Source organism: Brachypodium distachyon, chromosome 2 (assembly GCF_000005505.3).
Source record: "Brachypodium distachyon strain Bd21 chromosome 2, Brachypodium_distachyon_v3.0, whole genome shotgun sequence".
In the NCBI taxonomy this organism is placed as follows: domain Eukaryota; kingdom Viridiplantae; phylum Streptophyta; class Magnoliopsida; order Poales; family Poaceae; genus Brachypodium; species Brachypodium distachyon.
Genome location: NC_016132.3, coordinates 23822553 through 23964148, shown reverse-complemented (window position 1 = coordinate 23964148; position 141596 = coordinate 23822553). Strand labels below are relative to the sequence as shown.

Genomic DNA, 141596 nt, shown 5'->3' with positions numbered 1-141596 from the left:
GGTGTCAACACACATTTAATATGTTTGAACATGCACGTACACCGGTCCCGAGGTTAAGCTTAACCCTAGGGCTAACCCCCAGGGGCTAAGCTCCCCCATACCAGCTATATATAGAGAGAGAGCTAGAGAGAGAGAGCTAGAGAGAGAGCTGCAGAGAGAGAGAGAGCTAGAAAGCGAGATCTAGAGAGAGAGAGGGAGCTCATCTGAGCAAAATTAAAGCCAGAGAGAGAGGGAGGATCATCACTAGGGTGAGGGGGAGCTCCAGAGACAGCGGGGGCAGCCCGGGAGAGCCGCCGGAGAGAGATCGGGGCCGAATTTCGCGCCGGCGGCCAAGGCACCATTAATGGCCATTTTGTAAAATTGGAGAAGAATAGGAGGAGTAAGAAGGGAGAGGAAAATGGAGGAGAAGGGGGGAGAGCTACCTTTCGGCCGCCGCCATCAAATTTTGGCAGGGCTTCGCCACCGGTGAGAAGCAGAGCCGCAGCTGGTCGAAGACAGACGCACGAGCTCGAACAGCTTAGCGCTCGTATAGGCGTTATATATAGAGAGGTCTCCTGTGGCGGGCAAACTGAATAACCGCCACTGGTAACCTCCAGCGGCGGGCGGAGACATAAACCGCCACTGGAGGCCTCACCAGTGGCGGGTAAGATCATACCCGCCACTGGTGATCTCCCACCGGTTCCCCAACTTTAGTCCCACCTCGCTTGTTTACAAACAATCTGACCAGCATAAAAGGGATCCGGCCGCTCATCCTATCGGTGGTTACCCAGTCAACAGTGTTTTCCCCTTGCGCTGGAGGACCAAACGCGATCAGTTTGGTGCTCCAGCGACTAAGGGAAGATCACTGTTGACTGGGTAGTCCTATAACATGCCGACTCACCAGTGGCGGTCATTTTATTGGACCCGCCACTGGAAGACAGCCACTGCCAGTGGCGGTGACAAAAAAACGACCGCCGCTGTTGACAAATTTAGTCCCACCTCGTTTGTTTACAAACGATCTAACCAATATAAAATGGATTCGGCCACCCATCCTATCGGTGGCTAAACAGTCAACAGTGACTTCTCAGGCCGCTAGAGTACGAAACGCGATCAGTTTGGTGCTGCAGCGGTCAAGGGAAGGTCACGGTTGGCCGAGTAGCTAACCCATCAGGTGCGGACTCACCAATGGCGGTTTTTTCAGGTGCCCGCCATTGCTAACATATGGGGCATCCACGAGCAGCGCCAGTGGCGCTGATAGTCACCGCCACTGGTGCTACAGCATCAGTGCCGGTGATTTGTTTCGGTGAACAAAATCACCGCCACTGCTGGTGTAGCTATCACCGCCACTGGTAGCCCTCGTGGATACCTCGAGAGGCCTCCAATGGCACTGTGTTTTTTGGTCCGTTTTAACCGGTACTGGAGGGGGATCACGGATGGAGTTTTCTGTAGTAGTGACACCAACGGAGGAAGGATGGAGATGACAAGATCGTGGTGACGCACAGCATCGGGAAGACGAACGTTGGGAACACGACGCTGGCGGGAAGCTTTGCGGGAGAGGTGGCGGGGTTGCTGCATGGCGTCCGGCGGCGTTGGTGTCGCGGCAGCGGCATGTGTTGGCCCGACGAGGCGGCATGCGCACGCTGGGTGCTGCAAGTGCTGCGAAGAATCAGGCGGCTGCATGCGTGTGGCTGCTCTGCGGAACGGATCATACTTATGAGGATTGCCTGATCTAAACTCTAATCACATGCGTCCGATCACTGGGCATCGTACGGCTGTCGAGCCGGCCGATCCCGCGCGCGGATCAGCCGGCCGATGCCTAGCGCGCCCCTTAGTTTTTTTGCGGTGTCACATCGAAGAGAATCTTACCATGTATAGGACTATTAAACTTTTATTAATAGTAAAACTAATTACATAAGTCGCCAGCAAACCGCGGAGACGAATCTAATGAGTAATTAATCTATGATTAGCTAATATTTACTGTAGCATCACTCTTGCAAATCATGGATTAAATAGGCTTATTAGATTCATCTCGCGAATTACACTCCATCTGTGTAATTAGTTATTTTTTCGTCTACATTTAATACTCCATGCATTTGTCCAAACATCCGACGTAATGCATGGGTGAACTTTGTTTTTGCAAAATGAACTAAACACCCCCGTAAGCAAAAAGGAACCTGACAGATTAACGGGATGCACATACAACCCACAAACCGGTAAGGATTGCTGAAAATAAATTATATAACTTTCTCTCATACAGCTTTCATGTCATCATGTGATACTATTGAAGAAAACATTACACAAATTACAAATTACAGAAAAGACCAACCAAGTCTACTTGTATCCCTTCAAATTTGTAATTTTGCTTTGCAAAGTCTCTGATTAGCTTCAAAAAATTCTTCCAAAAATCATTAGGAATTTATGGTTTCCTGCATGCATTACTTGTATCTACATTACATAAGACAAACTTAGAACTTGGATTTCTTGCATAGAAACAATAACATATACAAAATCTGACTGCATTACTAACATGTATAATATCGACAACTCTATAACAGGCCAGATTAAACCAAACAGGGAACACAAATCACAGGTACGTATCTATGCAAAAAAGCAGTTCAGAACAAAATGGCACAGCTATAACAAACATACAGATGTCGCACCAGTGGCCCACAGGGTCCCCTGCTGCTGGACTCGTGTGTCGTAGTGATGGTTCCTGGCAAGGCAGGCTACCCGGGTATGCGTGACCCCGGAAAGCCTCACCCGCCAAGGGGAGCAAGCCCCTCACAAGCAAAGGAGCCTCACGGAACAGGTGGAAAGGTGAAGCCCCAAGGAAACAGCGCATTAAATGTTCCGACAGGGCTAGAGCGGCCTGTCTAGTCTTGCACAACAAGGTTGCTGTGGTGAACTACAACAGGTTTTACTCTCTGTAAACAGTAGTTCGATCGTTGCATGAAGCACAGCGTGGCTCGCTCGAGCCACCTCGCCAGTTACCCGACACGTACCTCGCTAGCGTGTCGTCCTATAAGCAATGGCACCTGTGGTATCCCCTTGTGTATAAAAAGAGGACCAATGCCATCGAGCAAAGGGTTCGAACCTTACCTAGTTCGGAACCTACTTGGTACAACCCACATCTAGTTGAGTCTCCATAGGGAAGGGTAGCACTAAGATAGGCAGAGTCGAAAGGCTCTTAGTAGTCCAAATAGCTAGCCGGGGAGCCACCCCCGGCAACCTGTAGACACCGTTAATCCAGTGAATCCAAATACAGAAACAGGACGTAGGGTATTACACCTCCGGGTGGCCCGAATCTGGGTAAACCGATTGTCTCACACTTCGTGTCTTCGCCACGCCGGCGATCGCCGGAGTGATCCCCACCGCCCTCCACCGAACTACAAAAGGGGGTGCCCAGCATCCCCGGTGCTGGAGTTCCATGCTCCGATATCTGGCGCGCCAGGTAGGGGGGCGTGCGGAGAGTTTCTGGTGACCGCCGGCGTCATCGTCAACATCTTCATCAGACTCGTCTTCATCAACACTCAAGCTCGTCGTCATGCTGTCGAAGAAGGCTGATGATCTCAAGATCGACACGTGCGACGCACCTGCGACGCACGAGGGGACACGTTGCCCAGCAGGCATTGAGGGACAAAGGGACCCTTAGTCCTTTCGGGCACGACAGCAACAACAGCCGCCACCCCAGCAGCAACAACAGCCGCCACCCCAGCAGCAACAACACTAGCAGCAGCAGGAGCAGTTCTCCCCGGCCGCAAGGAGACAACCGGCAGAGGGGAGCTCCGATCCCGAGCGCCGGGGCCGAAGCCAGCCGCACGAATGACAGTATCGTCAGGCGTGTCAACCAGCAAGATCATCCGCATGTGAGCGGCGTCCAACTCCGCTCACACCAGAGTCACGGTGTGTCGACTCCGACGCACTCGAGGTCGCTGCAATCTCGGCCAAGCCTTGGGAACAGGCAGGCGGCCGTTCACGAACGGAACCCACCTCCACCGCCACCTGCTCGAACCCGGGCAGAATCCCTCGCGGTAGCGCATGCCGTGGTGCGATACGAGCCGCCGCAGGGGACACCAGCTCACGACGCATGGCGTACCGAGCACGATGCGCTCATCGAGTTCGCTGGCCGCCGCACGAAGGGATCGCGCGACGCGTCTGGTTCACGCTCTAGGGTGAGCCGAGGGCCCGACTCTGGGCGGAACCAGGAATTGGGCCATGAGGGGCAACCTCGTGCCCCGGCTCCGCTTGTTCCCCCTATTGGGGTGCACCCTGGTGCCGGGATGGGGGGATGCTCAGTCGGCTCGTCGGCGACGGTCCACCCGAAAGATGCCAGAAGCGTACTCAACGAGCGACGCCAAGAGGACTTGCGCGAGTGACTTGCACGCCGGCGCCAGCGGGAGCTCGAGTGCCAGCGTCAGCAGGAGCTTGAGCATGACCAATTCGGGGGGGGGGGGGGGGGAGGCGATGCTCCCCTCGGCATTGACGATGGTTGCGTCGCATTTATTCGCGATCTCCGTCGGGTGACATGGCCCCGCAAGTTTAGAGCGCCTGCGCTTGGTACGTACGATGGGACCGTGAATTTCAAGGAATTCCTCCTGACCTACTCGTTGGGCATGCACGCCATTGGTGCTGACGACAAGGTCAGGGCCAACTGGTTCCCGATAGTCCTTAAAGGATCAGCGATAACTTGGTTGTTGAACTAGCCCGCCGGGTCCACCGCCTCATTGGCGGACCTGCGTGAGCAGTTCATGAACGCGTTCCAAGGCGGCTACAAGCGCCCAGGAACCATGGCGGAACTGCACACCCGTAGTGCAGAAGCCAGGGGAGACGTTGCGGGAGTTCACCAATCGCTTCTCCAACATCACCTACTCCATCCCTGAGGCGGAGGCGGCCACCATCATCAACACCTACGCCATCAACATCCGCGATCCGAAGATGCGTGAGAAGCTAAACATGCACCGGATTCGGACTACCGGGGAGCTATACACTCTCGCGCACAAGTGCGCCATGGCCGAGAAAGGGTGCCTGGTGCCCGATCTCGCGGCCAAAGCAGCGGCCAACCCTCCCGAAGGCTCTTAGAAGAAGGGCTCTCGGAAGCGTACCGGTAAGCAAGTGCTTGCCACGGAGTCAAGGGCTCCACCGAGGCCTGCGAAGAAGGCCTCATCAGCTGGTGCATCGGGCAGCAAGCCGGCAACAGCTTCTCGCTGTCCCATCCACCCCAACGCAACGCATGACACGGAGAACTGCCGGACCTTGCAGGTCATCCGGGAGAAGCACGAGAAGCGTCCTCAGGAGCGTCGTGCTGCTGGCACTTGCTTCAACTGTGGGGACATTTTGCATCTCTCTCTGGAGTGCCCGAACAACCCTTGTGCAGGAGCAGGCCGTGGCGGTGGTAATGGCGGCAACCAGGCAGAAGCCTCAGAAGGGACCGGTCAAGGCCGCGGTGGCAAAGACCGCCCTCCCTGGGGACGAGACAAGCCACATGCGGAGCGGCCGCACGAAGACGACAGCAGCGACGCCGACGAACCTGGCTTCCAGAAACCGCACGATGTCGCTTGCATCCACGGGGGAGCCTATGCTCTCACATCACACAACGCGATGAAGAGGCTCGACTGCGAGGTGTGTGCTCTGAACCTGAGTGTGGAGTCGCAGCAGCCGTTGAGGTGGTCGCACGTGCCGGTCACCTTCAACTCCGACGATCACCCCATCCGTCAGCTGGGGTCAAGTGTTCTACCCCTCGTGGTCTCCCCGATCATCAAGAACGTGACGGTAACCAAAGTTCTGATGGATAACGGAGCGAGCCCCAACCTCATGTCCGCCAAGTTGGTGGAGAAGTTTCAGCTGCCGCTGGAGCAGATGAAGCCCACCGACCCGTTCCGGGGGATCAATCCCGGAGTGGTCCAGCCCATGGTGAATCACGCTGCCTTTGACTTTCGGGTCCCGGGAAGCATTCCGTACCAAGCACCTCATCTTTGATGTGGCTCACACCCTGTTGCCGTACAACGGGATCCTTGGTCGGCCCGTGCTGATCAAGTTAAGTTCATGGCGGCGACTCATTGCGCCTACGTCGTGATGAAGATACCGTCAACATATGGCGTACTATCAATCAAGTGCGACCTGAAGGACGCGGCTCGGTGCGTTGGCAAGGTCGTTAAGACCGCCGCCACGGCTGATCCCGATGACGAAGACGTTGCCAGAAGCGAAGACTCGCTTGCGGGGATTCGACCCGCGGCGAAGAAGGCACGTGCCACCCCAGGGCAAGCTGCCGAGGGCAGTAGCTAGGGCAAGAAGCTCCGGGAGGCCAGCACCAAGGTCAAGAAGCTGCCCCTCTGGGAAGGCAACGAGGCGCGTACTGTTTCCATCAGTATGAACCTCAACGAGAAATAGGAAAACGCCCTCATCACCTTCCTCTGGAGGAACTCCGACGTGTTCGCTTGGGAGCCGACAGACCTCCCCGGGGTCCCTAGGGAGGTGATCGAGCATCGGTTGGCGGTGCGTCCGGACGCCCGCCCCGTGAAGCAGAAGGTGCGTTGACAGGCACAAGAACGCAAAGACTTCATCAAGCAAGAAGGGGACAAGCTTAAGGACGCCGGGGCAATCAGGGAAGTGTTGTATCCTACCTGGTTAGCTAATCCTTTTATAGTGCCGAAGGGCAAAAATAGCGCATGTGTGTAGATTTTACTGATCTTAATCGCGCATGCCCGAAGGACCCTTTCCCTGTACCCCGTATCGATCAGATAGTAGACTCCACAGCCGGTTGTGACTTGTGCCTTCTGGATGTGTTTTTCGGCTACCATCAAATCAAGATGGCAGTCGAGGATGAAGAGAAGACCGCGTTCATCACCCTGACTGGCTGTTACTGTTATACGTGCATGTCTTTCGGGTTGAAGAATGCGGGCTCCACATTTCAGCGTGCTGTACGCGAATGTCTGGGGCCCCAGCTAGGCCGCAATATAGAGGCTTATACTTTCCTTCTATGTGGTGGATTTGCTTCTTCCTCGTTAGTCTTCGGTACCTACGTCGACGATGATTACACTTGTGTTCTTCTTCCAAGATTAAGACTCATGTTGGGTCACACAGTTTTACACGATGAAGACTTAATTCATAAGTGAACAACCGCATATCGTAATAACCCCCGTATCCTATTTATACGTGGACATCTACCAAAGATTTCCCATCTGCGATTATTCGATTAAATACCGATATCACCACCCCAGCGTACATCAATGGCCCCTCATAGATTTGGGATCAATGTGAGGAATAATTGTATTTCCATCACTTACAAATACCTCAACTCCCTGTCAGGGGGAATTATTTATGGCCAGTACACTGCCTATATCATCGAGGAGCATTTCCAAACATTAGGAGGAGATTTCAAGTACCAGAAATGATAGGCACAAACCTGTTTGAAGGAGTTGGCGCCTGAGGGTGGCCCGATCTTCACGTCGTATGTAACATCCCAAAATTTTCCCATTTTGAAATGTTAAATAAAATAATTATTTTACTTAAAATATTGGCTTTGGAAATATTTTGGTTATGAAATTATTAAGGATTTCAAACTTTTAGGTCTTATTTAAAAATTTTCAAACCATGTTTGAATTTTCAACAAAAGATTGGATTAATATGACTATCCAAATTATACAACATGGTTGGGAGATTTATATAAGTTGAAAGTATTTTATTTGTACCCATTTGCATTTGGATTATTCTTTTTATCTTAATAAATCCCATTTCTTTTTGAAGGATTTATAAACCTCCCAAATTTCCAATTTGGATGCCATGACTATTTGAGAGCATTGTTGAAATATTTGAATCGATTAGAAATGTTTTCCAATATTTATTTAATTGTTAAAGAGAGGGAATAATATGACTTTCCTAATTATAAGGTTGGAAAGATATTCAATGATGCAGCTATGTTTTTCTCGATTTTTATTTTGTCATGATCATTTTGTTTTTCGAGAACAATGTATCAAATATTCGAGAAGAGGATAACGTGACATCCTCATGTGCAAATGTTATTCCCACATTTATTCCATCGTTGAGAGTGGGATAACGTGACTTCCCAAATCCCGAATTTATATAGTTGGAAACATTTGCAATGGTTTAGAAAGTGCATGATTTGGTCTTGTAAATCTATTTGGGAATTTATTGAATCAAATAAATATTACTCAGTATGAGATTTTATTTGGAGTTTTTTCAAAACTTATTTTAGTATAAAAGTATTTATAAAAAACATTTGGGTAGAAACTATATTTCCTAAACTCACAACACTTATTTTGATTTACTGGAATTATTTGGAGTTCATATTTTATTTACAAACCGTATTTGAATTTGTGTGAATTGTTTGAAATGAAAAGGCTATAAATCCCTAAGCCTACCTTTGGGCCGAAGCCCACCTCCCCCAGCCCTGCCTTCCCCCCTCTGTCTCCCCAGCCCGCTGACCAGGCCTACAGCAACAGCTCACCTTCCCTTTGTTTTTTCTCTTTTACTCCTTGGGCTGCACCCTTCTTCTGGCCCAATTCCCTGCCGAGCTGCCCCAGCCCATCTCCCCTCCCCTTCTTCTCTCCTTTAATTTTCCTTCCTAGGCCGAACTTCCTCTCCCTCTAGGCCCATGTTCGGACCGAGCTGCCCCAGCCCAACAGACCGTCACGATCGTCTTCCTCTTCGCGCCCACACACGGAAGCACGCAGACAACACCATCACCGCCGCAATCTCCGCCCCCGACCGTGCCTCCCTGCCCCGTTCTCCTTCCAGATGCACTGAACCGAACGCCACGGAACTCCTCTTCCTATTTCCATCCTTAAATTCCTCAATCACGGCCTTTACCGCCTCTAGCCATTAATGGCCAATGCCATTACTGCCGGCCGGTGACATCCTCGCCTGATCTCCCTCCTCGGCCCCTACAAGAAGATTCCGAGAGCATCACTTCGAGCCTTTGCAAGCCATGTACGCCGTTGGCCGCGTCACCCCGAGGACACACAAACGCCGCGCCCCGGAGCTCCACTCGTCGCCGTGCAAGGACGCTCCGACATCGCAAGCCGTGTCACGACGTCCACCTCGACGCTATGCACATCCCTAGTCCCCTCTTCGGCCCCGAAGCCCGCCGGAACGTCGACTCTAACGACAACCGCTGCCGCCGCCGTCGTCTCCACGTCGTGCCGCCGTCTCCACCGCGACCACCCTCGGCTTTCTCTCGTCACCCTCGACGTCTTTCATGACCACATCGACCCTGCCGACGACTTCCTTTCAACTCCGGCAAACTTCCTTTCGGTGAGCATCTCAGCCGAACAGTATTGAGTAGTTCACTTCAGTGGACCGTATCTTGCAAACCGTAGATCATTTCTAGCCGGATCCTTTTTCTGTAGATATATCACGTTTATCTCTATATATTAAATCACTTTGTATACCCCGTATCCAGTATCTTCTGTGGTGCACATTCGTTGGAAATTGCTATTCACAGCATGTTGCTTCTGGATTAGCCACCTTTCGAAATTCATATAGATTATTCCGTTTATCCTTTTGGTTACAAAACTCGTGTAGATCATCAATTAGTTCCTTTTCTACATGTTAGTGTAATTGTTGCACAAGTTCGGTTTCATCTACAGAAGTGCATCTTCAATCAAAAGTCGTTTCTGTTAACACTGTCACATTGATTAGCTGTCTTCCGGAGCATAGATCTTTTGACCCATTCCTCCAGAATAGATTATTATTTCTGTTATGTCGAGATCACATACAACTTTAAATCCTAGACCTCTTTCAACACCTTTCCAAGTTCATCCACACCAATACATCATCCGTTGAAAACTGTATTCGCAGAACTCTTAATCTGATTAGCCACCTTCGGAGACTCATATATGTTGATCCACAGTTCCAAATCAATTGATTCCTTCTTTGTTGACAGCAGTACGCCCAACTCTAAATTCTGGACTACTTTTTACACCTTATGATGTTCATATACGGTATCCCATAATCCATAGAACTTTGTATCTGTTAACAGCCATGCTTCATCCATCCAAGCTCAAATTCAGCCCTTGCCTTTCCTAGCCTTTAGTTTTGAACCCTATCTTGTGTAGTAGAGTATGGGTGCCATGCTTAGGTACTGTTGTCATATGTTTGCACTTCGGTTTGTTCTATTTCGAATTTCTTTGGTGTTCTATGAACATTGTGTTTATTGGAGTTATTCTTTTCTTCACGATAGATTGTACGGAGTGCGATAACTGTGAGTATCGAAAAACAAGAAGAATAAAAAGACACTAAACAGTCAAGTTTCACTTTCACAATAAATTCCTACTATTGCCCTTATTTTAATCCTTATATGCACTAGTGTTGTGTAGTTTGCATTGATAGAATTATTACTGTATCTATGCTACCTAATTTTGTCCTAGTAGAGTAGGATACCTGTGCCATTAACTCCCCACAAGTAGCCACCATGTGTAGTTATACGCTTAGCGGTGCTATGATTATTATGTGTGGGAGGGAATCACATTTACCACAATGTTGTTGTACTGTATTTTGGAGATCTTGGCTAAAACAACTCTAATGAACCATCCTGAGTGGGCGGCTTTGAGTTTTTGGATGTATGCGGCGTCAGGTCCATGTCTATGGGTCCATATTTATGAGTCGTCTCTCCATTTCTATGGGAACGCCTACGTCGCAAATGTGAAAGGCCACCCGGGGTATCCAGACACTGGACTAGTTTCCTGTTTAGTAGCTTCCAGTACAACCACAAGCTAATATGGGCTCTGACTTGATGGAGTAAGTCGTATGATCCTGGATCCGAGATGACATCGGTATGTAGCACTGTAGGTAGGAACGCGTCCCTCAGGTGGTCTGGGTGATTACTTCTGAAAATTCTCGTAATCGACGCCATTGCTATTCTATCCTAAGGACAGCAAGGGATTAACCTGTCGGTTTCTTGTGAGGAATGTGTACAACCCCTCGAGAGTGTCAAACTAAGTACTTAGCCGTGTCCTCGGTTACAGACAATTATGAGCAACTAGATTTGGGAGCTGTAAAAAAGGTCTCACTCATTCTAATTTTTTAATAAAATGAATGGCTTGAACTTGGGATAAGAGCATTGGTGTGTCTACCGAATGTCTAATAGTTTTAATAGAAGCATCGATGTGTCTACCGGCGCCCAATAGTTAATATTATTGTAACATCTTTTGTAGTAGGGTAAAATTATTTTCTGCTTTCACGCAAAAATCCTGAACTCCACTTAGCCAAATACTACATGTACTTGATAGGTTTGTTATAATAACCCTTTTGTGGACTTGCCAATAATTCAATGTATTGACCCTCCAGTGGCTGCAATGTTTCATGTTGCAGGTGAACCAGGTGAAGAGTGAGGTACAATTTGTTAGGGTTGCGAGTTTACATTCTAACATGTTTCGACTGTGGAGTTGTTATGGGACTCGTGTATCTTCTGCTTTCCGCTACAAAACTTTATGTTTCATTTCGAGCTAACCCATGAGATTATGCAAGATGTAAGATACTATTATATTCTATATCAATGCGATCTAATATACTTTCGACCCTTGTATCTTGAGTTACTGGGGATTACAAAAAAGTTCCATCTATTACTCCTATTTAGTAGCATGGTCGATCAATAACATACGTTGTAGCTCGAAAACTTCAGTTTGATATTGTTGATTTCTAATGTTTCAAAAATATTGTTTCTAATTTGTGCCTATATTGAACGCTAGAAGAAAATCTATTTTTATTTATATTTATGTAACACATCCCATATATTGAACCAAGCTTCTATTCTCGCACTCTCATTTCGTTATTCTAGGTCTTCATTCTCCTTGCCCCTTCGGACAACATAATAATATATATTTTAGCGTGCACCTTAATAGTATGTGATAATGTGTACTTTCTAACATTTCTCACATGTGTGTTGTTACCTGCTATAGCTATAGGAGCGTGAGGTTGGTAAGCGAAATTTCGTACACAAACAACCAAACAAATGCAAAAATACATAAGATTCAAAAAATTTAGTACTCCCTCTGGCCGGTATTAGTTGTCACAAATTTGTCCAAATATGAATGTACCTATATGTAAAAAACGTTTAAATACATGTAATATTTCGACAAATAATTCCAGCCGGAGGGAGTAGCACAAATTTGTGCACTAACAGAAGATCACAGGATCCTAAAATGAGTCAGGCCTGGCGGCCCAAACAAATTTTGGCAAGAAGATGAAAAGAAAGAAAATATCCATATTCCATCCAGCTTTAGAACCCAATAACATGTTGGTATCAGGTATTGCCGAACTGGAGCGCAGTAAGCTAGTCTTCGTATATCGGATTTGCTATTTCTCCGTCGACTGAGAAATAACTATTTCTAAGTCAATGCCGACAATCAGTAAGATTCGTCCAAAAATCATGCAAGTAAAAATGATGAGAAAATCTTGATCAGATTGCTATGATTGTTGACTGAGAAATAACTATTTCTAAGTCGATTCAGAAATAAACACTTGCTATATTTCATTAACCGTGTTTCTTTCTAATGAGATGTCCATGCATGCAAAGTGAAGGATATATATCTGTAACCACAGTTGTTTATTTATGAAAAGAGTGACTACAGCATGTAGCCTTCTCAACCATCTCAGAATTTTCCCAGGAGTTGATGCATAAAAAGGAAGCCTTAGAGTGCTGAGAGTACATCACAGATATAAAAACAACAACTGACCAACAAGGTAGAGGAGGACAGCAAGTGAACATAGTTAGTTCTTGCTGCTTGAAGCATTTGTCTTGTCCTGCTTTTTGGCCTTCCCAGCCTTCCACGCAGAGCTGTGAGAAACAGTCTCCTCAACAATCTTTGGTGTCGCAAAACTGAAACTTTCAACTGATATGCGATCTTTGTAATCTGGATTTGCGTCGAGGAACTTCTGCACATCCCCTGTGCACCTTGCGCGCTTCCCATTTGGCATAACATAGTAGATGTCCAATTTAGACAGATCCCCTCTCATAACCGCTAGCCTGTCTGTCTTGGGCGGAGGCTTTGGTATGTTGGGCTTGTCGATTACCCAGATGCGGCTGCTATCGTACTCAATGTCCCCAGGGTCTTTACACGAGCAGTCAAGTCTTTTAGTGCAGACCCATGGGTCATCAGTGAAATTCTCACGAAGTGTCTCAAATTCCTCTTTTGTTGGAACGGTACGCCATTTATGACATTCACAACACTGAACTGCATACAAGCCAATGGTTTCTGTTGAACCTCGTTTTCTCTGCAAAAATCAAAAGGTTTACTGTCAAAAAAAATTATAATATCAGACAGGGTAAGAAATCTATACGAAGTGGGCAGTTGAACTGAAAACATGAAATTTAGTCTATCAGGAAAACATAAATTGAAGATGGATGGTAGTGACTAGTGACAGCTTTCAGGGATACAAATTCTGCTGAGTAGAATAATGGATCAAATTTCATACAGTAAATAGCAAACATGAAAACTGCTTCCACTGGTTATTTCACTATAACGCATAAAACACTAGTACTTTGTCTATGATGGGAAATGCATTCTTGCACCTGGGTGCTCTCCATTATGTTGACAGGGTTGCATAGTTTTGTGATCCATTATGTTGGAAGGGCAAAGAAACGAAACTATTTTATTTGGACGTAGTACTCACTATTGTTGGTTACATCATATTGCCATTAAAACTTAAGAACTGTAAATAGAGTAGCAATGCCATAATGGCAATTGCCAAAGGGCATATGGAATTATGGATCATCATATCGAACCTACAGTGACCTAGTTCTAGAACATTTAGTTTATTGAAGTGGAGCAAACTGTGCAACCCCTTTAGTTATTGGACAAATTGCAGAAATCGTCAGCCGTTTGTGCACGCTCTCTTTGATTCCAAGATTTTATTAAGAACCCAAAATTATTTGGTGTTCATCTTTGTTCCTATGCTCCCTATAACTGGTTAAAACAGTCATCTATGCCTGCAGTTACCTATATCGACACTCCACCGCTTAAAAAACAGCCATAGGTGCAAGAAAGTAAAATATTGAGTCCTCCTGTACGAGTGCTCACTCCATATAAACAGTCCAACTTGACAAGAATTTAGATTTGGAGACTAATATAAATAAACATAAATTCAGGCTAACAGACAAAGGGCCTAAATTTGTCGTGCACCCATTCCCTAATAAAAGAACCTGCGTACGGAATCAACAAATCCTATTCGGAAGCCATGAAAACCAATATGGCAGCCTGAGCCAACGTTTCTGTTCCTCTAAAACAGCCCAATTTTTTTAAAGGATCTAGTATGTCGATATTACCATATCACTATCACGATCCACCCATCCATTTCAAAACAACAGCCAGATGCAACCAAACCTACGACAACAGTGAAGAAATCACCCGCTGAGCATCACATAGCCATCAATCAACGAGTAGACCAACCAGATAGGGGAAGAACCAAAGCTGCGGAGAGATCAATCAACCAAACATGGATGGGGAAGATCGAAGAAGGGTAGGCGGACCTGAGCGGAGGAGGCCGGCGAGGCCGAAACCGGCGCCGGCGGTGAGGCCATGATCGAAGGTCAGTTAGGCGGCGCTGCGGACTGGGAGGCGGCCCGCGGGAGCGGCCGCCGGCGATGTCTAGGAAAGGGGGCGGATAGTAGGCGTGGAAAAAATAACCGGAAACTAGCCAGCTTTATTTTGGTAACTCGTACTAACTCGTAACCAGTCGAGTTAGCATCCATGCTCCGCTGTCTGTCCAAATCCAAGACACTCCCTTCGGGTCATATTATTTGTCTCAAATTTGTCCAAATATGAATGTATTTATGTTTAAAAAGTGTTTAGATACATGTAATATTTTAACAATTAATATGGATCGGAAGAAGTACGTATTTCCGGACAGAGGAATCATGAAAATTACTTATCGGTGGTAAAGGTTTAACCTCGGATGCATCGGCCTGAGTTAAAAAAAGCACAAAGATAAGACTTGCCTTCCGGCCTCGCAGGCCAGCAGCGGTGGCCACATGTCTGCGCTTCGGTTGGCTGCGAGCGACGACAACATGGTGTCGATCTGCATCGTCCTCCTGGGGCTCGGCAACGACGAAGCGCGGGGTGGAGAGTCGCGGTCCGGATCTGTTGAAACTCAGGCCGGTGGGCTTGGATCTGCTGGATCTGGTCAACAGCGCTAGCCTCATGGCGGCGACGCGCGGGGTGCGGGAAGCTAGCGGCACAAGGGGAGGCGCGCGCGGCGGCGCGATGGGAGACGGGCGGGGCGGCATGAGCGCAACGGGCGGGGCGCGCGCGGCGGCGCGAGTGTGAGGGACGCGAGGTGGTGGCAATTGCCTAGATCTGGATGGATGTGGGAGAGAATGAGAGAGAGAGAGGGTGTGTGAGAGAGATATGTAAGGGAGGGGTTTGGTCCGACCAATGTGCGTATTTGTCCAAATTAACTTCATGTTTGCCCCAAATTCTAAAACCTCATCCAAAATCTATTGGAAATTTATCTTGAAGTTTCGGAAATCCCTTAAAAAATCAAGAGTTTTCTACCATGAATTTCCAAAAGTTCATTGAGAAAAATGGGAGGTTTATCCTATTATTTAAACATCCGTTTAGAAAAAAAAGAAAGTTCATTGCCAATATTGGTAAAAAAAAAGTTTGTTTCCAATTGAAGAAAGTTCTATCAGTAAAAGGAAACTTTTCCTCAAAGTTCATTCAAGAAATGGAAAGTTGTCGCATAATTTGGAAATTCTTGAAACGAAGAATTAAAGTTTTTCTTGATTTTCTTGAAGTTATTTTAACAAACTACCAGTTTGTCAAAATATTTAGGAAGTTAGATTAGAAAAATGAAAGTTCTTCCATAAATTCTAAAAGCTTATTAGAAAATAAATGGTTCTTTAAATATTTAAAAGTTCGGTAACGCTTTCACGAGATAGGTCATTTTGACATGGGAGATATGCCACTTTCATATGGTTCATTCAAACATGGTTTTGTATGTACACGTGAGATGTACCACATGTATCTATTCCTTTGCAAATTTCCATCGTTTTTTTAATGGATTTTACAAAATTTTACTAAGATTTTTTTGCCTAAAATGCAACCGCCATCTCACAGATTTTTCCCAATTTTGATCTTTTATTCTAGGAAACTTAAGCCGCGAGGAAAATTCATAGGGATTCTTAAAAACCAAACAAAAGGAGGCGTCCAGAGACGATTGTAGGGTGCATTCTCCCTACAGAAGCTCGGTGCCTAGGCTGCGCCACATGTGCGCGTGGGGCCAACGTGGTGTTACCGCTGCCCTTCAAACTCCATCACAACCCTAATTCAGGAGTTCTCTATAAATTTCGTGACATTTTGATGCGGGGGATGGATGCAAGAACAATAGAGAGAAAAAACACCAGAAAACCTACCATCGGAGAGAAGGAAAGTGCAGGGGAAATGCCGGCCGGAATCACCTCCGGAGTTTTCTTCCCCTCCACCACACCCATCCACCCCATTCCCCATTGACTTCCTGCTACACAAATGAGTAGTGAGTAGTTCACCTCTAGACCGTGAGTTTGTGATAATATTCTATATCCAACCTCTCGATGTAATCTTTTTTTTATTGGTCATGTGAGCTTCTGTACTTGATAATGACCTGCATGATATAATTCTTTCTGACAATGCATCCCTTCCAGCTCACCGTGCCTCAGTTCGCATAATGAAAAACAAATACAGATTACAAACAATAGTCATTCTTATCAGTTTTTAGATGTCATTGGTGGGAGTTCTAAATCTACAAATTCAGATTACAAACAATAGTCGTTGCTGCCGGACGACCTGCGCAACGACCCCGCCTACGCCGCGGACTCACCGTTCTGAGACTAGTGGTTCAAAACCATGCATGACCTTCGTCTCCGCGGCAGTCCTCTTGGATGCCCGGGTCGCCACTCAAACGTACCAAATGGGACACAACTATTTTTCAAGTTAGCACCTACTCCCCTGTCTATCCAAATCCAAGATAATTATTTTCGGGCAGAGTGAGTATAAAATTACTTATTGGTGGTAAAGGCTTAACCTCGGATGCATGAGCCTGAGTTAAAAATTTGAGTTAAAAAAGCACGAAGATAAGACTTTCCTTCTGGCCTCAACGGCCAGCAGCGGTGGCCACATGTCTGCGCTTCGGTTGGCTACGAGCGACGACGGCATTGCATCGATCTGCATCGCCCTCCTGGGGCTGACAAAGAAGCACCGTTGCGGGCGGAGCCTCTGCGATGACGGAACGCGGGGTGGAGCGGCATGGTCCGGATCTGCCAAAACTCGGGTCGGTGGGCCTGGATCTGGTGGATCTGGTCAACAGTGCTAGCCTCATGGCTGCAATGCGCGGGGTGAGGGAAGCCAGAGGCACAAGGGGGTGGGGCACGGTGGCGAGAGGGGAGACGGGCGGGGCGGCATGAGCGCAAGCGTGCGCGGGGGGGGAGGGGGGGGAGGGGGGGAGGGGTGGTGGCGATAACCTAGATCTGGGTGGATAGGGGAGAGAATGAGAGAGAGAAGGTGTGTGAGAGAGATATGTAAGGGAGGGGTTTGGTGGGACTTGGAAGGGTGTGGTTTCGTCTACCTGGGACGGAAAATCGACAATGAAAGAGGTAAGTCGACAAGTAAATATATCAACTTGTAGATGAAAGAGGTAAGTCGACAAGTAAATATATCAACTTGTAGAGCATACAACGGACAACCATAACCTTTCACACGCAATCAATTTAGTACAAATCTGCGGATGGAGTAAAAAAAACGGCACGCTGGCGCTACATTGGGGCACTCAGGCAGTTGGCGGGGTTACTTTGCAGGCATTGTATACCTACATTTGGATCCCTCTGGCCTTTCCCCAATTTCTTGCCGACAATAGCCACATCCCCACCTCCTCGCCGATGACTGTTGCTCCATCCACTACCCCTCTCTCTCAAAAACAAATTGGGATATAAAATTCAATGCAAAAACTCAAAGGACAATCAGATTGATTCACCATCCATGTGTGCACGCAAAACTGCACCCACAAGCCCATGTAATAAAGAGGAAGCAATTCAATGCTAGTCACCATAAACTAGAGACTTCCCTTCAGGTTCTCGGTGCCACCGGCTAGATGTTGTCCTTTGGTCACCGTGAATGACACCGGCAAGTCATCGCCTCCACTCCTTTGGCTTGGTTGATGTAGGACATACAAGTGGTAGTATATATAGTCTATGGGGCTTAATAAAAAAACATGGCCGACGTACCCCTTGCCTTCTTCACGTGTGTCTCATGCCAAAAATCCCACCGAAATGGTCTGACCCATGCGCGTATTTGTCCAAATTAACTTCCTGTTTGCCCCAAATTCTAAAATTTCATCCAAAATCTGTTGGAAATTTATCTTCAAGTTTTGGAAGTCCCTTAAAAAAATCAAGAGTTTTTTTTAATCATGAATTCCTGAAAGTTCATTCAGTAAAATGGGAGGTTTATCCTATTATTTAATCGTATGTTTAGGAAAAAAAATGAAAGTTCATTTCCAATACTGGTAAAAAAAAGTTTGTTTCCAATTGATGAAAGTTCTTTCAGAAAAAGGAAACTTTTCCTCAAAGTTCATTCAAGAAATGGAAAGTTGTCGCATAATTTGGAAATTCTTGAAACGAAAAATTAAAGTTTTTCTTGATTTTTTTTAAGTTATTTTAACAAACTACCTGTTTGTCGAAATATTTAGAAAGTTAGATTAGAAAATTGAAAGTTCTTCCATGAATTAAAAAACTTATTAAAAAATAAATGGTTTCCTTAAATATTTAAAAGATCGGTAACGCTTTCACGAGATAGGTCATTTTTACATGGGAGATGCCACTTTCATATGGTTCATTCACACATGATTTTGTATGTACACATGAGATGTACCAAATGTATCTATTCCTTTGCAAATTTCCATCGTTGTTTTTATTGGATTTTACTAATTTTTACTAAGATTTTTTGGCTAAAATGCAACCGCCATCTCACAGATTTTCCCCAATTTTGATATTTTATTTTAGGAAACTTAAGCCGCGAAGAAAATTCATAGGGATTCTTAAAAACCACACAAAAGGAGGCGTACAGAGACGGTTGTAGGGTGCATTCTCCCTAGAGAAGCTCAGTGCCTAGGCTGCGCCACATGGGCGCATGGGGCCAACGTGGTGCTACCGCCGTCCTTCAAACTCCATCATCACAAACCTAATTCAGGAGTTCTCTTTCGTGACGTTTTCTTCCCCCCTCACCCACCCATCGGAAAGAAGGAAAGTGCAGGGGAAATGCCGGCCGGAATCACCTCCAGAGTTTTCTTCCCCCCTCCCCCCACCCACTCCATCCCCATTGATTTCTTGCTACACAAATGAGCAGTGAGTATTTCACCTCTAGACGCCGAGTTTGTGATAATATTCTATATCCAACCTCTCGACGTAGTCTCTTTTTTATTGGTCATGTGAGCTTCTGTACTTGATAATGACCTGCATGATATAATTATTTATGACGATGCGTTCCTTCCAGCTGACCGTACCTCAGTTCACATAATGAGCAACAAATCCAGATTACAAACAATAGTCATTCTTATCAGTTTTTAGATGTCATTGGTGGGAGTTCTACATCTACAAATCCAGATTACAAACTGTTGTAGTAAAATAAAACCCTTATATGTGTCGGGCCATAAATCTTACGTGGCGACGACCAAGTCAACATTCCGCAAACACGAGTCAAAGACACCTACGTGGCGCGGTCAATCCTACGTGGCAGAGGAAGACTAGTCAACGAGTCAAGCCTCTCATGCCATGTTCAAAAGGTCAAATGAGTTAGAGTGGGGGGCAAGAAAGGTGTGAGGAGGGGGCCCTTAGTCCATGGTGGACCATGGACCAAGCCCCTCTTTTCCCCCATGGTGCACACAAAAGCTACGGACCAAAGGAGCTACTTTTACCACTTTGCCCCCACTTTTCTCTCTCCCTCAAGGGTAGCCATGGTCTTTTGTCATGGACCCCTAGGCTATAAATACCCCCCCATGGGGGCATGTATCATTCACTCTCAACTTGAATAAACTCAAGGGGAGAGGGCTAGAGCCTCTTGCAAAGAGCTCTAGTTTCGAGATCCGGGAAGACGCGTTCGGCCCGGACTCGAGGGAGAAGGGGTTGGGTTAGAGATCCGAGGGTATCCTAACCTCGATACTTGGAAAGACGCGTTCGGTCCAAGTACGAGACGGCCCCGACGAACCTCTCGCCAAAAGGTGTCTTGGGAAGATCCGCTCGGCCCAAGCCCTTGGCTAACAACCCCCTCGAAGCCTTTCCTAACATAGGATTAAGTCACACCCGCAGGGTCGACCGAACCTATTCAAAAAATATCGACGTGTCAACTTGTCCAAGTGTACCTTCGCTATAAGGCCAGCGTACACGCCATACTTTTATACCCGCACTTGTGCCATCGATCATTGGCACCGCTTACTCTAATTGTTGTCAAGAATAACAATAGTGGCGCCGACCGTAAGGAACCCTCGCCGCAATTGAATATCTAATGGCCCCGACGAAGCCTACTTCATCGGGTCCCCAACTTGCCGCGAAATCTACACGGTTGCAAACAAAAAAAGCAAGTGCCTCGGGGGCTCCCGAGGAAGAAGGAAACATCACCAATCCGGACGCCGCCGCAAGCATGGTCACCATGACGGAAGTTGCGGTCGCCCCTCCGCTACCAGCCGTCCCGGAAGGAACCGAGGTGCTCGAAACCGTCGTAGGCGGTCCCTCGACACTCACCAACATAGTGGCAAGGATCGGCGAGCTGCCTATGGTTGCTGCCCCCGCAGGGGATACGGAACTTGGCATGCCTCGCTCGATGGGCTTCGCGCCACCTTCCCAACGACTGGTGGTAACCCAGCCCTCGGAACCTACAAGAGGAAACAATGCAAGCCCAGCGCAAGGATGAGAAGACAGCTGAGGCTCCGCGCCCCGCCATCGTCCTTGTCGCTGACCCAGCACCCAAGGAAGACAACCTCCCGTTCCAGGAACCCGCACATCATGTAGGAGTGATACTTGGGGGCTCCGCAACGGGACGAGGATCAAAGCGACAACGCAAGGAGTACGCTCGTGAAGTCAATGTTGTGGGAACCTTCACCCCGACACCGCCACCTAAGTGGGCGAGCGTGCCAATTGCCTTCACCAGAGAAGACCCTAAGGGGATACGCTTCTCACATGATGACGCCCTCTTCGTGACGGCGATCGTCGCCAATTGTGAGCTCAAGAAGATTCTTGTGGACGGCGGAAGCTCCGCCGACATCCTATATCTGAGCACATTAAAGAAGCTGATGGAGCCACAAGGGGGATACAAGAACGGCTCGCTTCAACCATCCCTTTATCCCCTCACCGGTTTCGTACCAGGGAAGTCCATTCAGCCGCTCGGACAAGTGAGCTCCTCACGACCTTCGGAGACCCACAAATCATCAAACCGAGCTCGTACGCTTCGACGCGGTGGATATGGAGGCCTCCTTCAACGCCATCCTCGGGAGGACGACGCTAAACCGTCTTTGTGCCGCCGTCCACAACAATTTCTTGTGCATGAAGATCCCAGGCCCGAAGGGCGTGATAACAGTCCGCGGCGAGCAATCTTCCGACAGGAAGACACTTTACCGCCACGAGACCAAGTGCGTCGAAAAGGGAGAATCATCCAAGAGTATTAACTTGCTTTCGAGCATGGGAGCGTCCGAAACCAATCCTTAGGAGCGCTACATCCCCAAGCCTCTCCCCGAGGGAGAACTCAAGGAAGTACGCATCTCCCAAGATGACGCCACGCGCACGGTGAAGATTGGAGCCGACCTCCCGAGTAAACTCGAGGAAGAACTTGTCGGCCTGCTCCGGAAGAATTCCGACCTCTTCGCTTGGTCACCTTCCGACATGGGAGGAGTCCCGCGTGACGTCATGGAACATCGCCTCGCCGTGAGACTCGACAAAGCTCCCATGAAGCAGAAGCTTCAGAAACTCTCCACCGAGCGAAGCGAAGTCATCAAACAAGAAATCGCTAAACTCTCCGACGCCGGGCTTATCCGAGAAGTTTGGCATCCCGAGTGGCTAGCCAATCCTGTCTTGGTGAAAAAGGCCAACGGCAAGTGGCGAATGTGTGTCGACTTCACCGACCTAAACAAGGCATGCCCCAAGGACGACTACCCGCTCCCTCGGATCGACCAACTAGTCGACTCCACGGCAGGATGCTAGAGTTTGAGCTTCTTGGACGCCTATTCAGGATATCACCAAGTCCACATGGCCAAGGAAGACGAGGAAAAGACCAGCTTCATCACTCCCGTCAGCACCTTCTGCTATCGCAGAATGCCCTTTGGATTGAGGAACGCCGGCACGACCTTCCAACGCCTCGTCAGCCTCATCCTCAAAGAATAGTTGGGGAGAAACGCCGGAGTATACGTGGATGACGCCGTCATCAAGAGTCAAATTGCAGGAACTCATCCCAAGGACCTGCAGGAAACCTTCGACAATCTTCGCAAGTACGGCATAAAGCTCAATCCGGGGAAGTGCGCATTCGGAGTTCGAGGAGGAAAACTCTTGGGCTTCTTCGTCTCTCAACGAGGGATCGAGGCTAACCCGGAGAAAATCCGGGCCATCATGGAAATGGAGCCTCCTCGCTCCGTCAAAGATGTGCAGCGCCTAGCGGGAAGAATGGCGGCCTTGGGACGATTCGTCGCACGATCAGCCGAGAAGGGTCTTCCCTTTTTCAAAGCCTTGAGAAGCCTCGACAACTTTGAGTGGACCGACGAAGCTCAAAGAGCCTTCGAAGAACTCAAGACCTATTTGTCGACCCCTCCGCTTCTCACGAGCCCAAAGCAGGGGGAGCCCTTGCTCCTGTACCTTGCCGCGACCCCGGTCGCCGTGAGCGTAGCACTCGTGAAGGAGGAAGACGGGTCACAACGCTCGGTATATTACGTGAGCGAAGCCTTGGGAGGAGCAAAAGGTCGATACACCCAGATCGAGATGATCGCTTACGCCCTCCTCATGGCCTCTCGAAAAATCCGTCATTACTTCATGGGCCACACCATAATGGTGCCAACCACCTTCCCACTCAGAGAAGTCTTCGGCAATAAGGAAGCCACCGGAAGAATCGCCAAATGGGCAACGGAATTGGCCCCTTTTTCGCTAGAACTCACGGCGAGAACGGCCATAAAATCCCAAGTCCTGGCTAACTTTGTGGCAGAGTGGCATGCCCCACTAGCCCCACCCGAAGAAATCACATCCAAAACCAAGCCCCCCGAACCACAAGGATAATGAGGTTCGATGGCTCCAAGCGCCTCTACGGCTCCGGGGCCAAAGTAATACTCATCAGCCCCGAAGGAAAAATCCTGGAGTACGCCGCCCACCTGGACTTCAACGCCACCAACGATATGGCGGAGTATGAGGCGCTACTTCTCGGACTTCGACTGGCCAAGGCCATGGGAGTCCGACGCCTTCTCATCCAAAGAGACTCTCAACTGGTGATAAACCAAATGGACAAGTCATATCAATGACTTGATGAAAGGATGAAGAAACATATCGAAGAAGTTCGCAAGATGGAACAATATTTCCTAGGTATGGAGGCGCGACGCATTCCCCGAGGAGAAAATCACCTGGCCGACAGGTTAGCCCGAACGGCCGGTTCCAAAGAACCGCTGCCACCCGGTGCATTCTTCAAAGTGATTCGCACCCCATCCATAAAGGAAGAAGCCGACGCCCTCGACGAAGCTTCAAAGACCAGTATGGTCATCGACGCTCCACCCTCTTGGATGACACCGATTATCCGCGCCTTGAAAGGCGAAGTGGACAAAGAAGCAGAAGGCCCAAGCGCCAAAACTCTGCTCGCAAAAGCCAAGATGTACGTCCTCCTCGACGGCATCCTATACAAGAAAGGGGCGGCCGCATTGCTTAAGTGCATTACTCCTGACCGGGGAGCCGAGCTCCTCCTGAAAATCCATTCGGGAATATGCGACCACCATCTCGCGCCAAGAGCCACCGCGGCGAAAGCCTTACGACAGGGATTCTATTGGCCCACCATGGTGCAAGACGCAATCACCATATTGCAGAAATGCGAAGCTTGCCAGAAAATGGCTAAGTCAATCCATGCGCCCGTGACTTCCCTGAAGAATATCCCGATAACATGGTCATTTGCACGCTGGGGAATGGACCTTCTCGGGCCTTTCCCCGCATGCAACGGGGGCTGCAAGTATCTCGTGGTGACGATTGATTACTTCTCCAAATGGATAGAAGCAGCGCCACTCGGCAAGATCACGTCACAGGCCGTTCAAAATTTTTTCTGGGAAAACATCATATGCCGATATGGCGTCCCGCGAGAGCTAACCGTGGACAATGACAAACAGTTCGACTGTGCGGAATTCATCAAATTCTGCGAATGCCTCGAGATCAAATTGCACCGGATTTCTCGCAGAGAGGCCCCTAGGGTCTCGGATTTTGCAAAAATACCCCCCGAAAATCGATTTCTCGCAGAGAATTTCGCCATGGGTATGGAATTTCTCCGCAACACCTCCAAGGATCCCTTTCTTTGTAGGAAAAACACCAAGTACCTCCGTTTCTCACAAGGGAGCCCATCGGAGTATCCGTCAAGGGACACCGTCATGAATCCAAGAGCGACGAAAAAGATCAAAAATCTCGCACCGGAGGTTGACCCGAAGGCATTCTCGATGCCTCCAGCTCAAGGGGGCTACTGTTGTAGTAAAATAAAACCCTTATATGGGTCGGGCCGTAAATCTTACGTGGCGACGACCAAGTCAACATTCCGCAAACACGACTCAAAGACACCTACGTGGCGCGGTCAATTTTACGTGGCAGAGGAAGACTAGTTAACGAGTCAAACCTCTCATTCCATGGTCAAAGGGTCAAATGGGTTAGAGTGGGGGACAAGAAAGGTGTGAGGAAGGGGCCCTTAGTCCATGGTGGACCATGGACCAAGCCCCTCTTTTCCCCCATGGTGCACACAAAAGCTACGGACCAAAGGAGCTACTTTTACCACTTTGCCCCCACTTTTCTCTCTCTCAAGGGTAGCTATGGTCTTTTGTCATGGACCCCTAGGCTATAAATACCCTCCCATGGGGGCATGTATCATTCACTGTCAACTTGAATAAACTCAACGGGAGAGGGCTAGAGCCTCTTGCAAAGAGCTGTAGTTTCGAGATCCGGGAAGACGCGTTCGGTCCGGACTCGAGGGAGAAGGGGTTGGGTTAGAGTTCCGAAGGTATCCTAACCTCGATACTTGGAAAGACGCGTTCGGTTCAAGTACGAGGCGGCCCCGACGAACCTCTTGTCAAAAGGTGTCTTGGCAAGATCCGTTCGGTCCAAGCCCTTGGCTAACAACCCCTCGAAGCCTTTCCTAACATAGGAATAAGTCGCACCCGCAGGATCGACCGAACCTATTCAAAAAATATCGACGTGTCAATTTGTCCAAATGTACGGCGACCTTCGCTATAAGACCAGCGTACACGCCATACTTTTATAACCACACTTGTGCCATCGATCATTGGCACCCCTTACTCTAATTGTTGTCACAAACAATAATCATCGCTGCCGGACGACCTGCAGGACCTTCCAAACCAAGCACAACCTTCGCCTCCGCGGCAAGCCTCTGGGATGCCCGCGTCGCCACTCAAACGGACCAAACGGGGACACAACTATTTTCAAATTAATGATCGGTCCGCAGTATTTTCTGAGACGTGTGACCAAGATGCGTGCACATGCCAAAATTCATGAACAACCGTGCTCTTTTACTCCTAAATTCTTGTCACCGGTCTCGAAGCAGAATTGGACTGCAGGGACGACGAGTGCGGCCAGCGGTAAAAAAAAATAGTAAAAAAATCCTCCGCTTCCCGCACGCTGACCTATCGCCCCGTCAGGTAGGACAGCTTGAACGAGTCGCACTCGCTGAGCACCGACGACGACGCGGCCGATCTCGCCGGCAGCCCGAACGGACCGCCCCCGCCCCTGCCGTGATCCAGCGCCAGCAGGTCCACCATGACCATATCCGACGGCGGCGGCGCCTCCACCTCCTCCAGCACCCCCCTCCCCTCCAGCATCTCCACCACGCGCGCCATGGTGGGCCGCTCCCCGGCCCTCTCCTGCGCGCACCACAGCGCCACGTGGACCATCCTCCTCACCGCCGCCTCCTCCGCCGCCGACACCTCCCGGACGAGCCTCTTGTCCAGCAGCTCCATCACGCGCCCTTCCCTCGCCACGTCGGCCGCGATCCTCGGGAGGTACGACCACAGCCCTTCCTCCTCCTCCCGGACCATGCTCCGCCGCCCGGCCACCATCTCCAGCAGCACGATCCCGTAGCTGTACACGTCGGATTTCGCCGTGACCCCGGCACCCAGGAGCCACTCGGGCGCCAAGTACCCCGTGGTGCCGCGCACCGCCGTCACCACCCGGCTCTGCTCCTTCCCCACCAGCTTCGACAGCCCGAAATCCGACAGGATCCCGTGGAAGCCGCCGTCCAGGAGGATGTTCTCCGGCTTCACGTCCAGGTGCAGCACCGTGGCGCGGCAGTCGTGGTGCAGGTACGCCAGCGCCTTCGCCACGTCCACCGCCACCTGGCGCCTCTGCGCCCACGGCAGGCATCCGCCGTTGGAAGAGCCGAGCGGGCGCGGGAAGATCCAGCGGTTGAGCGAGCCGTGCTCCATGAACTCGTAGACGAGGAAGCGGGAGCGCGGGTGGGAGAGGGAGAAGCCCAGGAGGCGGACCAGGTTCACGTGCTGCGCGCCCGCGATCGCTGACACCTCCGCCTTGAACTCCCTGTCCGCCACGCTGTTGCTGCCGCTGCTCCCGGCACGGTTGTTGTTGTCGATCCGCTTCACGGCCACGGGGGTGCCGTCGTCCAGGAGGCCCCGGAACACGGTGCCGGACGAGCCACGCCCGGCCACGCACTGGAAGTTGTCCGTGGCCAGGGCCAGCGCCTCCAGGGAGAACTTGCTCGGCAGCCCGGCCACCTTGCGGAAGAAGCTGTACTCCACGCCGCGGAGTTCGTAATCCTCCTCGCCGTGCTCCAGCGCCCGCCGACGCGCCGAGGACTGCCCGAAACCCCGCATCTTGAGGAGCAGCAGGAGCGCCGCCACGGCCGACGCCGAGAGGACGCCGGCCGTGGACAGGTAGAACGGCCTCGACAGGCGGAACCGGAGGTACAGAGCGAGCTCGGCCGCGAGCACGAGGGCGGCTGCCGCCGCCACGGCGAGGACCTTCTTGGCCTGCATCGATCCGGCGTCGTTGGTTGCTCGATCGCCTGCTTCAATTTCTTTTTCGCCCCGCCGTTGATCGGTGATCACTGGGCACTGGCCGACCGTCATCCGAGTTGTGGCATCTCGGACGTCGTGTTCCCAGTTTCGTTTGACTTGATGGTTAAATCTTAACCAAAGTCTTAATGACAATCACAAGGGCAGTTAAGACTGCAATGTTTTCGCTTTCGTCTTTATCTCGCGAGTCATAAGCTGCTGACCTGATCAATCTTTTACTGTTTGGGTAGGAAAGACAGTAGCAGAACAGGAACGGTTCAGATGAATAACGAATTGGAAATTACAATTGGGGATGCAACGTACCACAGCTCTACCGTACCCAATCAGAAAGAAAATTGGTGCCTTCGAAAAACATAAAAGAATGAAATTTTAGTGCGATTCAAGTATTCTCAGAAATTTTGTCCGCAATTGCATGGTCAAGTGTAGGAATGAGCGCGGAGAGAATCAACGGCTTGAGTGACATCAGTGTTAGTGAGGTGTCATGTGTGGTTGTTGGTCCATGCAGTTTGGCCAAATCCAAAGGTTGAATGTTTCACCCGTCAAGAACAGCTACCACGTTAACATCTGAGAACTAAATGTTACAGATAAACTATACCTTGACGGTTTCATCCAACTGTGCTTATCATCGTCAAACTCCAGGACAAACATGTACCGTCAAAATGCACAGACAGAAGGCGAGGGCGATGCTCAGATAACAAATTGATCACCTGTGGGCTGTACTATTGAATCTTGATTCAACGAGTGGTTTGACGAAAAGGAAAGTGACACCAGTGTTTAATGGATCACATTATTTGGATGACGAATCTATATATCGCTCCTCCCATTCCTAAAATATGAAAGGTTCCAGCTTTGTCCTAGGTCAAAATTCTTCAAATTTGAACGAGTTTATAGAAAAATCTACAATATGAAATGAGTATAATATGAAAATAATTTTTTCAGCGCTAAAGGCTCTTGCCCGGTTCCATTTCCATATACTATGAAAAAATATATATGAAGATATCATAGAACTAATTTAGAGTTATAGATGTTGGTAGATTTTTATATAAACTTGGTAAGATTTGAAGAACTTTGAATTAGGGCAAAGCCACGACTTCACACATTTGGGAATGGAGGTAGTATATATTAAACGGAAATTATAGCGAACGAACGTTCGCTCGGTGGTTTGCTCGCGCGACGCACTGCCTCTTCCCTTTCTCCTCGCGCGACGCATCGTTTCTGTCTGTGCATCCAACGCCGCCGTCCCCGCTGTGCCGCGGGCAGTCCCCGCCGCCGCGCGCCTCCCCCGTCGCCGCCGCACGCCGGCCCCGTCTCCGCACGCTGCCGCGAGCCGCCGCCGCCGGGCACCTTCACTGCTTCCGCGCGCCAGCCCTGCCGCCGCCGCGTGTCTTCACTTCCTCCACGCGCCACCGCGAGAAGCCTCCCCGCCGTCGCCACACACCAGCCCCGTGTCTGCGCGCTGCTGCGAGCCGCCGCGCGCTGCCCGCCTGCCCTCGTCTCCGCGCGCTGCCGCGAGCCACCTCGCGCTGCCCTTGTCTCGCCACCACGAGCCGTCGCTCGTCGCCGCACACCGTAGTAGTGGCCGGGGGAGGCGCCAGAGAAGAAGGTTCTGGCTAAGACGGCCGACTCCAAGAGCCACGGGTCGGTGTCACCGATCTCGGCCTTCACATGGAGCCAGGAGGGGAAATCCACGTCGTCGTGGATGGCAGCGGAGAGGCGAAGTGTCAGGGGGCGAGGCGGTACGTGACGGAGAGCACGATGGCATGGAGCTCGGTGGCAGCACAAAGGCAGGAGACGTGGAAGGACAGCTGGCGTAGGAGCCGAGGTAGCAGCCCCCGTCATGGGAGTACACGAGCATCAGCGACGGCCTGTCCGTGCGAGGCGTGGTACACCATGTCCTTCCACTCCACGCCGTCCCTGTGGAGCTGGACCACGTCGAACAAATCCTGCACCATGCGCGGTTTTGGTGCCTGGGTCGATTAGTTATGACATTTTTTATGCATTATGAGTGGAAATTATGGTCATTGGAGATGGCAATTTGTGTGTATTATGGGTGACGATTTGTGTTCATCAGGGTGGCAATTTGAGATCATGAGGAGCGCGGGGAGATATTGTTTGTGTGGGTTGTTTTAAATGGAGGTGGTAATTCGATTTGGAGTGGAGGAGATATGGGATTCAGTGGGGGTGCTAGATTTTGAGCGAAATTGACCGACAATGGTTATTTGTGTTCATTAGTGCGTGGAAATTTCTGTTCATCAAAGGTGGCAATTTATTTGTTTTAGGGGTGACAATTTATCTGCATCATGGGTGACAATTTATGTTCATCGGAGGTGGCAATTTATCTGCATTATGAGTGGCAATTTATCTACATTACGGGTGGCAATTTATCTGCATCGGAGGTGGCGATTTATCTGCATTTGGGGTGGCGATTTGTGTTTATTACAGAAAGAAAAAAAGATATGTTTGTGTGTGGTCGTTTTAAATGGAGGTGGTAGCTCAATTTGGAGCGGAGGAGATGAGTGTGGTAGTGGTGGGTGCTACACATTTTTAACAAAATGGATGGACATACATGGTTATTTATGTTAATTTGGGTATGACAATTTGTGTGTATGATGTGTGGCAATTTGTGTTCATTAGGAGATGACAATTTGTATGCTCTAGCGGGTAACAATTTGTATTTGTTAAGGGACGCCTGGAGATAGGCTTTGTGTGGGGTCTTTATTTAAATGAAGGTGGTAGCTCGATTTGAAGTGGAGGAGATGCGAAATGCGATGGTGCATGCTATACTTTTGACCGAAATATATGACCATATGGTTATCGTGTTCGTTGGATACGGCGATTTGTACAACGACGAGGACATAGGATTTGTGTTGGGTCATTTTAAATCGAGGTGGTAACTTAATTTGGAATGAAAAAAATACGAGATACGGTTGAGTGATAAATTATGATAGAAATGGATGTACATGTTGTTAGGAGGTGGCCGGTAATTCATGAGAACTAGACATGATAAATATGTGAAGCTTTTTTTGAAGCCGTGAAGTCTCGTGATCCATTCATGCCTCCACGTACAAAAGATGTTGCACTCACGTGAAACAAACTTAACATGACACAAGCTGATTACGCTGACGGAATCAACTGACGCTTAGGCCTGACCATGGAACGCATGCTGCTGTGCTGCTCGCATGCAACCTCATTCTCACGCTAGGCCTGCAGCGCGGCGTGCTCGCATGCAAACTCATACGCGCGCTAGGACTGCAGCGCGGTGTCGCGCCAGAGAGCTGCAGCACGGGCGTCGCGCGCTATTCCACTCCGTTTAAAAGTATATAGGTGGACTAATCATCAATACAGATTCACAACGTGGGAGGAGGAGAGTCCAGTTGTGCACTATCGTGCCAGATCTCCACTCCCTCCTCTTCATTGTTGCCACTCTTCGCACAAAGGCCACCCTACATCCTCTTCACCGGTCGCTGCCTCGTCTTCACCGGATGCGGCCTCCTCCTTGACGCAGCGCGTCACGCAGCCACCAGCCCTGCCTCCTCTTTGGCAGTCAGATGGTCACCGCCGCCTTCTCGTTCTTTTCTTCCCCAATGTATCTTCTCCTCACTCTCCCTTCCCTCCCCTCCAGTTTGCTGCTTGTTCTTGACGCCGTGTTGATGCTGCCAAGCTTGTTGTTGCCATGATGCTTTAGAGATAGAGAGAGAGAGAGGGATATTTAGGAGTACAAATTTGCTGAAGTTTATAAATTTGCCATCAATAGTGAATTTGTAATCACTAATTCGTATCTTCCCTTTCTTTATCACCGTCTTTCTCTAATGGCTCATCAAGGTCATGACATCATCCTTAATAATGATGATGAGATCAGTGGCGGAGGGAGGGGTGGGCCAGCAAGGGCCCGGGTTCTGATTTTTTTTTCATTAGATCTCAGATTAGTTTTTCCTAAATTTCTGTATTCCATAGATGTTGGCCCTCCTCAAGGTCCATCAAATTTCTATCAATCACCGTGAAATACTAATTGTTCCTCAATCTTCTATTGGCCCGATTTTTTTGGAACTTCTCTAGAAAGCTGTCCTCCCCCAGCTTCCTGAAGAAGCCAACCAGCCAGTTCTAGAAGCCGAAAAGAACGCTAACATTGTCTTTGTCTAGATTTTTGTTTTGTGTGATATGCGATTCAAAAACTTGTATATCTTTTTATTTTCAACTGGCCTGAAAATCAATGAAACTAAATTTATTTTTCTACTACATTTGTTCCATTTTTGGCAAATTTTAAGTATAAATGTTTCGTGCGCTTTAGTGGGCCCTCTCTATCAAATTTTCCTGCCTACGCTTAATTATGGATGAGTTTGACCCTAATGGATCAACATATTTCAATGTATGATAATAAGAACCTCTCTTATATTAGATCTTTTGAACCGTACTATGATGAAATTATTTCATAATACATTAGCAAATATGTGTTATTGCACTTGAACAACACTTAATATAGGGTGTTGTGAACGTGCGTCAATATAAAGTGTTAATGACAGTTTGCTCCTTGCTAGTTATCACTCTACTGAGAATATATTTCACTATATGTTAATATGAAGTTGTGACACCTACAAGGTTAAGCATGTGCAGTAAATCACGCATCGCACCGACATACATAAATGTGTATCATGAGGTGTTCATCGCACACGGTTATAGGAAGGTAACATATGCTATTGGTATTGGGGGTGCAGGGTTTAACCGTGTACAACCTAAACCCCATTCTATACATTTACGTTAAGTAACCGTGTGCGATAGACCACACATTCTAAAAGGTAACGATGGAATATTACGTAAAGCATCCAGCTATATATGGGAAATGTTTCCAACTATTTAATAGAACTAAATCGTAAAATGAATCTGGTTCAATGCATCGCTAAATAGCACGGAGCAACATCACACCGATGCATATAATAATCTATAAAGTCATAAAACATGAAAGCAAGTAAGTAACAGAACCGCCTGATCACAGTCTTGATCACAGTCTTGATCCGTCTTGCAACTTCATAGAGATCTTGGGTGTTACGCTCCTCTTACTTCTAGAAAAATTTAAATTCTGCACTGTGTTTCCTAACATCCTCTTCGAAGCTCTTTCGTATCGTCTCGAAAAACTCTTGCTTCGTTGGGATGGTGCCATTTTTTCCATTCGTTGCATCAGACCGTGTAGATGCCTTTGGAGTCACGGGGACCTTGTGTCTTCTGTCGGATCAGTGCATAATTACTTAATAATATACATCAGGGGAGGAAAATTATATGAAGTACAAATAAGCAGCTATGGTCATGTTCACTATATCCATTGCACAAGCGTAAGAACATATCTGAAACTAGACCATACTTTCTCTCATCGGATAAAGTAGAATACTAATGTTTGTGGCAAATAGCAACAAGCAGGTTGCGATTTTATCAAATTGTGCAACACATATTGTGAAATAGATAGTATTTTTTCAATAACTGCAAAATAGTGATATATTGCACACAACGCCGCAAACATGCATGATCCTCAATAATTAGCAAAAATTGGAATTTGAACCTGGTTGAGTAACGTGTTGGTAGACGGTATGGAGTTTGATAGTTATGGAACGGTGATGGTAGTTTGATAGTTTGGAGTTTGATAGTAGGACAGGACCCTTGATACTTGATCTCTATAGAGATCCATGGAGGAAGGATTAATTTTGCGAGGATATGCTAGCAATGACCGGTATTGAATGGATTTGTTGGAATCAATCAATTCTTTCTTTTGAGAGGATATGTTGGTATTGGTTTCCATTTTGAAAATATTTTCTTATTTGTTATTGAAAAATGGTTGATTTTATGATATACCATCACACAAATAGGTCTTTGTTGCGTATGTTACGGATTGATGTGTATGTTAATGCCATTTTGTAAATTTAGTATGCATTGGCAATATGTGGTATTGGAAATGCATGCCAATATAACGTGTTAATGACATTTTTTCCTTCCTACTTGTCAGTCAGTTGTGAATATAATTCGATATACGTTAATTAAAACTGGTAACATATACAACGTTAAACATATGCAGTAAAGCACACATCACATGCATACATAAATGTGTATCATCTAGATGATCATCACACATGGATACATGAAGGAAATATACGCGGTTGGGGGTCAATGCACACGACGGATTTTTTCAACCTTTTTCGACATTAACCCCACTCCCTAAGTAACGGTGTGCAATAATAAACACGCGCGCACACACAACTCTATAAAGGGACATAGGGAATTAATATTACGTAAAGCAATCCAGCTATAGGAAATGTTTCTAACATTCTTATAGAAGTAAAACCATAAAACGAAATTTTGTTCACACACACACACACTTTCTAAAAAGGAATATTACTAAAGTAATCTAGCTATATGAAATGTTTCCAACATTTTTATACAAGTCAAACCATAAAATGAATTTGGTCCAGTACGATGCTAAAGAGCAGGCCCGTACAGTGGCAGGTGCGAGGTACTGGGCAACTGTTCAGGGCCTCCAAAAATCAGGCCCCCCCAAATCTACCCTTAATAGTGGTATTGATTAGTGCTTAGCCATCCTTAATTAACAGAAAAGAAAAACCATTAAACGGAAAAGAGAAAAGCCCATCTATACTACTCATAAAGGCACCAACATTTTCTTTTCTAAGTCTACCCCACAAAAAGTACACAAACCATTCTCACCTCACAATTACTAAACAATTAGGCCCACTAAATCAGAACTAACAACTAGCTTTTACACTCCAAATTTTTTTTGTACGCTTAGCGTTTAATTAACATCCGACGTACTCTGCCACCCGACTCCGATCCGCACGAACGCATCCCTTATCCCTTCACGCCCGCCGCCTCGCTAGCCCACCGCCGCCCTCGCTGCTCTCCCGCGTCGGGCGCACTCAAACGCCGCCGCCAAGCGCGCCCGCCTTCCAGAGCCCGCCGCATCACGCGCCCCCGCCACGCCCCCAACCTCTGCCCTCCCACATACGCTGTCCAACTGCGCCTCCACTCCATCACGCGCCACCGTCGCTCCGCCACCCCTGCCTCTGCCCTCCCGCGCCTGCTGCCCTCGCCACCACCGAATCCCACCGCCTTGCCCCGACCTGCCGCTGTCGACTCATCCGCGCCGGTGCCCAGTCGTCGTCGCGTTTGTCAACGCTCGTGGACTTCGTACCGCCGCGTCCATCTCGCAGCCCCGTGGCTGAATCCCCTGCCTTGCCCTGACCCGAGTCCCGACGCCAGACTCCTCTTGCCTCCCCCACCTTGCCCTCGCCCGACGCCTCCCCTTCCTTCTTTGCTTCTAGGATGCACGGACTGGGCTCATCAACTCATTGGTTTTCAGGTTTAGCCAATCTCCACCCTCGCTGGTTCTGTAAACTCCGTGTTTGACAAAATGCCATAGTTTCCATGCAAAGTTTTGTAGTACGTCTCTACTATCTTGCTGTGAAGTTTTGTTTTAAAATTACTGTACGGGGTATTATTAGTTGGATAATTAGCTGGTGCCTGACATCTAAACATAGAGCTGCAATCGCAGTTTATTATCCATGTATGCAAAATCGTACATTCAGGCTTAAACCAGATTACATTATGGGCAATTTTGCATGTCGAGCTGGAAGATTTCAGTATTCCTCCGTCTAACAAAGGATGTCTCAACTTTGACTAAATTTGAATGCATCTATACACTAAGTCATGTATAGATACATTCAAATTTTAAGAAAAAACTTGAGACATTTTTTGTTGGACGGAGGGAGTATCTTATTTTATTTATGATGATTTTCTCTAAGTACCTTGCATTATCAAGTATAATTTTAAGCATGGTGGCGCAGTGGTAGTCCTTCAGAAGGATCATGTGCATTCTCACCCGTTGATGGATGGCACAGAGTTAGAGATGGTACTTTAGAGTTTGGGTTGAGAAATTTGATATATTTCATGTTTCGTGTGCCTACATGAGCAATGGTCTCCACAATTCCTATTTTTGGGTTCACATAATATATTTTTTCAAGCATGAATGACTGAATTCTATGTCCTGTATAATATGTAGGGCTAAGAAGATGGCGTGAAGTGTATTTCTGGCAATGAAGCACCGTAGCGAAAAGGGATTGACACGTTATAGGACAAGGTATATCGCCTCCTCTCGTGAAGTTATTTTTCCATTCATATATTTTAAATATGTCTTCATTTTAAAGTGGATGAATGCATGTCTTCATTCTGATGTGGAGCACATATTAATTCAATTTCAGTTCCTAACATTCACAGGGATGACAAAAAACACACTTTCTCAAGAAACTGTCCGTGATCTTTGGAGTAGGGAGAAGCCGGCAGATAGGGATCCAATATTTAGTGTTTTCTCAGTTTACTAATTTACAAGTCTAAAACACTTGTTTTGGTGTCTTTTTCATTAGGTAAAATACAGTGAAATGTGTAGATAATCGATTGAGAGCAGGAGCTGCATTTTCTAAATATACCCTATTATTGCTTGATCAGTTCAGTCTTGAGGTAGCTGCAAGTTGTAAATATGGAATCTTGTGGACTATAAATAGGATTTCAATAGATCATGAAGGACTGCAGTTTCCGTAAATGTTCCATGCAAGTGAGAATTCACATGACACACAAACCATATTATAGACAGGAAATGCAGACATGAATTCAGTCCTCAATTTGGCCAAACAACAATATTCGGATCAAATTTCACTTGGTCATAACTTTTTAATTTTTCGGTCAATTTGACGCGGAATCTGAGGGCATTCTTTAGTCCGGTTGGTGCAAATAATCTCACATCAGTTCTCTATTTCCCTTGCAGCATTCTTGCTTCTTCTTCTTTTTTGCCAGGATTGATGTTTCTTGTTAATGATTTAGCTTCTGTTAATTAGCAGCACGTGGCAACTGAGGTGATATCTCACTCTTCTCCCTGCAACAATCAGACTGGAGTTATTTTGTCACATGTTGAGTAGATGTGTCAGGTGAGATATGATCACATCATGTGTTAAAAAAATCATGTATCCTTAATTGGTTCAGATTTGATGATTTTGAATGTGATTGATTCTACTTCAGTGTGTTAGGATGCATGTTTACTTATCATTATGGTTTAGATTTGATGATTTTATGAAAAAAAAATGCGGTCATTTTTTGAGGCTCAATTTTAGCATTTTGGTTTAAAAATAAGATAGACAAAAAAAAAACTGTAGAAAGACAAGTCATCATATAAAAAAGGTGATTAAAAAAGTTGCCATGTATTGTGGAGACGTGCGTTACACGTGCAAGCTCACTAATGAAGGCAAAGGAAAAACAGGCATGCTCGGCTGCAACTCCTTGTGTGCGCGGATGGATCCATAGGCAGCAGGGGCTAGGGTGGGGGCTGCGGGGAGGTCAGCTTTTTCTTACAGCCTCTAGGAGGTCATCTTTATTTGCTTGGTCTGCTTCTAAATAGAATCTTTATTATTTCAACATAAAATTTGAATTTTTCGATGTATGATGAAGATATCGTATACTTTTTTCATCCCATATTAAGTGATGAAATATTACATGTATCTAGATACTTTTTGGATAGAGATACATCAATATTTGAACAAATTTGAGTCATTTAATATGGAACGGAAAGAATATTGAAGTAATATAATTAAGTAGAATATATTTGGATTATGTGACATTTTTTATTATTAAGGTCTCATTTCATATTTTGCACCACGGCCCGAATTCCTAAATACGGCCCGCTAAAGAGCACTGAGCGATATGACACCAATCGAGAATCGAATAAAGTCATAAAACATGAAAATAACTAACAAAACACCCTGAAAACGAAGAGGGGAAATAGACAATCAATTGTCGTGATCCCAAATCAAGTCGGACTATCACCTAAGCATCGTTTCAGCCTCTACCTGGATAGTAATCAGGATCTGATGCCACGTCGTCGTCCGTCTCCCCAAACCTTTCCTTCTCAGCCTTGGCACTGGCTGCAGCCCTCCGCAGCGAGGTTTCTTCGGCAGTCTCACTAACGATCCCCTCACAAAGTTGAACCTGGAGGGTGGCAGCCTCCCCCTGTACTCTGGGTTCTCCTCAACAAACCTTTCCACGTCGAAGCCACGCCGCTCGCGCTTCCCATTTGCGCATGACGTAGTAGGTGTCCATCTTGGACAGGTCTCTCCGCATGATCAACAGCCGCTCCGTCTCCGGCGGGGGCCTTGGTATCCCCGCCTTATCCATGACCCAGATGCGGCTGGTGTCGTACTGGATGTCTTCAGGGTGCTTGCAGGAGCGGCCTGGCGCTTGGCCGCAGACCCATGGGTCCTCGTCGTAGCTCTCGCGGATCATCTCGAATTCTTGCTTCGTATGGATGGTGCGCCATTTGTCGCATTCATTGCATTGGATCGCATAGATTGCTATGGAGTCACCGGAACCTTTCGGCGTCTGTCGAATCAGGGAGTAGCATATCTACTCATTAATTTATATCATAGGAGGAAAACCATCTGAGCTGATAAGCTACCGAAGATAGAGTAGACCATACTTTCTATTGTGTGATAGAGTAGAGTACTAGTGTCTCTTGTCAAATAGCAACAAGCATGTTGCTGCTATTTTATCAAATTTTGAAACATATATTGTGAAATGGGGATGATACATTTTCCTGCAAATAGTGATGGATTGAACACGACACTTGCATTATCCTCAATAATCAGCAAATTGATGGAACAATAAATGTGACCACGTCATGTCTAGCCTAAACTATAGGATTCAACATTTTATCGACCGCTATGTTCCTCATTGGTATTATGTACATAATTTTCTCAAGGTTTTTGAACACTTCATGACATGCGTCGTGCCCTCTGGCCCCACCGGTTAGTTCTTGATGGAATTATTCAGTTAACGTAACTTGGTTGCTTGCAAAACTTTCATCATACATAAAGTAATCTCCATTTGAATCATATATGTCAAGTTACGACAATCTTAACCGGATTAAATTTCTACAATAGATCGAGCCAGATTTGAGCAGCCAAATTGCTGGTTGAACCTGACTAATTCTTACTACAAATTGACCCAGCTTTAAGCACCATAGGAAAGAATTTTCAAGTTTTACCTGTAATATGCTACTGTGCCTCCTCCTCCTGTCCGAGCCAGCACCACCGTCGGTCCGTCGCTGCCCCTGTAATCCTTCTAAGCCTGAGGGGCACTTATCTTCTCGAGCGCCGCTCCAGATCGGTTTCAACTCGCCGCCGGCACCGTCTCGTCCTCGTCTCCCCTTCACCGTCATATGCTGCTCGTGGCCTCGGGTCAGAGAGAGAGAGAGAGACCAATTAACGAGATCTACAGAAAGAGGTGAGATCAGGAGAGAGACCGACGATATCTTGTGAGAGAGAGAAAGGAGGTTGGGGTTCGGTAGGAGAGTTAAGGGAGTGAGGTGGAGCCAACACGCTCTCTAGCAGCTTCGGCATGGGCAGTTGAGTGAACCGCACGAGACGGTCACATACAAAAAAGGGATTCTGTTTTAGAGAGAGAGTTTTTCCAGTACCCGGTACTCCAAAAGCCTACATAGTACTAAGTTTTTACAGTACCCGGTACTCTAAAAGCCTACATAGTACTAAACGCATGCAACCGTTGATTTGAAAAGGGCAGTTTAGTCTTTTTGCCTCCTATCATTATTAGTGCGTCAGACTCAAGCCTTGGCCCGACCCCAGACCCAGATCGATCGACATCAAGTCGCCGTCGGTGCATGATGCAGGTGGCGGCTGCTTGATGTAGTTTCCTCCGCTGCTAGCACCGATAGCTGTCGTTGTCGCTGCCGCCGCCGCCACCGAAGACCAGGTCTGTCCTAGACAGAGACCGTTGTGACGATGGATGTGTGGTGATTGGCAGCGCCGCATTCTCCTCCAGATAGAGCGGTGGCGGCCATTTCTTCCTCCGTCGGCGCCACTCTGGAGGGTCGTCGGCTGCTGCTCCATCTCTTCCTCCCCTCCGCCGGCGCAGCGGCCCATTCGAATGGTGCCTTCGCCTGCTCCAGCGGCACGTCCACCTTGCCCTCTCCGCGGTGCAACGGTCTCATCTTATTCTCCGACGGCCTTGCGTTTCCTCAGGCTCCCGCCGGTGATGGCCAGAGGCAGGGAACCTAGATGAATACTCGGCGTACGTGTCTTGGGCTCTTGGCCGTCGCCGACAGAGAGGAGCTAGTTGAGGGAGGGGTGGACGGAGAGGTGCTCGTCCGGCACGGCGGCGGTAGCGTCGAAGAGCTGCGCGAGCGCGTGGTCGTTGAAGAGCTCGGACATGGACGGGATCGCCGGGAGCCTTGGGGCGGCGGTTGCCATCAGGGTTCTGGAGGACAGCTGGGGCGCGTAGACGAAGCTGCTACAGGCCACATCATGAGGCGGCGGCGAACCAATCAAGCGGCGATTTTCTTTTTCTTTTTTTAATTACAAAACAAAAACCAGTTGACAGGGGAAGACCAAAGTATCTTCATGCAATTACAATTTTGCCATCTCGCTTGTGGTACGCCATTGGGTTTTAGTAAAACCGTTTTCATGGTTCTCCGTGGGACTCCGGATGGAGTACCATCTAATATTAACAACTATATCGGGACAAGACGGCTCATAGAAAATCCGGTGTACCGTAAAAGAGCTCATATATAATAAAAAGTAAATTCCATTTGAACTTATGTCACACTACCCATTGATTAAGATTAAAGCACCCTATAACAAAGGAATCTAATGGACATACGCTTACAAGAATCCTTCCGTCCGACTTCTTTCACATGTACTTTTTTTATTGGAATTTTGTACTCCCTAGCTCCGTCCAACAAAAGATGTCTCAGGTTTGTCAAAATTTGGATGTATCTAGACATGACTTAGTGTATAGATGCAATTTAGTCAATATTTGAATATTCTCTACGCGATTGGCTTTTACAGTGCGTTGAGCACATGCTACAAAATCTTATATTTTCTACCTTAACATGATAACAAGTTCTCATGCGACTATTTGGTGAGCTTAATGTTCATACAGAATATAGTCATATCATATGTTCGCACCGGTCTCATCTATACTCTCCATAGTAAAATACACCGTGAATACATTGGCTATTTCCGCAGCAACGCGCGGGGTATCATTTAGTTAACATGAAATGAATCGTCGTGAATACATTGGCTATTTCCCCTGCGAGCAACAACCTAAGGATCCGTCTACTGCGGTTACTACTGCGCGCACACTATTCAGCAGATGATCAACGACTTCAAGCCGAAGGGGAAGAAGACCTTCGAAGAAGTGAGGAATTGGTTTCTGGCCAACGCCGAGTTAGGGCACAACTCTGGAATTCTCGTGTACGAGATCCAGAAAGACATCGGCGAAATCCTCAACAAGGAGGTCCTCAAATCGAGCGGGGATTACTACAGCGGCGGAATTGTCGTCAAAAGTGGCTAAATTGTGTGAAATGCTTTTATTTGTGGCTCATTCTTTCAAACACTTTGTATACACATGCATGTGATTTGAATGTTTAACTCGTGTGAAACTTTGTAATATATTTGCTGCTATTTCTGTTTCTTTGGTGTTGTATATTGTGCTGCTGTATTCCTGGTATTATCTGTGTTGTGCTGTATTCCTGTTATTTCTGTGCTGCAAGAATATTTATTTTTATAAATAATTCATTTATTTTTTTTTGAAAAAAATAGTACACATAGCAGTGACAGTTAGACACCACCGCCACTGAAAAAGGTTCTAGTGGCGGTGGCCATAGACCGCCACTCAAAAATGTCTAGTGGCGGGTTCTTCGCCCGCCACTGATGTGCTCCACGCACTTTTCGGTTGGTGCCGGAAGGATTTACAGTGGTGGTTTGTGTGTCTTCGGTGACGGGTATTTTACTCGCCATTGGTGATCTCAGAGAAGCAATGGCGGGTATTTCACCCGCCACCAGTGCCAAAATCTCCAGTGACGCAGAGTTGGTGGCGGGCATTATCACCGCCACCAACCCCATTTTTTGACCGCCACTGGAGAGGTTTTCTGAAGTAGTGTATGCACAGGCTTTGCTAAAAATTATATATTACAGGTACAAAAGCTTAGATAGACAGTGCATTTAGACTACTAGGTTTGTCTAAGATTAATTGACCTACAGCAATAACCATAACCATTACAATATGATGTCCATGCATACAAAAGGTACTGCAATTAAGGGCATGGCACTGTGCAAATTGAAATTTTAGAAAGATGAAACAGATACATCGTATGATTATCAGATAGCAAAAAATTATCAATTGCACTTCGTTAAGCTTTGAAATGCAGATGTTACAGTGTTGCAACTAGGAGTATATAGTAGTGCAAATTTGAACTACATGGGCACACAACAAAGGGTCAGAAATAAATAACCAGAATGAATCAATTTCAGTACGGTATTTAACATCCTAAAAGGGTGCTGCAATTAAGGGCACGGCGTAGTGCAATCTGCAATTTTAGAAAATATAGAATAGATACATCATAAGATTATCAGATCTTATGAACCATCAAAATCAGCATTTACATCCAATCCAGAGTTTTCTAGCCCAATAACTTCAGAAAAGGACTCAACGCTAAGATGGACGACACCACTATCGACGATGATGTCAGAACTTTCAGCCTGGGTGTGGTCCGCTAACCATTGGGCAAAGGAACGTGGAACTCCAAATGAATTAAGGTGGAACACGAAAGAAAATCCATAATTATCGATGATGCGTTTCTACTCAAAAGGAATACTTTCAGTGATACCAGATAACCATGTCAAATTCCCCCTGTTGCTAGCCAAATTTTTGCTCTCTGGGTAAATTCAAACTATGGCTCGCAGTCAGTGTCAAAAATCAAACCAAAAACAATCCCAGAAAAGCATACATCCTCTGTACAACAACCAATAATCAACAACAAAACAGGATGCCAAAATGCAGGTCTGCAATTTTAGTCAGAGACAAATGCAATTGCGTTGCTTATGACAAACCGATTGCGCATGGTGAATTCCATGCAAATTGAGTAAACAGATCAGCATTGAAAAATTCCAGGTATTGAACTCAAAAATGCCTTTGACCTACAATTTGAACCTAGGACAAAATGGACCAAAATTCAGAAACTAAAGGGGCAAAAATCTGGGGATGCAATGCAAGGAGCGGGCAGCTGCAAATGACTTTGGTTATATGCCAGATTGCAGAAAAAAAAAAGTGCAATTGACCATGTTTGTGACCATACATAGCAGGACAAAAAAGAAGTTGGGTAAGAAGTTTACCTGTTCATTGGTTATTCAACGGGGCCTCTAGCTTCCCTTGCCAAAATTTGAGACAGCATCTACCCACCATTCAGTTACCAAATTTTAAGCTTGCATCTACTAAGTTTAAACAAAACCCAAATTAATGGTAGTTGCATGAAAATTTAGGTTGCAATACATGGAAATTGCAATTACAGGGGACTTGAATTGCAGAAAGGACAAAATATTGCAATAGGCTACTACAGTAACATGGATTGCAGTTACACACTTAAAAAAGGCTCAAAAAATGGTACATTAAGTTGATTATTGGAAAAATGAAAGAGAAACCCATGGTAATTGCAGTGGCAGAACCCTATAATTGCATGATGACTCCTAATGCAATTCACATGTACAGCCGTGACTGTGATCCCAAGAATGGTTATAGCCAAAATTTAGGAAGGAATTTCAAAAGTGCAACTGAAAGGGAAACCCAGGGTAATTGCAGTGGCAGAACCCATATAATTACAGGAGTTACAGAAAGCATGCATAGCAGGGGCAAAAAGTGGTGTACCTGTTTATTGCTGATTCAAGTGGGCCTCTAGCTTCCCTTGCCGAAAACAAGATCCATCTAACCATCATTCAGATACTACCCCCCCCCCCCCCCCCATCTCCTGCATGATATGATGGATCAAACGAATTGAAGTCTACATCACTATTTGCTCGTTTTGGTAAAAAGAAAACAGGCAACCTAGAAGTGCTGCAGAAATCGAAGCAAAGCCTGGCTGGTGCAATTGAACACACAGATTCAGAAAGGAAACAAAGAGCAGAAAAATCCTAGGTGCAATTGAGGTATGGTGCAGGTGCAATTGCATCACAAAAAAATGCTGAATTGCACATAGTGTGAGCATAATTGAACACACAGATTCTAAAACAAATGGAAACAAGAACTCAAACCCCTAGGTGTAAATCATGTATTGTACAGGTGGAAAATGCGTTTCACAAAAAGACCCTAGATTAAACGAGTGTGATTGAGTGAAAAACACTAGAACAGTTTGCATAATTGTACAGGTGGATTGCACTAGTTAAGGTACGTGCAATTGAGTAAAAAACACTAGAACAGTTCGCATAATTGTAGAGACACAATCTGGATGACCAGAGTTCACAATCGGCTAGTCATGGAACTATGTGCAACAGCCAGAGGACCCTTCTAGGCATCGTGCAAACCAAAAAGATATATACCTGGTTTTAACAGAACAAAGGAATAGATACAAATATGAACATAGGGTTAGAATTCATAGTTAATTCCAAAACACAACGCCTTCCTGCCAAAAAGCAATGTAACCAGAACTAAGGAATCCCAAAAGCAAAATAATATCATGGCATTCATAGTTGCGTTACTGGTGTTAATTTCACGAACAAACAACACAAAACACAAAATAAAATTCCGATTTTTAGTTATAGAAGCACATGATTCCACCGATGTGAGTCGACGCAAAATATACATGCTCATATCTTCAAAGCAGACTACTAGGCATGACATTTCCTTGAAGATGAGAAAAGAAATATGATCCTTTTCGTTGAGACCAGCTTTGACCAAGAAATCTCTCCACATGGTAGAGCCTACTGTTGCCAAACTTCCATCAGAATCAATGCGGAACTTGAGCTCAGTTGCAACTGTGTACATGTAAGAATCATAACTTATGATGGTGACCCTGCTAGACATCAACAATGATCCCGAATGTAGCATGGGACAGTCTGCACCGAAAAAAGGAAATTAAAACAATCCAAAATGAAAACAGTCCAAAACTAACAAAACATACCACATGGTCCTCAAAGAGCTCAAAGAGATCAATGCAAAAGAAAGTTGGTGAAACTAGGACTACAAGGAGAAGCTAGTAAAAGAAGATATTTAACTAGCAATTGCAGCTGGGTATGCTTGGAATTGCATTAGAAAAGTTGTTGCAATTTACGGCATAATGCATTGCAATCTGAAGAAATGGAACTCAATTTGATATTAAAAGTGTAGCATCGCCAAACGGGTCAAATACGCCAAAAATTAGGATTGCAAAAAGTTTAGATACCACATCTGAACATCATGGACAGTGCAAAATTGACATTCAGATTATGACAAAAATAAAGAAGCTAATTGGGACATTGAAACTAAGACTACAAGGAGAAGCTAGTAAAAGAAGATATTTAACTAGCAATTGCAGGTGGGTATGCTCAGAATTGCAGTAGAAAAGTTGTTGCAATTAACGGCATAATGCCATCGCCAAACGGTCAATATGCCAAAATTTAGGATTGCAAAGAGTTTAGCTACCGCATCTGAATTTCATGGACAGTGCAAGATTGGCATTCAGAATTATAAAGAAGACAAAATAAATCAGAGAAGCCATTCATATGTTCATTATCTTGCAAAATTCAGAGATATGGTTTACTTGGTTGAGGCTAATTACTTCCTCCGATCCATAATAAGTGTCTCAGATTTAGTACAACTTTGTAATAAGTTAGTACAAAATCCGAGACACTTATTTTGGATCAGAGGGAGTACAAAATTAACAAATATATACATTGGTTTACGTGCTTCTAGCATAATTGAAACAGAATACAAATTTCGTATAGCGTGCTTAATACCAACTGCCTAATACCAAAGGTCAAATAGAATTGGACTACTGGTGGTTAGATCATGGCTGCTCCTTTGATTGGCAGAAGAAAAATATAAATTTACATGATTGCTAGTTAACCAATTAACATATCAAAATTAGACATAAAAAATCCATGTTAAAAGTGAAGTGCATATCACTTTACATAGTTAATCACATTTGCAATATCAGATAAGCGTTTGCTAATGAGATGATGACAAAATGTATGAGCCTCAACAGCCCCCTGAAAAAATGCGATGATATCAACTATGATGTTGACCCTTAGAACTAACATTCCATAACTGACCTCCAACCTGAAACTAAAACTACTCCCTCCGATCTATATTAGTTGTTGAAATATTACATGTATCTAGACGTTTTTTTAGGCATATATACATCCATATTTGGGCCAACTTGAGACAACTAATATGGATCGGAGGGAGTAGCATTGCCAGCATAGCTCTCTACATACGCGACAAACAAAAATCGTTGGGTCACAGTACACACCTCTACAAACAATAGCAGTTGGTGAACAAAACTTAGCTCAGAAACATAGAAACATCGTAGTCCTGCTAACAACGTTATTAGGTGACAGGTGGAAACCATTAATCCCCCATGACACAGTACATCAAAAACCAGCAGCTCCAATTGCAACCTAATTTCAGACCACATGGGCACAAAATGGCAACCACCACAAATCCAACCAGCTCTACGACAAGCTCTCATAGCTGACTTCAGCCACTAAAAAAAAGGTACCCAATGTATACATCCCTTCCTCTGACCTCTTCACATATCCCAGTCAAAATCAGCCCAAAAACTCAGCAGATCCCACCTGCAGGAATGAACCACAACTATGGGCGGAGCAAAAATCATCCAGGCAGCAAAAAACTCAACCGGCAACCGCCCCAACACGCCAACGAGCAACCACACACAACACCACCATCTACAACTTGCTGCCTTCGCCTGCAGTGCATGAACCCCCACACAGGAATGCCCCCCACCCCACCCGCAAAAACCAAGCAGCAACAGCGCGACGAGCAAAAATGGTGACCCAAAACCTCACCGGGCCGCACAGGTCAAACCTCGCAACCCAGCGAAACCAGATCCAGCACCACCACCCCCAACTCATACACCTATTTCTCAAGCAGCAAGCCGAAATCGAACAAAAGAGGCACATCATATCGGTAGCAGAAGGGGGAGCGCGAAGATAGAACTCACCGGACGGCGGCGGCGCGGCCGAACCGCGAGCCGGCGATGAAGAGTCAAAATCGCCTCTGCTGCCTTCGCCTCGACACATCCGCCAACCTAAAAATAAACGAGCAAAAAATCAGCAGTGTGATTAAGCGAACTAAATCAGCCTTGGGTGTTGAACGTGGCCAGAGGAACTCACCGCGCGGACCATACAAACTTCGCGCCGACGAGCACAAATGCAGAAACCACCCGACCTCTCCTTATACGCCCCAAATAAGCAAAACAATCAGCAATGAAACCCAAATCGCTATTGAAGAACACCAGAAAAAGTTAGAGGGAGCTCACCGGACGGGGAAGAGAAGAAGCCACCGCCTCTAGGTTGGCCTGGAGGCGCTTCGAGGGCCGATCCTGCACGCCCCGCTCGCTGCGCCTGCGCCGTCTCCATCGAGGCTGAGAAGCCACAATGATGCCGTCCCCGCGAGGGCCGTACGGAGGAGGAAGGACGGGAACACCAGAAAATGAAGGGGAAGCTCACCGGACGGGGAAGGTAGCCTCCAGCGAGCAAAATAGCCGCCTCCCCTTCCCCCGCGTCCGCATCCTCTCTGCTCTGAGCCTCTGAGGTCTATCGACTGAAGGAAGAACTGGTGAGAGGCAAAGAAAAAGAAAAGGGGAAAAAAAAAAGCACAAATCTCAAAGAGAGATCGTGCGGCTACGCAGTCGCCTGGTTTTCAAAAAAAAACCAGGCGCCTGGTGTATAGCAAAAGCGATTTCTTAGTGGTATATTTGGAGCCACTTTGATGGTATATTTGGAGCTGGCCAAATTCAAAGTGGTATATAAGAAATTTCCTCCTCAATATTAGCTTTTGTTGTTTCCTTTACTCTGTTTGCGTCTAACGCAACTGTTAGATCCAAAAATAATATAGAGGTTGTTTGGTAAGTCACGTTGGAAAACGAGATCAAGATCAAGAATAAAGCTCGCAATTGGGCGCTTGCGGACGCTAAGCATTCGAGTACTTTAATCCCAAGAGAGTAGGCTTGTGTTGTCTTATATTCTTTTTCTTTTTCAACCTTGTGTGAACTCCTTATTTAATGAGACGAGGCAAAAGCAGTTTCGGAAAAATTATAATCTTGGAAAACAATTTCTACGACCATTGCTTGAAGCCAAACCAAGCGTGCTGCACTTAAGTTTCAACTCACAGAATCCAACGATGAAAAGAACTGCAATCACTTGAATTGATAGCATATGTAATCGCCACTTTTTATTTGATTTCTCTTCGCCATTATCGCTGTTTGGTACATTACCATGGCAGTTCACAGGAAATGCATAAAACTACCCATTTCAGGCTTACGTGCGCATACGCATCGCGAGACTACATACAACGGCCTTTCGTCAGGAAGCAGAGTTTTCCATCAGCCCATGGCTATGTATTATTTATCTTCACCAGATGCACCAACAGCAGGCGATCCGGTTGACAATAAGGGGGCCTCAGACGAGCACCTGAGCTGCAGCTAGCCTAGCGATCGGGACCCTACAAAGAGGTTCCATATGAAAGCGTTAACGGTTGTTTTACTGCTAAAAATGCCTTGCAGTCATGTAAACATATGGTAACCAACCTGAAAGGGGAGCAAGAAACATAATCCAACCCAGCCTTTGCGAAAAAAGCAACGGAAGAAGGCTCTCCACCATGTTCGCCGCAGATGCCCACCTGTTTAAAACATGAAACGGATAAGTCAAATGAACCAAGAACAACTTATATGCAGATGCACTGAATACCGACCTTCAAGTTAGGCCTTGCTTTGCGGCCCCTCTCTGTGGCAATCTTTACCAGCTCTCCAACTCCTCTCTGATCAAGCACCTGACATATTCACCAACAGCTAATGTAGATTATGCATATGTATTATAAGTCAAGAGAATAACAGCAAAATGCCTAGAAAATCTGAGATGCTCATATGTGTAAATGATAAAATTATTGGTTTTAATCAAAATTGAAGTGGGCAAGTCCTGGTTGCGGCAAGGTTACCTCAAAAGGATCATGCTGGAGGATACCCTGAGCCAGATATATGGGGAGGAACTTCCCCACATCATCCCTGCTGTAACCAAACGTCATCTGCGTGAGGTCGTTTGTTCCGAAAGAGAAGAACTCGGCTTGCTCCGCTATCTGTGAATGGATTTGAACCAACACAACAATGCCAAGTTAAACTAATGGGAACATGTGTAGATAAACCCAATAAACTTATACTTTGCACTTGAGAAACTCTTACGAACCAATGGGTGATGTTGAGAGTTGTATTAACCAATGCATGTACTATTTACCTATTTAGTCCACATGCTGAATGGCAATAGCTATATTCTAAGACTTTCTATAAAGTATAGAACTACATCACAGGTTTTTATACCTCATCTGCAACTAGAGCCGCCCTAGGAATTTCAATCATAGTCCCAACTTTGTAGTCAATGGCTTTCCCCATGTCAGTGAAAACTCTGTTAGCAATTTGACGGATGAGAGTAACTTGATGTCCCAATTCCTGGCAAAGTCAATGTCAACTGTCTGAACGAAAAATCAAGTGCTGAATAAAATTTACAATAACAAAATCTTGCATTTGAAGAAAAATGAAATGGGCCAATTCCTAGGTGAAGCCCGACACATTATTACGAATAAGACAGCAAGATAAACTGGCTTATTTTCTCAACAAGCTAAATCTACGAGATTTAGTCCACCCAACAGGGGTTAAACCCAGACCAGCAAGGAGACGCCACAGCACTCCCACCACTCAGCTATCACCCAGTTTTCAAGCCTTTCCAGTTTCTTATACTTCATACTTGTACTGTCCAGGAGGATATCAATTACACACATGAAAAATATTAAGCAACTTTCTCCACCCGGATTATGTATTACATCAATTTTGCAAGCTTACACCAGCCAGATAATATGCATGTAAAGAAGATATACCTGAGGTGTTCCAACAAGAGGAACCATTATCTCTGGAAAAACTTGAATACCCTGGTTGGTCATGGCTATAGCAGCTTCAAAGATGGCTCGGGCTTGCATTTCTGTTAATTCAGGGTATGATATACCAAGCCTGAAATATTAGCATCGCCAACATCAGGAAAGAAAATAGAACTCAGATATTATGAGCAAAACATGCTGATATACAAGAACATAAAGGAGAACAGCCAAATAAATGATTCAACCATGAATAGTGTTAAGTTATGAAAAAGATTAGACAGACAAACTTGTTATGTTGAACGAATGGATATAATCCAATCTGTTGGATTATTAGACAAATAGCAAGGCAAAAGAAACCAACCTGCAACCACGGAAACCAAGCATTGGATTTACTTCTGAAAGTTTCTCCATTCTTGCAAGGACATCGTCCTCGGCGGCTCCGGTTTCAGAACATAGCTCACGAACAATATCTTCGACATGCCCTTCTGGAAGGAACTCATGAAGTGGAGGGTCCAATAGCCGAATAGTTACTGGGAGCCCTGAAATGGGAATATTGATAATCAACCTCAAACTGTTCTGTGTGAAAAAACTATTCTCTGGATTTCCTTTTAGAAACTATAGTCTGGGACAATTGTATCTCATATTGTATGGATTGTCCATCATAAATGTTTATGTTGACATCCATTTCCATGGAACACATTATTGCAGATAAACCTTTTTATAAAAGAATGGACAAGTCATGGCAGAATTTTATATCTTAACCTACATGACTCATGCAAAATAATATGCAAGGTTAGAGGCACAATTTTTATTAATATATTTAGCATCCTAATCTTGGTGTTTACAACTAACATTCAATGGTCCGTCTTCTATTATTTAAGAAGGCAAGCGTGCTCATGTTATTTGAACTGTAGTGGACCTGATTCGTTAAGGTAAAACATATATATGATCAATATGTAGAGATTTTCCACGTACCATCCATAGCACGGAAAATGCCTTCAAAGTCAGACCTCTGATAAGGCAAAAGACAATCTAGTGCTTTCTGCCTCAGTTGAATGTTTGGAGCCATAATCATCTGCCTCACAGCCTTAATCCTCTCGTCTGAAGCAAAGAACTGCAAAATATACAAAAATAACATGACACATTTTAATTGTCTTGAAGAAAAGACTTGGATCCATGATGTTCACTTCTAACAACTGAATTAAACAAAAGAACTGAAGTACTCCCTCTGATCCTAAATTGTTGTCGAAATATTACATGTATCTAGACGCTTTTTAAGAATAGATACATCCATATTTGGGCAAATTTGAGTCAAAAATTTAGGATCAGAGGGAGTAAAATTTTAAGTAAGTTAACACGGACCATGTGTTCTGTCCGACATAGTCCAATTCCTTCTGCCCCATTTTTCCTTGCTGTCAATGCATCCTCAGGGGTATCGGCATTAGCCATAACCTGGAGCAAGGAGCATACACATAATAAATATTTTTACCGAAGCTTGTGTAATTTCAACTTGAGGCATTTTTTTGCTCCAGTTGGTATTTCTAGAAATTTACCTTCAGTTGCCTAACTTCATCCACCCAGGCCATGAAAGTTTCCAAGTCGCCACTAAGGGCTGGTGGGGAAAGTGGTTGTTTGCCAAGGATTACTTCACCAGTAGATCCATTGAGTGATATCCAGTCACCTTCTTGGAGCACCTTGCCTTCAATTGTTACCACCTGTGCATATTGACATAGCAAAGTAAGGAACTCTACAACAAATATGTTTAATATATAGTTAGCATAACATCATTATTAATTTTAAGGAATAAATGAGGCGGCTGTGAGTAAGAAAGCATTTCTTAGATATGTGCAGTGAAAGCTACAATCACCTTCTCAATATCATTTACACGGATGCTGGAACATCCTGACACACAACATTTGCCCCAACCACGTGCCACGACGGCAGCATGAGAAGTCATACCACCTCTTGCTGTAAGAATTCCTGCGGCTGCATGCATGCCACCAACATCCTCTGGGCTGGTCTCAGTCCTCACCTTCACATTTATGAAGGTAAAAGAAAAGGTCAAGATACAATAACTCAAGAATTACAATCCAGGGCTTCTCTTGTGCATTCAAAGAAAGCTGTTAATAATGGAAATTTCTCATATATGCTAACCTATAAAGAGCTATTCCAACATGAAACAGGAAACAAATAAATATTCTAAGGATGATTAACAGAAATATTGGATGAAATCACCTGCGCACAAGTGCAACCCAAAATGACATAATAAATAAATGAAAGAGACTGCTTGGCACTTGCCATAAAGGGGATAAGGAGATGTATGTACCAGAATAGCAGATTTCCCTTGGGCATGCCATTCTTCAGCATCTTCTGCAGTAAATACAATTTGGCCCACAGCAGCCCCAGGTGATGCAGGTAAGCCTGTGGTAATTACTTTTCCTTTGTATGAAGCAGCCCCTGGGTTCGCAAACTGGTTCATCCAATTAAAAAAAAATGAGTGTTATCGAGAAGGAACTAGGCATCAGGCTGAGAAACATGATAAAAAAACTAAATTGATATAATTGCAGTGCACATAGAGCTAGTAAGGAAACATAGCCTTATAAGTTGATTCTCCTTTGTACTATCTTCATTAGTTGTCAATGCATCTCAGAACATGGATAAGAGACCATACAACATTTTGGGATAGCAAAGGTGTTAACAAATTATATGCATGTACTTACATGTATGAATTTATACAACTTTGGAGGTGTAGGCTATGTTATTCCTATACCTGTGGATGAAGAAGCTGGTCTAGGTGACCTGGTTCTACCATCTTAATTGCTGTACTGCAATCAACAAGAGCCTCATTAACCATGTCTACAGCAATCTTCACAGCACCTTTGCCTGTACGCTTTCCTGCTCTGCACTGTAGCATCCATAGCCTATTTTCTTGAACAGTAAATTCAATATCCTGCATTACACATTAAAATGCAAGTCAATCACCACTTTAAATAGCAGGAAGCAAGTTAATTGGGTTGCTGAAACATATCGGGAATAGGATAAAAGAGCACTCATGTGAGCAAGTTATTGAAGAACTGTAATGGTGCTTGAATATGGTTGAAAGATCATGCAGATATGCTCACTCAGACTAACTAGGTAGCTACATTTTTCATAATATTTCAGGATAAGTATCAACTACAGATGAAAATCCCTATTGTGTAAAACAACAACAGTGACAGCCCCCTCACTGGAGCTTCCTGCCCGTCTTTGGGCAAATTAATTCTTTCATAACTCATAAGTACAGAAAGTAAACTACAAAATCTTACTAAAAGCGAATGAAGGAAAAATGAATTTAACTAGAATAACATACCATCATATCTTTATAGTGGCTCTCCAATATTTTGCAGTTCTCAACAAGCTCTACATATGCCTCTGGCATCTGGTTCTTCATGGCATCAAGATCTTCTGGGGTTCTGATTCCAGCAACCACATCCTCACCCTGCATAAGAAAAACTCTTGAATTGTGCACAATCATCGAGTATATATGCAATGTCCGCAGTTTGTATGATCATGCTTGCCTAATGTAACTTGACGAAAGTGGGAAACATACTGATCATCCAATTTGCACGCACATATAGCATGCCAGCCAGAATTCAGAAGGAAATAGGAGCCACCAGAACCGTGTCGTACCTGAGCATTTACAAGGAACTCGCCATAAAGCTTCTTCTCTCCAGTGCTAGGGTTCCTAGTGAAGAGAACACCAGTTCCAGAGGTGTTCCCCATGTTGCCAAACACCATGCACTGCACATTTACAGCGGTGCCCCTCAGTCCGGTGATCTGATTAATGCTTCTATACTTATTCGCTCTTGGGCTGTCCCATGAGTCGAAAACAGCCAACACCGCTAACTGCAGTTGCTTCTTCGGATCTATACCAAGACAAAAGCAAGAATATTTTAGCCACATAAACAGGGTGCAAAAACACAAGTTTAGTTTGGAGATACTGACTTCGGATATTAAAAAAGAGTGAAACTTTCTGAACAAACCTGATGGAAATTGTTCTCCTTTAGCTTCAACGTAGACATTCTTGTACTGACTCACTAGTTCCCTGAGGTCACTAGCAGTCAGGTCGGTGTCATTGTGTACCCCCTTGGTTGCTTTCATGGCTTCAAGTTTCTCTTCAAAAAGTGCATGAGGAATGTCCATAACCTGGTAAAAGGAAAGACCCTCCTAAGAAACAACTCTTTTTATGGATCCTAAGAAACAACGATCTTGATGCTTGCTACCAGTTACTATCAACAAAACAATGACCCAATTATTGGTACAAAAGAACCTATGTAGTGAGGAACGCACATCAAAACATGCAATGCCAGAAGGCTGGTGGATCTCGGCAAGAAAACATGCGCCCAAGCACCTTCGTAAGGACTTCGACACTTTCACAATTCTGGTGCACTGGCGAATTTGGAAAGAGCGCAACTCCAGAATTTTTCAGCATGAAGCCAGCACCGTAAACCACATCTTCGATCTCATAATTGACGATCTTCAGTCTTGGAGAGCTGCTGGGTGTATTGTTGCTCTGTGAGGAGCTTGCTGTCGGTGTTTTTTCATTGCTGTTGCTGTTGTTGTTATAGTCAGGCTGTGGCTGTAGTTGTCTGAATTCTTCTGGGCGGCCTCTCGCTGCCCTTGTATGTCCTGTACTATATCTCTTTTCTTTTCTGGGTTGTTGTTGTAGTCAGGCTGTGGCTGTAGTATGTCCTGTACTATCTCTTTTCCCCTCTAATAAAATTTTGGGCCTGTGGCCCTTCGAGAAAACATGCAATGCAAATCCAATTGTCGGAATAACTAGGTCGAATTCAGTTGATCACTCCGATGCATATTACTTGTCGCAGCTTTGTCTAGATAGGCATGTACCTGCGACAAGTAATATGGATCCAAGAGAGTAGTACTTTTTTTCGTCAAACAAAAAACTGCATATTATTCCGGGCAAATGAGTGAGGGGAATATGATAAACACCGACCGATCAACACAGCATTCGCTGTCATACACCCGTAGGTTGTGCGAAAATAAAATCTAATTGATCCTAACGGTTTACTCTTTCCTCTTTTTTACCAGGACGTCGCGGCCAGAGCACTCGAAACCGATCTAGCCATCTGGGTTGAGCTCCAGCCTCCATGAGGAGCACAGGCGCGGCATGGCCTCCTCCGCGCGGGCGCCGCCGCCTCCAGGGGCCCTCCGCGCTCATTTGTGACATGGAGTCGTGGGTGGGCATTGCGCTTGCGCCGTTGTCCATTGAGACAGAGATAGAAGATGGGTACTGGACTACTGGTTCGACTTCAGGCACCGGCCACACCAGTGCGACATGTGACAGACCGGAACCGATGCGAAGCTACAAACTTCACCCTTGGGATTTCACTTCAGGACTTGAACGGTTGGACCCTACGGTCAATTCCGTCGTTCCATTAGAAAGAACGAGAACTGTATGCAAACGAGCCCCGGGAGGTCCGAAAAGGGAGAGAAGGAAACAAAAAAGGCAAAACGTTGTCAAGGTATATCTTTGATATTTTGACTGAATGTTTTTTTACGAATCTGGATTCTGGAAATACTACTCTCTCCGTTCCAAAATAACTGACGTGGATTATACAAATCCACGTCAGTTATTTTGGGACGGAGGGAGTAGAATGTTTGAACCTTGTTTTCTTCTCTATTCTTGTCCAATTATCTCATCTCACAAAAAAAGTTATCAGTCAAATGTTCCTAACCAAAAAGAAAAGTGCGTGGCTATTTCCATGTCACTTGATTTTTAGAAAATGGGCCTTAAATCTCGACGTTTTAAAGCCGTTGTATTAAGGTTTGAGGATCATCCACATTCTCTCATCTCCCGCTTGCTATCGTTGGATTAAAATCTGATGGCTAATATATCGACTGATTTATATAACTAAAAAACAGGCGAATTCTCAATAGCAAGACCAGAAAAAAAAACTCGTGTCTTTTTAGGCTTCACATCCTTGAGGAAGAAAATAAAGTTTCACATAATCCTTTTTTTCTTCTTAACTTGAACTTATGCCTATATACATACAATTACATAATTTGAAATAACGTGAGGACGGGCAGCATTCGCCAGAAACTTGTAAACCTCGCCAGTCAATTGAAAATTGTCATGCTGAATTACCTTTATTAGGACGGACGAGTTGGGGACGAAAACATCTAAAAACTGAACTTTGTTTCATTCTAGAACTGCAGGACAAACCAACTTTGCAAATTTTGGTGAAACCTCTCCATAGTCCAATAATCATTTTTACCAGTTAATTAAGTAAACTGTACCACTGTCCACTGGGCACCTGCCGAACGTTGCGGGCACCCCAAGGACTCCCATCGCAAGCAGACAAAAACCCAACACCTCTTCTTTTTCAAAGGAAAGAAAAAATTCCAACACCCGCCGTCTCGGCGACGGAACCCACCCCCATGTACGTCAAACCAAACGTGCGTCGCTCTCGCAGCGCACAACGGGCTGCCGGTGCACGCAAATCACGAAGCCCCGTAGGACAAGCAAGCTCGCGGGCGAGAGCAATTAGCTTAACTTAGCCAGCCAGTCAGTTTCCGATCTGCCAAGTCAACCGGTATGCAGCTCTAGCATGTGTGTACTATTTTCTAGAGTAACAACTAAAATCACGACAAATCATGAAACGGAGGAATAGTGTATGCATATGTACTCACGACGTTGCCGAACATGTCGAGGAAGCGGCGGTAGGAGTCGTAGGCGAAGCGTTCGCCGCTCTTGGCGGCGAGCCCGGCGGCCACGTCGTCGTTGAGGCCCAGGTTGAGCACGGTGTCCATCATCCCGGGCATGGACACGGCGGCGCCGGAGCGGACGGAGAGCAGGAGCGGGCGCTTGGGGTCGCCGAGGCGTGCGCCCATGTACTCCTCCACCCAGCGGAGACCCTCCAGGGTCTCCTCCCACAGCCCCGGCGGCAGCGCCCTCCCCGCCGCCTGGTACTGCTCGCACGCCTCCGTCGACACCGTGAACCCCGGCGGCACCGACAGCCCGATGCTCGCCATCTCCGCCAAGTTCGCGCCCTTCCCACCCAGCTGCACGTCAAGCGCGCATATTATGATCAGCAAAATGATGGCAGTTAATTGAGCTTATGATGATGAATCAACAAGATTGATGGATGGAATTGGATTTGTGAATTATACGTACCAGATCCTTCATGGCCTTGTTGCCATCGCTCTTGCCCTTGCCGAAGTGGAACACCCGCTGCACGCGCGCGCATTGAGCAGGAGCCATTAGTACTGCAATGCGAATTAAGCTACGGAGAGACCAGTGGCAACGAATAACACGGTACAAGTAGCTTTGCTGATGAGCTTCGATCTTGGATGCTCATGGAGGGAAGCTAGCCGGAGTCTATTTATAGCAAACCGGGGGGGCGGTGGGATGAAGACGTCATCGCACGAGTGGCGCATGTGGGGGACGGGCCAGCCCAGGGAGGGGCCGAGTGGTCGTGTACTACTCCTCCTACCTATCTTACTGGTGGTTCAAGAACGTAAGTAGACTAGGAGGGATATTCAAACCTCAGGGGTAAACCGGGAGTTTCCTTCATGAGTGTTTGCTGAGAGGCGAGAATGAATTAGTGAGCTCGATCAGAGTGTGGACAAATCAAGTTCCATGCGTCCAATTCGAAACCGGGGGAAGAAGTCCATTGAGTGTGACAGTATGTTATGAAGAATTTTTGTTTCTAGATAGAGGGTCTGTCATGAAGATTGAGATCTTCAGTGATGCATGGGTAAAATTCAGCGCAGCATTAGTTGTGTAATCCGCGGTAAAAATTTAGGCAAGTCCCCGGACGCATTGCAATACGGTCAGTATTGTAACGATATAGTGCTGCAAGCCTGCAACAAATTAAGACAAAACAGAGCTAGGTATGCATGTAACATTGACAAATTAAGCCCGTTGTCAGTTGTACTGTCCTACTACTACACTTTTCTACCGCTAGCTGGTTCAACCGCTGTTCCATGGCTCAGCGTTACAAAAAGAAGATGTAATGCCAACATACATACGTACGACTCTTGTCTATTTTCCAGTCATCATGAAGTAACGTTTGTTTGTTGCGCATGTGAGGTTCGGTTAGCCTGACGTACGTTTTTCCTCTGCTGCTCGCGTACGTCTTATCTTGGATACATACATACATACATAATCGAAAAATACGTCCAAAAGGCACCAGCTACCATGTGTCATCCCCAATTTAAGGTGCGCTTCAGCTGCCACCAGCTCAAGGTGTGAAGCAAACTTGACACCAGCTCGATCGATGCCACACGCACGCAGGACAGAGTGACAGCGATGTCCGCCGTGGCAGGATGGGTTGGGAGCCGCGTGCGCGCGTCTGACTCTGAGGATGGGGTTCGGAACTCAGCTACACGTCCCCATAATCTCTAGCTGGATGCAAGGGATATATGTGTTCCTCTTATTCTGAGGAGTTTACATGCCGTTTGATGTCTAACCCGTGACAACGATGCAGAAGAAAAGCTTTAACTTTTGGTGTCTATATAACAATGTTTGGTTGGTACGAATTCGGGAATCGTAGAGAAATTTGTTTAGCGCGCGAGCATGGAAGCTAGGAGGAAATGGTGCCAATTGTATTTGGTTTGGCTCATGACTGATAAATTCACCCTGAAGAACGTGCTTAAGCTTCATCGGTGTTGACCCAGCGCATGCGGCGGCTTGTACTACTACTATTCCGGATCCAGCCCCGGCCGAAGACGGGAAGATGAAAAGAGTTGGAATGGATAATTTTTATTATTAACATGCACCCGAGGTCCTATCCGTGAAGGTGTCAAGTAGATCTCTAGTCTTTCAAAATGCACATTTAGGTCCTAATTGTTTGTTACGTGGTTCATCTCAGATCCCTCGGCTGTATACGCAGCTCTGATTGCATGACGTGGCACGTAGGCTTTGGGCTCACACGTCACGTGACGACGTGGCGTTGCCGTCTTACAAAAAAAACCCCGCACGTTTCTCCCTCTCATTTTCACGGCCCGCTGACGTTCTCCTCTTGTTCCTCGGTACCGTAGAGGAGGGTTGCTCACTGACAGCCATGGCCCACCGTGCCCTTGCCGCCCTAATCTTCTTCCTCCTGCTCGCCGCCGTCATCGCGAGGGCGGAGGAGGAGGCTGAGGTTCACGTGGCGGAGACGGTGGAGACGGCGACACCTGAGGAGGAACTCGCCGAGCTGTTGGAGAGGCTCGAGGAGGTCGCGTCTTCGCTCGCCGCGTCCGTCCGCGCTCGCTGACAGATCCTGCGCGGAGCCGGAGCCCCCGCTGCCACCGTCAGCGGGCCGCGGAAATGAGAGAAAGAAACGTGCGGGGGGGTTTCTATAAGATGGCAACGCCACGTCATTGCCTGACGTGTGGGCCCAAAACCTACGTGTCAGCCACGTCATGCGGCCAGAGCTGCGCATACAGCCGAGGGACCTGAGATGAACCACTTAACAAATAATAGGACCCAAATGTGCATTTTGAAAGATTAGGAACTTACTTGACACCTTCACGAAAGAATAGGAATTTCCGGTGCATTTTACTCAATTTTTTTTCTTCCGGAAAGGTGTCTTGGTCAATCGAAGATAAATCTTGGACCAAATTAAACGGGAGGAGCTGGAGGAGAAAAGTGTGTGTCGCCCGAGTTGAATTGAACGCGCTTGCTTGGGCACTTGCACAGTCTTGCACTTGTGGTTTTGGATTGCGCTAGCTGCCCCTGCCGTGCGTTGTCTGATACTGCTCGGAATTGGATTGGATTGGATTGGATCGGCACGTTGCCGCGCGGCGGTTCCATGCTCTCACGCTACGACCTTCCTTCAACCCCCCCGGCCATCCTCGCAGCAGCACACGCTACCCCAGTAACCCAGCACACACCCTGATATTCCGTTCCGCCAGGGGCTCAAAGATAAAGTTCTCTTTTTTTTGTCGCTATAAACATGGGAAGAGCGAACACTGTTGGAAAAAACAAGGACCAAATCCGCGACAGGTTGTAGCTAGTCATGACATGTAAGTATTACTCCGTACTAAATACATAGGTCCTTCGATCGTAAATTTGTCAGCGAGATAGTCTCGACGGCATGTGCTCATTGGGAATCATGCATGCGCATATTCCATCTTGTCAACATCTTACATGGGATTCATTTTTGACTGTGTGCAAAACGTGTTACATGTTTCCTATTACTTGGGCAAATACAAAATTGACTTAGCTACAGAAAGCATTATCCAATATACCTCACCTTATTATTTCCACTGTCACATATTAGGTTCGGAGCACATCCATAATTTCCGAAAACAAAGTTATGCATGCTAAGCAGGTACTTCAAATAGTGCTTGCATTATCTAGACGATTATCTTCAATTAATTAATAGTGCACTATTGGATTTTAACTTCTTTCCAATACGAAGTAGATTATAGTATAACTTATGCGGTATATTACCTACATTTTATTAGTCAAACTGAAGTTGGCATGAGGAATGAGGGAGTACTACTTCACACCTATGTTTTTATAAGACGAAATCCCATTGGCAGCTCATGAAATTGGCAGGTGGAAATTAAACACTTCAGTGCACAAACTTGAAAACGTTCTATGGTTATGCCAGAACTTGGCTTGCGGGGTCATTCTTGGTTCAAAACACGTTTGCGAGCATAATCACGATGATGTGGCGTTCGAGAATCCTTTGGGGCTTTTTTTAGCATGTTCTCTTTTGCAGATTCCCCAATGAAAAAAAAATTCTTATGTCCCTGCGGTTCTCTCTTGTACAGTGTAAAACCTCCAAATCTCTTGTGGTGTGTAAAATCTCCCATCCGAACACGTATCAATGAATGTAAAGAGTAACCTTTGCAAGGGTTTTCTCTAAAATAATGAACTTGGTTGGCTAATGTAGGACATGCGGGAGAGAGAGTAGAAGGTACAGCAGGAATTTTGAAAACTTCAAATTGCAAACAAGCTAAGAAACGCCAAGTCAGTGGCGGCACCACATGTAGGTTGTGATCATGTCAGATGACATCATAGTAGCTTTGCTTAAAGCACCTTCGTATTTCCAAATATTGCACATCCACAATTTCTAGGCATGATGTCAGATGTCAGAATACATTGACATCACAAGTTTTGGCTGCTGGCACCGCCACTGGTCGGTGATAATGTTCAGAAACATATGTTTTGGACCCAGAATAATCCCTCAAGCCAAGTCTAGGGGTAACGGTGAAACGTTTTCAAGTTTAAGTCAGTGGACCTCCAATACGATTTCCTCTTTTTATGAACAATATGAGGCCACTGTTTTGGCAGTTGTTTATAGTTTAAATAAAAACAAGACTCTAAGAACTTGGATACATCTTATCAATCCTCCTTTAAACAAAGCTCGTGGTTGTGTGCACTGCAATTTTGATGCGGGAAGAGCATTCTCTTTCGTTACTAAAAAGGACATCCAAACAACCCTATGCAATAACAATTAAAGAAACCAAAGGAGGTTATATCTCTAAAATTCTACATGACTCACAAATTCCAGGATACGTGTCCACGTCTCACGCAGTTGAACTTGAGGTTAACATATGCCACCATCAGTAATTTTCTATATCTAAATAGGAAAACCCGAATAGCTATTTTTCTCATCATGTAAGCATGCCACCTCATCAGACCACCATATTGTGATGCAAATCATGTAAAATAAGAACATTTTTACATTTTGTTCCCATTATTTTAGTCAGTTTTAAACATATATTTTAATGCATTGTTTTAACATAGTTCCGCAGTAACGCGTGTGGCTTCGTCTAGTTCATTAATTTAGAGGTTGAGTCCGCCTTTTAACATGTATTCTAAGCGCCTACAAACATATGTCAAAATCAACCGAAGTTACATCTTATCTGAAGAACATATGGAAAAGCTTGAAAATTACCGTCCATGGGTGACTAATGTTGGACTAAACGGAGAAATGACACTGATGGAAACCTATGCACGAACACCTCCCAGCACCAACACGTTTATAGGTTTTTGTCTGTCTCTAATCATGTTGCTGTAACACGGGAGAACTAGTTAATTTATGGTTTAATTGAACCTGTGGGTAATTGAACCTGTGGGTAATCGAACCTCTGGTTTTCTAAGCAAGATGGTTGTTTCGGCAACAGAGAAACAACAATACAGGATGCATCACATAACTAATGCATATAAACAAGAGCATAACTATAAACTGCAGTTCTTGTTCTGTGAGGCGCATAGAACCGACAAATTCCACTATATTTTGACTTTTTGTATACAAATGCCTATGGGTACGAATGGGGACAATATTTTGCACGTATACTGACCAAGCTGCTTGCTAGTTTTTCTGGTTTTGTTGAAACCAGGGGATCGAGTTCCTATCCAAATAGCTGAGAGCTGCCTATGTTCCTCTGTGCAGCACAAGAAAATTTATGTATGGACTTATCAATTCAAAGTTATTTTAGGGGAAGATTATACGAGTGCATTGTAAATTAATTGGCTGTCACTTCATAGTTAAGAGTTAGTGTGCAGCGTTTGTCTTATTTCAAAGATGGCAAATGGAAGAATTACTCAGAAATTTAGGGATAGAAACGACATGCACTTTTAGCACATAAAACAATTCGCTCTAAGCTTACCAGCAGCACCTTACGGTTTGGCCTATAAATCGGAAGGGTTAAAGTGTGACAAACCTTAATCTTGGATATACCCGTGCATTCCTATGGTAAAAAAAAAAGGAAAATCAACGCCTCAGATGCGTCAATTGAAGGTAAACGGATTTGAATTTTTTGATGTTGCAAACGATGTTTTGATATGCTACAACATATTATTTGCAATATGTGCAACCATGATGTTGCAATGATTTTGGTGTGTTGCGAACATTGTTTTGATTGCTGAAATGTATTTCTCCATTGGTCAATACATGATGTATAAACATTGCAAACGTTGTTTTTTATGCTCTATATGTTGCGAACTTTTTCAAACACTTTTGCTCTAATGAATGGGGATCCGTTGCATTCACATAATATTTTTCGTCATGAGCACCATTAAAATGTTGCAAGGCTTTATACTCCTTCCGTCCAACAAAGGATGTCTCAACTTTGACTAAATTTGAATGCATCTATACACTAAACTATGTCTAGATACATTTAAATTTTTGACAAACTTAAGACATCTTTTGTTGCACGGAGGGAGTTGAGAAATCGATATTGCAGCCGTTGCTAGCGTAAAAATGATGTTGCATACGGAAGTTTAATATTGCCATGATTAGACGGACGAGATTCATGTTTCTAAAGTGGATCGGACAGTCGGGGAGACGTCCAACCCCACGTTGTGATCCCCCGGCGACCGGCGCACCCCTAGCGGTGTTTCTTTGATTGATCTTTCATGATAGTTTTGTTTAACTTGGTATATCGTAATACCGTATCGACTTGGCTAGCTACAAGAGCCTGGGCGATCGTACCTGCTGTCTCAGTACTCATGGATCCCAAATTCCCAATCAAACGAGCAACGGCGACGCGAGAGTCAACCTGAGACGATAACGCTCCAGTGGCACACACGGGTCGCGAGCTGTTTACCTTTTCCGTGGCGGGTATCGTCGGCGCCGCGACTGCCTTGGGAGGCGAGCAATGCTGGCCCCGTCCCGACTCTGATCCCCCCGAGTGAACAGCCTTGGGTTTCGAGTGCCGGGCTCTCGGCGCCGCCACCGATCGGCGACCCGCTTCCCTGGCCCTCCTGCCGCCGCCCGTGCTCGGCCTCTGCTGCAGGCACACGGCCTTGGAAACCGAAGGCATCCTCCTTTCCCTACTTCACCTGCATCGATTCGTATGTTATTTCACGGCGTGATCTGTGATCACCGAAGCAAAATGGAAGTAAACAGCAGGCGTACGTACCTGACGACGGGAGCTCGGGTCGGGTCGACGAGCTCCAACGACACGGGAGAACCACCGAACTGCAGCGTGTATGTGTGTCAGTTTGTATGGGTGGCAGGCAGCGTGTGCGTGTGTGACAGAGGTGAGATCGCGCGGAGACGAAGGGGGCGAAACCGGCGGCTGTGGAATATTACTGTCGTCCGCGCCATGTGGCGCGACGGTGGTCACATGTGAACCAATCTCGCCTTATCCCGGCGTTGGCCCCGCGCGCGTGGTCGTTCCCCGCTACGAGTGGCTCCAGAGGCAAAACCCCCCGGCTCCAGGGAATTCTAGAACACCGGTTCGAGCAAGTGGTCGAGGAGGACAGACAGCAGAGGGTTCATCAACCTCACGGCCCCCGCGCGCCGGCATCGACCCAAGGAAGACCACCCTCACAATGTCACTTTTTTTTTCAGGGGACCTCACAATCTCACACGGTCTCGTACGTGGTGATGTGACGTGGAACGAATTGAGCCCGAAAACTGGGCCAGACCAGATACCGAATCGAGCCCGTTTATCGAAAACCTAATTTGGGTCACCGAATCGAGCCCGGGCTTTTCGGTTTGCTCTTTGAACTCCCCTTCGCCGCAATCCACCCACCTCCGCCACCGCCGCCGCCACCAACTCCATTTCCGGCGAGCTTCCTAAGCAAAATGCGGCCCCCGATCTCCTCCGCCGCTCGCTACGCGCGTCTGGTCGTCGGCCTCCGCAGCCGCGGAAACCTTAGCGGCGGCCGGGTCACCATCGACGAGGAAGAAGCCCGGTGTCGCCAGTCCGAGGCCGGCCGCAATCGTGGAGCCCTCATTTGGGTGAGGTGGCCCGGCAGTGCCCGCCAGGGAGTGGATGGGGACCGCGGCTTCAGCGATTCCGCTGTCGGGGATGGGAGCTCGAGCGGCGTCCACCCTGAGCCGGCGAGTGACCGGCTCCGATTGGCTCCACCGTCCTCTTCTTCCTCCTCGTTGGTGGAGACAATCGGGAAGGCGCCGGCGGTTGAGGTTGGGGAGGTGGATGCAGAGGGGGAGGAGGATGAGGAGAGGGAGGAGGATGCGGCAGAGGCGGAGGAAGCCGCGGAGACGGGTTTCGACGGAGGCGTCGAAACACTCCATTGCCGATGACGATGCGTGCCACCTCGCCATCAAGGAGAGGATGCTCGCGGAGGCCTTCGACCTCTTCAACACGGCTCCCGTGCCTCCAGTGACGACTGCTCCCCCGGTGAGGAGTAAGTATGCATTCCGACGAGGAGACCGGAAGCCGGCGGGCCGGCGAGGAGCAATTTTGTTCTTGGGTGTTTGCTCCTCTAATTTAGCAACTATTCGTAAGTCGAACTAGTAGATGTAGTAGAATTTAAGTATGTGGCGAATGACGAACTAGGATGATCTGCGATGTGAATCGCGAAGAACCAGCCCTATTCATATAAATTTTGCGCGAAATTTCAAATTTCTGTGTTTTTCAGTTTTCGTATTCAGTATTTGTTTTGCCGAAACTCCGACGGTACCGAATTACAGAGTTGCTTTAAGTACAGAAACCGGTTGATCCGAACTCGGTTAGTTCGGATCGGTACAGAAACCGAATTTCGTATTCAGTATCTGTTTTCGTATTCTGGTATTCGATTGTTAGTTCGGATCGGTCGGGTTCTGTAACTGCTAGAGTTGCTTTAAGTACAGAAACCAAACCCAAGGCAATCAAAGGGTAAACCGGACCCATTTTGAGTTATTATTTTTCGCTCAAAATAATAATCAAAATGGGTGTGGTTTACCCAAGTTCGACTACATAGCCACATGACAAGCACTCTCACCGCCCGAGCATAAATCTCCGAGTTTGTCCATCTCTTATACCAAAACCTGTTGTTAACAAGCCTACCTTTTCTTCAAAAGTGAACAAATGACAATGCAACCATGATCACCAACTATAACTGCCAGTCACGTCAAAGATTGTCTGATTCAGCACTGCAAGCTCGATGAAGATTGGCAGGAGTTGATTTGTGGTACATGAGTCGACTATTTCTCATAGGTGGTGAAAGTACTGCCAGCATTTGGCGATGTTCCCAGCAAATTTGTGGTACAACCTCACGTAGAAGTTAGAAATTCCCTCCTTATGGAACACTTGCTTTATACAGTCATCTTAACCATTATACCGTGTATTAATTCAATCCATAGAATAGAAATTAATTGATTGATTACATTCTGGGAATTTATGGAGTGGCATATGATCAATTTCCCCATTCCATAGTAGCAGCTTACAAAAAGAATGGTATACAAGTTTACAAACATTGGCATCTTGAGGATACAATATACAACAGAGACACCTTGGTCTGTCGCATGTAGTGAAAAGTATAAACACGTAAAGACTGAATAGTCTGAGGTTCTGAAATGCTGCTCTGTAAGTATAGGACTATATTTTGACAACTGTATTGCCTTTAAATTGGCTCCTTTTTGTACCTAAAACGTGTAACCTTTGTCAGGAAATAAAAGCAATATGAAACTTCATCTTAGTCGTCACCCAGTGGAGAAGGAATTCAGTCGGGATCCTGATATGAGACAAGCGAAAGATACGCATGAATACCACTGGGCCCACAGTCCTGCATTAACCAGTCTCACATTTTGAATATTGCAGCTAAACTTTTTAAGCAATACGTGGCAAAGCAATTGCAAGATTTTGAATGCATACTTTTATAAAAGCGTTGAAAAGAATCACCAGTATGTTCAGCCAAGCTAACAATAATTCAAAACCATGGATTAAAGTTACATGTGCACTCTAGTAGATTCCTAATAAAGAAGAGAAAAGTCACAACAACTTTAGTCCGTGATTAACAGGCAAGTAGCAGTTGGTTGTGATATAGTCTAAAAGTTTTGAGAACCAGAAAATCAGCTGTGATTTATTCTTGTTTGCATAATTACCTATCTTGCCAATAATCTTTTTCCATCAAAAGTAGGAAAAGGTGCTTATAATACCTATCTTTTTCGAGAAAACCAGCTGTGATTTCGAAAGTAGAAAAGGTGCTTAGAGGATACCTCAGCCACCAATATGTATCATAGGTCTATTTGCTGTCTTGGCAATATCAAACATCCCAGCATGTTTAGCTTTCTTCCTTTTAACCTGCACACAGGAAGGTGGCCATTAAGCATCAACAGAATTTCCCTACCAAAGAACATAATATTCAATGAAGCCTAAAAATTGGCCAGCTCGGATCTATTACCACCAAGAATCCAGGAACTTCTACAGCTACTGTGGTGTTTTCTTATGATGCCAATCAAGATTCAAAAACAAGACCTGGATGTTTTTTTTTTGTTGACAACAACAAAGACAAAAATGGAGCTAGCCCGGTTCGAAAAAAGAGATAACGGAGACCACAAAAATGAGTACTTTCATGAAATTGTTTCTTTGTGAGTTCATGTTTGTCAAATTATTCAACTCTGGTGTTTGGAGCACGCAATAGAAGCCAAAATGAATATATTCCAATGGTTAATGCTTGGATTGGGAGGTTTGTGTTGACAAAAGACTCTAGAACTTACAAAGAACAGTATTGGTTCGGTTCTGGAAAACAAGGCGGTTATACTTCCTCCAAGAAAAGCAAACTTGGAACTTTCTACCAAGTGACATGCAATGGAACAATTCATCTAAGAAAGACAAAAAGACCAAGAAACATTTTTATATTTTCCTTTCAGGAAATGAATGGTCAGAAATAGGCTATGCAAGTTCACAATTTGGCAAAAGGAAAAAGGAAAACATACATTCTTTCGTACAGAAGATAACAACAAAGTAATTTCCCCACATACCGCAGCACTGATTATTTCCTTCAGCCCGGCATCATCAACACCAGAATGAATGGGCTCTCTCAAGCTCACCTGGAGAATTCAGGATACTTGTACTCATTTTTCTTTCGAAGATCCACATCTCTTATGTTCATTATAGTCGACGCATATAAGAAATATAAATGCAGAGGAAGATTTAACTTCTTAAATATAGACATGGAATAACAATCCATTTCTAGAATGCTGCATTGAACCACTGAAGGATGATTTTTATACCATAGCTTTGTAAATGACTCATCACAGAACCTGCCTCTATGACCCTAACTCATCTTTCACTTTCAGACCCAAGACACGACACACTTGAGCACATGAGTGAGGCCAGTCCAATCTCTTATCTGGACCATGTTTAGATCAAATGATGTTTCTATTCTATACAAAAGAAAGTTGCCGTGTTTGAAACATCAGAAACATCCTTAATTCTCTAGGATATCTCTCAGTTGGGTCAAGGTTAGAATAGATCGACAATTGCATAGGAAAACTGTACTGTAGCACCTATATAAGTATCAAATTGGATTATCACACACCGAAACAGATTAAGTTATGCATATTTACTTAAAAGCAGTGTTTGGAACATCATCGATGTCTAGATTCCCATGAAATCAAAAATACAAAATTAACTTTAACTATTAAATACACAGGTCATCTTTCAATGATGGATCCAAAACCAGGAAGGCAAGTTGCTATCGGAACTGTCTGAAATTTGGGTGGCACTAAAACAAGTTCTGTTTGATGCTCAAAACAGTGCAATTCAGGTAAAACAGTGACCAGGAACTATTAGGCGTGTTGAACTCATAATTAGTTGTTGGGTTTGTTCACTAAAACACAAAAGAGTAATGCTATTAGCAATTTTCTTGAATAAAAATTCCAAGGAAAACATGTGCACAGAGAACTAGGACAGCAATACAAGTCAACTCATTGACAAAGCAAGCAGGTCAACATACCTCCGAGGGGCCAAACAAGCACACTTTGAAATTGCCATCTGCCAATAGTCGCAATCTATTGCAACCAGCACAGAAATGCTCTGTCATGGATGTAATAAATGAAATTGTTCCAACATGACCATCAATCTTGAAATTCTTTGCGGTGTCTGAAGGGTGATCTTGAAGTCTCTCTACGCCATTAAAGTGTTGACGCTGATATATGAGTGTAGAAAAGATAATTTGTACCACAAATAGTTAAACATAGCAGAAAAAAACAACTGCTACTAAGTATATAATGCCACAGCTACTTGCTGGAGGGTGAATATGGTGGTGTCATGTGCAAAGAAAGTTAACTTTAGAGGTCATACTTACCACTTTATCCAGCACCTCTGCATAAGGGACCAGTTTCTTGACATTCCAAACATTACCATCAAATGGCATGAACTCGATAAATCTAATATTAATAGGCTTGTGTTTAGTCAATTCAACGAAATCACAGATTTCATCATCATTCATTCCACGCATCACAACACAGTTCACCTGGCAACATAAAAAGGATGCCAAAAAGTAAGTCAACGAATCTATGTACAGTATGATATATCTCCATTCTTCAAGTAATCTTCGAACAGGAGGGACTGAAATAATTTTAGTTATGCAAAAAACTTTATACCTTCACAGGATCATATCCAAGTTCTATGGCAGTATCAATTGATTCCATGACCTTTGAGTGCCCTTTACGCCTTGTCATAAACTCAAACTTTGCAGGGATTAATGTGTCCAAGCTAATATTTAAAGCATTGAGACCACATTCTTTCAGCCTAGGGAGCTTCTTGGAAAGAACAATCCCATTTGTGGTCATAGCAAGAGTTTTCAGTCCCTTTAGATCAGATAGATGCAAACAGATATCTTCTAGATCTTTTCTAACGGTTGGTTCTCCACCAGTTAACCGGATCTTGTCCACACCAGACGTAACAAAAAGATTGGCAACTCGAATTATCTCATCATGTGACAGAAGCTCTGACTTTGGTGTGAGCTCGACTCCTTCAGCAGGCATACAATATTGGCATCTCAGATTACAACGCTCGGTCAAGGAGATTCTCAAGTAATTATGAAACCTCCCAAATGAATCAACAAGCATATCTGACGATGGTGTTTCACTTGCTAGAACTTCTGGCTTAGTAGCACAAGAAGTCGAATATGTATTGGAGCACCTATGGTTATATGTGACATTGCTTGAAGAGGAAGTGCTGGTCAAACTTCGGAGTCCTACCCTCGTAGTACCGAACTGCAAAATTTGGTGAACTGTTAAAGAGAAACACAAAAACACTTTGTTTTAAAATGGAAAGGAATGTGAAGAATGGGAGTATGTCATTTTTCACGTTGTATGGTCACTAGGTATGTTTTGACGAAATGTGCTTAGATTGGGGGAAATATATTCCGAGTACAGGCTGAACATAAGAAAAATAGAGCACCTTAACACTTTATCAGGAGTTTTCGTTCTAATTATCTTCTACAAAAACAGAGTAGAGCATAGCTAGGAGAAACCCAGGTTACTCACCGACGAACTAACTCTGTATCCGATCCGACCTCGCCGAAGCACCCCATCATCGAAGCCAAGTAGCCGAGGAGGGGACGGGCCGCAAACTTGGCGGGGCAGAGGCGCTGGACGACTCACGAACGGCGGCGATGGAAGGGGGAGGCGGCAAGGCGCGGGAGAAGCCGGCGGCGACACGGTGGGAAAGAAGCTCGAGGGCGTGGAACACGCCGCAGGCAAGCGCCATGGCTCCCTCTCCCCCACAGTTCCAGCAGAGGTGGGGAAGTGAGAGACGGCTCGTGGGGGCGGAGGGGCGCCGGCCCTCGCTCGAGGCGGCGGCCGCTGGGAGGCAGGGAGGAGGCGGCGGCGGATGATGGAGGTCGCACGGGAGGCGGCGGGCAGCATCGAGGCGGAGGAACTCTTGAATTTCTTCAGCTGACTTGGTGGGGTCAAACGTGTTTCTGGTTAAACGAACACCTCTGGGAGTGATCTGATTGACGATTGATAACTTGCAGGAGCCTACGGTACTTTGAGGCGACGCGGGCAAGTCTACGTCGGCCGGATACGAGCCAGAGCAGCGACCTTCTTGGCTCTGGCTGCACGGGTGAAGCCAGAATCTCCGGTGAAATGGTCTTTGGTGGAGCTGTTTATTAATTCAGGATAAGGGAAGAGAGGGCCCTGTACGCGGACATCGAGATCTTCGCACGCGATGATGCGAGAGAAAATGGCTTCTTCATCATAATCTGGCTATCCAAAGGAGCCTAAAATAAGATCTCTTTGGAAGTGTTCGTCAGGCCGGACGTCAACCTTGTTTTGCTGACGTTCTTGCTCATCTGCTCCGCTAGTTCGTGGAAAGTGCAACGGGCAGACGTGAAATGTTCCGTTGTTCTATTTAGGAACAGTAAGGAAATTTGCTCTGATATAATTTGCTCTGATATAGAGTATAAGCGGACTATCTTGACCCACCCAAGTGAAATTACGCTAAAAGAAAAGTAGGGATACATGGAGAGGCGGATAACTAGATTGGCATGTATTTAAAAGGGCATTTATTTTATTTTATGATTCTACAATGAAATTCTAAATTTGCTAGCAATTCTACTGCACCGAAACAAAAGTGGAATCCTCAAATTCTTTTTTGAAATTAAACTAAGTGCGCTATTCTAAATCGAAGTAAAGTCAACAAACTTATTATATTACGACTTTATCGCATTCATAAAAAGGAAATAAAATGAGAAATTTTTGCCATTCAATCTAACTAGAAGGGTTTAGGATTTACATGTATCTAGACACTTTTTAAAAATAGATACATTCATTTTTGAACAAATTTGAGACAAAAATTATGGAACGGAAGGAGCAGTAGCTTAGGCCCAAACAGCCATCGGATTGGAAACGTGTGGCTCAGATCAAAGGTGGGAATCAACCCAAACACTTAAACGCAATTTTGCACAACACCCCTGCTCTTAACCTAGGTCCCAGCTTGGTAACCATACATGCAAAACTTTCCCCACATCGCGTTGCCTGTGTCGCCGCACCATCGACCTAAAAAAAGAGAAACAATTTGAGAGCCCAAATTATTTCGTCTTCCTCATTCCCCACTAGATCTGGAGGCCGACGCCAGCGCCCCAACCCTCGAATCGGAGGCCATGCGACCGCGACCCTGTCCCCATGAGCCGGCGGCGGTGACGCGGGCCCACGAGCCAGCGGCGACGACGGCCCTGCTTCCACACAAAGAAGGGGACGAAGGCAAGGCCGAACCGGTCCTTCTGCAGGGCCTCACCTGCAAGCTGCAGCCACCGGAATCCAGATGAACAGACCATAGTGCGGACGTTTCGCAGATCTTGGCGCGCTCCACACTGCCACCCGACGTTCCGATGCCGGCAGGCACGGGCCGGGGCAGGTGGGGAACCACGTCCGGCGGCGGCCATGCAGCACGGACGGCGGCTAGCACGGTAGATCGACACAGGCAGCGGGCCACCGCGTCTGTCCGCGGCAGTGCAGCACGACGGCACGGTGGAAAGGTATCGACGGTGATTGGAAGCTCCATGGCTGCACTGAGAGTCTGAGGCAAGGATTTTCTTTTTTTTACTCGGGAATCGTTTTTTACCGAGTGGAGGATAAAAGCAGGGGGTGTTGTGCAAAATTGCATTTTATTTTTTTTAGGTTGAATCCCACCTTTGATCCGAGCCTCACGTTTTCAATCCAATTGTTCAGAAAGAAAGTTTGCACTCAAACAAGGTTTTCACTGGATACTCCATGTTTTTTTTGTTCTCACCATGTTGAAGATCTGGATTGAAATAAAGATCTTGATTAATTTTTTGTCCCTCTTCAAGATCTTCAGCAGCGGCCCATGGTGCAATTTTTGTCCTGTTCAAGATTTTAGCAGCTGCACATGATCCATTTTTTGACCTGTTTAAGATCGTAAGCATTTTTGTGTTTGTTCTTACCATAGTCTTGTACTCATATTCAAGATAAATGTTCAGCATAAGCAGGTGCTCACATATATTGGTTGATGGGCCGTGTGCTACTTAATTCTTTACTGGACATGATTACAAAACTTGATTTTTAATTAAAAAACTGTTGATATCTTACTAATAATTGTGTTGCTGCACAATTAATCAAAAGGAAAATGGTGGAGAAAAAACAACTCCGGTTTAAACTGGCCGGTAATATTTGTTCTTTGCACATTTAATCAAATATTGTCCCAAGCTATCTGCATATAAACACTTATTAGTTTCCTCTAACATACAGCTTGCAAAACGGGAGGCTGTAAATCCTTGAATATCACTTAGTATATTAATGTTTGATATCACACGAACCTACAAGTAGACGAATTTACAGTATCTGTAAATGCAAATGGCAGACGAAGATATAACTCCGACACAGTGAATTAGAAAACATAACAAACTGAAATAAAAACAAAATAAGACATGTACAGTCTACAAACATTTATGATGAAATAAATAATTCCATCAACAGAACACAAAATTCTAAGTTGTTGGTACTCAAGAGGGCATCACCAGCCGAAATAAAAGAAAATAATAGGAGTACATGTACAGGCTACATGCATTCGTGCTGGAATAAATAATTCCATCAGCACAGCTCAAAATTCTGAGTTGTCAATATTCCACATGGGTGCTTTTTTTTTCATAGAGTAGTTTAAACAACAACACATCCAATTAGTCTATGATTATCTGTGAGAGATAATTATTTGAGCCTGAAGAGATATTGGCTAGGTGCAGAAGCCAATCAGAAATTCTATAAAATATTGCATCTAGCATGAAAAGTTTATGCATATAGCTTCTAGTTATATGAATATATGCAAAATCGGAACCTTATCAGTGAAGCCTATCTGAATCACTATGTATGCAAATCTCAAATGTTATATAGATCGTCAATCAACAGAAATTTCCTATAGAAATTTTTAATCTGTTTTGATGTGAAAACAAACAGTAGTACACTCCATATTACCTCCATCGCCGTTACATGATGCATAGTTTTGTTCTCGATTCTTGGATGTGCATGTCTAGCATTTTAATTGTTGGTTGATGAGTTTTGAACTTTTGATATGACTGGAGTTAATTTAACTTTTTTGATATTCCAGAAATGTATGCCAATGAAACCATGGGCAGAGAAAATATAATTATGGTCATAAGGATCCTTATTATAAGGATGCACAACTAATTAGCTTATTAGAATTCCTTCACAGGTTACATACTCCCATTTATAAACTCGATTTGATAGAGAAGTAAAACCTCTAATGCAGGAGGAATGTAGTACATGACAGGACACAAAATTTGCTTAGTCGTCATCACTCATCAAGATGTTTATGTCAAGATGCTTCAGGAACCTGTCCCTCAAGCCATATTTTGTTAGTGCTACGTTTATTAAGACATGTGCAGTTCTGAATATGGCTTGACTCAACATTTTCAGCAAGTACTTGAACAGAGTGTATGTGTATTATCTCCGAGGACAATGTGCTTACATTTTATTTCATATGTTTTATAACATGAACCATTCGAATTATATGTTTTGTGATTCAGAAAATTGGCACCAAATTGCACAAGAGCTTATGTACTGTACTAATTTGATGGCATGGCAAATATTAGCCAGGAGCAGTAGGCAAAGCAGAGCCGCTCTAGTGCGCCAAGCTCACTGTGCCTGGGAATCGGGTTGAAACAATATAACTATTTCAAACCATCCACACAATTGGTTTGGTTGGAAACTAAGTATGGTTAGGTCAAGATTGTATTGTGGAAAGTAACATTTGGTTTTGGTGCGGTCTGGCTTCTCCCTTCTGAATCCCGTGGGATTGGCTTGGGTATGGGGCTAGTTGGTTTTCAGCCCATTGCCAGATCAAGTCGGGGCACGATGGAACTGCCGTGCGCTGCTGGTCGAAGAACCTGATGGCGACCTCACGTGAGGTTGACGATGATGACCCACGGCGTGGGTCGGCGCTCGGATCCGTCGCTTTGGTGATTGGGAGAGGAGCGGCACCCCAGATCCAATCGATAGGCGATGCGGCAGCCTCCCCACGCGTACCCGCCGCCGCACACGACGAAGAAGGGCGTGGAAGGAGGTGGCGGCGGAGAACTCTCGTGACCAGGCCATCATACCGTTGACGGCACCGGTTACGAGCGAGTGGATTGAGAGCAGGCGGGGGACGGCGGAGGGGCTCGTGGATGAGGCACTCGCGGATGGTGACGGCGGCGGAGCTGCATCTCACGGCAGAGGAGGCGGTGCAGGAGGAAGATTGGAGGAGCCGGTGAGAGGAAACCCTAGCCAGCGCACTGGATTGGGGATGCACGGGCGCTGGGAGCACATGCGAAATCCCTGCTCTGCCCCTGTGCCACTCCGGGAATCACAATTTAGGCACCGCATCTCCTGCCATCTTCGGGTCTCGTAGTATTTTGAACAAAAATTACTCATCATTAATAGATGGCATAAAAGGTACGAAAACACAATTATTATTGCCTGCTTTTAAAAACAAATATAGTACTCATTCCAATCCAAACTAATAATAATTTTTTTGTCTAAATACATATGTACGTACACATTGAAAGGTGTCTAGATACATGCCTGTAATAATTAATTTGGATCGGAAGAAAAATAATACAAATTCCATGTCATATAGATCATATATTAATAAATTAATTCTTAGCCAAAGATTTGTATCAAAGAAACCTAAAATGTCTTATTGCCAAAAAAAGCCTAATATATATCTTATAATTGAATGGAGATATATACATATGTATATATCTAAAGTGCTTTTAAAAACGCAAGTTATGACGGATCAGATGTTCTGCAACCAACGATCCACGGCTACCAAATGATCTATGTCACCGACTGATCCCTCAGCATCAATGAAATCAATCATAAATAAATTGAACCAAAACAGGGACCCAACCTAACTAGTGGCCACATACTGTCATCAACCAAATAACCATAATTAGCAATCACTTCTGTGAATTAAATAAAATCAAAATAAAAATTCCGCCTGATCACCGACCAGGCCTACTTCCTCACGGATTTAACTTTCTTGCTTGGTTATTCTTTAGACGCACTCATGGTAGAACTACCGAACAATCATGATTTTTTTTCTTTAGAAAATCGTACGCTGGCACAAGTTCCACATATAATTCTACAAAGTTCCAAACTAAAATTCAATTTACAAGTGAAGGAACAAAAAGGCAAATTCATCCATGGGCGTGGTAACATATATACACGTGCAGTGTGTGACTTAGGATGCTACACACCACACACATCTAACAGAAATTCCGTTTTCAACTCAACTAAATCCAAATGGGTAAATACAGGTTCCTCGATGATTATAGAATTGTATTATACATCATACTACAAAACTTTATTTAGAGCAACTATGTACACAACTAGTACTTAAACTTCGCAACAGTTTTCACTTTAGTCCACACGCTTATAAATGGTTAATTTTATACACTAAACTTGCCATGTAGGTTTACTTTAGTCCAATCCTTATTCAGATTGTTTTTTTCCACGTAGGTGTGCTGACTAGGACAAGGACCCATGCGGGTATGCATCGAGAAAGACCAAGAGCCGCAGCGAAGTCAACCACCGCCTTGAACCGTGTCGACGGTGTGCAACATGTCAAAACAACCGTATGAGCTTCTCTTGTTGCGTTATAGAGAAAAAGACTTAGGTTGGAATATGCCCTGCTTCACGAGGCCTTTTCACTATATCATCAGCAACCACACCTTTCCATCTACCTCGCATATATGCGTGTAGTGAACGCGGATCTGGACTAAAAGTAAACCCGCTTGACAAATTTATATAATATACTCCCTCTGCCTCATATTAACTGTTGCAACGTTATCTAGATATACATGTACCTAAACAGTAAAACCCGTTTAGACACATGTGTATCTACTATTTAGCCAAAGTTAGGACGGATGGAGAGAGTATAAATTTATAGTTTTATGGACTAAAACAAACATCAATGCCAAACTTAAGTCGCGACGCTTTTTCTCGGCCGCGAACCATCATCTTAGGGCACTCCCAATTCATCATATCTTAAACTGTATCATATGCATTAAATACATGTTTAGATACAACTCCTTCAATGATTTGTATCTTAGTGTTGTATCTAAACAAGGTCTCATTTATTATGTTTTATGAGAGAAGTTAAATTTTTTCTTGAATTTAGCGCTAAGAGTTGTATCTAAATTAAGATATCATATTTTTTTTCTTCATTAAATAGGTTGACACATCACCTACGTGGACCTTCAACAAAAAACCCAAAAGCGGCTGCCCCAGGCAACCACCGGATGGCATTATTGTGATTCACAGCGTAACCGATGGCATTCTCGACTGCCTTGCAGTATAAATAGACCCCCACCTCCCTCTCCCCACGGCCCCTTCCATTCGTATAAGGAATCTCTCCCCTCCTCGCCTTTTCCACCGTTCTCCGTTTCGCTCGCCCTGCGATTCTACGGCTTTGTGCTATCTTCTAGTGGGTCCCACCGAACCCACAGCTCTTCTTCTGCTCACGCTTTTTAAACAAGTTTCCTTTTTCCCCTTCGTATTTTCCTGGTCCCTCCCTGCCGCTATCGGCGATCCCGTCCCGCCGCTGCCCGTCGGGACGTCGATCTGCGGGAGGATGGAAGCGCCGCTCGGGAAGCGGAAGGAGCGCGAGTATTCATCCACCTCAGAGCAGCAGCAGCAGAAGGCGCTGTTCCCGGCGCTGCCCGGGAAAACAGAGCTGCGCAAGCCGTTTCCCCTGTCTCGGTTCGCCGCCAAGCCTCCTATGCCGCCCCCGCCGTCGCCCCAGGGCGGAAGCAGCAAGCTCCTCGCTGGGTACTTGGCGCACGAGTACCTCAGGTTCGGCACGCTCCTCGGGGAGAGGCCGGCCGCGCCGAGCCGGAAGGAGCCCGCCACGGCGCTCCCCGCGCCCACGCCCACGCCCGCACCCGAGCCGGCGATGAGATACGCCGAGGCGTCGAGGCTTCTGATGGCGGGCGGTCCCCGGATCCCCGGCATCGTCAACCCGACGCAGCTCGGCCGCTGGCTCCGGATAAAGGAGTGACAGGCGGCGGCGCGCATTGGCCGGTGGTGCTCCGCTGCGCACCGCGCGCGCGGCCCCCGAGGCAGCCGTCCCGGCGATGAACGGGAGGTTTTGGACATAGCAAGCGGTGGTTATGACTTTCCTCAGGTTTTTTAATTGTATTATGTTCAGGTACTACTAGCAATTTCCATTTAGTTCATGTAGATTTGAATGAGAAACTGGAGGCATTAGCTTTTGACGTGTTGTTATACTGTTCGTGCAATGTCAAACTATCTGTCTGAATTCGCTGTATCAGAAAATGTCGGGACAGATCGACGAATCGATGTAGAGTTTGCAGTGATATCCGGCTACGTGTTATACGATCAACGGATTTATTATGCGTTTCTCCCGGATTGGTTGAGCAACGGATCTAGAAGGTCGGTTTGTTGTTGGCACCGCGTGTCGTAGCAAACTTCTTCAGGGAGCTTGTTCTTCGACTCACCTGACACCTGTGATTCAGTTTTTGGCGATTTGATCCATCCAGCTTCCTCATTGTAACGTGTCTCAATCTCTGCTTGCCGTCCATTGATCTGGTTAAGAATCTACTCTATCTGAGGACAAAGTACCGTGTATGTTTCCGTGGAATTTGCCATTTTCTTCACGAAGAGATGGCTTGTTCCCCTCGGCAAAAAAGGAGGAAAGGGTGTGGTGAGTGCGCTATGACGGATACCATTTTTATGAATTTTCCAAGGAAACAAATAAAGGCAGTGCAGTGGTATATATCATGCCAGTCTTTTTGTTTGCATTCTTTTTTCGGAAGATAAGTCTTCGTCCTCTGCTTCTTGTTCAGTCAATCCATCATGCCAGAAATCGTCCCCAGTTTCGGTCAATTCGTCATGCATGTGCAGTATCACAGCAGCCAGAAGGTTAAATTACGCTCAGTCAACTGGCAGACTTCTTGTTTGATCTGGGCTGTAGTGCAGTACTTGTTTTCCAACCTTTGAACCGCAAGCTACGCTACTTTGTTTACGACGATTTCCGATTTACTGTGGGTGTTAGCTTCCCAGTCTTTGTAGTAGCATATCCAAAGGAGCCCCTTAATTTTAAGGTCTGCAGCGTCCCCAAATCTCAATGAACCGAAGTCTTCAGTCCAGGAGCAATATTTCCTCCGGAGTGGTATATCTTGATTACTTCTAACATACTTATCTTCTAGGATCTGCAAGATGGGTGAGTATGCAGAGCACCCAAAGAGAGTTGGTTTTCTTTTGCTGAGACGGATTATTGCAATCCCTGATCCAAACTTGATTCCTATCTACCCAATCACGCGTAATCCGCCAGCTGATCGATCACGTTGGTGGCAGCCGGCCGTTCCACAGAGGTGGTTGGCTCCTGTTGCCCCCTTCATTGTTATCTCGACAGCAACAGAGGAGATGGCAAGGCAATGGAGGAGGACCAATGTTGCCCTTCTATTTAGCTGCTTGGGACTGATATGGTCGATACTGTGAAGAACTTTTATTCCCCCAAAATTCAATGACACTCACATTGCTCTAATCCCCAAAAAATTGGCGTCCAACAATACTCAAGATTTCAAACCCATTAGCCTCTCCAACGTCATCTACAAAATTATTGCTAAAACTCTTGCAGAACATCTTAAAAGCCATCTTCCTAACTACATCCATCCCCTGCAACAAGCCTTTATCGAAGGAAGAAGAATTAGCAATAACATCATCATTGTCCAAGAAATCACCCACTCCTTTTCTCTTAATTATTGGGATCAACTTGCTTTCATGCTTAAAATTGATCTGGCCAAAGCTTTTGATTGCCTTGAAAGGAACTTCATTGCTCAAGCGCTTGCACTTTAAAGGGTTGCATGGTCATTTCATTCAGCTTATACACAATTGCATTTCCACCCCTGTTTTCTCTGTTTTTATGAAACCAAATTCCCAGCTACCATTGTTTCATGATATTTACTCTTAACTTTTTGGATCAAGCGATCAAGGCTGTTGTCTATGTATATAGGCTCTTCACCATTTATTTTATTTATTTATTTATTTATTTCCATATTTTTAAAACACTTACAATACATTTTTGTGAAAATTGACGAAATGAAAAGTTATGGTGACATGCCTTTATGTTCTACTACCTCCATTTCTAAATTTAACGAGTCCTAACTTTGTCTCAAGTCAAACTTGAAAGTTTGACCAAGTTTACAGAAAATCTACCAACACATATAATATCAAATAAATATACTATGAAAATATACAAATATATATCATGATGGATTTAATATAACTATTTAGAGTCATAGATGTTGGTCGATTTATCTATAAACTTGGTGAAACTTTAAAAAAATTGACTTAGGACAAAGTTAGAACTTCTTACATTTAGGAACGGAGGGAATAGTATTTTTGCATACAGTTTCAAGACAGAGTTCAGTGCCCCCCTTTCCAAATACTTGCTGTACGTAGATACATGAGACATGGTATATAATTCGTAGTCACAATTGAAAATTCCATAAACAAAATGGATGGCTCAGACCTGGCGGAAAAGAACTTGAGCGCCATACTGGGGCTGGAGCGTCATCCCAAGCATCGGTGCATGAACATAGTTTGGTGAGACATCAAACTTGAACCGCTGGAGGACCATTGCAAGAATCAGCTTTGCCTCAACCATCGCAAGATTCTGGCCAACACAGATGGTAGGGCCAATCCCAAAGGGGAAGTACGCGCCGAGCTGATAACTCTTTCCATCTGCAAACCTTGATGGATCAAACTCCTCTACATTAGCGCCCCATATGTCGGCATCATGGTGAATGTCAATAATAGGCAGATTGAGCTGCGTGCCAGCAGGGATGTCGAGTTTGCCCAGCTCGACATCCCTAGTGACCATTCTGTTAAGAAACGTGGCTGGAGGATACAGCCTGAGGGTCTCTTTTAACACCATATTTACCTGATATCATGCCAACTTTGCAAAATGTTATTTACTGTATATCCAAATAAGGAGAAGCGTTGAAATTATAAAAAATGCTGCAGTTTTTATTCAAGTAAATAGGCCTCACAATTTTGAGACTGCTCAGATTTTCCGCATTTGGGTGCTCATTCTTGCCACACACTTGAAGGACTTCATCGCGGGCCTTGTCTTGCCATTCTGTATGCAATGCCAGCAGAAGTGTTGCCCATGTCAACAAATTTGCGGTTGTTTCTTTACCGGCGAAGTAAAAAGTCTTGCACTCATCAATAATTTCTTCAATTCCCATTTTAAGTTCATTTTCCATTTTGCTGGCTGATAGCATCAAGCCAAGCAAATTTTTGGAATCTTCACACTTGCTTCCATTAATCTCAATCAATTTGCGCAGGGAGTTTCGAATTTCCTTATTTAGGCTATGCCTTCTTCGGTTCGTCTTTGTTGGTACAAACCTGAGACGGAAAGAGGTCATTTCTTTGGTCTCCTAACTGTAAGATTGACTGAAGAGTATGAAGAGCAACAGAGAAAAGCAAAAAAAATCTCTAATGTAAAAAAAAGGAAGGATCATGTAGGAGGAAGCACATGTACTACTCATGAGAAGAAATAGTAACCCAAATTTGACTCTAGGAAGCAATCTCACCTGAAACCAGGAATATAGATGCTTCTTATTGCAATAATGACAAGTTTCATCTGTTCTTCTTGCAATTGAAAAACTCGCTTTCCTTCCTCGTAGCTACTTCCGAATGCCACAGAAGAAATGACGTCTGCACTTAAAGTGTGGAATTCTTTATTTACATCAATCTCAAACTCAGCACGGGTTTCTCCTTGAGCTTCCCATTTCTCCAGCACAGAAGAGGTGATAGCTGATATTTCTGGTATCCAACCCTACAAAATCCCAGAATGAGGTTGAGTGGTACTCCGTTGCTGATAATATTATTTGAACCGCATTATGTAGAGCACATCTGTTTGTCACATCAATATGTCAATATGTTAATAGAAAGAAGAAACGTCATGGACTATTCCAATAGTTATATCTTGATATTTGTATTATTTATTTATTTGCGTGGACAGTTATTGGTTTATGCAAGCAGCAATTTTGTGAAACAAAAAACTAGCCATGCAAAAGGTTCGACTAATGGACTTTAGTAACAAATGTTTGATAGTTAAACAGTTCAGATAAACCACATCCCAGCTATTCATAGAGGCATAGAGAGAAGTTAAAACCAAAGTTAGCAATAAATGTGCATAGTTCTGTACAATAAAAGGACCGGAGTCCAACCAAACCAATAATAGACCGAAGTCCAACCAAACCACATCCCAGCTACTGACGAGTGATGAAACACTTACGGCTAGACAGCAAAATGAATTTAGCAAGTACATATAGTTAAGGATCTTGTTTATACTTTCTTGTCTTTGATCGTTTTGAAGTGTCAACTCGCTACAGTTGAGGATCTTGTTTAGTATGATTACAAGCAAAACCTCCAATTTTGTTTCAATTCGAGTTCAAGAAACATCTCCTCACCTTGATCCTCTCCATGTTGAAGGCTGGCGCGATGATACGGCGGTGGTGCGCCCACTTCTCCCCAGTGAGCCCCACCAGCCCCTCGCCGATGAGCTGCCGAGCGAGCGGGTTGCCGCCGCCAGGGCTACCCTTCTCGAAAGCCCCCGTGGCGTCGGTCAGCGCGGCCTTCGCCACATCCGGCCCGGAGACAACCAGCCGCGGTCGGGGCCCGAGCCAGAACACGAACGGCCGGCCGTACCGCGCCGGCCACTCGCCGTACTGCGGCGTGGCGCGGGCGACGATGCCGTGGTGGAAGGAGGCGAGGGGCGTGGACTGCGCGGCGGCGAGCAGCGCGACGTAGTCGGCCGCGTTGCCGGAGATCAGGCTGCGAGGGGGGCCCCGGATGCCCTGCCGGCGGAGGCGGCGCTCCAGGCGGCGCGGGACCCACAGCATGGAGTGGGCCAGGCGGAGCGCGGCCAGTACGCCGGCGAGGAGGAGGAGGAGGAAGATGGAGATGGCGGCCATCGCTTATTCTCTGGCGTTTGTCGGAAGGAATGAAACGGGGTTTGACTCCGAACCCCCGATGCAGAAAAAGCAAGGCGTTGACTCTCTTGGAGAAGGAAGCCAGACATTGTTTATGGGGGAAATTTGCTATTGAGCTGCGTTCTTTTCTGAATCAATCGCCCAGGTCCTGAGCTACAGCCTACAGCATTTGCCTGACGATGGAAATGCTGTACCTTGATCTTCACAGAGTCAGCCATCAGCTGGAAGCAATCTTCAAAGGCAGCAGCACTGTCGCAGTGTAGTTTGGCACTTTATTAAGGGCCTTTGGATTGTAAGATTTTGAAAGGAACTTTGGGGGATTTAATTACTCCCTTCGATTCTAAATTCTTGTCTCAAATTTGCCCAAATATTGATGTATCTATTTTTAAAAGACGTCTAGATACATGTAATATTTTCAACAACAATTTAGTATCTGAGGGAATACTTAGGAACTTTTCCATATCTGAGTTTAGAACAACTCTATGACAGCCAATCGCGGATTCGCGGCTGCTAACTGCAATCCCAATCTGACCGAAGCTTCTGCTATTATAACATTATTAGTGAATCAGTGATAACAGGAGGTTTTACATTACTTGCAGCCACAAAATTCTCAAAATAGTCCCTTATCACAGCTTCAGCTGATCCCCTAAGTTCATCCTCATCAAAGGAGGCATCTGAAATTTTTGACGGTAGGCCTAGTACTCCAAAAACTTATATCAGGAAGCTCTTAGATAAATAAGTTAGGTGTGGTCCATAGTGCTTATGAATCCATTGATCCCTATTGTGCTAATAGTGGAGCCATCGCACGTGGAACGGAACCAAGGTCTAACTAGAAATCTAAGCACATACTCAAGAGATCTATCAAGTTGCAAAGGAAGGTGTTTAGATTAATAAGTCCATCACTGAGCTAGATGTGCTCCTTAGTGTTGTGAATCCATTAGATCTTTGTTGTGCCAATAGTGGAGCCATAGCACAAGGAAAGGAACCAAATCTCACTAGAAATCTAAGCACACACTCGAGAGATTTCATCTCACACAAGAGATCTATCAAGTTGCAAAGGAAGGTGTTTACATAAATAAGTTCATCACTAAGCTAGGTGTGTTCCTTAGTGTTGTTGCTGATCCGTTGACATAGTCACTTTCACATCCTAAACATGAGATTCACACATGAGCTGCAAAGCATTAGATGCCTGGATAATTGACTTTAGTGCATCATACTTTTCATGAAAATGGCTGAAATGGACAGGCGACGATCAAGTTCTAGTATTTTCTACATACACCACCAAGACAAAGTTCAGAGCCTCCCCTTCAAAATACTTACAGTACATATATAGATACATGAGACATGGCATATACCTTATTTTCACGATAAAAATTCCAAATATAGGGCTTGGATGGCTCAGACCCTGCGGACAAGAACTTGTGCACCATACTGGGGTTGGAGCGTCATCCCAAGCATTGGCGCATGAACATAATTTGGCGAGACATCAAATGCGAACCGCTGGAGGACCATTGCAAGAACCAGTTTTGCCTCAACCATCGCGAGATTCTGGCCAACACAGATGGTAGGGCCAATCCCAAAGGGAAAGTACGCGCCGAGGTGATAGCTCTTTCCATCTGCAAACCTTGATGGATCGAACTCCTCTGCTTTAGCACCCCATATGTCGGAATCATGGTGAATCTCAACAATAGGTAGATTGAGCTGCGTGCCAGCAGGGATGTTGAGTATGCCTAGCTCGACATCCCTAGTGACTATCCTGTTAAGAATCATGGCTGGAGGGTACAACCTGAGAGTCTCTTTTAACACCATATTTACCTGATATCATGGCAACATTGCAGAATATTATTCCATATATTCAAGTAAGGAGATGGCAATGAACATAATAAAAAATGCTGCAGTATTCCTTCAAATTAGTAGGGCTCACAATTTTGAGGCTGCTTAGATTTTCCGCATTTGGGTGCTCGTACTTGCCACACGCTTGAAGGACTTCGTCGCGGGCCTTGTCTTGCCATTCTCTATGCAATGCCAACATAAGTGTTGCCCATGTCAACAAATTTGCGGTTGTTTCTTTACCGGCAAAGTAAAATGTCTTGCACTCATCAATAATTTCTTCAATGCCCATTTTAAGTTTGTTGTCAATTTTACTGGCTGATAGCATCAAGCCAAGCAAATTTTTGGAATCTTCACACTTCCTTCCATTAATCTCAATCAATTTGCGCAGGGAGTTTCGAATTTCTTGGTTTAAGCTATGCCATCTTCTGTTCTTCTTTGTCGGTATAAACCTACGAGAGAAAGAGGTCATTTTCTTGGTCTCTTAACTGTAACATTTGACTGAAAAGAGTAAAAAATGACAAGAAATAGTAACCCAAATTTGATTAGGAGGCAATCTATTCTCACCTGAAACCAGGAATGTAGATGGTTCTCAACGCAAGAATGACAAGTTTAATCTGTTCTTCTTGCAATTGAAAAACTCGCTTTCCTTCCTCATAGCTACTTCCAAATGCCACACAAGAAATGATGTCTGCACTTAAAGAGTGGAATTCTGTATTTACATCAATCTCAAACTCAGCGCGGGTTTCTCCTTGAACCTCCCATTTATCCAGCATGGATGAGGTGATAGCTGATATTTCTGGTATCCAACCCTACAAAGAATTCGGAATGAAGTTTAGTGGTAACTGATACTATTGTTTCATTAACTGAATTATCTAGATCACAGCTGTTGATCGCATCAACATGTTAATAGAAAGAGGAAACCTACACCATGTTGCGGACTATTATTATCTATTATCTATTATCTTAGACCATATTATCCATATCCGTTCTCCTCTCAATGATTTGTTCCAAATCAACAAGTGATAAAAACACCATTCAAAAGGCAAGTGATGCAAACAAAATGAAGTGGCCAACCGAGTCTTTTATTGGAGTGAAGATACTGAGTACTTGTTTATGCCAGCTGCATTTAGTGAAGAAATGAGGTGCAACTTTAGTGGAGTTACAAATAATTGGTACTCCGTATTTGTTTAAACAGTTCAGATAAACCGCATACCAACTATTCATAGACGCATAGAGAGAATTCAAAACCCCATTTAGAAGAGAATCGCTTGAAATATGTGTGCTTCTTGCAAAGGGTTAACAGAGGCTACAATAAGAAGACCGAAATTCAATCAATGATAGTTTTAAAAGGGTTTAATGGTGATTATACACCTACGGCTAGATATCAAAAGATTTTAGCAAGCAGTACATATAGTTGAGGATCTTGTTTATACACCTCCTCACCTTGACTCTCTCCATGTTGAAGGCTGGCGCGATGACACGGCGGTGGTGCGCCCACTTCTCCCCAGTGAGCCCCAACAGCCCCTCGCCGATGAGCTGCCAGGTGAGCGGGTTGCTGCCGCCGCGGGAGTCAGCCTTACTGAAAGCCCCCGTGGAGTCGGTCAGCACGGCCTTGGCCACCTCCGGGCCGGAGACAACCAGATGCGGGCGGGGCCCGAGCCAGAACACGAACGGCCTGCCGTACCGCGCCGGCCACTCGCGGTAGTGCGGCGTCGCGCGGCCGACGATGTCGTGGTGGAAGGAGGCGAGCGGCGCGGACAGGGCGGCGGCGAGCAGCGCGCCGTAGTCGGCCTCGTTGGCGGAGATCAGCCTGCGCGGGGGCCCCCGGATGCCCTGCCGGTGCAGGCGGCGCTCCAGGCGGTGCGGGACCCACAGGTGGGAGTGGGCCAGGCGGAGCGCGTACGCGAGCGCGGTTAGTAGGCCGGCGACGAGGAGGATGGAGATGGCGGCCATTGCTGAAACGAAGGGAATGTTGGCAAAGAGCCTCTCGAATTCAACACTCCCAGCTAGTGCCCGCGCACACACACACCGTGTGTTTGAGCAAACCGGATTCCCATCCTTTTTATTCTTGTGCCCAGCACTGTACCTGGTCGAACCCCGGGCCGGGCTTCGTAAAAGCCCGACGGTCAAACCTGAAGCCCGAATCCGGCCCGGCCCGAAACACCTAAATAGGCCATTTAAGCATAAAATAATTATTTTCAGAATAAATAAATGATTTTTTAAACCTATTTTTTCCAAAAATACCCGTTTTTAGTTATTTTCGAGTTTTTATTCGGGATTTCGGGCCAGGCTTGGGACTTAACAGTGAGACCCGAGTCCGGTCCGGAACGTCGGGCTTCAGGCTGGGCCGGGCCAACCATGTATACCCAGCACCATGTCTGAACCCATACACTGCTTTTACTTCAAACTGACCATGTCTGAACCCGACACAAAGTGTCTCACTGTTCTTGGTCAAATTTCAGTCTTGCAACACTTGCAGCACACAGCCGGTTCACTGTTCTTGGTCCATGTCCAGGCTTACAACTCAGGTCCCGCCATACAACGATGACTAAATGTCTAAATGAGCACTGTTCCATAGAACACATGCGTGCATTTCACACTACGACCGGCACATGTTTTTTTCCCGGAAATCTTTAGGCCGTAGGGCCTATTGCAAATATTATAAAAAAAGTAAATATTTACAAAGAAAAACAAATCATCTAAAACTATCTATCCAGGCCTTTAGGCCATTATATCTCTTTTTTTGGCTCTATGAACTACAAGATTGAGTTCATCCTTAAATGTTTTTCTGCATCTATAAAATGAGGGTGATCCCATTGAAGATGCAGTCATTTCGAGTCTTTCAGATGCTTCAGGCAACCAATGTGATGAGCTCCATGTGGAATGGCACCCGAAGTTCTTGCTTTAGTGCATTGATGTTATGTGGATGTTATTCCGAGGAACATAGTTTGTCACACTTGCTCGTATAAAAGACAACAACTGTCCATCATTTTTGGACTGTCTCCCTTGATTTTTTTTCATCATTTATTGATTTGGCATGAGAGATGAAAACCAATATAATTTATAGGATTTACGATAATCATTAATTGATAGTACATTATTTTTTGAATATGTTCTTCAGTTCGTGGCAATGTGCGAGCGTTGTGCTAGTTATTCTCATATGTTCCATCCATATACTTTGCATATAACTAGCACAATTACGCAGGAAACATATTTAGTCATCTTTATGTTTTAGCTCACATGTATATATGTATTGGTATGCTATTTGCACGATGTATCCTACAAATAAAGAATTAACCAACCCAGTACACCTAGGAAAGAACAAAAATAAAATCAATCAATTTCAGAACATCTAGAAGTACATGAGCATAGTGAGTTAAATTATGTTTTGAATATGAGATGATCTGTTATTTCTATTTTATTTTATATCATACTCTATAATTAAAATTTAGATCGCGAGTTAGCTGGTCTATCATCTTTTGCATCAAACCGTACTTGATATTAGCTTAGTAGTAAATATTTATCTTTACTCTTATAAAAGAGTCAATTGGTGGCGGCGGTCCATCACATCCTCATCTCTTTATATTATTAAGAAAACCTTATCTCTTTTTAATGTAAACGATAAATTATAAATCTATTGTAATAAACCAAGATGGTAACGATGTTTACAACCAAAATCTGACATAAAATTACTAGCAAGTGTCGGTAATCAATATATAATTGTAAACTTTTAGTCTGTTTTGTTTATATATAGCAAACTGTCTAATTTGTTTTATTTGTAGCAACACATGGGTATTTTGCTTGTATCCTATAAAAAACTCAGTTGGTGGCGACGGCTCATCACCTTTCGACTGCATCATATGTACATGCTGATTTGGCATATTTTAAGACAATATGAAATAATGGATAATAGTACAACAATTGTAGTAGACATGTATTTTTTTTAGTCCGTAGTATTGTGCTAGTTTGAATCAAGATATATAAAACTGTAACCCTAGTGTCAAGACCCTTCTTGTTTACCCTTCAAAGCATAATGCAATTAGAAAAGAAGGCTGGAGTCCGAGTCAACCTTTTTATAATCAAAACAATAGAAGTGTCATCGACTACGAAGCAGCACTAAGATTTCAGCATGAGATGGGAAAATAAAGGAAGTGAATAGTTGTTTTATTAAAAAATCATATATATGTGAAATATTCAAAATAAATCGTCCTATATAAAAGAGACTAAAGAAATAATGTATTTTGTACAAAACTCAGTAATCATAATGACAGAAAAATATCAAGAAACTAATGGAGATGTGAGGAGTCAAACCCCAAGCCTACTGAAAGCAATTTCAATCGCTCTACCAACTGAGCTACATCCCCTTTACAATTATATAATTATCGTTAATCTTAAAAAACAAAAGTTAAGAAATAAAAATCATAAAAAAGTTGACAAAACTTGAGCCTGGTATGTTTTTCCTCTTGGCAGGGGAGAAAAACAAATGCTGTCATAATTCACTGTTATATAGAAAATATTTTTTTCTCCAACCATTCATGAAAATTAACGAACCATATGATATCCACGAAAAAAAAGAGAGGGGATCTGACTACACCAGAGATAAGATGCTCGAGGCCTTGTTGCAATCCAAACAAGATCACCTCGTGGCAAGCCAAACATCATTTATATCAATTGAACTCGTTATCCACCCGTAAGATCGTAAAAACTAGGTCGACCCCATGGGAGAGCATTGCACAGTTCTTTGGCGTCGACTAAACGGCCGTCGTACGACGACCTGCCGCCGGAACTCCTAGACCTCGTCATATCGCCGGGCTCCGTGACCCCGCCGACCCGTACCCGTGCTGTCGGCAGCGCATGGCACTCCGCCGTGCGCCATCACGGCCCTCAGCCATGGCGGCTGCCTAGCCCACGGGTCCAAAGGTGCACCTTCTTCCGCGGGATGTTGCCCCTGCCTAGCTAGCCAGCTGCAGAACGGGCAACTCCCTTCCTTCCCCGACAACGCCTAGTGCATCGGCTCCACGGACGACTGGCTGGCCGTCGGCTTCCGCAACTGCGAGAAGCTCGTCGATCGCTGCAGCAACTACCTCTTGCACAATCCTTTTACTAACAAGACCGTACTGCTCGTCGAGCTTGACGCCATCGTCTGCGGCGAGACCATCATCTACAAGTTCCTCATGCGGTCGGGCGACGAGCCGACGATGACTTCATTGCCGTCCTCACCAAACAATAGGAAGTATGCTTTCATGGTGATCCGGCCAGGGAAGGGCGTGTGGCTGCCCGAGCCACAGACACGTCCCTATGTGAATATCATTGACCTTGCATTTCTTGGTGGAACTGGCATCACCAATGTGGAGGACCTCGTCCCCTTCGATCTCACATTGGATGATGATGGTGTACCCATGGTTACCATGGGAAGGTGTGTCATCTAGCATTTCCCCCATCCGACCACGCGGAGCTTCATCGACCGGTGTTTTTTCATCCATGGCGTCGTCACCACGATATTCTTCACCTCTTTGGTCGAACTCTATGTGTTCTTCTTCAAAGCCACTACCCACTTCGACCGCAACCTCCCGGTGCGAAGTCCAGCAAAAATAACCTTCTATGGATCCATTTGCCATTACGTGCATCTCAACATCCACGACAGGTGCATCACTGTGTTACGACATCTGTCACATGGACAACACATCTTCACATTGCCCCTATTATTCATATCAGCTACTGCGAAATCATGAAACGTGGCCCATTTTGCAACCCAAGAAGCTGACAATCTCTCCAACCACGGAGAGACGAGCTAAAAAAGCATAGAAGAAATTGAAACAATCAGTCACATATTACATCACCGGGTATGAATCGAAATCACATTGCATAGAGTAGGTGGAATGTGGCGGCGTTATGACTGGAATTGACTGGCGGCAGTGGGGAGGGCAAATTAATGGGGATTGAGGGCCTGTACCACCGTCGCCTGCTGCGGGAGAGAGCTAGAGGGGAGAGGAAGGAGATGGGGCAGAGAGAAGTGGGTGGGGGCCCGCCGGTCGGCGCCGCCTGCCGCGCTTGCAGGGGAGACAGATCTAGGGGGAGAGAAGGGGGCCTGGGAGAGGAAGAAGAAGGGGAGGAAGGAAAAGAGGAGGAAGGAGAAGAGGATGACCTGGTGGCCGGCGCCATTTCGCGGCAGCGCTTTGCCGTCGAGAAGGAGAATGGCGGCCGCAGCTGGTCAAGAAGACGCGCAAGCCGCCGCCGCTAGGCCTATTTATATGGCAGAACCATCAGCGGCGGGCTCATGCTGACACACGCCATTGGTGTTCGCCAACCATCAGTGGACGCCCACATATGAGCACACACCACTGCTGACCTCCCTATCAATGTCGATTGCCTGACAGAACCCACCACTGATAGTTGCGTATCAGTGGCAGGTTCTAGTACGACTGCCACTAATGGGTGTCCCGGGGGACGAGACATGGCCCATAGTGGACCCATCAGTGTGTCGCACCAATGGCACCCGGGGTACCACTGCTACGCGACGCGTGGCCCCCTCCCCTGGGTTCCCGAGAAGGTCTCATCCCGGGGAGCGCCAACGAGCTTCTCGGCAAGCTACCAGCCCGAAAGGGGCTAGCGGGGCTTCCGGGAATATTCCTGATTAGGCACCTCCCGGGAAGTTGCTTCCCGGGACGGGGTTCCCGGGCGCGCTGGGCCCGGGTGCTTCCCGGGCCGACTTGCGGGGACTGGAGGTTCCCGGACGCGTGCCCCCGCCTCGGGTCGTGGGGCCCACTGGACAGCGCCACACGGGCGCGGAACGCGCGGTCCCACCAAGGCAAGGAGTAAGGCGCGCGGCTCAGTAAACGAGCCGACCGACGGGTAGTTACACGTCGGGTCGAAGGAACAGTGGTTGTCCAATCCTACCCTAGGGTCTTAGGCCCCTAGCAGCGGAGGTGGCACCCATGCATGCCACCAGCTCACCAGGGAGAGTTGCGTGCCTCCCCGTTGGACACTTGTAGCCCATGCGCCGTGGCACATGTGGCATCCCCTTGTGTATAAAAGGAGGACCCATGCCAACGGTCTAGGGGGTTAGAGAGAGGGTGGACGGGTCAGACAGTTGGAGAGGTTAGTCAGCTGGTCAGTTAGTTGGTTCGGACGAAGCTCGCTCGATAGACGCTTACTGGCTCCAGTAGGCAGCCAGCGGAGAGTAGTGAGAAGTGCCTAGCCACTAAGAGAAAGCCCGGGAGCTTGCCCGGCAACCTGTAAACATTTGATCCGTAATCAATATCAGCTCAGACAGGCAGGACGTAGGGTTTTACACCTCTGGGTGGCCCGAACCTGGGTAAAAAACGTGCGTACGTCTGTTCTTGGACTAGCGCGTACCCCTAGCACTTTGCCTCGCCGGCCCCGTAGGGCCTCATCGGCCGTGCCGGCGATCATCTGGTCTCCACCCTAGACGCCCCTACCAAACCTAAAAGGGGGACGTGGCTGCACGCCCCCGGTGTCGGAGCACCGAGCGACGACACAGTGCCGTGTGCTCCGCTACCCGCCACTAATAGAGAGCTATTAGTGTCGTGTTCTATCTGCCCGACACTGATGGGGGTCGCGTATGGCCCATTTTGTACTAGTGAGGAGGAGGAAGGGGCTGCGCCAGCGAATGAGAAGAGCGATGAGGCACCAAATTATGTGGATGACATCTGTTTTCTCAATTGCTCAGAACAATTTACCGATGATAACGAAACTGATGGTCTCGTCACTTTCAGCAGTCTCCTCATCGAGTCATGTGGGAAGTTGATCATGGTTAGGCATCATAAGCAATTCAATGGAAAATGGTCCTTCTTCACTCGCAAGGTTGATGTTTTTGAGGCGAAGGTCAGCTAGGTGGCGGTCGAGCACTCTTCATCAGCATGAATTTCTCCGAATCTGTGGCTGCACCTTGTGGAGAAGTGGAAGATCGAGGATGCCATTTATTTTAGTGGAGTGAACTATGTGGCAGCCGTATGGTAGTTAGCATACCGAACGTACGCTTCCTGTCATACTCCCGATCGTGCTTCCGCGAGACTGAGCGTGCGGCAGCACGGGAGGCGAGCCCGACCCGGTTCCTACGCGAGGCCGAGCGTGCGGCAGCGCGCGAGGAGAGCCCGTCTCGGTTTGCCTACTCTAACCACCTACGCACGCTTTTCCCATGAGCGATTAGCAACGCACGACAATGAGCCGCTGTTCCATTTTTCTATCAGCCGCTATCGAACCCATCAAGTACCACGGCTGCTGCTTGCATGCAAGTGAAAAGTGTGTGAGATAAAGGACATGCAGTGTGAATTAAATGCTAATTCTAAAATTTTAGAAAGTTGTATAGCTCAAACTATATGCCCGATCTAAAATCCGTTTTCACCGTTGACTTCATAGTGACAAGGGCTATAAAACAAGATCCCGGTTGGATATGTTTCAGCAAAAAAATGTCAAGCTCAAAAGTTACCCATAATAAGCATGTGAGTTACCACACATGTTCACGATTAGTTATCAACTTGAAAACTAAACTCAAGTGGTTGTGTTTTGAAGACCTTTTTCAGAGCTCGGAAGTTACCAACCAACTATATGTGAGTTACCGGGATATTCATGATTGGCTTTTCAATACTAGATCTAGCTGCAGTTTTAACTTGTATTTTCCAAGCTAAAAATTTACCAGTTAGTACTATATGGGTTACCAGACTATTCATAAAGAGTTACCCACCAGTTGGATATGTTTTGACAAAAGAATTCGAGATCAGAATGAGTCACCACATCTGTTCACGATGATTTATCCACTTGAAAACTATACTCATTGGATGTGTTTTGACGAGCTTTTTCAAAGCTCAGAAGTTACCAACCAACTATAGATTAGTTACCGAGCTATTCACGATTGGTTTCGATACAAGATCTAGCCGGGCACGTTTTGACTAGTTTTCTCCATGCTCAAAATTACCAGTTGGTATTATTTGGGTTACCAGACTATTCATAAGAATTACCCACCAGTTGGTATTATTTGGGTTACCAGACTATTTATAAGAGTTACCCACCAGTTGGATATGTTTCGACGAATTTTCTTTTCGAGATCAGAAGTTACCCACCATAAGCATGTGAGTTACCACACCTCTTCACGATTAGTTATCAACTTGAAAACTACACTCGGGTGTATTTTGATGACCCTTTTTAGAGTTCGAAAGTTACCAACCAACTATAGGTGAGTTATCGGGCTATTCACGATTGTATTCGATACTAGATCTAGCTGGCCACGTTTTTGCCTACTTTCTTCCAAGCTAAAAATGACCAAATAATACTATGTGCGCTACCACACTATTCATAAAGAGTTATCAGTTTGAAAACTAATCTCAGTTGGAAAGTTTCAATGACCTTTTATGAACTTATTGGAAGTTACAGAACAGTGGAAATATGAGTTATCTCACTATTCACAAATAGTTATCGACATTAAAACTTGATCTAATTCGTTGTGTCAACGATTTTTGGTGAACTCAAAAGTTATCAAACCAGTAATAGAGTTACCATACTATTCACAAGTAGTAACACAAAACCTAGTTAAATACCAGTGCTACCATGCAAGTGGTAACTTTAACCAAAAACCTAGGTAACTATGTTAGTGATACGAGGGTAATTGAAACCTAGATAGTTGGATAGCTATATCAGTGCCACGATGATAACTATAACTTAACGACGACTCGATAACCACATGAGAGTCACGATGGTAACTATAACAAAGTGGCTGGATAAATAATGCGGATCATGATGATAATTGTAACCTAGACGACTGGATAACTACATGAGTGCCATGATGATAACTGAAACCTAATCGACTGGATAACTACATGAGTGTTATGATGATAAATGTAACCTAAATGATTGGATAACTAGATGAGTGTTGTGATGGTAATTGTAACCCAAACGCTTGGATAACTATATGAGTGCTATGATGGTAACTGTAACCTAAACGGTTGGATAATTCACTTGGGCATCGTTCTAGATCACTTTTTGCTAGTTCGGAAGTTATCGACCCATAAATAATTGAGTTACCTAACCATTGGCACCTATTCACTTAAAACTATGACGCACTTGGGGATTCTTCCGCGACTTCATTTGAGATTAGAAGTTACCAACCTATATGAGTTACCAGACTAGATTATTCACAGACAGATACAATATGTTTGGGTGAATTTCTTCGAACTCAGAAGTTACCAATGAGTAAAAATACCAGTTACCAAGATTTAAGTATTGGGTTCAAAACACTAGATCTCACTCGGTAACTACATCAGTGGCATAATGATAACTGTAACATGAACAAATTGGTGACTACATAAGTGAGATGGTGGTAACAACGAATTGAGATGATGGTAACAACAATTTGACTTTTGAGATGGTGGTTAGGGATGCAAGTGGGATGGGATCAGCCTGTCCGCGCTGCAGCCGTAAGTTTTCACGGGAAATTTTTTCCTGCCCGCATCCCGTTAGATGATGTCCCGCTGGGACATACAGGTTCAGCAGTTTCAACCTGTTTATCCTGTCAGTTCCCGTTTATCCTATCAGTTCAGCCAGCAGTACAGATGAACTGTTATTCAGTAGTAAAGTCGGCAAGGCCAGGGTAGCTAGTTTTTCAGATCAGATTGCAGTACGTGCTCCATGCGTCAATTTGAAGATCTCGGTTGTGATGGTTGCCAGCCTGCGACTTCTTCTGTTGGTGCTGGTGAGTCACCGGCCCTTGTAATTAGGGCGCCGTCGCTAGAGAAGAAATCGAGAGAGAAGGAAGGGTGGTGGACCTTGCTGTTGCTTGCGATGGCAGCGGCGGATGGCAAATTCATGGGAGAACAAATAGTGGGCGGAGATCTGAATGAAAGCACCCAATAGGAAACCATATAAGGAAATAAAATCACAAAGAGAAAAGGTATACACGCCGTTGAACGTGCCGCCGCGCCGGGAGCCCAACCGAAAGCTCCGCTCGGCCCGTTGTGTGCTGCGTACAGGGAGAAAGAGGAGGAAGGAGGGGTTTGGCACTTGGCAGGTGGCGCCGCCAAGCAGGCCGAGGAGGAGTGGGTTGGCGGTTCTATCTACGCCGCCGAGCAGGTAAGAGGAGAGTTGGCGAGCGGCGGCTGGAGCAGGTCAGGAGGAAGGGGATGAGCCCGTGCGGGACATACGGGATCCCGTCGGGTGATTCTTTTTCTCCCAGTTAAGCCCGTGCGGGATAAACGGGCCACCCGCGAAAACTAAACGGGCTTTGCAGCTTGCGGACGGGACGCAGGACAAACGGCTGGCCCGTCCCACTTGCATCCCTAATGGTGGTAACTATAAGTTGTACATGCTACAATGGTAACTACTGCCTTAATGCCTGGGATACTACACCATTGCTTTAGTGACAACAACTACTAAACAATAAGCTAGCACCATAAGTAAAGTTCTCCAACAAACTCCATAAAGAAATCTAATGTGACTGTCAAAATTTATCAACACAAAATAGCTCACTATTTGCAATCTGCAACATGATCCATATACATTCATGAGTGGATGTAGCATAGAACAAGCATCATCGAACGGCATACCTCATTAAGCACATCGCAAAAGACGTATTGGAAGTGCCTTCTCACTGAGAAAGACAATAAAGGGAAGAACCCATGGATCAAAATAGGCACTCACTACAACTACAATAATACAACTGAGCCATCATTTCAATGAACACCTTCGATGCATAGAATAAACCTGAGCCACATTTCATCGAACACCTCAGTGCACAGAATAAAATAGCTATCCGCTAGCTGCAATGTTGTCGCCGCCTGCATCAACTCGCCATGAACGTTGTCCCAACACCAGGCAACCGCGATCTACGTCTCGTCCCAACACTCTGAGCTGCTGCACAACACCCTTGCCCCTTTGCGCTCGCCACCATCTCAAATCCGCACCCATGTCTCCACGACTGCAGCGGCCACCGACTCACACCTCCCCCGCCTCAGCCTCCTAGAGCACTCGTACCCGTACACCGCCTCAGCCTCCTGGCCACCCTGATGCCGTGCGCAGCCTGCTCGATGCCTCCCGCAGGAGCACGGGTCGCGCATCCTCATCTCCCTCAACGCGTTACTTGCCTCCCTCCTCCATTCCAGGGACCTCCCATCAATGCGTGCCCTGTTTGATCAGATGCTCGTGGGAGGAGCAACTAGGGGAGGAGGCGGGACAGGACGGAGGATCTCAAGGAGGGGCAGCACAGGGAGGAGGCAACACGGAGGAGAGGGGAAGCTTCTGGAGAGGAGTATGTCGCGTGTGGAGACTTAGAGGAGAGAGCAACGTGGGAGAGAAAGATGAAGAGAGGAGAGAGACACACACACAGAGGAGACCGGAGTAAGAAAAAAGGACCCCGTGCAATGCAAAACGGACGGCAGGGAACGCGTCTGCGCGTAAGGAGAGTTGCCGGACCGCATGCAAATAGATTTTCCATTTATTTTATAGTCATGAGCGATGTGTTCAACCTCAAGTCCGGTACTTCTAGCTCACCAGAGTTTTGTAGGTCGTTCAAGGCCCAAACTTGGCTCTTCAACCCAGAGTTAGTGATTTAATAGTAGAAAATAGTATCCCATAAACAAATACTTGTCGTGGTTTTAGTGCAACTTTGCACTAAAACCACGACAAGTATTTAGGAACGGAGGGAGTAAAAGATATATGATTTGGTATTTTTTCCCTAATATACGGATAACGGATGTGCGTTTTGGACAAATTGGGATTCTATGTTCTCAAGCAATTTATGTTCGGAAAATCTATTTTCCAGCCGGCTGGAAAACTTCCATACATGCGGATGCGCTCCGCTACGTCCGATCTGCAGTGAATGAACAACCTTCTACTTCATCCCCTTTCCTCTGATGCATACGGACACTTTGAGGGGATCTCCCTCACAGTTGTTTCTTCCTCTCCCCCGTTCCTACCACCACCATCCCCCCACGTCCCCCCCGAGCCAGAGGCCGTCGCGTCACGAGCCGCGCACCTTCCAGGCTACAGATCGCGTCGCCTTGCGCTCGTCGACAACGCCGGCGATTATGGGCTCGATGTGGCCATGGCTCCTCCTCATGCGGCGCTCGCCGTCACTGAGCCTCTGCACCAGCCGCGGGTAGGGCAGAAGAAGAGGTCGATGAGGCAAAATCCGCCCACCAGCTCGAGCGCCTCGTCCAACTCGCAGAGGTACTCCTCCTGCCTCGCGAAATTGCCCCAGAACTAGCTAGCTGCTGCTCTTGCTTGTTGTGTGTTGCCGCCGCTGATATGCGCCTGTGCTGCCCACTAGTTGTTGCTTGATTGTGTGTGCCGCCGGCTGCCGCTGTGGCTAGCTGCTGCTAGGCCAAATGTTCTATGGTGAGCTTAAATTCGTTTTGACGGAGTGCTACTAGAGAAATCTGAAGGGGGATTCAAAATGTGTTCTAAGCACTTGAGGTGTTCGATGAAATGGTGGCTCAGATTTATTCTTGTAGTTGCAATGAGTGGTTGATCCGTGGCATCTCCTCTTCATTGCCTTACTCATCAACCATGCACTTCCAGTCTCTGTGATGAATATTCAATGAGATACATGTTGTTTGATGCATTGACTTATGCTACTCTATTTTGAGACGAATAGTTATAGTTACCGCCATGACATTGACATAGTTACCCAACAGTTTAGGTTATAGTCATGTCACTGATGTAGTTATCCAGGTGTCCAAGTCACAGTGACCACCACCATGGCATTGATGGAATTACCCACCTGCTCGGGCTAAAATTACCACATGCATCCTAGTACTCACAGTAGTACTGAAACATTTATTCAATTTCCATGTTAAAATTCTCACCATGGGACCGGTGTATTTACCGACCTATCCATGTTAAGGTTATCACCATGACGCCGATGTAGTTACTCGATCGGTTGTCAATGTTTGAGTTCGTCGTGGCACCGGTGTAGTTCACCATGGCACCGATGCAGTTACCTGACTGTTAATGTGAAAGTTATCATCATGGCCCCAATGTAGTTATCCGGTTGTTCATGTCAAAGTTATGATCATGGCACAAATGTACTTATCCGGTTTTTCATGTCAAAGTTATCATCATGGCATCAATGTAGTTATCCGGTTGTTCATCTTAAAGTTGTCATCATGGCACCGATGTAGTTATCCAGTTGTTCATGTTAAGTTATCATCATGACGCCAATGTAGTTATCTAGATCTTCATGTTAAAGTTATCATCATGTCACCGATGTAGTTTTTTGGTTGTTTATGTTTGAGTTCGTCGTGGCACCGGTGTAGTTCACCATGGCACCAATGCAGTTACCCGGTTGTTAATGTTAAAGTTATCATGATGGATCCAATGTAGTTATCCGGTTGTTCATGTTAAAATTATCATCATTGCACCGTGTAGTTATACAGTTGTTCATGTTAAATTATCATCATGACGCCAATGTAGTTACCCGACTGTCCAAGTCACCGTTCACCATCTCAATATCGATATAGTTACTCCATTGTTTGAGATAAAATCTAGTTGAAGCTGATGTAGTTCCTCGACATAGTATTTGCCCAGAAATACATAAGTTTTATCTTAGTGTTGAAGCTGATAATACTTGTGAATACTCTAGCCCATTAACTACATCTTACTGCTTGGTAACCTTTTCAAGTGAGTGGTAGGTTTGTAGTTGGTAACTATTTTTTTGAATAGTACGGTAACTCATGTATCAGCTGCCTGATAACTTTTAAGATTAAGAAAACGTCGTCAAAACATAACCAATTGAGATCTATTGAGTTCTAATCTTGATGTTGATAACTACTTGTGCATAGTATGATAACTCATACTGTTACTAATTGGTAACTTGAGTTTGAAAAAAGATATCAGAAACTAATAAAGTGAGATTGGTTTCCAAGCTGATAACTCTATTGCAAATTGTCCGGTAACTCACATAGCATTGGTGGTTAGCTTAGGAACCAAAACATGTCTAGTTAGATGCAGTGTCGAAACAATCATGAATGACGCGGTAATTCACATAGTATTAGTTGGTAACTTTTAATATTGAAAAAAAAGCCAAAACATGTCTAGATAGATCTAGCATTGATCGTGAATACGCTGATAACTCAGCTATTGCTGATTGGTAACTTTGGAGCTCTAGAAAAAACATTAAAAGCAAACCCTAGTGTAGGTTGAAATTTGGTAACTTATCGTGAATAGGTCTGGTAACTCACATGCTTATGGTTGATAACTTTGAGCTGAAAAAAAAGTCAACGAAACATATCCAACCGGGATCTTGTTTTGAAGCCCTCGCCGACATGAAGTCAACTATGAAAACGGATTATTGATTGGGTACACGGTTCGAGCTACACAACCTTTTAAATTTTCTAGATAATTTTGAATGCACGTGTTGATGTTGCAGCCCCCTCTCACTTCTATGTGCATGCACGGGTGGGAAAAAGAGAAACAGGAGGTGCGTGGGTGCCACGCGCTTGGACTGACCGAACGGACCGGAGAAGGATCTCGCGCGCGGGAAGTGTACGCTGGCTATGATAAATGCCATACGGCTGGCACATAGTCTGGTCCATTTATGTTTCCCCTAGCATATCATGGCTCTATTCTGAGTTGAGAAAGGGCCTATAGCGCATATACTCCATTAGCTCGTACAAGGACTAGTCAGTGTTGCAGCTCTATACGCGCGCCGACTCCATGCAAGCCTACCGACGGTCAAGGGATCTATATTGATTCAGTTTAATTTACTTCATACTATGAAAAGAAAACATTCTTTACTATTCATATCCCATAATAAATGATTTGTCGTCAACTCTGGCACAAAGCATTGTTAGAAATACAATTGTGTTTAAATTAGAGATAAGGAGATAGAGATAGGAAGGTTTAAACGATAACTTGTCTCATACTCAAGTCTATCTCCCCTATTGTGCTCCATATATACCCCAAGAAGGTCAGCTAACAGCAGCAGAGATTATAGTCCATCAATCTTATCTTCCCACAAGCACACATTTGTCTCCCCTACCTCTGACCCTGTAAGGCTATGACATTTGCAACAAGAAAACTTTTAATAAAACAGCATTAACGTCACAAATACATTAACGACAACTCACATGCAAAATATTAAGTCACATATATATTGCTTACCCAGGCTATACTGTATACTTATACTAAAACTACTTCCGACAATTAGCTTCACTTCCCCTGATGAAGAATGAAAACGATATATGGCAGGTGCTTGTTAGTGCCATCACTGCAGTAACGCCAGCTACAGCTGTTAGGTGAGTTTGTTGGGTTTGTTAAAAGATCAATCACATGAAGACGCACGCGCACAAATGATCACAAAATTATTTGACCAAGTGCGCGTATCGTGTCCTCTGTTTCTTCTCTTTATTGCTTACTCAAAACCCACGATCTGATACAAGATAGCTGCCCTACACATGCGTATATACACACATCTAAGACCAACTAGCCCATATCTAGCTAGACTCCAAACCGAGCAGTACTCAACTACAACTTGATTAGCTTCCTAACAGCTAAACCGTAACACTAGGAAACTAATACCTATGAGACTCAAACACGTAAACATACTCAAGATTAATCTAACAGAGTTGTCTCAACGGAGTTTCAGTGTATACGACCCGTCTGTCTGTTGACACATCTTTTTTTGCACGGATAGATCAGGTGTTTCAGCTAGGAAGTGTTTACATAGAACAGGACTGTATAAATATGCATGAGAGATGGAAATATATACTAATAGTTGTTTCATTTCATCCCGTTCTCAGAAACATGACTTAGCTTTACTGAACTTTTTGAATGCTTCGAATAACATTGTCCTTTCTGTTTGTGCCATGCAAATATTCAACAAAGTCAAAACTATTTAACATGTGAAATTGTTCTTTTATAAAACTACTGCAACAAAACAGACATATGGCTAGTGAAATATTCAGTTTTGCATAGACTCACATCATATGCATTGATCAAATCATCAAATATCAGATTATCAGTCTATGGGAGCATCCAGAAATAGAGGCAACTGTAATATTTAGTACTAGAATAGTATAAACCAATCTCTAGACATCTCAAATTGCACATTTGCAGCATCAATTAAAAATTATAAGAGGCAAAAATGATGATGCGTACTATCTGTCTGTGGTTAGTCCGAATTTTTGACCAGGAAATCTTTGCATGCAACATATATGGGTGTAAATTTGAGAGAAGGAAATCAGATGCATCAAGTTCCATTTTATCCTATGCATTGCGCTGATCAAGAATCTCCCAAATTTCCTCGAAAAAGGAAGAATCTCCCAAACATCACCTAATATTTATATTGTTATAAATTCTCCGAATGACAATGTCCTCTCTTTCTGGGTTCAGTGCAAATACTCAGCAAAGCAAAAACTCATAAACACAGAAGATGGTTCATTTTTCAATCTATAACAAGTTAACAACACACATGCATAATGCTAGTGGAATATTCAATTTAATTTGGTTAACCTCACAACTATGCATATATAGAACAAAAATCAGATTTATCAATAAGTGCATACAAAAACAGATTCTACATATGTCAAATATATCTGAGATATGAAGATAGTACAAGAATAATATAAACTAACTTCTAGCTATTTCAAATTTCATATTTGCAGGGAAGTGAGCCTAGGTTGGGGGTGGATGTACAATCCAACCACCTGATTCAAATCGACAAGATGTGAATTTAGGTTCTAATTTATACTATAGGGGTCTCCTTTACAGTTAGAAAAATCCATATTTGCAGAATCAATGAGTCCTCACGGATGCGAACCTTACACTTTCCTTTCATTTAAAAAAATAAATCCTTATTTACAGAATCAACAAGTTCTCATGGATGCGAATTTAGATTCCTCCCCGAACCATACAGTTTTTCATTTCAATTTTTTTCTCCATATTTGCAGAATCGATGAGTCCTCAGGTATGTGAATTTAGGTTCCAATTAACTTCCAAGTCACTTATTTCCGGACGGAGGAAGTATATCAAGTTCCCAAGACTAACTCATCCATCCCGCAGGAAAAAAACTTAATAACAGTAGAGAAATTATAATCCAAAGATTAAATATGTCTTTTCAGAATACATAGGTTGTACAGAAATGATGAATTGAAGAAACAAAAAGTAGCAAAAGCGGATGACTAGAAGCGGGGATCATGTCATATATCTATCCAGGAGTTGTCCGTGCGGATCTCGTCTCGCTGGTCGGGCGTGAGGTCATCTTGGATGCCCAAGATGGTGCGGATCTCTTGGGGTGTCTTGCCCTTGATCATGTGGGCGACCCGCTTGCAGACGAGGTCGATGAGCCCGTCAGCCTGGATGGAGATCGCCGCGGAGAGCAAGTCGTATAGCAACGCCTGGTCGACGTCGTCGCCGAGGAACCTTTCTTCCCACTCTCTCATCCTCTGCGCCGCGTCGTCGCTAGCCGCCGAGGTTGCGGCGGCGGCCATGTGGTTGCAGAAGTTGACGAGCATGGAGACCGGCTTGGGGTCGATGTCCAGGAGTTTGATCATCATGGTGTTGTTGCCTCTATATTCGATGTAGTCGAGCGCTTCCCTGCAGCTCCTTGAGGACACCAACGCCACGGCCTCCGGCATCTTGAAGTTCCTGCCGCCCTTGCTGATGAGCGTGACCATCCTGGTCCTGCTGCCGGATGGCGCCGCCGCCATAACTAGCTAATTTTGAAATGGGGTCTGTGTTTTTGCGGCGGTGGAAAGACAGGATCGAGGTTGTGGGGCGCTGGCGGGGCGGGGTGTTTGAATATATAAGGTAGGTAGAGCCGCGTGCGATGAGTTGCGCGAAACCCTAACGTCGTACCCTTTGTTGTTTGTTCGCTGCTGGGCCGGGCCGGGCCGTTTTTCCGGACCACCTGGGACGACTTCTTCTGTGCCGAGGCGAAACGGCCGTGTGAAATCCAAACCTGCGCCATCTCAACAACGCCATCCCGCTTTCCCTAAAAAAAAGAAAACCCAAGTGCTTGGAAGTGCTTATGCACTTTTAGGAAGAAAGGGGCGCACATGCTTCCGAACCATCTGATTTCCGCTGGACGAGGCGCACCGCTCGATCCTTTTAGGACAGCCTGTCCTCATCCGCGACATGTACTCTGTGGTTCCTACATGTCACGCGCGTTTTTGCCTGTCGTCTCCCGATCGACTCTCCTTTCCGTTCCCCGTCCCCATTTCTCTACCATCTGCCTCTCGTGATTTTTCTGCCAGCGGATTCGGTGCACCGGGGGATGGAGCCAGACGTGCAGCGGAGTAGTGTTGTGGTGGTCAGAGAAGTCAGCGGCGACGGGGCCGGCCACCGGCGAGTTGATACGGGGTGAAGGCTTCCCCTCGCGTGCGCACCTGCCCACCGGCCCCAACTGCCTGGAATGCGTGGATGGGGGCAGCACCACCACCGGCTCGCAGATGAAGGCGGGTGCGGCTGTCTTGCCGGCGTTGCCGCCGCGGACTGGTCGGGGTCGGGGAGCAGCCGAAGACGGAGAAGCCGAGCGCGAGGGCGATGGCGGCGTCAGCGAAGGGCCGTGAGAGCAGGACAGGCAGCGCTACAGCGAATGAGGAGCTGTGCGCGAGAGGTGCACGTCGCGGGGTAACACGAGCTTCGGGCCTTGGTGGGCGTTGTTTTTCTGCGCGGCGACGAGGGGAGCCACTCCGGTGAGTTCGATATGGTTTGGTGGGGCAGGGGGATCTGCATGTTTAAGGGGAGGTTGAGGGGCGTGTCCGGGTGTGTTTTTGAGAAGAGCGCTATGGCAGTTTGAGTGCCGTATCGAGCTCGACGGGACGGATCGAAGCAGCGTGGGCGAATTTGGGCATGTTTTATCTAGCTATGTTTAGGTTGTTTCTAGATCGAAACTGCCTCACCTACGACGCTTTTGTCGTCCGATAGTCGTACGATGTTGGGTTCGTTCGTGTCTCTGCGCTGAACCCCGTGCTCAAGGCCCAGACCATGTATGTTAATACCCAACCCATGTTTGCCACGTAGTGTCGTACGTGAGTCCGACGAAATTTCGTCCTACGTATAGCACTTCTCTTTTTAGATAGCTCTCGTGCAAATCCCGCAGTGTTCCTGCCATCATTTTTGTAGCTTCTAGGTTGGATCTAGGCTCGCAGTGGTTGCTTTCTTTTAGGTAGGGGTGCAGATTTAGACTGCGTGTTTCCGATCCCTCACAGTAGTTGCTTTTTTGGGGAGAGAATTTAGGCAAATCATGCGCCCATTTCAGTATTAGCAGACATAGTTAGTTGATTCATTAATTCCCCTCCTGACGAGGGGCTACCTCAGCAATACCCTAACTCGAGGGTTTTTGACTGAGAGAGAGCACGGGGTGCACCAGCAATCTCGTCGACTAACAAAGACTAGGGGAGTCGCAAGGTTTACCCAGGTTCGGGACCCTCGGAAGGTAATACCCCCACGTCCTGCTTTTGGTGTATTTTATTGATTGAGATTACAGGGAAGCTATGAAGTTATGATGCGCATATAAATCTGGCGTGTGTGTAGAGGATGCCCATTCCCGATCCCCGTCCTAGCCTTATATACTGGCGGCTAGGTCTTGGGCGTGATAATCAGGAATGTTACAATCAGATCAATACATTCTGGTATGGTAAAATTATGTTTCTTGGTTTGAACCGCACTTTGAGGGACTCGACCTGCATATACTTGATGGCCTTTGAGTGGACCCCCTGTTGGGCTGTATCGGGTATATGAAGGTTGAGGACTCGAAGGGTCATTCCCTCGTAAGTTAGCCCCCAAGTCCCTGTTCGAGGCGTAGGCTCGGGTAGGGACTCAAGCGTTTTTTATTTTGATTACTGGACTGTGTATCAAGCTGTAAATAATCTTCTTGCTTCGAATGACCGTCGGCCGATTGACTCAAGTGTTCGTCAGGCCCGGACTTCGAGAGTTCTTAGCCTGTGACTCGGAAACCACATGGTACTTCTGCAAATTACATTGATGCTGTGTGGGATGGTTGCGTAACACGCCTGGAATACTCGATCGGTCGAGTCCAGTTAATTGCACCGGGGCAAAAACTTTGTTCGCATACATCATGTCGGAGCACGGTCTCCGGCACCGGGGATGCCGAGCAGCCCCTTTTTGGTTCGGTGGAGGGCGAGGTGATCGCTCCGGCGATCGCCGGCGTGGCGATAGACACGAAGTGTAGACACAAGAGTTTACTCAGGTTCGGGCCACCCGGAGGTGTAATACCCTACGCCCTGCTTTGAGTTGTATTCACAAGTTTGAGTGTGTACAGATCCCCCGGGGAGTTCCCGGGTTGGCAACTTAGGTGAACGTTGTGCTATGTTCTAATCACTCGGGTTGGAACCTTTGACCGATGGCATTGGTTCTCCTTTTATAGACAAGGGGATACCACAGGTGCCAATGCATGCAGAGTGACACGTTGCCTAGACGCGTGTCACAGCCACACGGAATACACTTTTGCTCATCCATGCTGGACGCCATGCAGCGCCCGGTCCACTGTACACGGTAGAAAAAATGGTTCTCAGGGTAGTCGCCTACCTTTGCTAAGCAAGACTAGGCCTGCTGATAAGACTCATGTCGGCGCATTAAATGCACTGCGCCCGCCGTCTTGTCCTGTCTTCACTGTTTTGTGGGTCCTGCCCGCATGCCCGAGCGCGGGTTGCTGGGGTGCACCCTCCCGGCTAGTGCACCTGCTAGTTGCCGGGAGGCGTTCCTTCGGCTTCTCGGGGCCGGGGTTCTCGGGAGCATCTTGTACTCGGCCCTTAGCTTTAACTTCACCAAAGGCCGTCTCCTCGAGGCAGGCTTCCCGGACTCGCCGCTTCCCGGGTGGCCTTCCTGACGGGGCTTCGTCACTGGCGACCCACGCGTCCCGTATCAGTCGGACCCTGTGGGCCACTGGTACGACAGTAGCCCCTGGGCGTGGGCCGGCAGCCTTGAAGCTTCCAGCAAGTGCTATCATCGGTCGGTTGCCGGGCTACGCCCTATCCGACGCGTGGGTCCCAAGGGGGAAAACCCCTGGCACCCGGCCTCGTGGGCCGCATTTATAGTTCCGCTCCTCCGAGCGGAACGGTCGGGCGCACGATTTCGTGCCTTATCCCCCTTAAACACCAGAGAGTTAAGGCCACGTCGCGCACCCCCCCTCTTAATCTCCGATTCTTTAGGGCTCTTTATTGCCGATCGTGGGGGTGTCCGTTTCGGTCCGTTAGCCCCAATAAATACCCAAGGCCGGCGGCGGGCACTTCCCATTGTATCTCAGTCCTGCCATTGCCTCCTCCCAAGCTCCCCGCGCCCCAACTCCGACCAAATCTCCTTTCCACCTCCGCCGATGTCTTCCAAGGGCAAGAACCGTCCCAAGGGGAGCACCAGCAAAGGGAAAATGCGCGAAAAGGCTGGCAAGAAGGAGCTGTCGGACAGAGCCCGGAAGGATGACGAAATGCGAGCTAAGTTCGCTTTCTTCTCCCCAGGGTACAACGGGGAGGGAGTCGACAAGCTGGTCTTGGCGCTGGCCACCAAGCACAATGAGCACGGGCGGCCGACGTGGGTCCTCCCCGTCGGTGCGGAGCACGACGGGCACTACTTTCGGATCTTCGGGAGGTTCATCCTTGCCGGGTTCGTACCGCCGCACTCCTACTTCCTTTCAGCCATTATGGAGACCTACGGGCTCATCATGCGCAGCTTCACCCCACGTCATTCTTCACATTGGCTGTTTTCCAACACCTCTGTGAAGCGTTCGTGGGGGTGATGCCGTCGGTGGCGCTATTCCTCCACTACTACTACCCGAGGGTGGAGAAGAAGGCTCCCTTGTCCTCGAGGGTAGTGTTCCGATTCCGCGACAGGATCAAATCGGAATTCATCGAGCTAGGGAAAAAAAGATTGAGCACAAATGGCGCCGCGATTGGTGTTGGGTGCACACCGACGAGTTGTAGGAGTTCCACGAGGAGCCCCTCGGGCCTCCGAAGGGCTCTGACGATTGGACGCTCCACGACCAGAAGGACGAGGAGTTGGCCCCAATCTATGCGAAGATGCCCCTTATCCGGAGGCGCGTGGCCCCCCCTGCAGCGGCGCTCGCATCCGGCGTGGATGTACACCGGGGCCGGCGACCGGACCCGGCTGCAGCGCACAGACCTCACCGGCTGCTTCCGCTTGGAGCGAACCCGCTCCACGCCGGGATCCCGAACCCGGGAGCCCGGGATCTCCCCCTCTGCGACGAGTGGGGGATCTTGGAGGACCCCTCGGCACAACCCTCCCCCTCGCAGCCTAGGCACCAGAAGGGCAAGGCGCCGGCTGCCGACTCGGGGAAAGGGGGTTAAGGCCAGGCCTCCGCTAAGGCGGAGGGCTCGGACTCCGACGCCTCCTTGCTGGGTGTCGGAGGAGACCTCAGCGATGACGATGGCAACGACGACGTTCCCCCGGCAGCCGACGAAGTCGTGCCAGAGGAGGACAACGAGGAAGATGACGTCCCCCTAGTGAGGCGGTCCACGGCGGAGCGGGCGGGCAGGCAGAAGGCCAGCCCGCAGCTCCAGGACCCTCACGGCGACTTGGGGGCTGGGGTCTCCGGCGGTAGTGGCGCGGCTGCAGCAGCTGCCCCGACCACTCCCGTGACTCCGAGAGCTCCCCCCGCGCGAAGCGGCCCTCCGGCGAGGAGCATCCTGGCGGACAGGGTGCTCAAGCTCTAAGCCGGCGGGGTAAGTCCAATGTTGTCCAGAATAGCTTTGATTTCACGAAATTATTTTGTGCCTGACTAATCTATTTTTGCGTTTTCCAGTTCGTCGAGGAAGAGGGGGCAGACCAGCGCGCCGCCGGCAGCCCCAACCAAGAAGCCTCGCCCAGCATAGGGCGGCAGCGACCAAGACGCTGCTGACGCAACGGTTGTGACGGCGGCAGCGGCCGTTGGGTCCCCGATTCGATCTCGCAGGGCACCGGCCCAGCGGCAGGTGCGTGCAAGTTCGAACAGTTCTTTTACCTATCCGTGCCAATCTCTATGCTCGACGCAGGTGCCGTTCGTGTAGCTGCTGGAGGGGTTCCAGCTGCGCCCGCGCCTACAGAGGTGCGGGTAATCGACCTCACTGGCGAGGTCGACAACGATGCTTCGGCGGAGGTTGCCTCCGTCGGAGCTCTTCAACTATCGGTCACGGCGTCTGCCGGGGCCGTGACTGCGGCCACAGGTGATGCCACGCAAGGGGCACCGTCGGAGGCGGGTGACACAGAGCAGCCCCCGCCAGCCGGGGCGGGTGGTGGTGCCCTGGAGAAGCCCTCAAACCCCCAGCTCGCCCCTTCGGACGAGCAGGAAGCAGCGGGGCTCGGCCAGGCCGGGGGCGCGCCACCAAATCCCGACGCGCCCTCGGGGGCGCAGACGGTCGCGGTGGGGTCCTCCTCCTCTGCCAGAGCCGCCTTCAGCTCGGGAGCAGGGGAGCTCGCCGGACGGACTTGGGGTCGGATCACCTTCGATCCCAGCGTGTTCCAGCAGGGACACCAAGTGATCGACAACATCCAGCAGCAGCAGCGGATGTTTGTTAATATCTTCAATGACGTGAAGCAGCACCACGCCCGCGTAGTGGCGGAACTAGGCGCAGCGCGACGGGAGGCGGAGGAGCAGCGCACCGAGCTGCAACGGCTCCGGGAGGAGCTCTAGCGGGGGCGGCAAGCCGAGGCAACGCGTGCTGTGCAAGGGGTGCCAGAGGCGCAGGTCCTCCAGCAACTGTGGGATCTCTAGCAAGAGCACCAGCAAGAGCTCAAGCTGGTAAAGGCCACACACGCCAAGAGCGAGGAGGAGAACCAGGCGGCTCTGGACTCGTTCCAAGGGCGTCTCCGGGAGAAGACGGACTTACTGTCCGGCTACTCCCTAGTGATCCAGCGCCTCCGCCGCGAGGTCGGAGAGCTGGAGACGGCGGCTGTAATAGCAGCCGAAGCCTCAGCGCACTGGGAGAAGGAGCTGCAGGACTAGGCCCGCTCCCGGGAGCGCGAGCTTGCGGGGCAGCTCAAGGCCGCCCAAGATGCCAGCTCGTCCCTTCAGGGAGAGCTCGACACGGTGCGGCAGGAACTCCGGCTGATCGACGACGACAACACCAAGAAGGCGTCGGAGATCGGTAGGCTGAAGTCCGAGTGCCGCGAGCACAAGCCACAGGCCCAGGAGGCTCGCGGTGCGTGCACCGAGCTGCGGGCCCTCAGGACAGGGGAGGTGGCCAGGCTGAAGAAGCTAGCCGACTCGGTGGTGGAGGCGCTGCAGGGGTTCGACATCCTTGTGGCTTTCTTCAATGGGGCAGACAGGGGGAGCTTCACTTTGTTCTTCGCAGACTTCGTCGGCCGGCTGAGCAGCCTACAGAGCTGTGTCACAGCCTTCGGGGACTGGCAAGTTGGCCTTGCGGCCGAGCAGGTTGTCGGGCAGATTCTCACCCGGGTCCACTCCGCCCACCCCGACTTCCCGTTCGAGTCGGTCTTCGACGCCTGGTCGGATGAGGAAGAGGCCAAGACCCACCGGGAGGCGGTGCAGGGCGTCGTGGACGAGATGGTGGCACGGATGCAGGGCAAGGTCGACGAAGACGAAGCCGCTGCTGAGGAGGTTGCTGGAGAAGCCCCCGATGCTGAGGATGCCCCTGACACCGACGCAGCCGCCCCGGGAGCACCTCCCGCGTAGTTTCCTTCCTTCTCTTTTTTTTTAGTTTCCTGCAAGTGGCGCGTGGCGCCTTAGAACCCTTTTTTTTTATGTTAGCTTTCCCTTGTCATTATCAGTGTTACTCGTTAACTCGTTTTGCTCAAGCTTCAATATATATCCGATGCTATTTTTACTTACTTCTTTGCCTAAGACTAGCTTGCCGAGGAGGGCCTCTGTCCTTCTCGTGTTTTAGCCTTGCGTAGCCGGGGACTTGCCAACTACTTGTTTGGCCAGACTAGGGACCCGGGTCGGACCCGCGGTGCCGACTTAGGACCAAACAGCAGTGGCTAGTCACTCCGCCTGCGGGATAACTACCCCAGCGCGCACGCCTTCGGGACGGACCCGCGAGCCACGTGTGGGGGGCGTCCTCACCCCGCAAGCGTCCTTCCTACGCTCCGGCAACACAGGGACCGAGGTTACCCTAACAAACCAGTGTTACTGAAGGGAAAAACCAAGGACCCAAAATGAGATATTTAGCTTCCCATTCTTTTTGGATTTGTTGCACCCTGCTGAGAGCCGTGGCAAGGACGCGGTGGTAGTGCACCCTCCAGCAACATCTTCGGAGCCGCGCAGGCATGCACCACCACCGCGTCTTTACGACGCCTCTCGCTTGTCTCATCGCCATTTCTGGTGTCGTTTCGTAAGAGATGTGGCCGGGTCGCGATGGTGGGAACTCCCTCAGCGACAAGCGCAGAGGGATGCACCACCATCGCCTCTCTGCAACATCTCTTGCCTTCTTGCCCGTTGCTGGTGTTGCACTTGCCCTGGTCTCCTAAAATAGCCAAAGCGTTTCTCTTGTCTCCACACGCCCGGGACCACCGGTCGCCGCGTGGAGGCACTGGCCCTGTCTCAGTTTCCTACATCAAGCCTCGAAGTAATTGCCACATACGCACAACTTACTCGCAAGACGATGACACCCGTGACCATCCCATGAGCTTCACAGTGTGCCTTCGCCTTATCTTTACCCTGCATGTCAGATTCCTGGAGTGCCCAAGGTACATAGCAAAAAAAATTCGAAATGCACGAAAAACAGTATAAACTGGATAGCCGATAACCTTCTGCCTCCCAGCCCCCGGGCACAAAAGAGTCGGCCTCAAACATGGTTGTGAGCATCTGTACATTTCCATGGTGCCTCGCTGGCAGGTAGCACGTTGCAGACGGGTCCGGCAACTGCTGGGTCTTGTTCCGGGGCGTCCCGGCAACGAGCTTGGTTTTCCGGGTTCCGGCAGCCCCCTGCTCACAGCCAAGGATGAGGGGACAATTCTGTGCACCTAGAGCAGGAGACAGAAGCATTCATAAATAACAAAGCACGATATTCACCGAAGGAACACTTATCTTTATTTAACTTTGTGCTAGCGGATTATAATCAGACCTTGCCCGGCTACACTAGCGTAAAGAGGCACGCTGCCGCAGCATCACCCGTGGGTAAGGCGCCACTGTTTCACGGGCAGAACTTGCGTAGGTGCTCAATGTTCCAAATATTGGGCACCGGCAAGCCTTCTTCGGTTTCCAGCCGGACAGCCCCCGGTCTGGTCACCCGCACTATCCGGAAAGGGCCTTCCCAGATTGGAGTCAACTTGTTCCCGGTCTTCATTCCTTGTATCCGGCGCAGGACGAGGTCTCCAACCTCGAGCCCCCGAGGACGGACTCTCCTGTCGTGATAACGACGAAGTCCCTGCCGATAGCTTGCAGCTCGCACAACAGCCCGGCATCGAATCTCCTCGATGAAGGTCAGGTCATCAATCCTCTGCGTGTGTTGGCTCTTGTCGCCGTACACGTGTACCCGAGGTGACCCATACTTGACCTCGAGGGGCAGCACAGCTTCTGCCCCGTAGACGAGGGTAAACGGAGTTTGACCCATCGCCCGACTCGGTGTGGTTCGCAGTGACCACAGCACGGGCTGGAGTTCTTCAACCCAATGTTTCCCGTGGCCCTTGAGCTTGTGAAAGGTTCTCTTCTTGAGCCCCGCAGCACTTCTGCGTTGGCTCGCTCAACTTGCCCATTGCTCCTCGGATGAGCAACAGAGGCAAAGTGAATCTTAGTGCCTATGTCCTCGCAGTAAGCTTGGAACACCGCACTAGTGAATTGCGTGTCGTTGTCGGTGATGATGCCGTCAGGCACACCAAACTGGCACACAATGCCTTTGAAGAACTTGATGGCTGCCTGCGCCGTGACGGCTCGAACAGGCTCCACCTCGACCCACTTCGAGAACTTGTCGACGGCCACGAGGAGGTACTCGTAGCCACCAAATGCTCTCGGTAGCTTGCTAACGATGTCTAGCCCCCAGACCGCAAACGGCCACGAGGACGGGATGACTTGCAGGGCTTGCACTGGTTTGTTGCTTTTCTTGGCGTGAAACTGGCATGCATCACAGGTCTTGACTAATTTTTCGGCATCAGCTAGTGCTGTCGGCCAGTAGAAACCGTGCTGGAACGCTTTCCTAGCTAGTGCCCTGGAGGCCACATTGTGCAAGCATGTGCCTCGATGTATATCTTCCAGCAGCGCGTGTCCTTCCTCCTGGGGCACTAGGGTGTACATCTTAGCTTGATGGGCTACTCGCTTCGCGGAAACATCTTCCTCCGGGAGGGTCCCATCCCTGAGGTAGCGAATGATATTTGTCCCCCAGGGTGGTGGCTCCCGGCTAGTATATGCCACCAACTTGGCGGCATAGTCCCCTGCAGCTGCAGAGTCACCTTGAGTTGCCGGAGGGGCTTCCCCGGCAACTGTCTTGGGGTCGACAGAGAGGGGTTTGACTGCCTTTGCATGAACACCCCAGGAGGCACCTTGCTACGTTCCGCTGCCCATTTGGACAGTTCATCCGCAACAAAGTTGTCCTTGCGCTTTATGTGCTCAAATTGGACTCCAATTTTCGCACTTCCTCCACGTATGCTGCCATCTGAGGGCAGTCGTAGTCCTTGTTTACCTGGTTGATCATGAGTTGGGAGTCTCGGCGAACAACCAAGCACTTGATGTCGAGGGCGATTGCCGTGCGCAGCCCGGCAAGCAGTCCCTCATACTCTGCTGTGTTGTTGGTGGAGTTGGCGAAGTCGAGCTGTATCACGAACTTGAGCTGGTCACCAGTGGGTGACTCGATCACCACTCCGGCACCGGCACCCTGCAAGGAGAAGGCGCCGTCGAAGTACATGACCCAGTACCCTTCGTCCAATCTGCCGGGAAGGCTCGCTTCCGGCTCTTCTTCCTCTATGCTTGTCGATGTCCACTCCGCGACGAAGTCAGCGAGAGCGGTGCTCTTGATGCTCTTGGTGTTTTCAAAATGCAGCCCGAACTTCGCCAGCTCCATTCTCCACTCGGCCACCCTTCCGGTGGCTTCACGGTTGATGAGGGCCCTCTCCAAGCAGAACCCCGACATCACCGTCATGCTGTGCGCATGAAAGTAATGGCGTAACTTCCTTGAAGCGAGCAGGATCCCAAGAAGAAACTTCTGGACCTGCGGGTACTGTATCCGGGCATCGCACAACACCATGCTAATGAAGTACACGGGATGCTGCACTAGCCGCATGCGGGGGCAGCCTGCGTGGGCTATCCCTCAGATCCAGGGGCAGAGGGGGTAGCCGGGGGTTCCTTAGGCTCGCCGGGAGCCCCCGGCCCTTCCGTCTCAGCTCCCGGGACTTGCTCTTCCCTCTCGGCAATGAGCACGGAGCTCACTACCTGGTCCGTCGCTGCTAGGTACAGCAGCAACGGCTCGCCCGGCTTGGTGTCGACGAGGACCGGCGGTGACTTCAGGTACCTCTTCAAGTCCTGGAACGCCGCTTCCGCCTCGGGGGTCCAACTGATTGGACTCTTCTTCTTCATCACCTTAAAGAAAGGCAGGGCTCGCTCGCCTAGCCTTGAGATGAAACGCCCAAGCGCCGCAACGCACCCGTTGAGGCGCTGGACGTCTCTAACCTTGCGGGGTGCCTCCATCTTCTCATTCGTCTCGATCTTCTGTGGGTTTGCTTTGATTCCCCTGTGAGAGATGAAAAGGCCCAGCAAGTGTCCCGAGTCCACACCGAACGTGCACTTCTCAGGGTTAAGCTTGAGCTTGATCCTGCGGAGGTTGTTGAACGTCTCCTGCAGGTCGCCGACGAGCGAGTCCCTACGCTGGGACTTGACGACGATATCGTCCATGTAGGCCTCGATATTCCGGCCTATCTGGGGTCCCAGACACTCGCGCAAGGCGCGCTGAAATGTCGAGCCCGCGTTCTTCAACCCGAAAGGCATGCACGTGTAACAGTACTGCCATCTTGATCTGATGATAGCCAGAGAAGGCGTCTAGGAAGAACAAAGACTCGCAACCCGCTGTAGAATCTACTATTTGATCGATACGGGGTACAGGGAAGGGGTCCTTAGGACATGCACGGTTAAGATCAGTAAAATCTACACACATGCGCAATTTATTTCCAGCTTTAGGGACTACAACAGGGTTTGCTAACCAAGTAGGGTACAACACTTTCCTGATCGCCCCGGTGTTCTTGAGCTTCTCCACTTCCTGCTGGATGAAGTCCTTGCGTTCCTGTGCTTGCCGGCGATACTTTTGCTTGACGGGCCGCGCGTCCGGCCGCACCGCTAGCCGATGCTCGATCACCTCCCTGGGGACTCCGAGAAGATCTGCCGGCTCCCAAGCGAACATGTCAGAGTTCTCCCGGAGGAAGGCGATGAGGGCGCTTTCCTATTTGTCGCCGAGGCTCGCAGCGATGGAGACGGTGCGTGCCTCGTTGCCAGCATGCAGGGGCACCTTCTTGACCTTGGTGCCCTCCTCCTTCAGCTTCGTGCCCTTGCTTCCATGTGGGCTGGAGCTAGAGCTTCCCCCGGCATCCTGCTCGGGAGCGGCTCGCGCCTTCTTCTGTGCGGGTTGTTCACCCGCAAGTGGATCCTCGCTCCCGGCAACGTCGTAATCGCCGGGATCCGCCACTTTGGAGGTCTTCACGACCTCGCCCACGCACCAAGCAACGTCCTTCAGGTCGCACTTGATGGAGAGAACGCCGTATGTTGACGGCATCTTCAACACGCCGTAGGCGCAATGCGTTGCCGCCATGAACTTGATCAGCGCTGGCCGACCAATGATTCCGTTATACAGAAACAGGGTGTGAGCCACATCGAAAATGATGTGCTTAGTCCAGAACGCTTCCCGGGAACCGAAGGTTACCGGGAGCGTGATTCGCCCCACGGGCTGCACCACTCTGCGGTTGATCCCCCGGAACGGGTTGGTGGGCTTCATCTGCTCCAGGGGCAACTGAAGCTTTTCCACCAGCTTGGCGGACAGCAGGTTGAGACTTGCCCCGCTGTCCACCAGAACCTTGGTTACCGTCACATTGTTTATGATCGGCGACACCATGAGGGGGAGCACCCCTGAACCCAAGGGACGGATCGGGTGATCGTCCGAGTTGAAGGTGATCGGCACATACGACCACCTCAACGAGTCCTGCGCCTCCACGCTGGGGAGGAGGGCGCAGACCTCACGTGTGAGCCGCTTCATAGCAGCGTGAGACGTGAGAGCATATGCTCCCCAGTGGATGCAGGCGACGTCGCGAGGCTCCTGGAAGCCGGGCTCGTCGGCGTCGTTGTCGCTGTAGACATCCTCGCGCTGCTCAGCGCGATGCTTGTCGCGTTCCCGAGGAGGCCGGTCCTTCCCGCTGCGGGCCTGACCGCGACCCCCCGCGGGCTCTCCTTTGTCGTCGTCGGCTGCGCCCCGGCCTGCTCCGCCGCCGGGGTTGTTCGGGTAGTCTCGGGCGAGGTGCCCGATGTCCCCGCAGTTGAAGCAAGCCCCCGCAGCGCGGCGCTCCTTGTGGCTCTGCTCGCGCTCATCCTTGATGGTCTGGAGAGTGCGGCAGTCCTGCGCGTCGTGGGTGGCGTTTGTGTGGATGGGGCAGCGCGCGGCTGCTGCCGGCTTGCTGCCCGATGCTCCTGCCGACGCCGCCTTCTTGGCGGGGCTCTGGGGAGCCCCTGGCTCCGCGGCAAGCACTTGCTTCCTGCCGCATTTCCGGGAGCTCTTCTTCCCCGAGCCCTCTGGTAGGATTGCCGCTGCTTTGGAGGCAAGCTCAGGCGCCAAGCGCCCTTCCTCGGCCATCGCGCACTTGTGCGCGAGTGCGTAGAGATCCCTTGTGGTCCGGATCCGGTGCGTGTTGAGCTTCTCACACATCTTCGGGTCTCGGACATTGATGGCATACGTATTGATGATGGCGGCCGCTTCCGCCTCAGGGATGGAGTAGGAGATGTTGGAGAACCTGTTGGTGAACTCCCGCAACGTCTCCCCCGGTTTCTGCACGACCGTGTGCAGTTCCGCCATGGTTCCCGGGCGGTGAGTGCGAGGAGCGCGTCTAACTCCGCTCTCTATGCTTCATGCGCCGGCGTGCCTTGCGGTGGCTCATAGTGCACCATGACACGCGCGGCTATAATGGCTTCCGCCGGGGTCTGGGCGGAAGGCTGCCGATTCTCCGACTGGCTGCCGTCCGCCCTGTCACCCGGTGCCCTCGGGTGAGTGGGGCGAGACTCCATCGGCGTCGCACGCGACGCGCTGTGCTCGTAGCGCAGCTGTTGGTGCGCGTCTTCGGCCCGAAGGGGACTCGCTGGCCGGCGCACGCAGCGTTGTGGCCGCTCGCGCGACTGGTTCCGGCGCTAGGAGCCGCCGGCCCCTTCGGCCGATTGTCCGCCCACGTCGAGGAGGCGGAGGTGGCAGCTGCGATGGCTGCTGCTGCCGTGGTGGGGACCCCTGGTCCCCTTGAGCTTGCGACTCGCGCGCAGCATCATGGGACCGAGTGCGCATGGTGAGAGTGTCGCGCAAGTCGACCTGGGGTTCGTCTGCCTTCTTGGGCGGCATGGCGAACTAGTTGTTGAAGACGTCGTAGGCGAAGAAGCCGGTGTGGATGACGATGACGCTGGCGGTCACCTGAAGCTCTCTGCACGCCCCCCTACCTGGCGCGCCAGATGTCGGAGCACGGTCTCCGGCACCGGGGATGCCGAGCACCCCCTTTTTGGTTCGGTGGAGGGCGAGGTGATCGCTTCAGCGATCGCCGGCGTGGCGATAGACACGAAGTCTAGACACAAGAGTTTACTCAGGTTCGGGCCACCCGGAGGTGTAATACCCTACGTCCTACTTTGAGTTGTATTCACAAGTTTGAGTGCGTACAGATCCCCCGGGGAGTTCTCGGGTTGGCTACTTAGGTGAACGTTGTGCTATGTTCTAATCACTCGGGTTGGAACCCTTTGACCGGTGGCATTGGTCCTCCTTTTATAGACAAGGGGATACGACAGGTGCCAATGCATGCAGCGTGACACGTTGCCTAGACGCGTGTCACAGCCACACGGAATACACTTTTGCTCATTCATCCACCGTACACGGTAGAAAAAATGGTTCTTAGGGTAGTCGCCCTTGCTTTGCTAAGCAAGACTAGGCCTGCTGATAAAACTCCTGTCGGTGCATTAAATGCACTGCGCCCGCTGTCTTGTCCTGTCTTCACTATTCTGCGGGTCCCCCCCGCAGGCACGAGCGCGGGTTGCTGGGGCGCACCCTCCCGGTTAGAGCACCTACTAGTTGCTGGAAGGTGTTCCTTTGGCTTCTCGGGGCTGGGGTTCCCGGGAGCATCTTGTACTCGGCCCTTAGCTTTAACTTCACCAAAGGCCGTCTCCTCGAGGCAGGCCTCCTGGACTCGCCGCTTCCCGGGTGGCCTTCCTGACGAGGCTTCGTCACTGGCGACCCACGCGTCCCGTATCAGTGGGACCCCGTGGGCCACTGGTACGACACATCAGCACTCGAGTCCCCAGGCTCGAGGCTGAATAACTTGCGGTATTCGAGTCAAACCTGCTGGGGGCTTTACAGACTCAAAATCCAGTACTGTGGGGCGATCAACCAACGCGTCCGTTGGGATCTTTTCTTCATGCAAGCGCATGGATGATCTGGAATCGCCTAAATGTGCTGATTTCCAGGCCCGATAAAAACCATTGGGTCTTACCTTCACGTTATGGACGTGGCTTCAAGTGTGTGTCACAGTCTGTGCGACGCGAATAATACTGTCGAGTGCCCGTATGTCAGGTACACTTCGAGTTCCTGTGCCGTTGGGTGGCAAACTCGAGTTTTCTAGAGTTTGATATGACGCCTTTGCTGACGCTCTGATTAAAGAAATGGTCTGGGCAGTCGATGGGACGTACCTTATGCTTTATGCACGGACTGAATTGAGTACTGTTGATGTGGTCAGTTTGATTTGACCATACGACGTGCGAGAGAATTTAGGCGCAATGATAGCTGTCGTGGGTCCCTGAACCGGTGGAAGGGGAAACGGCTCATTTCTGCTAGGACCACGCGTCATGCGCAGATGCGAAACGTGTGGCATCATTCTGAATCATGCGGCGGTGATTCCGCCCTTTCCTGTTGCAATATCAATCTTCTTCTTCTTACCTCATTTCGCCTCCTTGTCTTTTGCATTCAATCCCTGCTTCCTCCTGTGCTCAGCTTCTCTGCTCCAGCCCAACTTCCTCTCTGTTGTTCTCGCTCCACCCCGCGTTCCTCACGGCCGTTGCATGTTTGCTGCCATGGGCAGGAAGAATCGTCCGCTGCCGCCGGCGCCAGCGCCGTTGCAGATAGCAGGAAGACATCTTGTGATGCTGTCCCCGCCATGGACAACAAATCCAAGAAAACCGTTGATGCTGCACCTAGCAGCGACAAGAGGACTGGGGAATGGAAGCGCTCTGGTATATTGGTGCCGCACTTCTCGGTGATGCGGAAGCATGGGCTGATCCTGGGGGAAGACTCTGGCAAAGCTCGCATCCCGGGCAACGAGGTACTTCCCCGTCCCAGGCCTGGGGAGCGAGTTATGTTCTACGATTTTGTTATTCGTGGCCTTTCTCTCCCAGTCCACTTCTTCTTCCATGCACTACTGCTGGCATATGGGCTTCAGATGCATGATCTAACGCCCAATAGCTATCTGCACATTGCGTGTTTCATCACACTCTGTGAGTGCTATTTGGGCGTAAAACCCCACTAGGGTCTATGGAAGAAGCTGTTCATCATTAAGTGCCGGGGTAAAGGCGACTGGATCTACAAGACCGGCGGCGCCAACATCTAGGTTCGTGGAGATGTTCAGTATTTCTCCCTTCATCAGATCGAGTCGGTAAAGTAGTGGAGGGGTCAGAGATTTTACCTCCAGGACGAACCAATCGACGGCAAGGATTTCAGTCTGCCCCTACTCAGGTGAGGAAGCTAAAATCTTGGAATCATGAATTGACAGCCGAAGAAGATGCAGAGGCTACTGCTCTGTTAAAGCAGGTAGTCGAGCTTCAGCAGACTCCCGAGAAAGAGGTGAGTGGTCTGCAGCTTATTGCTATTTTTATGAAGAGGCGTCCAAGCTCGAGTCCACTCTATGTGGGAGTACTCGGGGCCGATAGATTCCACTCGAGTCTACGCGCAAGACCTGTCGGACGAGGATCTTCTGACCCGAGTTAGGGTGGTTACTCGAAAGGAGATCACCTTAGAAGATCTGGAGTCGCCTCTCCCACCCTACGGACCCGATCGATCGCGCGAAGAGGTGACTTTTATTTGCTCACTCGCCATTTATTATTCTACAATCTCCATGTTAGTCTTCATCGAAAGATTTTGCTGTAGGGCCATCAGGAGCTCATGAGCCAGCCTCCGTTGGACGATTGAGTGCCAGCCGACGATGATGAACTGGCTGATTGTTCCAACTCCGACGCCCTTTACGAAGATGACGTGGATGAGGACGAAGACGACCATCAATCCCGAAAGCGGGGTCGGTCGAGTGAAGCGGAACAGTCGACTAGAGACTCTTATCAGCACGAGACGCATGAAGAGATGATTCCTTCGAGTGCCACAGCTGCTTCCGACGAGCCGAAGCTCCAGTCGCCATCTCCGTCGGCTCCCCTAACCAAGAAGGCCAGAGTTGCTGCCAAGCCGAAGGGACGTCTTCGCATCTTTGATGTTTCGTTGAGTAGCTCCTCCAGGTACGCTTTGTTGGAAACCCATCTCTTTTGTTTGTTGAGGACTCTCTTCTGGGTTGACGGGTAATCGAAATCCACAGTGATGGTGATGCTGCGGCCAAGAACTCTCGTGCCGTTTCTCCAGCTTGGAGTCCTTCAAAACCGAGTGCGTCTCTGGCCCAGTGTGAGGTGCAAGATTCTCCGCTAGCGAGGAACTCGCCAGCAGGGCTTCCCGAGACTCCACCAACTCCAACGATCGCACAGCCGTCGACTTCTGCGTCTCAGCTGCGCATTGGGTCGTCGGCGCTCAAAAATCATGTAAGTATTCTCCCGATGGGAGTGTCGAGTGGAAGTCTTCTGCTAAGGATATTCACTCTTGCTTGTGTCCATTGCAGCCTTTCGTTGAAAAGCTGGTGGATCTTCGCGACCGCTATCTGATTTTGGAGGAGGAGAACCGGCAACTACGCCTGGAGCTGGACCAAGCGAAAGAAGCTGCTGTTCACGCCAACGGTATCGATCTGTGTTCCTGAGCCAAATTTATTCTTCTCTATACTGTTTCATGAACCGTCGCCTGTTAACCAACTTTGTTCTTGTATGTTTGACCCAACAAGCCAACCGACTACGCGAGGTGGCGGTTGGCCATAGTCAGGAGTGGCGGTCGAAGTATGAGCAACTAGTCGCCGATTCTGCCAAGGAGTTGGCGGCTGCTCATGCTGAGGCAGACAAAGCTATCAAGCAGGCAAAATTGGAGTCGCAGGAGAGTCTCGCACTCGAGAGGAAAGAAATTGCCTCTCGAGACGACAAGTGGAAATCGCAGCTTTCGACTGCCGTCGACGCGCTCACCGGTGAGTTTGAACTTTCCTAAGAATCTTTCCTTCCCCTGTGACTGTGGCAACCCGGACCCGTAAGGATCCGGACCTCTGTGTAAACTGTGCTAGTCCCTGGATCAAATGCTAGCACACACAGTTCCATTGATGAAATATCATACACATGTCTATTACATCGATTCGATTAACAAATCCAGAGTACTTAATACAAGCCAAGCGGAAGTTCAAATAAAAACACACTGATAAAGAGGGAGTCCCATCAACGCCACAAGCAAGTTGAGTGTAGACTCGCGACCCTGCGTCTTCTTCTTAAGCGTCACACTCTGCACATGATAGGTGCAGGTCAGTACATTGAATGTACTTGCAAGTCACACCTGTGTGGTCAGGAGGAATGCATGGAAATGATGTAGGATTTCCTAGTTTGGCTACTACGGTTGTTTTTGCAAAATACTGCTTTTGGGGTTTCGAAATACTCATAGTATTTTCCTTTGAAAATCTCTATCCTGAAGTTTTGATAAAACAGGGTTTGAACAATAGTACGGTCATTCTGTGGATGTTCACTCCACGACCTAGCTATGCACTCTGGGTCAACTGACTCTCACATAGCATCCCTTTTTCCTGACTCATTCTGTGGAACCTTCCATCGAGTCAAAACAGTTTTGGGGTTTTTGAAAACAAAACTTGAAGATCTCCACTTCTCCTGACTTAATGACTCAAAGTCGCCCGTAACCAGGGGCATGGCTAATCGATTAGATTGACACTCTTGAGAGGTTTGTACACTTTACCCACTTGACACAATCAGTCCAAAGTGTTGCCTGACGACAAGCATGCGCAACAGGTAAAGATTGTGACGAAGTCTTTCACTAGAAGCCCCCTGATACCTAATTCTCGCACCGCCCGCCCCATATGAGCACATTGGCTCCTCTCCGGATGGTGATACCCAGGTAAGGGTTTCCCGCTAGTTAGTCGACCAAGCCAGAGCCCATAATAGCAAGTGGTTGCACATGAAGCCTTTGGGTACATGAGAAGGTTTGAACTCTTGGATTTCTGGATAGCGGTCCCCACCTTCTCCTGAGCGTGTACCTGTTACGGGGCTACAACACTTGCCGACAGCCAACTGGCCTCCATCATACCACTCCATCCAGGTAAAACATTTTGGTTTTATTTCGAAAACATTTTTCCAAAAACATACACGCTCATAAAGAGCACTTAATACTTTGCAATATAGTTTGGGTCTCGTCCTGTTATAATAGTATAGCATGCTTTGGAAAAATGTATATACATAACCTATGGTATTTGGTGGCATGGCGATAAATCCTATAAGCAATCTACTAGGAATAACTAAACATGTTGAAAACGCATTTGATAAATACTTCATAAAGAAATAACTCTAACATGCATCCCTATGATGTTGTAAACAAAATAGCATAAGCAAAAATATCGGTTCTACATGGTCAATAAGTGTAACTTGCCTGGATCAGAGAAGTTGTTGCGGTCGTCAACTCCCTGGCACTCTTCGCAATCGCAATCCGAATAATCTAACGCGTAGAACGAAACGACAATAAATGCATAGTTTCAAACATCTCTCAAAATCCAAATATAACTCCAAATGAACTTCGGATAAAGGATGTATCACAAGCATACAAAACAGAACCTAAACGTCATCTAAGTAATACCGTCATCTAAGTAATACCATAGTATTAACAATTCAAGTTCTAAAGCCTAAGGTTAAGGCTAGTGTGGCTAAGTCTGAAAATTCAGAAATATGCTACTGTTAACAGATAGCAAATAGGATTGACAAGTAATAGGTTCTAAAGTACAGAACATGACATGAAACCTATGCTACAGTATAGTTCTAAGGTTGTACTAACTAACGCAACAGGTTTCAGGTTAATTGGATAAATAGATTAGAAGTTACTGGCTTGCAAAGGTGGCTAGTCAGATTCTGACAGACAAAGAATACTAACTTCTACTGAAAATGTACTGGTGCTAAACTATTCCAATGACAGAGAAATAAACAAATAAATTCAATAATATGATCTACTCTTTCAAATGGCACTGGTTTCACTAACTATGGAGATATGAGGCAGTAGCTATGAACAGGTGAATGTGGCTACTCTAAAACAGAACATAATAGGATATGAACTACCGTCGTGCTGCTAGTGAAGGTGAAGTTGAAATGGTCTAACTAGAAAATGGATGTGAAGGGGTGTTACTAAAGTTCAATCTACAAAAAGAAACAACTAAAATGATGCTATGGACAACAACGAGAACTACTGCGAATAAGGCTACCCCATAAGAATGATGCTGCAACTTTCTGCCGCGGCAGAGATACGGCAGAGAAACTGATTAGAATACCATTTTGCGACGACGATGCAAAGCACGAGATGAACCATCTACGGCTAATGTCTACAGAGAAATTGTAGAGGAACATTCACTCTACTCAATGGTGAAATCTAGAGCACATAATGATCATTGGTTTGGTAGCAAACGATGCCTAAACCGAGCTAACCGAAGAACAAAAGCTGCAGTGAACTTGAACAAGTTCATACCCAAATCTTCCGGAGATGAACGGAAACGAAGAATCGAAGCGCGGGAAGGAAGAAGAAGGATTGGGGAAAATTCACGGCGTCGCGGGGATCACGTAGACGGTGGCGGCTCGGCGAACGGGGCTGCGCAACTCCGGCAATTGCTCGCCGGAGTTTGGGCGGCGGCGGCGGCGGTTTGGCCGGAAATTGGGGGCGCGGGCGAGAGAGAGAGCGCGGCCGGCGAGGGGAAGGGAGAGCGCGCGAGAGAGGGGTGCGGGGGAAACTTATAGGGCAGAGGGGCGCGTGGGGAGGCAGTCGGGGTGCGGCGGCTGCGCGGCGTGCGGGCGTGGAGGCCGTGGGCGCGTGGGGTGCGGCGGTTGCGCGGGCGCGCGCGGTGGCGGCGGCGGGCGCGGGAGCGGCTGCGCGTGCGGGCAGGCGCGGCGGACGCGGCGAGCGGCGGCGGGGTCGGCGCGGGCGACGCGGCCTTCGGCGGGGCGCGGCCGAGCAGGCAGGCGGGCGCGCGCGGCAAGCAGCGGCGGCGCGGGCAGGCGGGCAGGCGAGCGAGGGCGCGGCCGGGCGCGGCGCCGACGGCGGTTGGAGACGGCGGAGATGAGGGAGAAGATGACAGGTGGGCCCCACCTGTCAGAGAGAGAGAGAGAGACTGAAAGCGTATTCTCCCGAGAATACGCTTTCCGCATACTGAAAGCGTATTCCCCCGAGAATACGTTTTCCTACGGAGAAAGCGTATTTTCAGAGAAAAAGAAGAAAAGAAAAAGATTAAAAAAAATACTTTTCAGGATCTATAATTCACCTGAAATTCCATTTAAATCATTTAAAATATCAAATGGCTTCAGAAAAATTCCCAAAAATTCTGTAAAATAATATATTTCATTTGGAGTCCAGTAAAATTATTCTCACTCGAAAATAAATTTGTAAAAATTGTTTTAATGTTTCTAAGCTTTAAATAAATCCAAATAAAATCCTAGAATGCATTTTTAGACTCTAGAAAAATCTCGAATCAATTTCTAACAACCTATCACGTTCCAAAACACCATTTCAAACACTTTCAATAATGCATCATAATAAACACCAATATTTTAAGATATGATCAAGGTGATATGCATAAGAAATGTAAAGGTGCGAACATCCGAATTTGAAAAATTTGGGATGTTACAGTGACTGCTTTGACTGACGTGATTTTTACGCAGATTCCCTTGGCTCCTTGGCTACCCTTCGGGGAAAACATCAGGTGACTGAGCTGAGCGGTGTGGTGGGCTCCGTCGGGGAGCTTTGCAATCATGCGGGTGACATGCTCGCGAAGGTGACTTCTTCCCTGAGGTCTCTATTCGCGAGTATGTATCCAGATGCTGAGGCGCCGGGTTCACTCAACGGCTTGTTGAGTTTCTTCGATGGAGAAGACCCACTCGAAGATTTTACTCGAGCACAGACGCAGGCTGGTGCTGAAGCTACGTTCATTCTGTCGCTCGCGCACGGACTCGACCAGGCGGCGTTGCAGAAGGTTGCTGATGGTGCCCCGACGACTTCGGACGGGCAGGTTGTCGACTTGAAGTGCTACGCCAAGCGGGGATGGATATGTGTGTCCCTTGATCATCTTTAAGATAAATTTGCTAAGTTTGATTCTCTTGGTGTGATATGTGTGTCCCTTGATCATCTTTAAGATAAATTTGCTTCTTTGTCTTGTCTGGCACTGTAGAGTGATGACGACGAAAATTGTGAAACGCCGCTTGCTGAGGTCGTCCCCGCACGACCGCAACCGGTACTTGCTCTCGCGGCGAATCCGGCGTCTTCCTCCGCGTCCCTTCTTGACCCAACAGTCTTGAGAGACCAACTGAAAGGTCTTGAGCAAAAACTTCGAGTGGTCACGGGGGAGGCAGCTGTGCAACGGACGAAAGCCAAAGCCGCCTCTGACCGCGAAGAGTTCCTGATGAAAGAGTTGTCGACAATGTGTGAGAAACTGGCGGGTAACAGAAATTTCTTCCTGCGTCTTGTCTGACTGTTAACTTTGCGACCATGACTGTTACTGATTCTGGTGCATCAGGTCTTCAACTCGACCCCCAATTAGAGTCCGAGAGGGTGAACTCCCAGCTAAGCAGGCTAAATACTTCGAACGGATCGTCCTTTTGGTATGACAGGGATAGATGCCGAGCTTTGGCGTTCATGCAAGATCGTGTTCACCAGATTGGGGATTTTGCCGATTCCTGTCGATCGACGCTGGAGCATGTGTACCAAGCCTTGTTTCCTCTGCGTTGACCGCCCGCTGGACTCGATGCTTTGATGAATTTTTTTTGTGGCGGCACGGGGGTACAAGATTTCGCACGGAGTTTGATGATCAGGGGCGCTCAACATGCTTTAGCATTTGCCCTTGTGAAGCATCCCAGTATAGATCTTGATCACATCCACGAGCTTCCTGTGATGCGTGGGGAGACGATTGATATTCGTCCTCAGATGGATCGAACTTTGCAACCGGTCGATGGATTATCTATCTTCGTGAGGAGGCGGAACAGGCACAACTTGAGGTGAACAGGGTTGCAAATCAATCTGCACCGTAGGCACGTAGGAGAAGAAAGACATCGGGTGCGCGATCAGCGCTCCCGATGGGAGTAGCCCCCGAGTGCGTGTCCAACTGCCTATAGTTGGGAACGGACTCGAAAAACCAAATTGTATATGGCCACCGTAATGAATCTGTTATATTGATAGTATATGATGAATCAATGTCCATGTGCTGTACAACTTATCCATATTTACTGCTTGGGTTACCGTCGGGTGCGCGGACAGCGCTCCCGATGGGAGTAGCCCCCGAGTGCATGGCTACTGCGCGGAGTTAGGCACGGACTTGAATAGCGTTTGTTATAGGATAATTTCGTCGCGTGCGCGGACAACGCTCCCGATGGGAGTAGCCCCCGAGTGCGTGGCTAACTGCGCGGAGTTAGGCACGGACTCGAATAGCCTTTGTTATAGGAAAATTTCGTCGGGTGCACGGACAGCGCTCCCGATGGGAATAGCCCCCGAGTGACTAGCGTCTAATTATAGTCGGGCTTGGACTCATTGATTGACATATCTGGCTAGGTCAACTGCTTCGCCGCTTCTGCCGTGATGAGTCGCTTCGATGAGATCGTGTACCTTCGCGATTGCGTGAGGGAAACTGAACGTCAGCTCTTGGCGCTTCGCGGGGAGGTTGCCGTGTGGAAGTCGAAAGCTCATGCTACTGCCACCCGAGAAGAATTTCTTCTGGGGGAGCTTGTTTCGATAAGCTCTGATCTGTACGGTAAGCACTGTTCGTAGTGATTGCTCGTTCTGTATTGTTTCTTGTCTTTAGCTGACTGTCTTGTACTTTCAGAAATTATCCCTGAGTCTCACGAGGAAGCCAAGCGCGTTCGTCATCGCCTGAACACTCTTCAACGAGCGGGGCCGACGGTTCCTTCATTCTGCTTCGACTCCGGTAGGGGGTATGTGTTGGCGCTTCTGCAGGATCGGGCTGCCCGGGCCAAATCTTGTTTGACCTCATGCCGCCAGATTATGACTGACATTCATCGAGCGTTGTTTCCGAACATGCCGGTTCTTGACATTCTCCGGGGTTTGGTCCGTTTGTTCACCGTTGGTCGGGCCTTTGTTCGGCTTCGATATCCCGGCCTGGATCTGGGGGGACTGCATGTGGTGCCGTTTTTTGAAGATGGCAAGATTAACATGGAATATTACTATGACGCCGTCGAGTGGCATGCTCGAGAGCTGGTCAATCTTGTCGAGATGATATAGACTTCTACTGCGTCATGGAGTTTTAGTACTTGTGAGGGGGAGCAGCCCCCGAGTCTTTTCTTGCAATTAGGTGTCGAGTAGCACGTGCTTCATCTTCCTTCGTTATGTTCTGCAACCAAAACTTTGTTAGTTAAATATTTGGAATACATACCTTTATCAATTGATCTTTCTTGACATTGTTGATTATCTTGTGTCGTGACGAAGTGATGTTATATGATCGCCTGCGACAAGAGCGGCGATCTGATGGTCCCGAGTCCTTTCTTGGACGGGGATAATCGTGGTTTATGCAATGGATCTGTACAATGCTTGTATTGGCGAGTGCGCCGTGCAGCCCCCGAGTCCTGATTGACTTTCGGGTAGGTGCCACCCGCAGGGCTTTAACTGTGGCGCTGGAGTTTCCCCACTCTAGAGATATTATATAGATACATCCCTCGGGTCTTAGGTGAGACGGAGGTGTTTAATGCAGTAATTCAGTTCATGTACGAGGGAAAAACTAGTCTTTATTCAACGATATACTGACGAAGATAATATGAATGGATAGAAACTGAAAACGATGAAAAGATAAACTGAGTCTGTTTGTAGAGAAATCTAAGCGCAGAAACGCCGTAACTGCGCGGCGTTCCATGGCGTGCCGAAATCGATGCTAGTTGCCGGATCTTTCAGGATGTAGGCACCGCCTGAGATTACTTTGGATATGATGTAAGGCCCTTCCCATGGCGATGCCAATTTGTGATGACTTTTCTGTTTTGGCCGAAGGACCAGGTCGCCCTCAACGAATGAGCGACGCCGTAGTCAACGGTCGTGATAGTTGCGGAAACTCTGTTACTAGATTGCTGACCAAGCGAGGACGATGTCGCGTGCCTCATCTGCTGCGTCGAGTGCATCTTCCATACCTTCTGTGCAGTCTGGTCCGGCGTATGCTGCGACTCGAGGTGCATTATAACTCACCTCGGATGGCAGCACTGCTTCTGCCCCGTACACCATAAAGAAGGGGGTGAACTGTGCGGAAGAATTTGGTGTAGTGCGAAGGCTCCAGAGTACTGAGGGGAATTCTTCGACCCATGTGCCAGCTGCTCTCCGCAAGGGTGTCATCAACCTTTTCCGCATGCCTTCGGTGAGCAAACCATTGGCCTTTTCGACTTGGCCGTTTGTCTACGGGTGCACGACTGCAGCGTAGTTGATTTGGATCCCCATCTGCCTGCAGAAGTCTTGAAAGTCGGCTGCTTTGAAGTTGCTTCGATTGTCCGTGATGATGCTGTGAGGGACGCCAAAACGGAAAACTATGGATCTGAAGAATTGGATAGCCGTTGTAGACGTGGCGCTCGCAATTTGCATGACCTCGATCCACTTTGAGAATTTGTCGATGACGACTAGCAGAAAACGATGTCCTCCATGACGCAACTTCCTCAACGGGCCTACCATGTCGAGTCCCCATTGCGCAAAAGGCCAGGAGATGGGAATTGTCTTGAGTTCGGAAGCTGGAGCATGCGGCTTTGTGGCGGACATCTGGCATGCCTCACATTTGCAGACGATACCCTGAGCGTCGAGTAGGGCCGTGGGCCAGTAGAACAGCTCTGAAGGCTTTGGCTGCGATTGTTTTGCTTCCGGCGTGGTGCTCGCACGTGCCCTGATGGATATCTAGGAGGATATCATGTCCTTCTTCCGGTGCAATACATCTTTGAAAAATGCCAGAGACACTGTACTTGTACAACTCGTCGTTCATCACTATGAAAGCTTTCAATTGCCGCATAATCCTTCTAGCTTCGGTTGTATCCTCTGGCAACTCCTGCCGGAGCATGTATGCGAGTAGTGGCTTCATCCATGTTGGTTCGATTGCCATGACTTCGACTGCGCCGTCTTCTGCTTGCTCGACTGCAGGGATGTCGAGTGAAACTGTCGCGTCAGTTAGAAGCTCTGAGTTGGACGACTTTTTGCTGAAGCATTTGTGCTCTTCTCTTTGATGGATCGCTGATGAATGATCTCCAGAAAAACTCCAGGCAGAACTGCTGGCCGTGTGGACCCCAGGTTGGCTAATTGATCGGCCTCTTCGTTGCTGGATTGGCTGACATGCACGAGCTCACAACCGTCAAAATTATCCTCCAATGTGTTGTACATATTGCGGTAGGCGATCATGGTGTCCGATACTGCGTCGTAGGTCTTCATTGTTTGTTGCACAATCAAATTGGAGTCGCCATAGATCATTAGACGAGTAGCGCCACATGCTTTTTCCATCCACATGCCATGCAGCAAGGCCTCATACCCGGCTTCGTTGTTGGAGGCGTTGCGGAAGTGCATCTGAAAGACATAGCGCATCTTGTCCCCTTTTGGCGAGATCAGTATTACTCCTGCTCCTGCGCCTTCTGCTCGTTTGGATCCATCGAAGTACATGGTCCAGGCACTCGACAAGTCGGGCGGGCTTGGAGTCTACATCTTGGTCCACTCGGCGATGAAATCTGGCAATACTTGCGACTTGATTGCTTTCCGGCGCTCGTATGTGATATTCCTGGGCGAGAGCTCGATTCTCCATTGGGCGACATGACCTGTTGCCTCTGGGTTATTGAGGATGTTAGCGAGTGGAGCCTCACTTACCACGACGATCGGGTGCTGCTGAAAATAGTGTTCCAACTTTCGGGCCGTCATGAATACTCCGTATGCCAGTTTCTGATAGTGTGGATAACGTTGCTTCGTGAGAGACGTCACTTCACTAACATAGTATATCGGCCCTCTGGACTGGTTGCGCTTTCCCTTCTTCTGCTCTTTCTACTACCAAGGCTGTGCTAACCACCTGATTTGTGGCGGCGAGGTATAGCAAGAGCTGCTCATTCTTGAGTGGGGCTACAAGGACAGGCGAAGTTCATAGCATGCGCTTTAGATCGGCGAATGCACTGCTGGCTTCGGGTGTCCATGTGAATTTATCCCCCTTTTTGAGTAGCTAGTAAAATGGCAGAGCCTTTTCTCCCAATCTGCTAATGAACCGGCTGAGGGCTGCCACTCTTCCTGTAAGCTGTTGTACTGCATGGATGTTTGTTGGTTCCTTCATTGTCACGATTGTTCTGATCTTGTCTGGATTTGCTTCGATTCCCCTTGCAGAAAGGAAGTAACCCAGAAGCTGCCCTGCAGGTACTCCGAAAACGCATTTTGTCGGGTTAAGCTTGATCCGATACTTGTCGAGATTCTGGAATGTCTCTCGAATATCTTCTAATAGAGTATCTTCAGTGTTTATCTTGATAACGATGTCGTCGATATAGACATGAACATTTCCGCCAAGCTGCGCCCCAAGACATGCTTGCATGCAGCGTTGATACGTAGCACCTGCATTTTTCAGTCCAAAGGGCATAGTTGTGTAGAAAAAAACTCCATAAGGTGTTATGAATATTGTCTTGTCTTCTTCCTCCTTCTTCAGTCGAATCTGATTGTACCCAGAATATGCATCGAGGAATGACAATCGTGCACATCCCGCAGTCGAGTCGACAATCTGGTCGATTCGAGGCAGGGGAAACTGGTCTTTCGGACAATGCTTTTCCAGTGAGGTGAAATCGACACACATGCGCAAAACTTTCGTGTTCTTCTTCGGGACAAGTACGGGGTTCGCCACCCAGGTAGCTTGTTTGATTTCCCGGATGAACTTGGCGTCGAGTAAACGGTTGACGTCTTCACAAATAGCCTTCCATTTGGGCTCTAAAAATCGTCGCATTGGTTGCCTGATGGGCTTGGCATGCTTGTCAATATGTAGAGAGTGCTCGGCGAGTTCCCTGGGAATACCCGACATGTCAGATGGTACCCAGGCAAAAAAATTCCAATTCTCGCGCAGGAACTCGACGAGCGCGCGTTCCTATGCGGGAGGAAGGCTCGGAGATACCAGCACTATTTTGTTGGAATCAGTCGGGTGTACCTGATGCTCTGTTTTGTCACTCTTCGTGCTGAACTCTATCTGCGGTGGCGCCTTCTTCATCATGGGAAGTACGTCGTTGTCCGTCGTTGCCTTCAAAGAAGCGAGTTCCGTCTGCATGAAGAATGATTCAGCAAGTTTGTGGAACTCTCTGTCACAATTGTCTGATCTTGTAAAGCTTCCTCAGAGGATAATTATGCCGTAGGGTCCGGGCATTTTCCGCATGAGATATGCATAATGCGGGATAGCCATGAATCTGGTGAGTGCTGGCAGGCCCAGATGCACATGGTATTGCGATTTCCAGTCGAGTACTTCAAAATCAATCCGTTCTTTGCGAAAATTGGCGGGGTTGCCAAAGACAACGTCGAGGCTAACCCGGCCTAACGGTACTGCTGGTTTTCCTGAAACAATTCCGTGAAAAGATGTATCTGTAGCTTGGAGATTCGTTAATGATTTGTTCATTGCCCTTAACGTATCCGCAAATATGATGTTGATGCCACTGCCTCCATCTATGAACACCTTGCTCATCTCATAGCCTCCCACCTGAGCGTCGAGGACTAGTGCTGACTGTCCTGGCCTCGAAACCTGAGCTGGGTGATCTGCCTGCGAGAATGAAATGGCGACCTCGGACCAGTCGAGGTACTCTGGGGTGGCGGGTGGTGCTGCCATAGCCAGATGATTTGTCGAGTGATAACTTTTTGATGTCTGTTCGACAGCTTTCCTTTCTGTATCATGTAGATATTTCCCAAAGGCGCTGGATACGCGTCAGTTGTGGCTGGTGGTTCTGATGGCCGTGACGCGGGCTGCGTGTGTTGCACTGATCCGGCGAAATTTGGTGGTAGTGGAGGGGGTGTCGGCACGTTATGCGCGATCATGCCAGCTTGAGGGGGTGCGGCAAAGCCAAAGTGTTAGGATTGTTACTTGCTGATTGTTGGCCTGGCCCCCAAGGGTAATTCCTGCTTGCTGGTGAGTTCTGAAACTGGCTGCATGTGTCCTGCAACTCGTAAAAATGATGGCACTCGAACAATGTGTGGCCGCACCTTATATTTCCATCAGCATCCATGGTGCCTTGGAAAGGGCATGGAGACGACAACTGTTGCGTCAACCACAAAGCAGGTTGCCCATCTCGCCGCATTCTCTGGGGCTACCATTGCTAGTTCTTGCTGCTATCTTGGTAGTTGCCACGATTGCTTCTATCCCGATGTCCTTCATGATTTCTTTCACCTCGAACACCACCATTACGGTCGAACTCTGCTGCTACAAAATCGGGGGCGTTGGGCTCCCGCTCCTTTCGCTTCTTTCTTCTCTCGGTGTTGCGACCGTGTCCGCGCTCGGCTTCTTCATCATCTGGTAGTACATTGTGCTCATTCTGAATTGAGTCTTCTCCATCTGCGCACTTATTCGCTATCTCCATCAGATCTGCAACCATTTTTGGCCTGCTCCGCCCTAGTTCTTCCTTGAAAGTGACACTCTTCAACCCACGCTTAAAGGCGTCGACTGCACTCTCGTCGGATATCTCTTCTGCTGCATTTTTTAGGGATGTCCATCATTGTATGTACGATCGAATGGACTCACTCGACCTCTGAGTACATGCTCGAAGTTCTTCCAATGAAACTGGCCTTTTATACGTTGCCCGAAATGTGCGGGTGAAAACTTGGTAGAGCTCGTCCCACGAGCCTATTTCTCCTTCTGGCAGACTAGCCAGCCATGTGCGAGCGTGCCCCTTGAGCTGCAACTGTAAACATTGCATGGCTAAGTTCTTTGTTCCTCCCTTGAGTCGCACCATTGTGCGGTAATCTTCTAACCAAGCTCTCGGCTCCTGGGAACCGTCAAACTATATTGCGCTCGAGGATACTAAAAAATTATCAGGCATCTTTGAGTTGAGAACGCAACGGCTAAAGCAGGCCGCGCCACAAGGTTCATCTTCTTCCTATGTGATGCGGCCAGCGCGGGCTGACCGCTCGCGATCGATTCTCTGCTGCGTAATGATATCACGAGCATCTCCTAGTACGGGGGTGTTGCGGCGGCGATGAGGCTGTTCTTCCAGTCCCCGTTGTGGAAGAGTCGTGTGATTGTTTTGCCGTGGGGAGCCGCCGTCTCTATGCCGTCGGGGCTCCATCTGGTTCGAGTTGGGGCCCATGAGGGCATTCCGATGAGGCCCAGGCCGGCCAAGACCTGCTTGTGGATTGCCGCCTTCGGGTCGTCATCCGGTGGCATGGTGGATAGGAGGTACGTGTTTGCGGCGACCACAACTCCTTGTGGTGTCCGGGAAAGCAACTCTCCCTGGGTGTTGACCGTCATCAATTCGTCATCCAAACTGCGTGTCATGCCGATGTGGTCTCGCTCGGGGACATTGTTCAGCCGAGACTGATAGCGCAGCGCTGTGTATCTGGCGGTGCTTCAGGAGCATGCACCGCGACTTTGTGCTGAGAGCTGTCTGCGAGCACTCGAAGCGTCGGCGACTTCCCTCCGCTGTTGGAGCTCTGCCTGCTCCTCTCGCAGTCAAGCATGCGTAGTGTCTAGCGCATGATGGTAGGCCATCATCTCGTTGCGCGTGACGTCTGCTAGCAAAGGGTTGGTGCCGTTAAGAGCGGCATCGACCCGAGCTTCTTCTTCCGTTGTGAGTGTTTGGTGAATTTTTGTACCAACAAAATATATGTGGTACAAAATAAAAATACGAGCTAATCTAAGCTGACACGTACGAGCATCTCCATGATTGAGACCTAATAATATGCCGTGATTGACATGTGGGCCCATGATATGTCTCTAGTATACGTTTAAAAATTCTGATGCTAATCTCATACGTGAGACTAAGCTACGATCGATTCAGACTCCGTAGGTGGAGGAGTCCCATGCATGCAAACCACATGAAGCATCAGCTGGTTCTAACTACCGGCCAAATATATGGTTCACGTACGAATCCTGGATTTCCTGATTCGAACTACCAAGAGATAAGCTTCGATCAGTTTTGAACGTACGCGTTTTCTGCGGACGTGATAAGAACAGACCCGCGCCTATAAAAGACCAGGCGAGCTCTCGGCCAGGAAAGGTTTTCAGAGGTTGGAGAGAGGAGGCGGACGCTCGACGCACACGCACGACCCTGCCTTATCCTCATCTTTCATCTAGCCATTAAAAAATCCACCAAGGTCCTAACAAGATCGGCCGGCGGCGGCAACGACGACACATCTTCAACAAGGCTACGTTTCATCAAGATGGTGATCCCACTCGTGTCCGTTCATGGTAAGATATTATAGATCAAACCGAATCACGCTTTTACTTGATGAAAGAGAAAAGCAATAGCATACATGGCTGTTTCTCTAGATCATCCAAGATGGGTGCTAGAGTCAGCTATACATCTATATGACCGCAGCGCGATAGCCTCATCAACGTCGGCTGTGCGAAGCATATGAAAAACAATACACCAAGTGTTAAAAGTATCTCAATACCTATGACCATGGCACGATCACTTCATCATGTCGGCCATGCGGAATTTATGAAAAGAATATAGCGTGCAAAGTTGTTTAATCTAGATCATCCAAAAAACGGGTGCTAGATTGAACCAACTACACGCTAATACGACCATGGACCAATTGCCACATCATGTTGGCCATGGATATCAAAGGCATGCTTTATCAAGCGCCTAAGCTACAAAATAATCGATCACATCTAGTACTGACGAGGCTGGATGAGATCATGACCCGCCGAGGCCAGGTCACGAATATATTGACATGTCATAATCCATAGGATTGGACACTCCGTTGCTGAGCACCAACGAGGCAAAAGCAACATACACATGTCCAGGCTTGATGAAGTCAAGGTGGATACAAGACTGGGCACCGACGAGGCGAAAGTCATCCCCTTCATCGACGACAAATCCTATTGGCAATACCAACATGCCAATATATACACGTGACCGGATATCGGCAAAACAAAGCCGGACACCCGCACCATATTTATAAAAATCATATGCATATGGACGAGCAATCCAAAATTCAACGACGATCACCAGCGCAGCTTAATCGGAGGTATTCTGCAGGCTCGATCCTGCAGATGTAATTAATCGGCCGCTTGCAAACTCGCCGCTAATCAGCATACCACACGCAATCTTCTAGTCAGATACTCCTTAAGCATAGTCGCAGAAGGCAAACTCATGCGGGAGCATGTACCATGTACTTTGTATTCAATACAATGATCAATAAAGATATAGGGTTCCTGTATATATGTGTGTGTTTGTCATTCTATTTGTTTTGTTTTCATCAAACAGTGAGAATGATCGAACGATCATTGGTCACGTCTCTTGCGCGTGCCTCGGCGAAGATGGTTCTGCTGGCTTGTTGTCCATCTCCACTGTTCTCGCCTACTTCCGTTGTGAAGACCTGTGCCAAGGTCATTCGAGGGATCACAGTCGCGTCAGTGGGATTGATTGCTGCACTCGAACAGGTATTGACGCTGTAAGGAGTGGAATCTTCTGCGGAATTTTTTTTGGCCAAAATTGGCCCTGTCTCACCCAACGAACATATCGGGGGTGAAGGATCAGTCAGAGGTTCCACCAGAGACTCGCAGATCTACCTTGTCGGTGACAGATCTGTGAGGCTGATGATTCCCTCGTGGCAAACTCGAAGCTCAAAATCTCCGAACGACAGCTCCAGAGTACTGCGAAGGTTGCGGAAGGCCGAGCGCAGTGTCGGCGGGTGAGCTGAGAAACTCAAGGATCCGAAACGGATCGGCTCCTCCATGGTTGTCGCGTTGCGGATCGTAAGTGGCATGGTCGAGAAGATCGTAGATCTGATGCACTTCTTCCCCACGGTCGGCGCCAATGACGAGGGGCTACCTCGGCAATACCCTTACTCGAGGGTTTTCGACTGAGGGAGAGCACGGGGTGGACCAGCAATCTCGTCGACTAACAAAGACTAGGGGAGTCGCAAGGTTTACCCAGGTTCGGGGCCCTCGGAAGGTAATACCCCTACGTCCTACTTTTGGTGTATTGTATTGATCGAGATTACAGGGAAGCTATGAAGCTATGACACGCAGATGAATCTGGCTCGTGTGTAGAGGATGCCCATTCCCGATCCCCCTCCTAGCCTTATATACTGACGGCTAGGTCTCGGGCGTGATAATCGGGAAGGTTACAATCAGATCAATACATTCTGGTATGGTAAAATTATGTTCCTTAGCTTGAGCCGCACTTTGAGGGACTCGACCTGCATATACTTGATGGGCCTTCGAGTGGACCCCCTGTTGGGCTGTATCGGGTATATGAAGGTTGAGGACTCGAAGGGTCATTCCCTCGTCACCTCCCTAACGCACATGCGGGGTTTTGTTGTTGTTCTGAAACGATGTCGCGGTCCAGTGTTTTAGTGTGATGGCTCTTCCTAATTTTAGTTCCAATATGTGTTATCACAGATTAGAATTCATAGTGGAACTGCCAAGTTTTTTTATGGACCGTTCTGTTGTGTTTAGCATCTTTATTACAACAGTAATTCCATGAGGTGCAAAAATGTGTTAATTCAGGAGGGTGGGTCGCGCTCATGTATTTGTTCATGGTTTTCTTGAAGCGGATATCATGAATTGAACTGCAGGCGAAGAAGCAGAGGCATTCCTGAAGAAGATTACTCTGCAGATTTAAGTCCTCGACAAGTAGATGAAAATCACAAGGGACCAAATTCAGTTAGCTGAAAATGCAGCAGTAGGTGCTTCAAGGATTGACAACACATGTTGCGGTTTTGTTTTTTGCGGGGCATACATGCACTGGCTTCCAGTATACTCCTCACAGATCGTCCTAATGCGGTTGCTTAAAAAAAATGCAATTTTGGTTAGTTTTCAGAACATTTTCTTAATTAGTTGCTTATCTATATATCTAGATTTATTTTGTCGTCTTTTCCTGTCAATATACTTACTCACCCTATGCCTGAAGTCTCTTTTTAACTTACCTAATTTAGTTACTATGAATTATTTTAGTTGCTTTGCAGGCCTTGGCTTATCTAGTTTCTTTCAAAAATTCAACTTTCTTCGGTTAGTTATTAGAAACTTTTTTCTTAATTAGTTGCTTGTTTATATTATTTTGTTGCCTTCTCCTCTCGATATACTTGCTCACCCCATGCTTGAAGTCGCTTTTTAACTTAGCTAATTTAGTTACTTTGAATTATTTTAGGATCTCACACTATAAACTATAGTTGTTTCTTTTAATATAGTTGGCAGCAAAGCTAAAATAGTTGCATGCCTTAGCTAATCAAGTAGATTTTTACAATTCAACTTTATTTTTAGGCTAATTTGTACTCCCTCCATTCCATAATTCTTGTCTCAAATTTGCCAAAAAAAAATGGATCTATCTATTCCTAAAAAGCGCCTAGATACATGCAATATTTCGACGAGAATTATGGAACGGAGGGAGTAGAACAGTTTTTTATAATTAGTTGCTTATATATGTATACTATTTTGTTGCTTTTTCTTGTCAACATACTTGCTCACCCCCGCGCCTAAAGTCGTTTAACTTAGCTAATTTAGATGGTTTGAAATAGTTTAATTGCTCACACTAGAAACTATAGTTGCTTCTTTTAATATAGTTGGCAGTAAGCTAATATGGTCGCATCCTTAGCTAATATAGTTGCTTTTTTTAAATGCAACTATATTTTTGGTTAGTTTTTAGAACCTTTTTCTTAATTAGTTGCTTATCTATATTAATTTTTCGTCTTTTCTTGTCAACATACTTGATCACCCCCACGCCTTTTTGAACTTCGCTAATTTAGTTGCTTTGAAATATTTTAGTTGTTCACACTAGAAAACTATAGTTGCTTCTTTTACATAGTTGGCAGTAAGCTAATATGATTTTATTCCTTAGAGCATAAGCATTGTAATGGCTTTTGCACATAACAACGAGCCAAATCTCATCCCCACGTGTGGCTCCCGCGGCTGCAACAATGCCGCATCTTTAGCTTCTTGCTCACCATTTTGTCCATCACCTGGCAAATCTGACTGTTAGTTGAATCTTACTGTCTTGGTTCAATGTGTCTGACTCCAACCGTACATAATGCCAATTATGGTCATCTTGAGCAATCCAAGTGTTGCCTGCAGTAGCAACTCGATATTGTGACTCACTAGAATTAGCTTCATCTCTATGGGCACTATTTGTTGGCATAGACTGTCATACCAGTGGTCCACGGAGTCCCACTGATACGGGACGCGTGGGTCGCCAGTGACGAAGCCCCGTCAGGAAGGCCTCCCGGGAAGCGATGGGTCTGGGAAGCCTGTCTCAAGGAGACGGTCCTTGGTGAAGACGAAGCTAAGGGCCGGAATAGAAGAAGCTCCCGGACACCCCGGTCCCAGGAAGTGGAGGAAACGCCTCCCCGGCAGCTGGCCGGGTGCGCTAGCCGGTAAGGGGCACCCCAGCAACCCACGCCCGGGCATGCAGGCGGGGCCCGCAGAATAGTGAAGACAAGACAAGACGGCGGGCGCAGTGCATTTAATACACCGACATGAGTCTTATCAGCAGGCCTAGCCTTGCTTAGCAAGGCTAGGGCGTCTACTCTAGAGACCAATTTTTCTACCGTGTACAGTGGACCGGGCGCTGCATCGCGTCCAGCGTGGATCAGCGGGAGTGTGTTTCATGTGGCTGTGACACGCGTCTAGGAGACGTGTCACGCTGCATGTATTGGCACCTGTGGTATGCACTTGTCTATAAAAGGAGGACCAATGCCACTGGTCAAAGGGTTCCGATCAGTCTTAGTTCTAGCTCTAGTTAGAGTCTTAGCCAAGCAGCTCCCTGGGAACTCCCAGGGCACCTTGTAAGCCACATACATAATCTGGAATACAACTAAAAGCAGGACGTAGGGTGTTACACCTCCGGGTGGCCCGAACCTGAGTAAATTCATGTGTCAACACTTCGTGTCTATCGTCACGCCGGCGATCGCCGGAGCAATCGTCTCGCCCTCCACCGAACCAAAAAGGGGGTGCTCGGCATCCCCGGTGCCGGAGACCCGTGCTCCGACATAGACTGTGTACAATGCAACGGGAACAAAGATGTCCCTAATCCCTCAATATCAAGGTCACCATAAAATAAACATAAGCAACTTTATTTTTCTATTTTCAAACCACATATTTTTCAACAACGGCGTCTATTTTTTTATGCCTTTTCTTCTATTTGAACAGGTGCTTTTCGAGCCAAGTTCCTTTAGTACATGCTGGATAACAATGTGAAGCAATAGGGATTCTGATTAAAGGACGCAGAAGTTTCGCCCCTACATGAACATTAGCTTGGCAAGTTTCAAGATGTCGCACGGAAGTGTTCTAAAGGATCTGCTGTGTTTTTTTCTTTTTTGCTTTTCAAGTTGCTGAAATGAACCAGGAGGGGTATTCATGGGGGAGCATGCAAGTAGGTGGTGTGCAGTCACAGTGCTACACTGCAGGATTCAATATGTTGCCTAATACGTTGTCAGATACAAACATAACCTAAAACTGGTCTAAAACTTTCTTAATGCCCATGTTTCCCTGCCCTTTTTTCTGGATTAGCTGTTCTTTACTTGCAGCATGCCCAGCTAATTGCCTGATTAGATCATCAGATTTTTTTTCAGTTCTGGTGTTTCGAGGAATCTGGGGAAGTGGGAAACATGCAAATTTTTGTTTGTTTTTTTGCGTAATACTTGCTCCTGTTTTTGCTATGCAATTTCCTACCCTTGTTTGTGCTTGATCTGGGAGGGGGAAAGGGCGGTGGTAGAGAAGTGTTGCTTGGGGGTGGGGGTGGCGTAATTCCTGTTGCAGATCCAGGGGGAGGGGCACCTCCAGCAACCATGGGGGAAGCTGGAGTTTTTTCCTTCTTTGGGGAAGAGCGGTTCTCTTTTTCCAATCTTGCCTGATCCTTAACTACTTAATGCTATCACAGGAGGGGAGAGGGGGCAAGATTTGTGTTGTACCTGTAGATGGTATCTCCCACCGCTCTTTCTCTTCCCTTCTCTGGTCCCTTCCAGCGAGTCCTCCTCTGCCCCTCTCCCTCCCGACTCCGGCAGGCTTGCCGGCCGGTGAGGCTAGGGGGAGGGGGCCCTCCGGTCCTTGTAGCTGTAGTTATACTTATACTTAGTATGCTAATAAGTTGCCTTAGGGGCTTTTGCTGTTTGCGTCCTCCTCTTCCCTTCGAGCCAGCTTTCTTGGAGAGCTCAGATCCGGCGACCGGAGGTGGTCTGCCACCTCATGGCTGCTCTCTTTGTTCTCCTGTTGGTTGGATCTGGGTTTCCCCCCACTCTTCTGGCACCTCCAGAAGGTTTGACCTCTTCCCCTTCCTCTTCCTTGGGTCGCTGTGGTGGCAGATACGGTGAAGAGGTTGGGATTTGTGTCAGCTCTTCTTGTCCTGGAGGTCCTGTCGTCTGTCCATGTCGTAAGGGTCTGCTCTCTCTTTTTCCTTTTCAGGCAAGCCGCCGTGGTGGTGGATCTGCAACAGGAAGCAGGGAGCTGCTTAATCCCCTTCGTTTCGGTTCATGTGTGCAATCCTCCAGTGTTGATGTTCAAGATTTGGACCAACTGCATCATCTACAATCACGGCATACCTTTCTCTTTTGGCATCAGAGCTACTGGCCACGCTTGATTTGCACTAGGTTTGCTTGGGCTGCTCGCCAAGGGCTAATGGGAGAGCCCTCGTTGCTGAGCCCCAGATGTGGCAAACTTGGCATATTCAGATTGAGCTCGGTGAGGCGTCCTCAAAATGTACAGCTCAATCTCTTGCCTCCTGTGCACAAGTCAGAAGGACCGACCGTCGAGCCACCGGCGGGGCATCAACTGACTGGCATCGCTTCAGAGGCCCTTGAAGACTTGGTCAGCTGCTTTGCGCCGGATGCTTCCCCCGGCCAAGCAGGTGGCTTCTGTCGAAGTCTTCAGCAACTCTTAGCCATAGATTTAGCCTCTTGTTTACACTGGTGTATGCTTTTGTATGTTGCAAGTTGCTGCTCCATTTACTACTGGAGCTTTGTAATCTTCTTCTAGTTTTAATATATATATCTCGTTTACAAAAAAAAGATGGTATCTGGGAAGGAAGACCTTTACCTTCCTTTTGCTTCCTGTCTTGCCTTTTTTTTTCATATAGTTTCTTGCAACAGGGGCAACTTTTTCTGTATCGAGCACAATGCGACAGGTGAGGAGCGTAACAAAGCAAAAAGCGCATGGCTCGATGGTTTTGGCGGGGGACCAAAATTTGCCTTATTAGAAGGGGGACAAAAACTTTCCTTTTTTGGATGTGCACCCTTGGCAAGCTATAAGTGCACATGCACCCGCTAGCACCATCCATATGTAACATGTAAACTACTTTTATATCTAATATACCGCAGTAGGAGCCTCTCTTACTGTTTTCAGTTAAAAAAACTCTTTCTAATGGTATAACTTTCACATACATATCTTAAATGATATTTATATAAATGTTGTTCAAAGTTTGGCACAAAACCCAATAGAGGTCTTATAAATCCGGACGGAGGTAGTATACTCTAACAACGCTATGCCCCGTATAAAACTCATCATTCTGCATGATCATCTACTGCAACTACTACTGCAACTAATACATTATCCCACATCACATGGTAATCACTTTAAGTCATTCTCACATCTGTAACAATTTTTTATGACGAGCGACTTATCGTTAAAAGAATTATTGGCAAATCTTGTACGGTGCATGTACTGCAAACTGAATAGGGCATGAATGTGGTAAAAAGGTATATTTTTCTAGAACAAAAATTCCCAAGAATTAGAAGCTGCAGCAATATATCATCGACAAACCTTTTTCATATCCTAACTTAATCAACACAAGGAGAAGAAAGAGAAACTACAATGAATACAGTTTCTTTTAAAATGAAAAGCAAAAGGTTGCCGGTCACTACCATTTCTGTTCAGTAATGTCACTCAAATTTGAACATGAGAGACATGATGGTAGATAATTGAAGTCACACGATAATTGAAGTCTTTTATGAGGAACAGAGTAAGTACTTCCGTGTCCTATTGGGAGGTAATATGCTTCTATGTTTATGAACATACACTACTACAAAAACGGTTATCAGTAACGGTCAAAAAAGAACATCACTAACAGTCCCGGCACCCGTTACTAACTTCCTGTTACTGATGCACATATCATCAGTAACGGTCGGACCACCCGTTACTGATGATGCCTATCAGTGGCGGGCACTGTACCCGTTGCTGATAAGGCGCCCCCATCAATGGCGGGCACACATATATGACCGACACTAATAGTTTTTCATTCAGTTAAAAAAAAAGCATGCCGGAGGCCAGATGCACCAAATCACAAATTGATCAAATGTCTCACAAATTAAACATATTAATCAACGTCTCACAAATCAAACAAATTCAAATATCTCCGTTCATAGATCCAGAA

General features: G+C 47.3%; 9 protein-coding genes, 1 long non-coding RNA gene and 1 pseudogene across 18 annotated transcripts; 1 reads left to right on the top strand and 10 right to left on the bottom strand.

Moving 5' to 3' along the window:
- Positions 1 to 12520: 12520 nt before the first annotated feature.
- On the bottom strand, positions 12521 to 14652 carry LOC100823463 (methyl-CpG-binding domain-containing protein 4). Its single transcript, XM_003568452.4, has 2 exons — positions 14465 to 14652; positions 12521 to 13209 (listed from the first exon to the last, which is right to left on the bottom strand). The coding sequence occupies exons 1-2, from the start codon at positions 14513 to 14515 to the stop codon at positions 12706 to 12708; spliced, it is 555 nt and encodes a 184-aa protein (XP_003568500.1). The 5' UTR covers positions 14516 to 14652; the 3' UTR covers positions 12521 to 12705.
- An 11019-nt stretch (positions 14653 to 25671) lies between these two features.
- On the bottom strand, positions 25672 to 27601 carry LOC100842648 (probable receptor-like protein kinase At5g20050). Its single transcript, XM_003568429.4, has one exon. The coding sequence runs from the start codon at positions 27262 to 27264 to the stop codon at positions 25807 to 25809; it is 1458 nt and encodes a 485-aa protein (XP_003568477.2). The 5' UTR covers positions 27265 to 27601; the 3' UTR covers positions 25672 to 25806.
- Positions 27602 to 35748: 8147 nt separating this feature from the next.
- Positions 35749 to 38713, bottom strand: LOC100823761 (annotated as a pseudogene).
- Positions 38714 to 41438: 2725 nt separating this feature from the next.
- LOC112270777 lies at positions 41439 to 43061 on the bottom strand. 2 transcript variants are annotated; one of them, XR_002963103.1, is made up of 2 exons: positions 42967 to 43061; positions 41439 to 42536 (listed from the first exon to the last, which is right to left on the bottom strand). It is a non-coding gene; the product is annotated as an uncharacterized LOC112270777 (long non-coding RNA). The 2 variants fall into 2 exon arrangements; XR_002963102.1 differs by having other exon boundaries at positions 41439 to 42533; positions 42967 to 43056.
- A 598-nt stretch (positions 43062 to 43659) lies between these two features.
- On the bottom strand, positions 43660 to 46881 carry LOC100821094. Its single transcript, XM_010233085.3, has 4 exons — positions 46574 to 46881; positions 46428 to 46487; positions 46256 to 46342; positions 43660 to 44150 (listed from the first exon to the last, which is right to left on the bottom strand). The coding sequence occupies exons 1-4, from the start codon at positions 46671 to 46673 to the stop codon at positions 43681 to 43683; spliced, it is 717 nt and encodes a 238-aa protein (XP_010231387.1). The 5' UTR covers positions 46674 to 46881; the 3' UTR covers positions 43660 to 43680.
- Positions 46882 to 47461: 580 nt separating this feature from the next.
- On the bottom strand, positions 47462 to 63226 carry LOC100840523 (pyruvate, phosphate dikinase 2). Of its 3 annotated transcripts, XM_010233083.3 has the most exons (21): positions 63043 to 63226; positions 62728 to 62962; positions 61843 to 61869; positions 56351 to 56407; positions 55867 to 56238; positions 53199 to 53361; positions 52846 to 53081; positions 52526 to 52654; positions 51947 to 52126; positions 51503 to 51646; positions 51044 to 51208; positions 50730 to 50891; positions 50539 to 50628; positions 50152 to 50290; positions 49538 to 49715; positions 49180 to 49309; positions 48626 to 48754; positions 48250 to 48387; positions 48007 to 48084; positions 47843 to 47934; positions 47462 to 47757 (listed from the first exon to the last, which is right to left on the bottom strand). In XM_010233083.3, the coding sequence occupies exons 2-21, from the start codon at positions 62941 to 62943 to the stop codon at positions 47715 to 47717; spliced, it is 2868 nt and encodes a 955-aa protein (XP_010231385.1). In that variant the 5' UTR covers positions 62944 to 62962; positions 63043 to 63226; the 3' UTR covers positions 47462 to 47714. The 3 variants fall into 3 exon arrangements, with proteins under 3 accessions (XP_010231385.1, XP_003568470.1, XP_010231386.1); XM_003568422.4 differs by lacking the exon at positions 61843 to 61869 and having other exon boundaries at positions 63043 to 63225; XM_010233084.3 differs by lacking the exons at positions 55867 to 56238; positions 56351 to 56407; positions 61843 to 61869 and having other exon boundaries at positions 63043 to 63221.
- A 1965-nt stretch (positions 63227 to 65191) lies between these two features.
- Positions 65192 to 70001, bottom strand: LOC100846904 (GTP 3',8-cyclase, mitochondrial). 6 transcript variants are annotated; one of them, XM_024458894.1, is made up of 8 exons: positions 69351 to 70001; positions 68463 to 69077; positions 68165 to 68332; positions 67814 to 68005; positions 66792 to 66905; positions 66573 to 66677; positions 66072 to 66156; positions 65192 to 65587 (listed from the first exon to the last, which is right to left on the bottom strand). In XM_024458894.1, the coding sequence occupies exons 1-7, from the start codon at positions 69729 to 69731 to the stop codon at positions 66073 to 66075; spliced, it is 1659 nt and encodes a 552-aa protein (XP_024314662.1). In that variant the 5' UTR covers positions 69732 to 70001; the 3' UTR covers positions 65192 to 65587; position 66072. The 6 variants fall into 6 exon arrangements, 5 of the variants coding, with proteins under 5 accessions (XP_024314662.1, XP_010231383.2, XP_024314663.1 ...); XM_010233081.3 differs by having other exon boundaries at positions 65192 to 65638; positions 69351 to 69996; XM_024458895.1 differs by having other exon boundaries at positions 65192 to 65638; positions 66837 to 66905; positions 69351 to 69992.
- A 6203-nt stretch (positions 70002 to 76204) lies between these two features.
- LOC100846594 (poly(U)-specific endoribonuclease homolog) lies at positions 76205 to 77243 on the top strand. Its single transcript, XM_024458896.1, has one exon. The coding sequence runs from the start codon at positions 76456 to 76458 to the stop codon at positions 76879 to 76881; it is 426 nt and encodes a 141-aa protein (XP_024314664.1). The 5' UTR covers positions 76205 to 76455; the 3' UTR covers positions 76882 to 77243.
- A 1915-nt stretch (positions 77244 to 79158) lies between these two features.
- On the bottom strand, positions 79159 to 81953 carry LOC100843871 (cytochrome P450 734A1). Its single transcript, XM_003568433.4, has 4 exons — positions 81326 to 81953; positions 80444 to 80688; positions 79898 to 80255; positions 79159 to 79788 (listed from the first exon to the last, which is right to left on the bottom strand). Exons 1-4 carry the CDS (start codon positions 81827 to 81829, stop codon positions 79372 to 79374), a joined length of 1524 nt encoding a protein of 507 aa, XP_003568481.1. The 5' UTR covers positions 81830 to 81953; the 3' UTR covers positions 79159 to 79371.
- A 1075-nt stretch (positions 81954 to 83028) lies between these two features.
- On the bottom strand, positions 83029 to 85708 carry LOC100844772 (cytochrome P450 734A1). The gene is made up of 4 exons (XM_003568436.4): positions 85124 to 85708; positions 84245 to 84489; positions 83772 to 84129; positions 83029 to 83662 (listed from the first exon to the last, which is right to left on the bottom strand). Exons 1-4 carry the CDS (start codon positions 85631 to 85633, stop codon positions 83246 to 83248), a joined length of 1530 nt encoding a protein of 509 aa, XP_003568484.1. The 5' UTR covers positions 85634 to 85708; the 3' UTR covers positions 83029 to 83245.
- A 16118-nt stretch (positions 85709 to 101826) lies between these two features.
- On the bottom strand, positions 101827 to 102336 carry LOC100846291 (SKP1-like protein 1). Its single transcript, XM_010234927.1, has one exon. The coding sequence runs from the start codon at positions 102334 to 102336 to the stop codon at positions 101827 to 101829; it is 510 nt and encodes a 169-aa protein (XP_010233229.1).
- Between the last annotated feature and the right edge of the window lie 39260 nt (positions 102337 to 141596).

What these genes read in the sequence shown, in the direction of transcription:
- LOC100823463 (XM_003568452.4), bottom strand. Translation starts at nt 14,515, where the DNA reads ATGGCCTCACCGCCGGCGCCGGTTTCGGCCTCGCCGGCCTCCTCCGCT. An exon ending in CGCCGGCCTCCTCCGCTCAG is followed by an intron (nt 13,210 to 14,464) that starts GTCCGCCTACCC and finishes TGATTTTTGCAG; the next exon opens with AGAAAACGAGGTTCAACAGA.
- LOC100842648 (XM_003568429.4), bottom strand. Translation starts at nt 27,264, where the DNA reads ATGACGGTCGGCCAGTGCCCAGTGATCACCGATCAACGGCGGGGCGAA.
- LOC100821094 (XM_010233085.3), bottom strand. Translation starts at nt 46,673, where the DNA reads ATGGAGACGGCGCAGGCGCAGCGAGCGGGGCGTGCAGGATCGGCCCTC. An exon ending in CTTCTTCTCTTCCCCGTCCG is followed by an intron (nt 46,488 to 46,573) that starts GTGAGCTCCCTC and finishes GGGGCGTATAAG; the next exon opens with GAGAGGTCGGGTGGTTTCTG. An exon ending in AAGTTTGTATGGTCCGCGCG is followed by an intron (nt 46,343 to 46,427) that starts GTGAGTTCCTCT and finishes GTTTATTTTTAG; the next exon opens with GTTGGCGGATGTGTCGAGGC.
- LOC100840523 (XM_010233083.3), bottom strand. Translation starts at nt 62,943, where the DNA reads ATGCCTTCGGTTTCCAAGGCCGTGTGCCTGCAGCAGAGGCCGAGCACG. An exon ending in AGTTCCTTGTAAATGCTCAG is followed by an intron (nt 52,655 to 52,845) that starts GTACGACACGGT and finishes TTTCTTATGCAG; the next exon opens with GGTGAGGATGTGGTTGCTGG. An exon ending in GTTTCTTGCTCCCCTTTCAG is followed by an intron (nt 47,758 to 47,842) that starts GTTGGTTACCAT and finishes ACCTCTTTGTAG; the next exon opens with GGTCCCGATCGCTAGGCTAG.
- LOC100846904 (XM_024458894.1), bottom strand. Translation starts at nt 69,731, where the DNA reads ATGCTGCCCGCCGCCTCCCGTGCGACCTCCATCATCCGCCGCCGCCTC. An exon ending in GATACAGAGTTAGTTCGTCG is followed by an intron (nt 69,078 to 69,350) that starts GTGAGTAACCTG and finishes CAAATTTTGCAG; the next exon opens with TTCGGTACTACGAGGGTAGG. An exon ending in GCTTGTTTGGCCCCTCGGAG is followed by an intron (nt 66,906 to 67,813) that starts GTATGTTGACCT and finishes TGAATTCTCCAG; the next exon opens with GTGAGCTTGAGAGAGCCCAT.
- LOC100846594 (XM_024458896.1), top strand. Translation starts at nt 76,456, where the DNA reads ATGGAAGCGCCGCTCGGGAAGCGGAAGGAGCGCGAGTATTCATCCACC.
- LOC100843871 (XM_003568433.4), bottom strand. Translation starts at nt 81,829, where the DNA reads ATGGCCGCCATCTCCATCTTCCTCCTCCTCCTCCTCGCCGGCGTACTG. An exon ending in TCAACATGGAGAGGATCAAG is followed by an intron (nt 80,689 to 81,325) that starts GTGAGGAGATGT and finishes GGGATTTTGTAG; the next exon opens with GGTTGGATACCAGAAATATC. An exon ending in ATCTATATTCCTGGTTTCAG is followed by an intron (nt 80,256 to 80,443) that starts GTGAGATTGCTT and finishes TTTCCGTCTCAG; the next exon opens with GTTTGTACCAACAAAGACGA.
- LOC100844772 (XM_003568436.4), bottom strand. Translation starts at nt 85,633, where the DNA reads ATGGCCGCCATCTCCATCCTCCTCGTCGCCGGCCTACTAACCGCGCTC. An exon ending in ATCTACATTCCTGGTTTCAG is followed by an intron (nt 84,130 to 84,244) that starts GTGAGAATAGAT and finishes TTTCTCTCGTAG; the next exon opens with GTTTATACCGACAAAGAAGA. An exon ending in ATCTAAGCAGCCTCAAAATT is followed by an intron (nt 83,663 to 83,771) that starts GTGAGCCCTACT and finishes CCATGATATCAG; the next exon opens with GTAAATATGGTGTTAAAAGA.
- LOC100846291 (XM_010234927.1), bottom strand. Translation starts at nt 102,336, where the DNA reads ATGGCGGCGGCGCCATCCGGCAGCAGGACCAGGATGGTCACGCTCATC.